At 30.8% G+C, this 140,720-nt stretch overlaps 14 protein-coding genes, 1 non-coding gene and 1 pseudogene across 35 annotated transcripts; 10 read left to right on the top strand and 6 right to left on the bottom strand.

The window, feature by feature from the left end:
• Positions 1–4,277: 4,277 nt before the first annotated feature.
• LOC111300575 (putative L-type lectin-domain containing receptor kinase S.5 pseudogene) lies at positions 4,278–5,546 on the top strand (annotated as a pseudogene).
• Positions 5,547–16,370: 10,824 nt separating this feature from the next.
• Positions 16,371–21,269, top strand: LOC111300574 (alpha/beta hydrolase domain-containing protein VTE7-like). Its single transcript, XM_022896208.2, has 10 exons — positions 16,371–16,827; positions 17,643–17,737; positions 17,973–18,070; positions 18,200–18,249; positions 18,523–18,618; positions 18,927–19,016; positions 19,121–19,213; positions 19,363–19,458; positions 20,169–20,234; positions 20,793–21,269. The coding sequence occupies exons 1-10, from the start codon at positions 16,609–16,611 to the stop codon at positions 20,913–20,915; spliced, it is 1,026 nt and encodes a 341-aa protein (XP_022751943.1). The 5' UTR covers positions 16,371–16,608; the 3' UTR covers positions 20,916–21,269.
• Positions 21,270–22,329: 1,060 nt separating this feature from the next.
• LOC111299660 (Transducin/WD40 repeat-like superfamily protein) lies at positions 22,330–27,250 on the top strand. 2 transcript variants are annotated; one of them, XM_022894993.2, is made up of 14 exons: positions 22,339–22,610; positions 23,117–23,217; positions 23,505–23,611; positions 23,785–23,820; positions 23,977–24,062; positions 24,349–24,407; positions 24,485–24,595; positions 24,688–24,813; positions 25,271–25,414; positions 25,963–26,071; positions 26,182–26,318; positions 26,429–26,464; positions 26,562–26,655; positions 26,923–27,250. In XM_022894993.2, the coding sequence occupies exons 1-13, from the start codon at positions 22,445–22,447 to the stop codon at positions 26,652–26,654; spliced, it is 1,311 nt and encodes a 436-aa protein (XP_022750728.2). In that variant the 5' UTR covers positions 22,339–22,444; the 3' UTR covers position 26,655; positions 26,923–27,250. The 2 variants fall into 2 exon arrangements, with proteins under 2 accessions (XP_022750729.2, XP_022750728.2); XM_022894994.2 differs by lacking the exons at positions 25,963–26,071; positions 26,182–26,318 and having other exon boundaries at positions 22,330–22,610.
• A 2,281-nt stretch (positions 27,251–29,531) lies between these two features.
• TRNAA-UGC (transfer RNA alanine (anticodon UGC)) lies at positions 29,532–29,604 on the bottom strand. The gene has a single exon. It is a non-coding gene; the product is annotated as a tRNA-Ala (tRNA).
• Positions 29,605–31,000: 1,396 nt separating this feature from the next.
• Positions 31,001–39,156, top strand: LOC111299659 (uncharacterized). Of its 2 annotated transcripts, none has more exons than XM_089747632.1 (10): positions 31,001–31,078; positions 31,983–32,323; positions 32,539–34,371; positions 34,451–34,869; positions 34,949–35,034; positions 35,268–37,049; positions 37,250–37,298; positions 37,394–37,641; positions 37,816–37,923; positions 38,417–39,156. In XM_089747632.1, exons 2-10 carry the CDS (start codon positions 32,131–32,133, stop codon positions 38,637–38,639), a joined length of 4,941 nt encoding a protein of 1,646 aa, XP_089603758.1. In that variant the 5' UTR covers positions 31,001–31,078; positions 31,983–32,130; the 3' UTR covers positions 38,640–39,156. The 2 variants fall into 2 exon arrangements, with proteins under 2 accessions (XP_089603758.1, XP_022750727.2); XM_022894992.2 differs by having other exon boundaries at positions 31,001–31,318.
• A 12,207-nt stretch (positions 39,157–51,363) lies between these two features.
• LOC149513745 (uncharacterized) lies at positions 51,364–51,870 on the bottom strand. The gene has a single exon (XM_089746837.1). It carries the CDS (start codon positions 51,804–51,806, stop codon positions 51,447–51,449), a length of 360 nt encoding a protein of 119 aa, XP_089602963.1. The 5' UTR covers positions 51,807–51,870; the 3' UTR covers positions 51,364–51,446.
• A 16,342-nt stretch (positions 51,871–68,212) lies between these two features.
• Positions 68,213–81,094, top strand: LOC111299657 (sister chromatid cohesion protein SCC2-like). 11 transcript variants are annotated; one of them, XM_089747629.1, is made up of 28 exons: positions 68,213–68,288; positions 68,596–68,859; positions 69,589–69,710; positions 70,672–70,807; positions 70,884–70,980; positions 71,063–71,319; positions 71,851–71,958; positions 72,390–72,501; positions 72,747–72,843; positions 72,948–73,134; positions 73,237–73,668; positions 73,754–74,283; positions 74,396–74,606; positions 74,683–74,733; positions 74,843–75,001; positions 75,125–75,292; positions 75,691–76,143; positions 76,648–76,817; positions 77,049–77,157; positions 77,605–77,766; positions 77,877–77,981; positions 78,064–78,285; positions 78,703–78,836; positions 78,915–79,208; positions 79,287–79,713; positions 79,928–80,020; positions 80,126–80,251; positions 80,367–81,094. In XM_089747629.1, the coding sequence occupies exons 6-28, from the start codon at positions 71,089–71,091 to the stop codon at positions 80,589–80,591; spliced, it is 4,806 nt and encodes a 1,601-aa protein (XP_089603755.1). In that variant the 5' UTR covers positions 68,213–68,288; positions 68,596–68,859; positions 69,589–69,710; positions 70,672–70,807; positions 70,884–70,980; positions 71,063–71,088; the 3' UTR covers positions 80,592–81,094. The 11 variants fall into 11 exon arrangements, with proteins under 11 accessions (XP_089603755.1, XP_089603756.1, XP_089603751.1 ...); XM_089747630.1 differs by having other exon boundaries at positions 68,593–68,859; XM_089747625.1 differs by having other exon boundaries at positions 68,219–68,288; positions 70,680–70,807.
• Positions 81,095–82,384: 1,290 nt separating this feature from the next.
• Positions 82,385–84,841, bottom strand: LOC111300572 (biotin carboxyl carrier protein of acetyl-CoA carboxylase, chloroplastic-like). The gene is made up of 7 exons (XM_022896207.2): positions 84,475–84,841; positions 83,934–83,987; positions 83,701–83,852; positions 83,273–83,594; positions 83,046–83,117; positions 82,749–82,814; positions 82,385–82,651 (listed from the first exon to the last, which is right to left on the bottom strand). The coding sequence occupies exons 1-7, from the start codon at positions 84,646–84,648 to the stop codon at positions 82,628–82,630; spliced, it is 864 nt and encodes a 287-aa protein (XP_022751942.2). The 5' UTR covers positions 84,649–84,841; the 3' UTR covers positions 82,385–82,627.
• A 536-nt stretch (positions 84,842–85,377) lies between these two features.
• On the bottom strand, positions 85,378–90,098 carry LOC111299655 (putative mitochondrial-processing peptidase subunit beta, mitochondrial). Of its 3 annotated transcripts, none has more exons than XM_022894979.2 (9): positions 89,340–90,098; positions 88,043–88,207; positions 87,723–87,860; positions 87,462–87,613; positions 87,244–87,352; positions 86,828–86,926; positions 86,201–86,266; positions 85,858–85,965; positions 85,378–85,721 (listed from the first exon to the last, which is right to left on the bottom strand). In XM_022894979.2, the coding sequence occupies exons 1-9, from the start codon at positions 90,009–90,011 to the stop codon at positions 85,635–85,637; spliced, it is 1,596 nt and encodes a 531-aa protein (XP_022750714.2). In that variant the 5' UTR covers positions 90,012–90,098; the 3' UTR covers positions 85,378–85,634. The 3 variants fall into 3 exon arrangements, 2 of the variants coding, with proteins under 2 accessions (XP_022750714.2, XP_022750715.2); XR_016329899.1 differs by having other exon boundaries at positions 85,608–85,721; positions 86,074–86,266; XM_022894980.2 differs by lacking the exon at positions 86,828–86,926.
• A 643-nt stretch (positions 90,099–90,741) lies between these two features.
• LOC111299656 (microtubule-destabilizing protein 60-like) lies at positions 90,742–93,885 on the bottom strand. Of its 2 annotated transcripts, XM_022894981.2 has the most exons (8): positions 92,853–93,885; positions 92,703–92,748; positions 92,152–92,241; positions 91,943–92,062; positions 91,741–91,839; positions 91,320–91,379; positions 91,146–91,240; positions 90,742–91,035 (listed from the first exon to the last, which is right to left on the bottom strand). In XM_022894981.2, exons 1-8 carry the CDS (start codon positions 93,725–93,727, stop codon positions 90,879–90,881), a joined length of 1,542 nt encoding a protein of 513 aa, XP_022750716.2. In that variant the 5' UTR covers positions 93,728–93,885; the 3' UTR covers positions 90,742–90,878. The 2 variants fall into 2 exon arrangements, with proteins under 2 accessions (XP_022750716.2, XP_089603750.1); XM_089747624.1 differs by lacking the exon at positions 90,742–91,035 and having other exon boundaries at positions 91,142–91,240; positions 92,853–93,853.
• Positions 93,886–95,404: 1,519 nt separating this feature from the next.
• UGD2 (UDP-glucose 6-dehydrogenase family protein) lies at positions 95,405–98,183 on the top strand. Its single transcript, XM_022894978.2, has 2 exons — positions 95,405–95,480; positions 96,461–98,183. The coding sequence occupies exon 2, from the start codon at positions 96,476–96,478 to the stop codon at positions 97,916–97,918; it is 1,443 nt and encodes a 480-aa protein (XP_022750713.2). The 5' UTR covers positions 95,405–95,480; positions 96,461–96,475; the 3' UTR covers positions 97,919–98,183.
• A 7,094-nt stretch (positions 98,184–105,277) lies between these two features.
• On the top strand, positions 105,278–109,424 carry LOC111299653 (uncharacterized). 2 transcript variants are annotated; one of them, XM_022894977.2, is made up of 3 exons: positions 105,278–105,801; positions 106,685–106,832; positions 107,423–109,424. In XM_022894977.2, exons 2-3 carry the CDS (start codon positions 106,691–106,693, stop codon positions 108,712–108,714), a joined length of 1,434 nt encoding a protein of 477 aa, XP_022750712.2. In that variant the 5' UTR covers positions 105,278–105,801; positions 106,685–106,690; the 3' UTR covers positions 108,715–109,424. The 2 variants fall into 2 exon arrangements, with proteins under 2 accessions (XP_022750712.2, XP_022750711.2); XM_022894976.2 differs by having other exon boundaries at positions 107,420–109,424.
• Positions 109,425–112,627: 3,203 nt separating this feature from the next.
• LOC111300962 (uncharacterized) lies at positions 112,628–115,470 on the top strand. Its single transcript, XM_022896510.2, has one exon. The coding sequence runs from the start codon at positions 113,151–113,153 to the stop codon at positions 114,765–114,767; it is 1,617 nt and encodes a 538-aa protein (XP_022752245.2). The 5' UTR covers positions 112,628–113,150; the 3' UTR covers positions 114,768–115,470.
• Positions 115,471–116,197: 727 nt separating this feature from the next.
• On the bottom strand, positions 116,198–118,031 carry LOC111300571 (BAG family molecular chaperone regulator 8, chloroplastic). Its single transcript, XM_022896206.2, has 2 exons — positions 117,271–118,031; positions 116,198–117,185 (listed from the first exon to the last, which is right to left on the bottom strand). Exons 1-2 carry the CDS (start codon positions 117,850–117,852, stop codon positions 116,436–116,438), a joined length of 1,332 nt encoding a protein of 443 aa, XP_022751941.2. The 5' UTR covers positions 117,853–118,031; the 3' UTR covers positions 116,198–116,435.
• A 5,383-nt stretch (positions 118,032–123,414) lies between these two features.
• LOC111299652 (putative galacturonosyltransferase 13) lies at positions 123,415–128,542 on the top strand. 5 transcript variants are annotated; one of them, XM_022894975.2, is made up of 6 exons: positions 123,415–124,124; positions 125,616–125,671; positions 125,789–125,944; positions 126,268–126,858; positions 126,964–127,266; positions 127,765–128,542. In XM_022894975.2, exons 1-6 carry the CDS (start codon positions 123,914–123,916, stop codon positions 128,047–128,049), a joined length of 1,602 nt encoding a protein of 533 aa, XP_022750710.1. In that variant the 5' UTR covers positions 123,415–123,913; the 3' UTR covers positions 128,050–128,542. The 5 variants fall into 5 exon arrangements, with proteins under 5 accessions (XP_022750710.1, XP_089603749.1, XP_089603748.1 ...); XM_089747623.1 differs by having other exon boundaries at positions 123,425–124,100; positions 127,765–128,189; XM_089747622.1 differs by having other exon boundaries at positions 123,765–124,100; positions 125,786–125,944; positions 127,765–128,189.
• Positions 128,543–132,546: 4,004 nt separating this feature from the next.
• LOC111299651 (membrane-anchored ubiquitin-fold protein 1-like) lies at positions 132,547–135,775 on the top strand. Its single transcript, XM_022894973.2, has 5 exons — positions 132,547–132,848; positions 133,292–133,615; positions 134,740–134,904; positions 135,334–135,424; positions 135,510–135,775. Exons 2-4 carry the CDS (start codon positions 133,483–133,485, stop codon positions 135,387–135,389), a joined length of 354 nt encoding a protein of 117 aa, XP_022750708.1. The 5' UTR covers positions 132,547–132,848; positions 133,292–133,482; the 3' UTR covers positions 135,390–135,424; positions 135,510–135,775.
• The last annotated feature ends 4,945 nt before the right edge of the window (positions 135,776–140,720 follow it).

Raw genomic sequence — 140,720 nt, 5'->3', positions numbered from 1 at the left:
TTTTCTTTTTTTGGATTTTTATAAAAATTTCCATATTTTTTTATTTCTATGTTTTTTTAGAAAAATTTTATAATATTTTATGTTTTAAAAAAGAGTTTATAAATTTTAAAAAAATTTTATACATTTTTTATCTTGCTCAATTGAAAAATAAATCAAAATAAAAAATCTTTGCATTTCACTATTTCTTTATTTTACCCAGATTTTTATCCTTTTCCATCTCAAATATACCAAATAAAACAAATTCTAAAGACCTAGGTTTTCTTTATAGTTTATTTATTTATTTTCATTTGAATATTAAAAATTATAAAAAATTATAAAAAAATACAAAATTAAAAAATATAGAAGATTTTATAAAAATTCTAAAAAGTTAAAAACAAAAAAAATTGAATACTCTAATTAATAAAATATTAAAATTTGAAAGCATAAAAATTCAAAAAAAAAATATTTAAAAATTAAAATATTCAAAAAAGGAGAAAATTTAATATTTTTTAAAAACTAGAAATTTTTTTAAAAAGTTCAAAATATTGAAAATTTCAAGAAAATTCTAAAATTCTAAATATTAAAAAAATTAAAAAATACAAAACTTTCAAAAATGAAATTAAAGAATATTTCAAAAGTAAATTTAATATTTTTAAAATACTAAAAAATGTCTAAAAAATTCAAAAGATTTTTTATATCAAAGAGACTAAATTTCAAATTTTGTGCCATATAATTACTAAATTTTAAATTTCGTATGAGTATAAGAACTATTTATATAATTTAACAACTGATTTTATCTATCCAAGTTGCCATTAACAAGTCAATATTACAACAGCAAAATCAACTCTCACATTATCAAGTCAACGTCAGGTCAATATTTTTAATAAAAAAATGATGAAATTAGTGATTAGATTATGATTATTAAATTAAATAGTACGAGAACTAAATTTATATAAATTATAATATATTTATTAAATTTTAAATTTTTGCAAAGTCTAGGAATCTCTGGCATAATTTGACCTTATACTTATATATAAATGAAAGCCAATCTTTTGTAATAATCTTTTATTATAGTAAAAATTTTGCATCAGCTACAAATGCACTTTGCTTTTTATGTTGAGAGAATCATTATAAATCTCCTTTGTTTTTTGTGTTGCATTTTTTTGGAGTAAATTACATATAAATAACATGTGGTTTGAGGTGGATTGAAAATGACTTTTGAGATTTAAAATATAATATCATATGATTTTTTTATTATTTTTTACCTAAAACCATCATTTTTTCTATTTCTTTTTATTTTCTTTATTTTTTCCTTTTTTTTCATCATCAATTAATTCTCTTTCTAAAACTAGATAAATTCTCTCTCTAAAACCAAATAAATGAAGTTCTCAATCTTTTTTTTTTTCATCTTTTCCTTTATTGTTTCCAATTTTCATAAATGTTTTTTACTCCTTTCTACCTCTAAACATTTGTAACTTGTTTTTCTTTTAAATTGTGGTGAATCCCAAATCATACCATATGGATTTGTCATGAAATTCTAAATTCTAACCTATTTCTTTATTTTTGTCTTTTTTAATCTTTTCACTTTATAACAACAAAATGCATCTATTGTCTCAAAATAAAAAAACTCACATTTCACAAATTTTAGAACACAACAACCCATTGAAAAACAAAGAAAAAAATTTTTAAAACTCACATATTAGAAATTTCAAGACCTAATTTAATGATCCATAAAAAAAAATCAAAGTAATTAAGTTTGGTGTAAATAGAAATAGCAACACAATTAAACTAACCATTGTTGCTTTTTGATTTCGTAGTGACAATAATAGAATCGAACCCATCTCTATTAATTTTGCTTTGTTTTTTAATTAAAAATTTATCAATGCATTGGGTTCGATTAAAAAAAGAATTTTAAGTTTTTAGGTTTGAAGAAAGAGAGAGCTAAGATAATTAGAAAAATAAATTATGAAAAATGAGATTCAATGGATGATTTCTAGTTGGTCATTATCAAATTTGCAAAATGAAAAAGAAGGGAAATGAAAAAAGGGAAAAAAGATTTTATTCAATTTACTTAGTATGATGGCATTTTTTTCTCATATATTTGTAAATAAATTCATGAGCATGGAGGAGATGTAAAAGAATGGTAACTTGGTAAGTAAAATTTGAAAATGGAAGGAGAGAAAGCTTGAGAGGATGGTGATGAATGATGGGTTGGTGGCATGATGGATAAAGTTAGGAGAAGAAGGGAAAGAAATTCTAATGGTGTTAAGGATAATGTTAACAGAATAAAACACGAGATGATTAAGTGTCACTTTTTAAATATCAAAGGGTAAATTTATTTTGACCTTAACTGCAAGGTATTTATATGTAATTTACTTTTTTTGTATGTTTTATGAAAAATTATCAAATATACTAACAGTGAAGTTTTTTTAACTTCACAAGCAAGATTAAGATAATCACATAGATCCCTTGTATATTTAAAAAAAAATTAATTTAAAAAAAAAGTAGTATATATGTTATCATCTTAACCTTATTTGTAAAGTTAAAAAACTTCACTGTCGTATCAATAATTTCTTTTGTTTTATTATTTTTTTAAGAGTAATGTTGATCTTAAATTAATTATTATTTTGAAATTATAAAAATTTTAAGTGTATTTTTCAAAGTAAATTTGCTTAGGATATTAATGTATTTCTTAAATAAAAAGTTTTTTATAAAAATTATTTATTTAAATTTAAATGAAAGTCCAATTAATTTTTCAAAAAAAAAATTGGACTTACTAGAATTGGTTTTTAGAAAGAAAGTTTCGTATGGGTTTTAGTTGATTAGAGTTTTTGTTCTTGCAAATAAAAATGTATATAGTTTGATTAATTATTTTGACAAATACACAAGCTTTTCAAGTTAAATAATTTTTGTTATTAAATAAAAATCTTTTTTGGCAAAAAAAAAAAAGAAGATCTTTTGAAAGGATTTTAAATTATATCGAAGTCCAACATTTTCATTATAAATATTTATTTTTGGACTTGAAAACTACATTCAAAATTCCCAATATTTGTTTCAATATTTTGGACTAAATTCCACTTTTATTCCCAACAAAATTAATCTTCAATTTATTCTAAAACTGAGAAGGTTTTTTTTTTTTTTTTTCCAAATTGTAATAGCTGCAATCATTTTCAAAACTTTTAATTTGTCAAATTGGCATATCATCAAGAGGGATTGTAATCAGAGAATTCAAATTTCTAACTTTGGGTCAAATAATGTCACAAATTCCGGGTCAACTGTTGAATAAGCAATAAATTCGCCTGTGGAGTTGCTGTTCCACTGCATCCTTTTTGAATAAAAACTGGGAATAAAATATGAAGAAAAATGGGAGGTTTTGACTAGTATGTGTCAGACTAATTGTATCTTTTGACTAGAATGTGAATTGTGAAGTAGAGTTTCTTTCAGCCACAGAAAAGGCAGAATCTAGCAGTTCCACTGGTCTCCAAATTGTTCCATCCATTTTGAGGCAGAAAAGTTTTGTTCTTCCAATTGTATTAGCTACTGCAATAATAATTTTTAAACCCAACTCTGTGAAATAGTATGCCCTGTCTGTGCCTACAGCTTCATATCCTCTCAAGTTGTCGGGCTTCTGGTTTTGCTCACTCTCACTGGATTCAGCATCTCTCTTCAAGAGATGTGACTAGTGCAAGCATGAGCATCTCAAATATGTCTGGAAGGGTCCTATATAATCAACCATTTAGACTATGTATGGGACAATGGAAGAGACGTGAAGGGCAATGGCTTGGGATCATAAATGGCATCACCACTGGGTTAAGCAATATAGTTGCTATTGAATTCGACACAAGGAAGCGCAATACGGAAGATGTTGATGATAATCACGTTGGAATCGCTGTCTCCATGAATTCAGAATCATTACGTGGTCAAGGCCTCAATCTTTCAAGTGTATTGATATCATGGCAAATGTACAATATGATGCTTAATCAACTATTATGAGTATTTTTGTTTCCTCAGTTGATTCTGGAGAATAGAGCATGGAGAAACCTATACTTTCGCTGCACCTTGACCTCTCTGATTTATCTTTCTCAAGATATTTATGTGGGGGTTTTCAGCTTCTACTGGGGTGAATGCTTCTCAACTTAATTCAGTAAGGTCCCGGAATTTTACTAGTTTTGAGTCTTGATAAAAAATCAGTCAACCATCTATGGATTCGGATTACAGTTTCAGGGATTTTGTTCTCTCTATTGATTATTGATCTTCTACTGGTTATATTGGAAAAGAAAACTAGTGGAAGATGATGAGTCAGAGAGAGCTAAAAATTTTTAGTTCATCAACAGCTGCACAGAAATTCCATTTGAAGGAGCTTAAATTTGCAACAGAGAACTAAAGTTTGATGAACAAACATGGGAAGGGGGGATTTAGCACAGTCTACAAGGGAACCTTGGGCAACAAGGCAGTAGCTGTGAAAAGAATTTCAAAGAATTCACTCCATGGAAAGCAAGATTATAGCAGAAGTCAATTCTATTGGCAATATCCGTCAAAAGAACCTAGTAAAATTGATTGGATGGTGCTATGAAAGCAATGAGCGTCTTCTGGTGTATGAGTTCATGCCAAACAGAAGCCTTGACAAGCTCGTATTTTGGAATGAAACGACAGCTGTTAACGGTAGGACTTTGACTTGGGAAAGAAGGCCTAATATCATTTCCGGAGTGGCACAAGCACTGGACTATCTCCACAATGGAAGTGAAAAAGGATACTTCATCGAGAGACATAAATGCCAGCAATATAATGCTAGAAGTAGATTTTAATGCTCCACTTGGAGATTTTGGTTTAGCCTGAGTAATTCAACTAAACCAAAACACTCACCACGCAACAAAAGAGATTGCAGGAACCCCCAGATAAATGGCTCCACAAAGTTTCCATACAAGGAGGGCAAAAGTTGAAGCCGATGTTTATGCATTTGGTGTTCTGATACTTGAAATTGTGTATGGAAGAAGACCTGGACATCTATGTGAAGTAAATAACTACAGCAACAGCATAGTGTATTGGGGTTTGGGCGAATTACCGGATGAATAGGCTCACTTTTGTTGTAGATTCCCGAATAAATGAAGATGCTAATGAGGAGCAGAAAGAATGTCTCGATGCTAGCCCTCACCTATTGCCATCCAAATCCATTTTAAAGGCCCTCTATCAAAACTGCATTGCAGTTTCTTATAGGGGAAGCTGAGCCTCCAGAAGTTGCAGTTGAGAAACCGGCTTTCATGTGGCCAGTCTTAGGGATGCTTTCTAAGTGGAGATCAATTTACTGCCACAACAGAACTTAGTGGTAGATGACATTCATACCTTCTGAAACCGGCTAATGCTATGCATAATAATTGGCCAGTCTTGTATGTTTCAATATGTGACAGTTATGAAAGCAAGAAGGCTTTCTTTTATCCCTTTTTTTTTTTTTTTTACAATTGAAGAGCACCAGCTTAAAAAGACGAGATCTGAGTAAACTTTCATCCAACTCAAATTTTTTCCTCATAAATATTTATCTGGTATACTAGCATTCTTCTTCAATCAGAGAATGCATGACCAAATCCCTCTTGCATTCAAACAGAACTCCTTGTTTAAAATAAATTCTTGAAAATAGAAAATGTATTTTCCAAAGACAGCCAGATGGAAATTTGAGATACTTTGCTGCTATACTTTACTGACAATGAATTTTATTATAAGAATCTCTGATATAGATTTGAATAAAAATGGATGTTTTGACAATAGTGACTTTCTGTTTTGTATTGTGACTTTCTGTTGTGTATTATCATAAGCAATTCTACTTTAGACCTAAGGGAAAAAAAAGGAGGTTTTGAAGAGGCATGAGGAAGTTCAATTTCTTTCACTCCAAGAAAAGATAGAATCTATCAGTTCCATTGATGCAAATTTGTTCATTCTAATACTCTCATCCTTCGTAAGACAGAAAGTTTTTGTTCTTCAAATTTCAATGACTTTCAAAACTCTAGCTAATGATATGGCTTGTGCCCATAACACCGTGTCCTCTCTAGTTTTAAGGCTTCTGGTTTTGCTCACTATCAAAGGCTGCATCATCCAGGTGAACTGCCTGAATTTTTGTTATCCATTGTTCAACAAGGTAAACGAACACGATTTCATTTTCTCTGAGAATTTAAAAATTTTTCTAGAGGCCCTTCAAGTAACTCCAGATACTATTAATGGTATAATCTCAAATATGTCTGGAAGGATCCTATAAAGTCAACCATTTAAAAAATGGGAGAATAGAAGAGGCACGAAGTCATCATTCAAGTCATCCTTTGTGTTTAATATCGAGCCTCTGACATCTCAACTGGTGATGGTATAGCCTTTATTTTAACCGAGCAGATATCTATCCAAGAGAACAGTGGAGGGAAACGGCTTGGGATCGTAAATAGCGGGACCACTGGATTAAGTAATATAGTTGGTGTAGAATCCGACACAAGGAAGAGTTATATGGGAGATACAGATGATAATCGCATTGGAATAGAAGTGAGAAGTGCTGTATCCATGAATTCACAATCATTAAGTGGTCATTGCCTCAATCTTTCCAGTGGTATTGATATCATGGCAACTGTATAATATGATGCCTAGTCAACTACTATGAGTGTATTTGTTTCATCAGTTAATGCTGGAGGAGTGATGATCAAGAAACATATAATTTCACAGCATCTTGATCTCTCTTATTGTTTTCCTGAAGATATTTTTGTGGGGTTTTCAGCATCTAAAGGTCTGGATGCTTGCCAACTTAATACGGTTAAGTCCTGGAATTTTACTAGTTTTGAAACTTCAGAGAAAGAATCAGTTAACCGTCTACGGATTAGGATCGATGGATTGTGGTCTCACCATTGATCAAAGTGATCTTTTGCAAATTGTATAATTGGAAATGGCTCCAGAAAGTTTCCACACAGGCAGGGCAATTGAAACTGATATTTATGCATTTGCTTAAAAGTGTCCGCGGATGGAAACCTGAACATCAATTTGAAGTAAACAACTACAACACCAGCATTCTGGATTGGATTTAGGAGAATTACAGGATGGATAGGCTCACTTTTGTTGTCAATTCCCAAATAAATGAAGATGTTGACATGGATCCGATGAAGAATGTACTGATGCTAGGCCTGGCCTGTTGCAGGAGAAGCTGAACCTCCAGAACTCCCCGTTGAGAAACCGGCTTAGCTCCTCCAAGGGAGTTAGATTGCATGTGGCCTGTCTTAGCTCCTCCAACGGAGTTAGGTTGCTTGTTAAGTGGAGATCAACCTACTCCGACAACAGAATTTAATGGTGGATGACATTCATGTCAGATGAAAGAGTAAATGCTGATATGCTATGCACACTCTTAATTGTGAATGTAGGGTAGTTTAGAATACGATACTATCCACATTAGATAGAAATATTTAATTATTGATAAATAAAATTAATTTTTATATTAATTTTATTTATATTTTAAATAATTATATTTGAACAAAAATAATTATCATATGACAAATTGTCGTAACTATTTGAATATAAATTTATTATTATTAATAAAAGTCATGATAATACAAATGGTCATAATCATTTGGATAGAAGTTTATGTCGTTCATTTGTTATAAATAGATCTTTCAGTTTAACTATTTTTATTACTTCTGATTAGAGAGTTTGAGGCTTTATTGTATCCTAGAAGCATAATTGTCTTTAAGAAAATGTTCTTAATGCCTTAAAGCTATTTTTTTATTATTATTTCTCTTTTCTTATTTATTTTTTCTAAAAATTTAAAGGCAACTATAAGAAATTTTTATTTCGCATGAAAAAGATGCAAGGAAAAGAAATTAGCATGATTTAGATATCAATATTAGAAGAGGCTCAAGATATCAAAGGATTAATGTTTTCATGGACCAAAATATTAATTTTCATAAAGATCTAGAGATATGCATTTATTTTTTTTGCATAATTATTGGTAACAAAATTGACTAAATAAGATAAACATGTTAACATTTAATTTCATTAGTGTGTAAAGTCAAAGCACAATATGCAAAATATTGATTACATTGCATAAGTTTATGCATATACTAAAATTGACTCCATAATTGAGTCTAATGAATTGTATTATATCTATTTGAAAAATCGATACTTATAAAGACTAGAATGAAAAATAACCTAAAAACATAAAAGAGAAAGACATGAATTGATTATGACAAAAAAAAATCATCACTTACCATCAAGTATCAGATTAAATTGGCTTTTAATGGAATGATCGATTATTTAATTATCATATCTTGGTTATATATAGAACATATAAATTGTCTCATAATTTCTATGAAAACAATCAGAATGGGTAAATGAATTTACCATAAAAAATTAGATATAAATGAAGAATCTATGCTGAAAATAAGATTTAGTTGTAAGATTAGTTTTATTTTTAAATCATAGCACCAAAATTAAAATAGTAAGTTAAGTCAAGCTATTTATATGGTTTTATTTTTGTTGGTCATTTCTAAATCAAATGTTGATTTTTTTTAAGTTATTATTGGTTCAAATTTTGACTAGTATTTAATTTTCATGAAAATCAATTAAAATTAAATTGACATATGTGAATAATTATTATTAAAATATGATATTTCATGGATTAATTGGTGGATAATAAACCAAATAATTGTTATTATTAGAAATATGGCTAATGTGACATGTATTTTGCCTATTTGGTGTATTACACTAAAAGTGATTTTACAAAATAAAGTTTTATTGTGAACAATCACAAAGTAAAAATTATAAATAGTTGTCAAAGAGTTAATCAATGGTTACATAAAAACATTGTTGCTTTTCCTATATGGGATATTGATTAAAAAAAAAGGCATGTTATTAAAACTATTGAAACATTTGTCGTTTACTAGCATTTTGAATGATACTCATCAATGTCTAATTAGCTATGTTTATAAATAAGAAAAGAACGTGCAAATTCAATGTTCTAAAGGCACCAAGACATGTATGTGTTTAATTCTATTTTATGATGGCATAAAAAATATTGGTACAGTTTACCATATATTATGAAAATGAAAAGTGCACAAGTTTCTAAGATTTTCAATAGTTTCATGATAATGTCAGGAATGTAGTTGGTTATACACCATATTAACATATGAGTTTAGATAATAATATTGACTTGTGAAAGCTATAAGCATTGGAGTTAGCCAATCAATGATTTAACGAATGTAAATTGCATGAAATATGAGTAGAACTCGTATTGTAATTATTATTTATGTTATTTTATGAAAATGATTATTTGGATTCATGTTTCATGACTTGCGTTGATAGGGTGATTTAGATATAAACATATTAATCACAAAATAATTGTGAAAGTATTTGAAATTGAAGTTAAATATACTATGAACTCTTATTGTAAATAGGCATATTGGTCCTACAAGTAAAGTTTGAATTTATTATACATCCAAAAATGTTATAATTAATTAAAAGTGGTAAATAATAGAGATATATATACTTAGGTTGCATAATGGTGGAGAAATAAAGTTCTCATAAAATTTTGAAATTAAGTTTAGAGGTTTCAATGGTCATGAACTTAGAATTGGCTATTGGGCAAATTAATATATGCATTGGAAACTCATGATAACATTTGAGATAGTTAGTTTTTACTAAAAGCCATAACTATAAATGAGATAACTTCAATAGCCAAATCTATATGATTTATATATATGATGTAGATTATTATGATTGGCTTATAATAGCCATAAGCCAAAATTGATGCCACAATCTTGATCACGTTGTGATAATTTTTTGTTATGTATATATGGTCTAATTCATAAATTGTACAAATGATTTATCATTTATGGCTTTATTCAAAGTTTTGAAATATAGTAAAAATTTTAAAGTATATTTACTTTGGAAGCCATGAATGATTTAAAGATCTTGTGAATATGAAAACTTTTATAATAGCAAAATGAATGCTATCTAATCCATTTGGGTGATGAAAATGATTTTGTTCATGGTAATAAAAACTATTAATAGTGTCCATGATAAAATAGATTTATATAAGTATTTATGAATTGATATAAAAAGTCTTAAAATGAGACTATAAAAGCATGATTATATTTGAAATCTGTTTATTGATGTAAGCTGTTATATTGAGTTAAAATATAAAAGTTTTGAAACTTTTATAAAAAAAAATATTAAGATATAGAATATTTACTAGTTATATTTCACTGAAAGTGGATTTAGAGGCATTCGTGATATCTTAGCAAATAAAATAAATGAAATGGTAACTTAATTAAATATATATGATATCTTTATAATTAAATGAGGCATTCTTTAATAAAAGAACACATACTTGCACATGGTAGGGGTGATGAGAATTAAAAGATATAAAAATTATCACGATAATGTTGTAAGATTTTAGTTTAATTTTACGAGTAAATTATACAAGCTAATAACTTTAGCACACTTATTCAAATAAAATCATAAAAAGGTCCTTAAAAATATTAAAAAAACTAAAATGATTTGATTTATTCATTCAGTTTATCCAATTGTATTAGAAGTATAACTGTATTAAAGATATATAAAAGTATAGAAATAGAATTGTTGAAATTTATAAGGATAGAGTTGTGGCCACAACCAATACCAACTTTTCTTAAAATGATAAAAATGAGGCAATAATTTCTAGAGCATATAAATGATATGCAAAATAAAATGTTTGGATATATTAACCTGAAGTGATTACATTAAAGATTCAATCTCAAGTTGAAGTAATTACCATAAAGAAAAATTGAATTTCAAGATATTTGGTTAGTAGTACTTGAAGTATAATAGATTTAAACCCTTACTATTAGATACCAATAATAGGAACCCAACTTAGAATTAGTAACCTCTAATTACAACATTTAATGCATAAAAACATGTTATTGCTATGTGTCTATTAAGTACTAGTAAAATCCATTTAAATTTTAGAAATTAGTGTAGTTCATTGCACAGAGAGAATGAGTTTTTATACTCTTAATAGAGTTTTAAATATCTAAAATAATGAAAATATAATGAAAACTTTATCTTTATAAATATAAAAGTGGAGTTGTTTCAATAAGAAGAATTGTGGTTTCTCTTGTAAATATTTATAAATAAGATAAACACATGGCCATAATAGTACTAAAATGGTTATAAACATATGACAAAAGAATAAATAAGTATTATATGTGTTTTATCTTCAATTCTAACACTAGGAGTTGAGATTTAATCTGTGGATACCATTAACTTTGTTAGAATTCTAAAATATATATGCTAATTGAATGTTTAAATGAAGAGATACTTTTTTATATTCATAATATTTATTTGTATAAAAAGTTAAAGATTAAGCACCAATATTCCAAATTAATGAGAGATTGTTGGTAGTTTAAAATGTAGTGTATCCTACATTAGATAGAAAGATTTAATTATTGATGAATAAAATTAATTTTTGTATTAATTTTATACATATTTTAAATAATTATATTTGGACATATGATAAATGATCATAATTATTTGAATATAAATAAATTATTATTTATAAATGTCATGATTATATAAAATATTATAGTCATTTGGATAGAAGTTTATTATTCACTACTTCTTATTAGAGAGCTTAAGATTTTATTATATCCTAAAGATATAATTACTTTTAAAAAAATATTTTCACGTCTCAAAGTTAAAATTTTTTTATTATTTCTTTTCTTTTATTTATTTTTTTAACAAAAAGTACTATAACAAAGTTCAATGTGTTACAAATATGTATATCCAAAGAAACATACATTTTTTAAGATTTTTTTCTGTGCAATGAAGAACAAACCTTTAAAGAAGAGATGAGTAAACTTTCAGCCAAAATATGCAATCAGGCGTTCACTCCAATAATATTGTTTATAAGTAATACCTTGATTCCTTGTGTTGTTCAAGTACCTATGAAGGCTGCAACCCCAGATCCAAATGCTCAAAGCATGTGGACAATATGAATATACTTAATAAACCAATTAATGCCAGTGGTCCAATGCATGGATGTCATAGACTTGCATCAGAGCTATTACATTAATGAATTTGGTTGAAAAGTAGCTAGTGCATCTTAATTACCCTAGGAACCTGAGATTTAGAGTTCAGCCTGAACGAGAAGCGTACCGCTAGTCCAAATGCCCACTTTGTGATCCAGTGAGTTTGGTAAACTTTGATATCCAAAAGTTGCAGAAAATGACAATTTTTACACACATTATATTAATGATCAATCGATCATTTAAATCTTGCAAGTACATTTCGAGAAAATTCATCAAATACAATTGCATCCTCCGTATAACAATTTCGAGAAAGTTGGTTTCACAGGCCCCAACCAATTCGTTTGTTTGTTTTTTTTTCTTTCTTTGACCTTTTGATATTGTGTATAAAAAAAGGTTTGTACAATATTGCTTCACCATTCTCTTTTAACTACTTTAAATAACTTTTAGAATAAGATAAAAATAATTAATTTTGTGACCTATTTCCTCAATTAGTTCCTTTCCATCATCCCATATCGAATGTCACTATATATATGTTCTCTACTTTGTTGCTCTCCATTCATTTTTAGTTTTCACTAAGATTTATTGCACTTGAAATATTATAAGTGATTTAAGTTTAATTTTACGGTTAAAAAGGTAACGGGACCTAGTTTAGGTAGAAATTCTAGGTTAAGTTTTATTAGTGTGCCTTTCATTAACAACATCTTATTAATTATCCATCAATTATGGATGGTTGATTCAGTAAGAATTGAATATCTTGTTTATAAAATTTAAGTTTGATTTTCATTGTCAATAATTTTTTTTTTTTATATAAACGAAATGTAATGTTAATATAAATAAAACTTACGGCATATTCTAATCTTGAAATAAGGTAATTTTTCTTCACTTAAATTTTTTTATAAAAAATACAATCGAACAAAAGCTAAAACTTAGTTTAAAATTGTTACTCTTTGTAAGAGAGATCAAGAAAAAATCATCGAAATTGAAAAGTTATTCACCCTGTAAACTTTCTTAGATAACTTAGTTATCGAGTTTTGATCCGAATCAACGTTAAAGAGATCTTCTTTGATCTTAAAACTTCCTCATATGTTCCAAAAGAATATGGTACCATCCACTCTATCTATTTTGGGTTATGGCTGCGCATGCTTTGTTTGTTTTTGCCACACTCTATCTATTTTGGGATATGGCTACGCATGCTTTGTTTGTTTGTTTTTGCCCACACTTAACACCAAATGCTAGGAATTTAGACAACCCCTCTATGGAATAGTTGTACATATTAGGCTTAAGGAAAACATGCAATAATAAAACAAATTAAGGAAAAAAAAAACTCATAATACATGCAATAGCTGTAACAAGTTAAAATATAGAATTTTGGTTTTTGATTTTGTTACTTTTGTTCTCTTTTAGAAGAATAGAAAAGTAGTTTTGTCCTATTCATACATCATGTCCGATCATTTTTATTTTTTGTTCTCTTCTAAAAATTTTCAAAATCTACAATTGATTTTGAACTATACTGGACTTAACTAAGAACAAAAATAAGAATTACGTAAAGGGAATATCGAATAATAATTTCAAGGAGGAAAGGGAGTTAAAATAATATTTTGGTAAGTCTAAGTACTGTTGCGTAAAAGAGATGAAAATTTTTGGGAGGGCCGTGGTCCATGCCTGCCCCATAGACTTAACTCATATAATGGACATTTCCTCAAAAGTCGTAACGCCCTCCCCTAATGTCCAATTAATGGGGTAGGCAAAGTTGAAACTTTTGTTAACAATCATGGTTTTTTTGTAGGGTTTTTTTTTTTTTTTTTTGAGGATTGGTGTGGTGGAGGGGAGCCAAGCACTTGCATGAGCTGCAAAACCCTATACTAAATTAAGTACTTCAAAAAGTAATATTAATAGAAATCTAAAGTTTTGTTTAATTTGTTTATATAATTATTTTTTAAGTTAAAATAATAAAAAAGTCTTTGAATTTTAAAACTTTTTTTTTATATAAATTTTTATAGTTTTATTGCATTTAAAATAAATTTTTAATTTTTAATTTACATCAAATTAAACCCTTAATATATTAATTTGTATTTAAATAAAATTTTAACATAAATCATTATTTCATTTGAAATAAAAATTTATTTGAATATAAAACAAAATATAAGAATATATTTAAACACAATAAAAATATAAAAATTTATTTTAAAAAATAAAATAATTTAAAAACTTTTTTAATATTTTAATTTTATTTCAATAAATTTAAAATTTTATCCCCAATACTTTCTTTATTTCTGTTGCCAATGTATCGACAAGAAGTAATAATAATTCCAATAACTCTAGGACGAAACACCATATGCCCACTTACGAGCAAAGTTATCGAGCAATGGCACACCGTGTGGGTTCGCTCATGTCATTCTCCTTTTTTGAACCTTTTTGTAAATTTAGATTTTCATTTAAATTTTTCCATTTGATATTTATAATATATGGGACAGTTGTATATAATTGTTTAATCATTGTCTTTATTTTTTTATAAAGTAACTTAAATAGAAAAAAAATAACGTTAAAATTTGAATATTTATTTGCTAATTATTAAATTATTAATTTTTAAAAATAATTATATAGATCAATTTAATTAAATTTTGAATTCGTTATTGTATTTATTTTCATTGTTTTGGTAAATAAAATCACAAAATTTATGGCATAATAAAATCTCATTTAAAATTAACACTAAAATAGTATTTGGTATAGGGTGATTATTCAAAAAATTATAATGATCTAAATATAGTGATTAAATCACCATGTTTAGTAACCATTGAGTGATTTTACGCGAAAGTAATCTTGTATCAACGATAGCGATTAGATCATTATTTTGAGAGATGATATAATTTTTAACTAAAGGTGTAAAAAAATTTTATCATTGGAATAAAATAATATGTAAAATTAATAATAGTTAACATTATCTATTTAATATATGAATTAAAAATATGCTTCTTCTTAAAATTAATTGTAATTATTTTATATTATAATTGTTATATTTTCAATCTAATATTCATAGTAACAAATTCAAAAATATTTTGCGTAATTTTTTAAATTTATATATAATATAAATTTTTTATTTTAATATATTAATTTTATTTTTTAATTCAAATAGTTTTTTACATAACTTATATCATAAAAATTAGTTTATTATCAATAAATATATTTTTAATTTAATAATTTATTATATTTGTTATGAAGTATATAAAATATTACTAATATGTTATACATAAATTATTATCTTTAAATAACATTAAAATTATTAATTTGTGTAGCTATTATAATATGTACGTGATGATGACGAGTGATATGATCACTTTAATAATAAAATAATTTTAATAATTAAATTACTATGATAATTTTAAAAATGATAACAAACGCTTCCTAATAAATTAAGGGTAATTTTCAAATTTAAAATAACATGTTAAGGTAGACAACTGGATGAATTGAACCAATTTTTATTGCCAATTTGAGTCAATTCCTACTTAAATTTATATATTATCTTTTGGAAATGAGTACTAAAAAGTTAATATTTATATATTTTTATTTACGGAAAGAGAGATATCTGCTGAATGGTTAAAACTTATAATTTCATCTTGAAGATATTTGATTGAAATTTTAAAATGAACAAAAACGATTTATGGAAATTAAACCTTCCATCTAATCATCACAAATGCAAAATTATTGACTATCACACGTTGGATTGCTGATTAATGATGCATTGTTATATTAAAAGCATTCAAAGCTAAATTTAGACCATTTTTGCGACAACAAATTAATGAAATTTATAGATGGTTGGTAGTCCGTGAGAGTGGACCTTAATTCTATTTTTGCATGGTGCCCACACAGGGTGTAACGAGAAGAATTATAAATCTCGTATCAGTAATGTATCAGAATTTATTATAAGATATAAAAATTCATATTATCTTTAATTTGTGAGATATTTTTTTTAATTAAAATTGTAAAAGTTAATGAAGATTTAAGTAGATAATATCTTATAAATTAATATGAATCATGATAATTAAGTTGATATAAGACATCAAATAAATTTATATTCAAATCTTAAAATCACACGAATTTAAAACTTAAGTATTAATAAACGATAAATATATCAAATTAATTTTAGAGATATTAATAATATGTCATCAAGTACAATGAACTTACATTACGATTTAAAAAAAAAATCATAAATCTTATATAGAGTATATATTAAAATTAATCATAAAATATAAAATTTCACACTATTTTTAATCTGTAAAGTTATTCTTATGAAGCAAAATCATCACGAAACCAAAAAAATTGAAACGGATAATATCTCCTACTTTAATGAGAACCGTGACGGTCTCGGCCCCTGATTTGTTGTACAATGTGTTAAAATTCAAGTAAGAAGCAAGTTATCAAAACAAATTACATAAAAGAAAAAAGATCCCATTTTGCTTCAACAATAGTACGTTAAAGTACTTGTCTGATTTTTTTGTTTTATGTTCTGTTTTTTTATTTGGTTTTGTTATTAAGCTTTGGAGTTTGGACTATCATTTTTGTTTAAAGTTGCATCAAGGGTGGGTTCTGGTTTTGGGAAAAGAAAAAAAGTATGATGATGGCTGGTCTTAAATTGGGTTCACTTCCACCAGCAGTGTTAGGAGGAGTCACAGTAACAAAGAAATGTGAAAGATTTAGTGGTGGAGTTAGGGTGGTTGGTGATGGTGGTGGTGTAAATGGGTTCCCTTCTTTTCTTCCTAAAGAGGTTGAGAAAATCAAAGACTCTTTTGCAAGAAATTTGGCTAGGAGAATAAAGAGGCTCCCAGTTCAGGTTAATTCTTCTCCCCTTTTCTTCCTTCATTTTACTCTTTATAGTGTTGTCTCTCTATTTTTTACCTCACTTTTTGTTGTTTTAGTGTCTTGGGCTGACAAAAACAGGTTTTTGGTTACCAAGAGCCTTCTTTGTTTTGCCTTTTTTGGAAAATAGTAGCTGTTGGTGGAGTTTTCTATGTGATGGGAAATTTTAGATTTATTTGTGATTAATGTGTGCTTTTGGCCAAATTCTAGGTATAGAAAATCAAGGTTATTTGGCTACAGGTTTTTTTTTTTTTTGGTGTCCACTTATAATATGTACATATATATATTTATATAAAACTGTTAATAGATTTACTAATTTTGTTGATGGAAAGGATGTTTGTGAAAAACTTTTTGAGGTGTGAGGGAAAATTTTTCCATCAAATTTTCTTATTTTTCAAATTTTGGAGTGTCCATGGACACCCTACTTCATGCTTTAGGTCCGCCTCAGTTCTTTTATTGATTGAGTAGTGGGATAAAAGAAGAGGCTTTCATTAGGCAAGTCTAAAGATTCAATCTTTTTCCTTCAAATTGTAATCTGTATCAATTCTGTTTGCTGTATACTCAACATAGGATAGGAGGTTTTTTTTTTTTTTTTTTTTCCTAAAATTTTGTAGCTGTACTTATCAATCAAGCAGAAAAAGCTATACCAGATAATTACGAGGGATACGGATGTATCTGTTTGTTTTCCAGAGAGCTATGTTGTAGAATTTACCTATTTATTATTTAGCCCGTCCATTAAATTATCCTTTGGCTTTCCCAAATTGGAACTAATATTTGTCACAATTGCAGATTGATGGTTCTGAAAGTTTTATAATGAGTAGTTGTGTTCAACCACTAGTACAAAGTGATGCCAATCCAGTTGTTCTTCTCCATTGCTTTGACAGGTTAGTAGCATATTTATAGATTTAAAGTAATTATATGTTACAACCCGGAGTTTAGCTCAGTGAATTCATGCTGCTACCCTTAAAAGGTGGCATCCAATTGGTCTGGAGTTTAAATTCCATCACCTGTAACCCCTTCTCCTAATCTCAGGCTGTGGCCTCCTTTGTACCAAAAGTAAAGTAATTATATGCTTCCTGTTTTGTGCTGAACCTGTTTCAATATGTTGTCCCCCCTTAGTTCTTGTTTGGAATGGAGGCGTGCTTATCCCTTGCTTGAAGAGTCTGGCTTGGAGGCATGGGCTCTTGACGTTCTTGGGTGGGGCTTCTCTGATTTAGGTTCATCCTCCCATCTTAACTACATTTCCACTGGATTTTGTCTTTATGTCTATTTCCTGCAGCATGCTTTGATAATGACTGGTCTTTATATTTTTTCCTCTTGGTTCTGTTTTTGCAAACCTTTATTAGGAAGGCTTCCACCATGTAATGTAGCATCTAAGCGATACCACCTCTATCAGGTATATTCATCAAATTCTTTTATTCTCAAGGTTTTTAACTGCTTCTTCGGTCGCTCAGTTGTCTCATGCCGTGATCTAGAATGCTTTTAATTTGCATTCAAGTGTTTCTGTGACCATGTATTCTTAAACATTGCACACAAATTTGTTTTCTGGTTGGCATTCTGGCTTGAGATGTGTGGATGATCTGGGTACATATGCATTTGGCATCGGTAAGTGGAGATTTAGATCAGTCCTTGAGTTTAGATCTGTAATCTGTTTTTTTGTTTATTCTAGTTTTGGAAGTCGTACATCAAAAGGCCGGTAGTATTAGTCGGACCAAGTCTTGGTGCTTCTGTTGCAATTGACTTTGCAGTAAATTGTCCTGATGCTGTAAGTCTCTCCTCTATGATTTAGCTTATTCTCATGGCTGCACGTTATAAATGCTTTGTCTGAAAATCTACTAACTGCTTTTCCAAGTGCCTGTCCATGCTTCACTATTATATACATCTATCTTGCTGCTGGAAAAAGACAAAGGAAATTGAGCTAGATAAGCAGAGGCATTCTGTCCTCTGTATTTGCTTCAGTATATGCTTCAGTATCTCTTACTCTTGTCTTGTCTCTTAACCTCACTCACTTGGAGTTTGGTAACTCATGCTTGGTGTTTGTGTGCTGGTAACAGCTTTTTCTCCATTTCTCAGGTTGAAAAGTTGGTTTTGATCAATCCAAGTGTATATGCAGAAGGCACAGGAAACCTTGCAAAGTTACCGAAAGTAGTAGCCTATGCTGGGGTAAGTTTCCATCTCCATTAATTAACATGACTTTCCTGTTTTACTCATTTATTTATTCCATCAATGAACTTAATGCTAACATTCTAGTAATGCTTATGGATCAGGTTTCGTTACTAAAATCATTCCCTTTACGCCTTTATGCAAATTTATTAGCTTTTGATGGCATACCACTATCCAAGAACTTAGACTGGACTAATGTAAGTTTTAAGCTCTGACATTATTTGTTCCTTTTATTTCCGGAGTACTATCTGAACAATGAGATTTAATGTACTGCTGAGTTTTCTCTTGCTACAAGTTGCTATGTATAAAAGCTAATCTCCAATTTTGTTTTCATATGACAAAGTAGGTTGGCCGCCTACATTGCCACATGCCTTGGTGGAAAGATGCAACTATCAATTTTATGGTTAGTGGAGGCTACAACGTAGTGTCCCAAATAAAGCAGGTACAGTGATGAAAATTTTGAGGTTCACATGTGTGGTTAAAGAGTAAACATCAGTCCTTTAGCCCTTACATGTAGTTTGTAACATATTGTTCTCATAATACACGAGACCCATAAAATTTAAATAAATCCAAAGACATTGGTGTTTTTATGAGAACATGTGCTCCTCTTGCAGCTAGTTAGTGTTGATCTGATATTATCAGATTCTGTAACACTTGCATCCTTTAAAATTCATCTCAAGAAGCAAGGGAAAGTTTATGTCTAATTTCTTTGCAGTGAAGAGCAGATTTTACAAAATTTAATAAAGTTAATGGGGAATGCTTGTCATGCATGATTGAAGTTATAGCTTGTAATGCACAATTTTCTCCATTTATCTTTCTTTCTGTGCTCACCAGAATGAGGTTATAGCTTGACTTGATCTCATGAAACTGATCCACATTTGTGGCAATAACAGGGGACTGTGTCCTACCTTGTAATGCACGAATTGCTGAAGATTGAATTAAGTTGGATTCTGTATGCATTATGTTAATGGAATGCAAAAAAGGAACTGATAAAGAATGCTTCTTTTGAAAGTATTTATTTTCTCATATTTGTTGCATATGAGGCAAAATGGAAGGTTAATTTCCTCCAGTGCTCTCACGATTACAGCTTAGACATAATATTAGTTGTCAGATATATTGTTCTAACATTCTGTCTGAATTTTGTTTCTGCAGGTGAAGCAGAAAGCACTAATCATCTGTGGCGAGAATGATAAGATAGTAAGCAACCAACTCGCAATGGTGAGTTTTCAGCATTTCAGGCTATTATTTACCAAGTCCTATTTCAAGTTTTGAGGTTATTACTTATGAGGTCTTGCGTCAAATATAAATAATTCCACACAAATGCAATTTCCATGTATAGCAGTGCAGGTGCTAGGATATTTTCTTCAATTTTCAAAAAAAGAGGCCATACTTTTAATTCATAACTTGAATCCCAAACAAATTTATGGACTAAAATTTAAAATATGAACAGCATCTTCTTCTGTTACAAACAAGCAGCCTGGTTTGCTTTTGCACATTTTAGGTATGAAATCATACTTGATGATCACATGGAATAGTCAGGACAATTACGATGAGAGCTACTTTCTGAAACACAGATTCTCTCATTCGCTGTTCTTAATGCTCGTAATACTGTCCATTTGCTTATCATTATTAATACTAATAAAAGGCGATATGAACCTGCTAGACAAGTTGCAAAAATGACCCATTTTGCCTGGCCTTATCAAGAAATAAACGGTACAATATATGGTTTGGCTACAACTTCTGATTACTTTGTGTTTTTTTTTTTACATGTTCAAGAGACTGCTTTGTGAACTTCCAGTGGCAAGAATGCAACAAATACCAGATAGTGGTCACCTTCCTCATGTTGAGAAGCCTCGCCGTGTTGTGAAGTTGATTGCAGATTTTGCTCGAAGTCGATAACTGATGAATGTGAGGACAATTGCTCAGATTTGCAGAAGGAGATGCTTTCCAATCTCCATTAGTTTGCTGCTGGTTTTCAGTTCATCAAGTAGTAACACAATTGTGGATTTCTATCACTTCTTTTAATTAGCTTCTTGGGTACATGTCATGTAGGACATTTATATTTCAACTTACTAGTATATTAAAACAAGGGTAAGAAAAAAATAGCATTAGACAAGATTTTTTTTTTTTTTTTTATTGTCTTTTGAGTTACAGTTAAGGTTCAAACTCAAGATTCTCAACTCTCGAATTGATTCCTGTATCACTAAACTTACTATTCATTAATGATATGATTCTACGAAGATTTTAGAGCGATAAATGAGAAATATTCATAGGCAATGATTGGAGTGTATGAAGGTTAATCCTAAACTTCAGCAATAATCTCCTGTTTATCATGTATGGAAATCTTTGAAAATTTTCCTGTTGGGGTTTCAATAATTGAGTTGAAGCCATTGAAATTCACTTGAACCCACAAAATGACATTGAGAACTAATAATCACAGGGTGTTTATTGAGAAAATAAAATTTGCATGATGCTTTGTGGAAAAAGGTTAACATCTCGGCGGAAGCAAGTGGAGTTTGCCTTACAATTTATATTTGTAATACAATGTCTTTGTTATTATTATTATTTTTTTTTATGTTTTTATGGTAAATTACAAAAGAAAAAAAAAACAAGTGGTTAGAGATTTTATTTTATTTTTTGGTTTAAAACTTAATAATTTATCATTGTGATTTTTTCCTTAATTTTTTTTAATAAAAACAAGATCACAATCTGATAATAAAAAAAATAATGCGAGTGTAAATTTGAATTTTTATTTTATTAAATATCATCTTCTAAGGGTGATTATATGAATCAAATAAATTAAGTTTTGAATTCAAATTTTAAATCATAATTATTATTAAAAAAAAGGCATATATGACATTGTTAAATAAAATAATAATTAAAAAAATCGATTTTAATTTTAAAATTAACTTTAAAATATAAAAAAATAAATGTCACTTTTTAAATCATATAAAATGTAGTTATTCTGCCTTTTAATCACAAGTGAATTTTTGTAATTTATTTTTTTAATAACATTATAGCATATTATTATTATTATTCTCATACATGATATATCTTAGGTAAATTTAAATTAGCATATGAATTTAAAATTAATAAAACATAAAATACAAATAACAAAAGAAACTAAACCCTCGATAAAAAACTTGCTACCTCTAATTATATCTTTACTTTGCTACCTCTAATAATATCTTTACTAAGGAAAAAACACTAAAAAAAACAGAAAAGGGGAGAATGAAAAGAAATAGAAACATTGGGGACCTTTTAAAAATAAATTAAAATAACGAGGCCGATTTGAAGTTTTACCATAAACTAAAACCCTAGCTCTCACTTCTCTGCCTTTTCCTTCTTCCAAAGCCCCTACCTTGTTTCCGCTTCTTTTTTTTCTCTAACATTGACAACCCAAAGGAAAGAAAAAGCTCTGAAGAAAAATGGAAATTGACAGAGAAACCAATGAAGACAACTCAAGGAGGATTCAAGTCAGATTTTTAACGAAGCTAAAAGCTCCATATAAAGTTCCCACAACAGCCATTGCCATCCCTTCTGACCTCTCTCGTTTTGGCCTTTCCTCCATTGTTAACAAGCTTCTGCAGGCTGGTAAAAGTTATATATATATATATATATATCTATAGAAATCACAACTGTGTTTTTGTTTTCTTTTCATTTGGAATGTTCGTTTTGGGATTCAAGTTAATAGTTTCTTGTTATAATTTGATTTGGGTTTTTTCTCGGTTCTTGTAATTTGTTGCCGATGGCCTCATCCAAGCAAATGAAAGCATGTAGATATTTCTGGGTGGTTAACTGTTTTCATGTTTCCTTTTAAGGAATTTGGGTTTTTTTTTTGGTTAATTTGTTGCTAATAATCTCCACCCAAGCTGGTAAATGTATATAGATGCTTAAATATGAAAATTTGATCGGTTTTCTATTGTGTTGGAGGTTGTTTAGTTTTGTGTTTGATTGTTTTCTGGTTCCTTTGAGACTTGTGGCTATTTCTAAGGTCAAGTCAATGACTTTAGAACTGTTGGTATACTTCAGTTAAGGGTTTTCTGGGTAATTTTTATCTCTTGGTTTTGTTAAGTTGGACATTTTGTGGCTATGAGCAGTGGATTCTGAGTGGAAAACTGAGCCCTTTGATTTTCTGATCAATGGAGAGCTGGTTAGGATGTCGCTTGAGCAGTTTCTTCTTGCCAAGGGCATTTCTGCGGTACTTTATTTATCTTTAATTTTTTATAATGTTTGAATTTGCTTTACTGAGTTTTAGGTAGGTAGAAAAGATTGTGAAAAATACCTAATGAGAAAGATGCAATCCATATGTTGTTAGTCCTTATCAAACATGTCTAGTTATCTCCTTCCATTGCCATCTTTCTTATTATAAAGTCCTCCTCAGGATGGCATTCATGCTAAAGATTTGCAGATATATGAAACTTTGAGAAGAGTTAGGATAACTTGGTCAATCCTTAATTCCTAGCCATATTGTGTGAACAATTGCAGGAGAAAATTTTGGAAATTGAGTACATAGTAGCTGTTGCCCCTCGAAAAGAGGAAGAGCCTTCTCTGCATGATGATTGGGTCAGTGCAGTTGACGGTTCTAGTCCTTGGTAAGGATTCCAATATGTAACCATGCAATGTGTACTTCACTTTAAGGTTTTTACTTTTTACTTTAGTGTTATTGTGCTGGTATTTTCTTATTTATTAAGCAAGATTAGATGACTTTTAGTTGGTTGGCATTACATTTATTTCATAGCACTGCTAAGTTCACATTGTTTTGCAGGTTCATTTTGACTGGTTGCTATGATGGGTTAGGACGGTAAATTTTACTTTGTCTTCTCTGATTCTTTCTATCTTTTAAATTTTTTTGTTCTATTCATTTTGTTGCGTTATTGGACTTTTCATTCTGAGGAAGTTGGTTTGGAGGAATCTTCCTTTTCTCTGAACTTTTTCTTTTCTATATAATTTCTTTTAGGGTATGGAAAGGAGCTGGATGGTGTACACATATACTAGAAGGACACAGTGGTCCAATTTCTTCTGTTAGTATCATCAACTCTGAAGGTTTGGGCTAGTAATGGTCAACTTAACATTTTAGTTCTTGATATTAATGAATCATTTTAATGTATGACTATGTCATATGAATTTTTACTTCAATAAAATCTATTTCTTCTGATTTTATTTTCTGATTTTATTGGACGACTGCAAGCCTGCGTTATGTATCATCCTTTCTGTTTTGGTAAAATGAAGCACAGTTTCCAGTGGTGTCTCTAAACCTATCTCTGGGCTTGCTTGTATTCATCTTCATGATTATTTTTCTATTGATGAGTATGGTATGTTGCACATGCAGGGGCAGGAAGTGCTACAGTTGCCACTGCTTCAAAAGATCAAACTCTGAGGCTGTGGAAGGTAATTGAGAAAATGAATTCATTTCAAAACGGAAAATTAATTGCTTTACAATTTGATACATCTTTTTCCTATAAAAGTTTGATGCAGAGGACTCCAGTGATCACCCTGCGAGGATAAGGGCGTTCAAGATCTTGCGTGGTCATAATGCATCTATACACAGTGTTGCAGCAAAGACTTCCGGAGACCTGGTCTCAGCTATTCTTCAAACCCTGTTATTGTACTGTGATAATGATGATTTTTAACATCAAGGTCACTGCCTCTTTCTCTTTACTTGATATAGGTTTGCTCAGGTTCTTGGGATTGTACAATCAACTTATGGCGGACAAATGACTCTGATACAGATGGAGATGTGGTGACAATCAAGAAAAGAAAGGTGAAAAATAAAGCTGAGGAATCTCAATCAGAGGTATGGCATTCTTGTCCTCTGCTCCGTTGCTCTGCAGTTCAATTTTCAAGAAGCTGAAATTGTTTATCATCATGCATAAAAGAATATCCTTGCTTTGTCAAGCCTCTTTAAAAGTAAAACAAGAAGAATATGGACTTCTTCTGAAAGAAGCAATGTTAAGTATAACACCTTATCATTTATTGAATCTCCAGTCTTGTCCTTGCTTAATCTCAAAATATTAGGTAGCAGTTGTGGCTAACCATTATCATTAATTTGTTATTTCTCTCCAAACAGTTATAAAACAACAATGTCATTGTAAAGAATGTTGCGTACTTACTCATGCATGTTGCTCTTTCTGATATAAATTTCAAAATTCTCCCTTTTTTTTCTACATCCTTTTCTTATTGCTTAGTTTTTTTTTTTTTTTTTTTCTGCAGCAAGTTATTTTTATAATTTATAACAACATCATTTTCTGCAGGGAGAGGCTGTGTCTACACTCGTGGGTCATACACAGTGTGTTTCATGTGTGGTTTGGCCTCAACATGAGACAATTTATTCTGCATCATGGGATCATTCTGTCAGACAATGGGATGTTGAGACAGGCAAAGATTTGTCAGATATAGTATGCCTCTCACTTCATTTGTCTTTGTGATTGCATGCACTTGCATTCTAGTTAAAGATGGGAAGTACAATTTATGCTTCTTGAATCATGTCTTTGCTCTTTTTCATATGTTTGAACGTCCAATTTTTGTTCATCCGAAAAAGGGAAATATACTTCTTGGGTTGTTTTTCATTTTCCATTTTCCTCACTTACTCAACCTGTTCCTCATTTGCTTTCCATTTTCTGTGGTTCTATTGCATTTTTATGTCCTTCCTCCCATCCTGCACACCCCTCCCTAGAGGGTGGCTTCATCATACTTGACTACACCTGTTAGTCAAATTTTTTTCTTGAAAATTTGCAAACTGTAACTTTTGTTTAACGAATGGTTGGAATTTGAGCAGTTGTTGCTTTTAGTTTTGGGGTTGACTTCAAATCCTGCATTAGATACATGCTAGGTGCAATTATGTTGATTCATTTGTTTTCCTGATTTTGTCTTCTGTTGGAAAGATTAAGGTAGAAAACTTTTTTTTTTCCAAAGTTTGAATGATACCATCCTCCATCACGTGCAGTTCTGTGGCAAAGTCCTTAACTGCATTGATATAGGAGGTGAAGGATCGGCTCTCATTGCTGCCGGTGGTTCTGACCCAATTCTTAGAATATGGGATCCTCGTAAGCCAGGTCTGTTGTTCATAATGTTTTTCTTCACTCTTTCTTACCCACTTGGTGCATGTGTGGACACATGAAACCACTGAAATTTCCATCTCACATGAGACTTTTCACTTTTCAAGGAACATCGGCACCTGTGTTTCAATTCTCTTCACATAGTTCTTGGATTTCGGCTTGCAAGTGGCTCAATAGGTCTTCTTTTCATTTACTTTCTTCATCCTATGATGGGAAAGTAATGTTGTGGGATCTAAGAACAGCGGTATCGTATTCTCTGTATTTTCACTATTTAGCCATGTAGTACATGCCAAACCAGAAGAAGTCTTTTTTTTTTCTCTGGATACTGTTTTAACAAATGCTTTTGTATGGCAGTGGCCTCTTGCTATCATAGATACGCACAAGGACAAGGTATTCTACTATTCTTTGTTGTCTATATTCTTTTGATGTAGTTTTCAAGCAAACATATTGAAATCCACATATATGTTGTGGCCTGGCTGCATTTTAGGTATTATGTGCTGACTGGTGGAAGGGTGACAGTGTGGTCAGTGGTGGGGTGGATGCGCAGCTTCAAATTTCTTCAGACATCTGTATCCAGTGAGGTAAAATTTAGCTATATTTCTTTAAATATTCATCACCCATTCAGCTTTATCTGCTCCAATTTAAGTGAATACTTGGGTGATAATTCATCTGTTCAGGATCCAAAATTTCTATTGATATGCAAATCCCAATTTTTAGTCATTGGTTGTAGCTGAAAAAGAGTATACATAAGGCCTTTGCCTTTGTTCAATCGATGAATTTTTAGTTATCTCTACTTTTTGTTTCATTCACCATGATATGGTGATGTTAACTTACCTTTCTTGCTACAGAACACAAACAGCATCTCAAACTTGAGACCAGATGATGAGCGTGCTTCCTTTTTCTTTTGTTTTTCCTTCCAAAAGGGATGGATGATAGACACTGCATGTTTATGTCAGCTGTGTTATTCTTTGACATGATGCTGAAAATGGAGCCGGACGATTTCATGGCAAGTGAGAGGTTATAACTTATAGCATTTTAGTGTCATCTTTCAACCAATTTTGTTCAGGGACCTTTAACTTGTGTAAAAAAGCACATAGGGCTTAACATTTCCTTCAAATGTTGACTTAAAAGATTGTGTTCTATTTGTTCAATTATCATTACATTGTTTATGTTTTACTTGATGCATTAAAGTTGATAGGATTAGGTAAGTGAACTGTTCTTTGAGTTCAATATTAATGGTTTTAAAACTCGTACATCCATGCTGCAGGACACTTTTATTTGAATTGGGATCTCTCCTATCACGTGAGAGAATTATCCTCCATAATTGTCTCATGCTACTAAAGTGTTGGATGTGATATTTTCTTATAAAAAACATTTTTCCATTTTCTTATAAAAAACATTTTTCCATCATGTTCCCTACCTTTTTGAACACGATGATGGTTTGCTTTAGTCTTTTTATGGGGGCTTTTGGGCTTGTCTTCATTTGTTTATTGTCATTTAGCAGATCTTGGAAAGCACATTTATTTGAGCTGGTAGGCCAATGTGACAAACCCGTTGATGTGATCTAAGCTCTTAACACTTTGACCTAAGATTGCATATATATATATTTGAAACTGTGGATTTTAATCATTAAAATTAAAAAGATCAGTATTTTATTAACATGCCGAAGCTGTTGGCAAGACTGCATAGCTTTCATGCGTCAGTTTGAGGGTTAAAGTAGCTATCTTTGCTCCTTGTGGTCTACTTAAACAGAGAATTGCCACCATTTTTAAAGAACAGCTCAAGGAGTGAAAAGGAATGCAGAGCTTTATGATCATGATGAAGCTTATGATGCTACTATATATCTGAACTTCTCATTGAAATCTTAAGTGTGACTTTCTAAATAGAATATTTGAGCAATTTTCAATCTACTTCAAGCTGAGCCAACTATTGGCCTAACAATCATTTCAGTTCTAACCCAACTACATGGATACGGCGATATTGTAAATTCGTTCTACTGGCTTAGATCAGATAATCACTTCTATTCCTGACCTTTTTTTTTTTTTTTTAAATTTTTGTTTCGGGTGAAAGATTCCTAAACTTTGATCAGTATATTCTTTTTTCAAATTGATTCAAACAAATTTATTTATATTGCATTTAATGAATTCAAAATAAATTATTTTTTTATAAATTTTCAGCAAATTCGAACTTAAAACAATTATAAAGAGAGGAATCCACTCTCTTTGCTTATTTACTAGTTATAATATCGATCAATAATGTTCACATCAATCCACTTGGTCATGTTTAATTTTTCACTTTTTTTTTTTTAGGGATGGTAAGGCATGAAATGAATTAAATTTTTAACTTTAATTTTTTTAAAAAAATTTATAAAATTAAATCGGATCAAAATCCGACGATTTCGAGTAAATATATCATTTTTATTTCTCCTCGATAAGCTTACACAAGGATAGACACACATCCTGACGCATTCCAAAACAGTTGATTTTTTGTCACTGAAATTGCTTATCATTCTACACCGTACACAACTAGAATTCCTGAAAAATGTTTCTTGGAACCCCTACTCTCTGGGTTTTACAATATGTTTTATTCCCTATCTAGATTCTTCAAATGTCTATTAATAGAGCATCAAAGGATGGCCATGGCTGAATTATAAATTTCATTCTTATGTCATGCACTCGTGTCAAATTTCGTTTCTATTAATAGTGCAGCCTGTAACATTTTATGAGCACTTCTTATGTCTTAATGGAATTAATAGAAGCTTGAAGACGGGTCGGGACCCATTGCCGAAAGTTCTGTCAAGATGTACCATGCCAACAACGAAGGTTATGTTGTAAAGGTAGGTTGGTGATACGCTAGTGATGAAACTAGGTCTTTTTTATTGGAATCCTTCAAAGGAAAATCAATTTGATGGGATTTGTCAAAAAGTTTATCATGCCAACTCAATGATCTTAGTTATATTGATAGAAGAATATCAATTATCAGTGCCATATTCAAATTTTTTTTTTTAAAGATATTTCCTTATAATAAATTAAAAATAGCTGATAAATTTATCGATTTTATGAATAAAAAAAATATTTAAAGAAATATGTTATGGATGTCCAGTGAATTTTTTTTTAATTTTTTAATTTTTGAGATGTTCATGAACACCTAATTATGCCATTTGGATACATCCCTATAGTTGCACACATATGAAAAACTAGTCCCCACCTGCTTCACACACAATATTGGGGTCAGCTATGCCAGCATATAGCCTTGAACATGGAATGCATGCCGTTGCTGCAGCTCTGTCAAGAAGCAAAAGAATGAACATCATGTTGCACAGACAGGTGCACAAACCCTAAACATAAAAAAAACAAAGCAGGTGGGAAGTTTCCAATGATCACAACATTGCCTGTGACATCATATCTGCAGTTGGTGTTTTGCAAGTCTGCTTGAGCCAAGTAAAAAGGTTTGCCAGTGGAGATGCAGGGGATCGAACCCTGTACCTCTCGCATGCAAAGCGAGCGCTCTACCATTTGAGCTACATCCCCTTAGTTTTATTTTCCTTTTTCAAAGTATTCTACTATTGTAAAGTCTTTACAACATCTAAGATTTTTTGTGATTTTCTCAGAAAAATTTTTTTAAAAAATATTTGCAAATGTAAAACATTGTCTTAAGGCATTCTTTAAGAAATAATAAAACTTTGGATGGAAGTATTAATTTAACAATTATAGCTTAAATATTCTCCTCCCATATTATCTACATAAGAGGACTTCCTTTAAAACACAAGCATTATATATGTGATTATATGTGCATGAATGAGTATATATTTAACAACTTAATCATCCCTTTATTAAAATGTCAAATTAACAACTTAGATTTCACGTCTAGTACTAACTTTCTTTCAATGATTACAATCCTAAACTCAAATCTATCATTATTTATTTTTATACTTACATTTTTTTTTTTTTGAGAATACACATGTATATATTTATAAATAAAAATATTATATATATTTTTATAAAAAAAATTGTAATATAAAATAAGTGTTAAGATTTAAATATTAAATTTATTAAATGCTCTTGTTTCAAAGTAACTTTATGAATCAATTAAACTAAATCATCGATGCATAATGCATATAAATATATATGTATATATGTTAGGAAATGTTACCGTCGTCTTTAGTCAATAATATTTTTTAAAAAATTATAATTAATTTAATGAGAATAATATTTTAAATAAAAATTATCTTTTAAAATAGTAATTTAACTAATTCTAAAGGCACCCATTATCCAAACCCATTTATAGATGACGAAATTAATTTAATGTAAAATCATTTTCTTATATTCTCTACATTAATTTGTCAAACACATTTATATTTTTTAAATCTCAATATATACGTTGATACCAATGTCGAATAGACGACATGATTTTTCAAATTGGGCTTAAAGCAAAACCTTGGCCCAAACTTGTAAAAAACCAAAGAATGATAATCCCCATTTATTCCCTGTGATATGCCATTAAGATGAGAAAATAACTGTTGGCGGGAAAATAAATAAAACCCAAAACATACAAAAGATAATATATATTTAAAAATACAAAAATCTAAAATTTTTCTTAAAAAATCAAAACCCAAACCTCCAAAAATAACTCAAAAAAAGAAAAAGACGACCAACCCCCTCGCATGATCAAAAGCGCGTGAAATCCGCTCATCACAACCACTTTTTCTCCGTTTGATAAACGCAACGTCCTCTAATCTACGTCCAATATGCATCACGCACTGTAAAACAACTAGAAGCCTCCAACCGCGAAACACTTCAACACTTCCTAACTTCCGAACCTAACTCCGAATCTTTCCTTTGGTACGAACCTATTTTTTCCTTTCTTTAAAAAAAAAAAACAATTTATTTTTTTATATATATTTTTAATTTTGACACTGATTCGATCGCTTTATCTTCGCTTCCCGGTCTGAAAAATCCAATTCTAGAGGGAGAAACAAAAAAGAAAGAAAAGATTTTAGAGAGAGTGAGTGAAAATTCACACCGTCGTTTTAAGTTAAACTTTCCCGTCGTTTTGAAACTTTCTCCTTCTCTGTCTAATTAAGCTTAGCTTCGTTAATTACAGTTAATTTGTTTTATTTAAAAGAAAAGAGGAATTGCCGTTTCTTAGCTTCTGTTGAAGAACCCTAAAGAAATGATCTTGTGGCTCAGATCAAAAGCTTAAGTTCCTCTTGCACTCTTTGTTGTCTGAAGCTTTTTTTTTTTGGTAATTTTTTTTTTAATTTTCAGCTTATTTTCTTTTTGCTGCTGTTGTTGTTAATTTAGCTTAAGGTTCACTAATTTAAGTGATTAACTTTTTTCCTTCTTAATTATGTTTATATTTTTGTGTGTGTTTTTTTTTTTTAAAAATTTTTAGGGTTTCTTGTGTGTGGAAAATTTGGGGTTTAGTTCACAATGGAAAATTTAGGGTGTGTACTAAATTTCATTATTTTCTCTATGCATTTAGTTTATTTGCGTTAATATTATTTTAAATTTAGTTGAGTTTAAGTTTTTCATTTTTCATTTTTGTGGGTTTTGTTTCTTAAAGGTGTTGAATTTGTCCAGAATTCACACAAATTGTTACAAATTTATGGGTTTTTTTTATTGCTTTTTTTTGTTGCTAAGAAAATCGATGTAAACTGAAGGCTTTCAACTTTGTTATTGTAGTTGGTATTTGATTTATTCAGTGTATGTATGTGTGTGTGTTTTGCATGATTTTTTGCACGATTCTTTACATTACATGCTTTATTTACTTTTCAAAATCAAAATGTCTATCATAGACGAAAAAAAAGGTGGTAAAGCAGCTGAAAATGAACTAAATTGATGCCTTTATTTCGCCATTATCTGGGATTATTCGTTGTTCTTATCTGCCTAATAATGTCATGGTGTAGGATGATATCTTGCAGAGTGGAGTAGTGGCAATTTGGGGAGATTTTCCGGTAGAATAAAGTGGCTTTGAGCTGTGATGATCTTATAATATGGATACACTTATATTGTGCAAAACCATATAGCTATAAAACCGTGGTTTGTGGATTTTTAATGCCTGGTAACGAGGTTGAAGACGGGATCCACAGTCTATTGGAGCTAGACAACTCTCTCCAGGGCCAGTATCTGCCGCAAGCTGTGGATGGAAATTGGCCAGTGCTTAACTATAATCCGTGGATTGGAAAGCTGAGGCAGATTGGCGCACCCCAGAATTTCAATTTGAAAAGCTACAATTTGCAACAATTAGGTATCAATCTGTCACGCTTAATTCTATATTTTTCTGCTGCTTTTTTGTTTTTTTTTTTTTTTTTTTGGTAGGATGAAAATTTGTTCTGCTTAATGCAGAATAGTCTCTAACCTGAAATGAGAATATATATTGAAAAAACAATGCTTAGTTGTAATTATTTGGACTACATATTTCATCAGATTAAACTACCTACAATATTTTCTTGTTATTCACAGATTCCGTGAGAGGATGTGGTGGTGAGGTGTTGAGTGTGCCACACAATCAAAACTATACACAATTGTCTCCTACACTTGACTATTCCCAAATTCTTTCCAGAAACCACCAACTAAATACAAATGACTTCTGGCTTGGTTGTCAGAGTTTTGGGATACAACAGAATCAACCAGGGTTTTTGTGTGAAAATACAGGTTATGATCAGTATAATTTGATTTCCAGAGGCTCTTCTATCTTTAAATCACATCAAGAAAATGAGTCTTGTGAGAGTCCCACCCTGACAACAAATTCGGAAAGATCAGAAATTACTGAAGCTTCTACTGATTTAAACATTCTTAAAGGGCAACAACAACTTTTGAACACGCCACAACTGAGTATTCAGCAGCCTCTCCCCATGCAGCAGTCTGGCTATAATGACATGCAGTTGTTGCAGCAGCACATAATGATCAAGCAGCTGCAAGATCTTCAGAGACAACAGAAACTTCAGCAGTTTGGTGATGGGAGGCAGCAGAATACTTTAAACCAACTTTCTGCTATCGCCAAACAGTCTGCTGCTGGTCAGTTCTCTCCTCTCATTAATGGAACACCTGTTCATGAATCATCACAAATGTTTATGAACATTGTCCAGCAAGGTACATCTCCCACTACTCCCGGAGTATCTAACAAAGTTGTATTCCCACAAGATCAAGGTCAGGCTTTCCATTTGATGGGCCTAAGTTCTCAGCAGCCTGATGCATCTTTATATGGTACTCCTGTTGCTAGTGCAAGAAGTAACATGAGTCAATATTCTCAGCAAGGAATCTCTAGTGACGCTGTTAATTTGTTAACCAAGGCTGGTGGTCAAGCACATAAGCTTACTATGCAGTCATCAGGTGCATTCTTAAGAGATCAGTTCACTGTTTCACCAGATCAGGTCTACATGTCACAAGGTGCCTTAATATCAAACCCAGGATTTCAGGGGAAAGATATTTTTGGACAAGCTTCTGTCCAGAGCATAAATAATGGGAATATGTCAGGAAGCTTCCCGGCTGGGAATGCTGCACATATCAATGCATCTGCCAAAGACTTAAATGAAAAGCAAGAGCGAGCTGGTTGGCCTGCAATGCAGCAGAAAACTAGTCAACTTGGCCCCTCTCAGGATTTGGTTCCTTTAGATCCAATGGAAGAGAAGTTATTATATAACATGGATGACAACTTCTGGGATGCCTCCTTAGGCAGGCGCACTGATTTAGGTGCTGGAAGTTTCAGCAATGCATTGGAGAACTCAGATTTTTCGAATGCATTTCCATCTATTCAAAGTGGGAGCTGGAGTGCTCTAGTGCAGTCTGCTGTGGCTGAGGCTTCTAGCAGTGATACTGGGTTACAGGAGGAGTGGAGTGGATCGACATTTCAGAATACTGAACAGTCAACTGATAATCAGCTTTCAAACTTTGTGGACAGTGATAAGCAACAGGCAGGTTGGATTGATGGCAACCTGGAAAATGCTTCCTGCTTTAGTTCAAAGCCCATGCCCATGTTCAATGATTCGGGTGTTAACTCTAGCTTCCCTGGTTTTCAGCAGCCTGCCACCCAATTTTCGACTGAACTTGGAGAGAATCTACCCCATGATGTATCACATGGGTCTTCTGAAAGGAAGTCCCCCAAAGTCCCTTCTGAGTGGGTAGATTGTGGCACTCAACAGAAGCAATCCTGTGAGGGAGATCTACAAGCTCAGTCATATATGCATTTAGATAATGCTTGGGTAGGTCAGATGTACAAGCACTCAGACTGTGGTGCTCATCAGCAGAGTGCTACCTCACTTGAGGATTTTGGCCAGCCGTATACTAAACATAAAGGTAGTATCCCCGTTCACCTCAAGGAAATCTTGCTGCATTTGATCTTATGTTAACAAGGGACTGTGGATATCGATTGCAGGTAGCGCTAATGATGGTTGTTTGTCGAAGACATCAACTGGAGGAATGGAGCAAGTACAATCTGGCACTGAAAATAATCTGTTCAGCAGAAAAGATTCACAGATAAATAATAACCATTCAACTGGTCAACAAGTCATAAATAATAATAGATCTAATTACATGAGACATGCTGATATCTCTGCCACCAAGGAAAGTGAGAGCAAAGGGCAAAAACAGTATCAGATAAGCAATAGGCCTCATGGTTTTGCTAACTCTTTTGGAGGAGAAGGTGAAATAGACGTAAATCGACGAAAAAGCTACCGAAGGCAGGCTTCCAATAACCACTATAATTCAAAAGGATTGAGTGATCATGACCAAGGACATTCTGGTCAGTTCAAGTTTCTTGCTGATGTTTCTAGTGGCAGTCCCAACTTCAATGAGGTAAATAATGGTGTTTTTTTTATTCAGATGGCATTTTTCATTAATGTTATTGATTATTCATATGATTTGTCCTTTGCAGGTGCGCTCACCTTTGGAAGAGGTAACTTCTGGGGATGATATCAAATTAGTTGGCCCTGATGGATCAAAAATTTCTGCTCAGACAAGGTGTTTACTTATATAAGCTCCTATTAACTGGCTTAGTTCATTCATTCTTTAAACATACAAATTGGTTGCTATTAAAATGTAGGGATATTTGTGTTTATTCTTATTGTGCTTTTGTTGGTCAGCAGAATCTATTACTGAATTTTTTCTTGTGTAAGGCAAAGGCTTGTTGTCTTTTTTTGTGCTTAAAGTTTCTACAACTTAATGTTGAAATGTGATTGACTGAACCTATGCAGTCAAAATATGCTTGAGCTACTTCACAAAGTTAACCTTCCAAGGGAATTTGGTGCCATTGCACATTCTGGCTTTATAGACTCTAATGCATTGTCCAAAGTTCCCGAGGCAGAAGCTCATATATCTGTTGCTCAACTATACAATTCATCTTCCGCTTCTCAAGGGTTTGGTTTAAGGTTGGCCCTCCCATCCCAACAGCTGCCAAATTCAAAGTTTTTCCTCAATTCTCAGGGTTCTCCACAGACTCTAAGTTATCTAAAATCAGGGCAGGCCAATCAAACTTGGACAGCTACCACATATTCCGTTCAATCTTTGTCTCCAGCACATGATTTGTCTCAAAAAGTACATTTGGATGGTAAATCCAGTATGTCCGGACAAACAGGTGTCTCGCCATACTCAAACATGCAGGGGGGTGCTGTTGCAGCCTTTGCTTTCAGTCTTCCAGATCTGAGAAATCAAACACAAATGCAAAACATGCCTAATTCACCTGTAGCATCTCAATCAATACAGTCGACACTTTCAAGTACTAATAGGAATCCCCCTTTTAACCTTGCTACCTCTCAAGATACTTCTCAGCAGATTTATGCCAATCATTTTGGTCAACAGTTTCTGGTTTTGGAGGCTTCACAGGTATCTCAGCCTTCTATCATGTCAGGCATGTCAAGGCAGGGTGAATTTTCTGCAATGCAAAATGCACAGTCAACTCTACCAACTCAGCAGAATCTTTCTTTTTTAGAGCCTCTCAAGGTTCCTGCCAGCTTGCCTCTGTCCATGGATCCCACAGATAGTAGTATAAACTCCCATAAAGGTGATTATGGGGAATTGCAGACAGGAAAAGAGAGGTATCTGCAGCAAATGTCTTCTGATATGACAGATTCTTCCCAGCCAGCTAGTTTCTATCAAGAAGAACCTTCACAAAAGCATTGCTTAAATGTAATTGCAATGCCTTCTTCCTCCTTGTCTCATTCTAATCAGGAGGACCAAGCCCCTATTACTTCTGAGAAAAACTTTGCACCTGGTGCCCATTCTTTGAAACCATTTAACAGTCTCCAGCAAAATTACTCCCTGTTGCACCAAATACAAGCAATAAAAACTGCTGGGACTGATCCAAGTAAGAGTACTGATGACACTCAGCAGGTTGCTTCGGTGGTAGGACGGCAGTTGCATGAACATAATTCAAGGTTGAGAAATTCAATGGATAGTGGACCAAGTTTAGCTGCAGAGGATAACAAAACACTAAGCTTCGTCACAGGTTCAAGAGAAGATCCAACTATAAAAGCTTTGTCACAGACTGCTCTCGGACATATGCCTTCCACTGAGATGGTCAGATTTGGTCAAAATAGTTCTCAGAGCCAACCTACTAGCAGTTCTTATGTAACTAATCATACAAATCATGGCCAGGGTAACCTGCATATGGCACCCTCTTGGTTTAAGCAGTCTGGGACCTTCAGAAATGGGCAGATGCTTTCAGTGTCTGATGCCAGGATTACAAAATCTGTCTCTGGACAGTTCTCTCTCTTGAAGCCTACTCAGAATCTGCATATTCATGCCTCTGTTGGACAAGTAGATGCTGTGGGGGCTGGTCAAGCTGCTATTTCCAGGCCAAGCTCAGCTACCACCTTGGTGGCAAATGAACACTCTTCAGCTCCCTATGTGTTGCCGTCAGGCATCAACAATCAAAATATTGTTATCACAAGACCAAAGAAGCGCAAAGCTATGACATCTGAGCTTCTCCCATGGTGCAAAGAAGTGTCACAAGGTTCCAGAAAACCTCAAAATATCAGGTTGTTACCATTATTGCCCCTTTCTTTTTAACAAAATTCTTGTAATCACCATTCATATTGACTGCAGAGATGGGAAAATTTTCAATTATATTCCTTTGTTCTTTGTGTTCCCTCCCTGTCTTTTTCTTGGTTACTTGTGTGGGTTATTGATTCCTTGTTTGTTCACTGAAGCTAATTTTAAGTTATATTTGTTTCCACAGTGTATCAGAACAAGAGTGGGCTGAGGCCACAAATCAGATATGTGGGAAGGTCTGTGTTTGATGATAATGGAATTTAGTCTCTCTCCAAATATTCTCCATGTGTTGAACCCAAAAATGATTCTAACTTTATATAACTACTAGCAGGTGGAAGATGACGTCGAAATACTTGAAGATGTGCATCCGATGCTTCGATCAAAGAGGAGGCTTGTCTTGACAACACAGCTTATGCAGCTATTGCTTCCTCCTGCACCGGCATCAATTCTCAGAGCAGATGCCACCTCAAACTATGATAGTGTGTCATACTTTGTTTCTAGAGTAGCCCTAGGTGATGCATGCAGCCTTTCCTGTGGTGTAAGAAATAATATGGAGCTCTCCTTTGAAAACAGTGACATGTGAGTATTGCTCTTAGAAGTTTTGAATTTATTAGGAGACTAAAATGCAAACTCTTTTTGCATGATAACATAATGCTAATTTTTAAGTAGACTTTAGCTGCACATTTATTTTACACGAGTTGTTATTTTAATTAAATTTCTGGCCTGGCCTTCTAAGAATTATATGTTTTTCAGGATCTCTGAGAAGATGAAAACTTTTGAGAAAAGTGATGACCAGAAAATTTTGGAAGTCATGGAAGATTTTACAGATAGAGCTAAGAAGCTAGAAAACAATTTCCAAAGGTATATATGCCATTAATTAATTTCTGCATATTTCGCGACAATTCTTGCTCTTCTGATGGAAAATGATCCTCTTGAGTTACACAGAGATAGAAATTATGGCTGCATTTATATCCATATGTTGAGCTATGAATTTTATCACACAATTATATACGCAATACACACTTGAATTGACCAAACCCTGACATTCCAACTCCAGAGGAGAACGCTCCTTATAGCTGATAAATCAAACTTGTGTCCTATTCTATGATTTCACTTGCTTGCTTACCATCATTTGCTGCATGGTAATGATCAAATTATGTGCGAAAATAAATGATAATGTGGCCTTCATAACCCCATCTGCTGAAATAAAAAGGAGTGCCCTTTTATTGGAACTACTGCTTTTATTTTCCAGATTTATGCCCTTCTGCGCAATGGGTGGTTCTTTTATTCATTTGATGACAAAATTGTATCTATGACTTCATGTTCTTTGCATGAATACTATTTGTTTTTGCAGATTGGACAAGAAAGTGTCAGTTCTAGACATCAGGCTGGAATGCCCGGAGCTGGAACGTTTTTCTGTCATCAACCGTTTTGCCAGATTTCATATCCGAGGACAAGGAGATACCTCTGGAGCTGCATCATCCTTTGCAAGCCACAAACGAGTTCCCCAGAGATATGTCACAGCACTTCCGATGCCTAGGAATCTTCCTGAGGGGGTACAATGTTTTTCACTGTGATCATTATTTAACTAATCCTCGCTCATATTGAATGTTGTTTTCACCTATTCTCTGCATGCCATACCAACGCATTTCTCCATGATATCTCTCTTCACCAACCTTAATGCTGGCAAGCAAGAAAGACGAGAACGCGTGATGGAATGCCGGAGAGGTCAACCTTGTAGGCCCTTAGTTATTTTTAGTTGAGGCCATCGCTGTCATTTTTGAGAAAGTAAATATTGTTTCTTGTATATTTTCATGAAAGTCCAAGGAGAATAGGAGTATTCTAAGTATCATTTGAAAAAGAGCAAGAGGATCATCAGTATGAATGTCTTTTAACTTGTTACATAAATAGTGGAATTTAGGTTGCCTAAAACGTGGATAATATTTGTATCTTTGCCTTTGTTGGGTCTCTGTCCCGGTCTTTTTCTTTTTCACTCTTTAAGGTTTATTCTGTTATCTGCTGGAAGTACAGCAGAACAGAATCTTGCAGACCAGCAATTATTCAGCCAATGAAAATATTTATTGGCCGGTACAAGTGGTTGGAATTTAATAATGATTTTATATCATGAATGATATTTAAATTATAATAAAATATTTAACATAATATTTAAATTTTTAATATAATATTTAAAATATAAATTTATTAATTAATATAATATTTAAAAAGTTATTTATATGTCATATATCATCATTTGAAGTTTATCAAGTTAAAAGTGTAAGTATTGTATTAGTTAATAATATATTTATAATTTAAGTATTATGTTAAAAAAATTTTAAATTTATATAATTTATATTAATTATTTTACTTTTAATTTAAAAACATTTTCGAGAGTAACTCTTTTACACTCTAGAATATGTGAACAGGGCTTGCATATAGGATTTCCACCACTTAAATGTCCTTTGGAACACAACAACTTGGTTTAATGCACATATGACTTTGAAACTTCATTAAAGATCACTTTCCTCAGTCACGTGTGTGTGTGATTACCCTGACTTGCATCTTATTGGGGGAAAACCAAAAAAGATATACCTGAAAAGGATTGCAGATCTTTCAATGATAACTTTACGAACTAAAGTATTTGTTTTCTTTGAAGAGTACAAGGCTACAGTTTAAGACAGTGATTCTTTCTGTGCCGCCCCTCAGTGTCCACACTATCGATTTAAGTAAAAGACAACAGAAGACTTTTTCAGCAATAGCATGTTTTCTTTTTTTTTTTTTTCTGTGGATTCGGAGGTGATTTCTCTCGCTTTTTAAAAAATTGACTGAAAGCAGTACTGACAGATCAGTTGTTGTGATACTCTTGTATAACCCACCATGTCAGTATCGGCATTTGATCCAATTCATGATTGGATAATGATTAAGAAAGATCATGGAAAAGCTGACAAATCCTGTGAGAACAAGCAGAACAGAAGTAAAGTACTAGAAACAAAAATCATTCAATAATATATTAATCAGTGCGTAATGACATCTGTTAAGATAATATTTTTAAAACACAATTACTATTATTATTTTTTCCCATAAATTTAATAAAAATCATTATTAAATACAAAATTTTTAATAATTTAATTATTTTTAGTGAGCATTTATAAGCACTAGTTAATTGAACCCTTCATAACAATAGCCGGCAGTAATAATTCTTTGGTGCGGTTTGGGACGAGCAAAACAATCTGCTGACAACGTCGGTGGGGATGTCTTCTGTTTTAAAGTTTAAACATCCAAAGTCCAAAAACTTGAACAATATAAACAAAAAGATTATTTTCCACCATCAACTCCACGTAAGTTTGCACCTTTTGTCCCGTATCAAATGGGCCCTAAAAAATACCCTGGTCAGTCCAATCGTGTGGCAGCCTTGGACCTTGTTGGATTTTGATTGATTATTCTCTTTTCCTTTTTTTTTTAGGATTTGGTATATATTTATGACAATTCTATTGGCTCGTACTTTGTTGTTGTGGTCCTATAAATAGCCTGGATTTTGTTCCAGGACTTTTTCTTCCTAACGCGCGTGTTCACAAAAATCTTAATAGAGTATATTTTTTCAATGATCAAAATTTAAATCTTAATCTTCAAAGATGTCCTTGCTTGTTCTTTTACTTTATTTGAATGAATCAAACTAAGGCAGGACCCTGGTTAAAGGCTTCGGGGTGGTTGGCATTATGGCTGATAGGATAGGCCTTGATAGTTGTTACTTTTGTTTTGAATGTCTTAATCTATCCCCGACCCTACCCTTTTATATTTACGTGGATAAAGAGTATATTACGTGCATGAATTCGTTGGAATCTGCAACTTTCAAGCGTCAACAGAAACCTCATGTCCAGTGATCAAAACATCAGCACAATTACATGAGCTTGTTAGTTGTTACTTATTACAACTACCAAAGATAGGGCTTGTGATTTACACAAGAATGTGGAGGATAGTAGATCTTGTAAGGGGAAAAATCTGAATGCTGTATTAGCTGCAAGCCTGTTTATTGCTAGTGGAGAGATTAGATTGTCCAACAGAAACCAATAAAAACCTGAAAGGGATTTCTACAGTTGCTAATGGAGCTTCAAAGAAAGAAACCAATAGGGCAATTGAAATTATAAAGAAACAACAAGAGGCTGATATGGGGACTGTGCTGCCAGGGGAACTTGTCTGGCGCTTCTGTTCCAAACTTGGCATGAAAAATCAACCCATCGAGGCTATTCAAGAAGCAGATATGATAGTAGAAGATATACAGAGGAACCCGAAATCGGTTTTGGCAGCTATTTACACGATAAATCAGTTTTCAGGTTCTGAGATAGCTGTTGGAACTTGGAGGTATGAATTCCAAATTATTCCATAGAAAAAATTTTGTGGATTTGATTAAATCTTGTACTTTGCCTTTGGGACCAGAAATTGCTATTGCAGCGGAGGTTGCAGAGGGTACAATAAAAATGTCCTTCAAAGGTCTAGTTCCGTATGCTTCAAGGCTACTACCCCAATGGTATTCCCCGGAGGTCAAGAAAAATTAAGAAAATTTTCAACTCTTAAAGTTAAAGTTATGGGCAAGAAACAATTGCTGATTGAGGTTGCGTGTTTGTTTCATATTACAGCCGTGTAAAAAAGGAAACAGTATAGAAAAATTTATGTTGGAAATGACCCATAAAAGGGGCTTTATAGAAGTGTATAAAAAACTATTTTTTTTTAGATTAATATTTCATACACTGACAGTGTATTATTTCTATACACTATCAGTGAATAATATAATGACACGTCATTAATGAATAAATTTTAAAATTTCAAACCCTTAAAATTAAATATTAATAAATTTATTTATGGTTAATTAATTAAAATTAAAACTTTTCTCTTCTTTGTCACCTCCCTTTGCATTTATCGCCTCCTTCCAGCATTTCAAGACTTCTGCATATCTGTGAGTTTCTGGTTCTTCCAGCATCTCCGTCTAGGTAAGCTTTTGCATATCTGGGTAAGCTTTTCGTCTTAGTCAAATTTCGTGATTTCTTTACTAGGTAAGTTGAATTCCACTTCGAAATTTTCATTTTTGTTTGCAGTTTTGGAAACTAATTTTGGGTATTTGTGAGCTTTTGCTTCTTCCAGCATCTCTGTCTGGGTAAGCTTCTGCATATTTGAGTAAGATTTCCGTCTCAGTCAAATTTCATGATTTTTTTACTGGGTAAGTTGAATTCCACTTTGAAATTTTCATTTTTGTTTGTAGTTTTGGAAACTGATTTTGAGTATCTATGAGCTTTTGCTTCTTTCTCGACATAAACTTGTCTCTCATGAGATAAGATACTTTTATTACTATGTTTATTTTATGCTTAAATTTGAAGCCATCCATAGGATTCATGCTATTGCCCTGTTTTAACTTCTCGAAATTCGTTAATTAATTCAACTAACTGAACGGGAGAAGATGATCTTGGCTTCTTAGTGTAATCAATAGTTGATGGTGTTAAATCTTTGATTGTATAGTACTACTAGATCGACCGCGCCTGTTTCATTTCATTATAGACTCTTTTATCTATTTCACCCACTTTGTTTTGACCACCCATATTCCTTCTTGTTACTTGTATTATGCACGATACATAACATGTGCCGATAGGGTAATGACTTTTTTTCTTTTGAACAGTTCTCCTCTAATTAAAATGAGATGTACTAAGTAAGTTCTGACTTTAAATTACACAAGTGCGTTTGTTGAGGACAATGCTCTAGTGGGAAGTGTAACTACGCTTAGAATCAAGTTTTGGAAGACAAGATGGTGGTGCAAAATCTAGTATCAACCCTGATTCTATTGTCCTAGAAGAGGTTGTTACTATATGTTGGCCCCATTGTGACATAATGAGATTGAGAACTGGCAGCACTATTGCAGATACTGTAAGAAAAGCAAGACTTAATGGAAAGCTAGTTCTAGTTAATGGTCAATTGATACTGCCTAGCACAGAGCTCAAAAAGGGTGATGTCAAAAAATTAAGATTATAAATATAGAGAACATAATTGATTTGTATATATCACAAGGTAAAACAGAATCTATTACAAATTAATTTATCAAATCTAAAAGTTGTTGATAAGGGTAAGTAGGGTTGAAACATGCAGGGCATTATGGTGTGTGATTGGATTTCGTCAACATTCAATGTAAATACAGAAAATTGTAGAGCAGGAATGAATGAAAATTTTTTTATTTTTCTGTCCCTTCTATTATACAATTTGGTTACATGCATGACTGCCAATTCTTTCATTGTCTGCACCCTCTTTTGGAACTATGCCTAAACCTTTTTGGTTGTCCCAATAGGCACTTGTTGCACTGCAGTTATCAAATCCTATAAGAAAATTAAATAAAAGAAATAATCATGAATAATATTAAAGGAAATACATGAATAAGATATTTTTATAAAATTTTATCAATATTTAGGAGATAAATCATATAAAATGTAAATTATTTTATCGTAAAATTTATTGTGTGAGACTTTAAAGACATATTTGTTTGTCCTTGATACCAATTTTGAGTCGCACTTGGATCCTACATACACAAAGATATTTCAAGTGATTCATAGTTCTAATAAGATAAATTTACATATTAATAGATTTAATTTAAATAACATGTTTGAACAAAGTAAAAAAAGTAACTAAAAATATTAGAATATTGACATATTATTACTTCATTTGATTGAATGAAACAATAAGTTTTAGCAGTATTGAGATTTGACACTATCTCTTGGCTAGAATCACACCTTCAAAAAAATAAAATTAAAAAAAATTAAGAAATGCTAATATGGTAAACTATACCAAATTTAAAAGCATCAAACAATACCTTGATTGATTTTTTAGCATGCAAGTGCGCTTTGTATGACCTTTTTATTTATAGAATGAACATGTTTTTGAATTATTTTTTTGCTCCAAAACCCTTTTCATTCTTAGAGTTCGAGGATGCCCTTTAGTAGTCACATGAGGAGGATCACACAAAGTTATATTATAACTTAAAAAATGAGTCTCATGATTTTTTGAAACATCTTTAAAAATATTTTCATTTGTTAAAACACCAGTGCTACTACTTTTCTCCTCTTCAGATATTTTCAAAGCATCGAGCTCTTCAAATAATCATTGCAAACCTCCAATTGCCATATCATAATATTTTTGAGATCTTGAAGCTTTTTCTGAAAGCTCTAAAGAATGAATCATGACATTATTAAACAACATCATTGAAGACTTTGGAGTACTATCATGTTGTTCATCCAATATGCTTTTTACTTCTCCTTTTTTAGCATCTTATCCACCGTTTTAAAACATATCGATCAAGTAATGAATGCATTTTTTTAATCAAAACTGTCAATTGATGCCTACAAATTCAAACATGTGACATGAACAAATTGTAGTTGCTGACAAGGAAATAAATGTCACAATATATTAAGGCTTCTCTTTGTTAAATTCATGCACTATGTAACTGTACACTTACTCATTTACAACGATCTTTTTTGTAACATACTACTGAGAATGAACCAATTCATCTTGAAATTTTCTAAATATTTTTCTTGTGTAAACCTTCGAAGTTTCTTTTTCCATTGGATAAAATGTCTTTAAAATTTGCTTGGAATTCATTATTTTAAAAATTTTCTCCATCTCTTTGTTGTATCTTGCATCAATGGCTTTTTCATACTGAATGACGAGCTTACTCATCGAAGTGCTTGAGTTGGCATAATCTTTGAAATACTTATTCATACTCTCACTTCTTTGAGTAATAGATATTTTAGCATAAAAGTTGTTTCACACATAATCAGGGAGCCATTTTTCTAGAATGGAATACAACTTTTTCAGCCAACTATTTTCTTGCAAACCATACTTTTCAATTATTTTTGCCCATTCCGATTCAAACTCATCAGGAACTAATGTATAATAGATGCATTTAAAAAATTGATTCTTGAAATCATCAAATTGGTGGTAAACATGGCTAAGATTCTCAGAATTTTTTTTTTCAATATGCCACATGCAAAAATGATGTTTAGTATGTGGTAAAACCTTTGCAACTGCATTAGTTATAGTCGCATGTCGATCTGTAATGATTATTTTTGGATGATATCCAAACATTGCTTCCAACCAAGTGTTCAATAGCCAAACAAATGTTTTCTCTGTCTCATCCCATAACAAAGCACAACCAAATAAAATGGATTGGAAATGGTGATTAACTCTAGTGAAAGGAACAAAAGGCATTTTATACCTATTTGTTAGATAAGTTGGGTCAAAAACTACAACAACACCAAAATACTTATATGCCATTCTAGACCTAGAATCAGCCCAAAAGCAATTCGCTAGTTGACCTCTTGTATCCATTTGTATTACATAAAAGAATCCTGGATTCTTCGACTGACATTCTTGAAAATAAGTCAGCACTAACTGTGCATCTCTTTTCTCGAGCTGTTTATGCCTTTTATTACTCAAATAATTTTGAATATCATGCTCAGTTAAACTAACCATATCAACGCCACTTGATTCATTAGCTAAAATTGACATGATTTTACTAGAACGAATTCTTGAATCATCAAGTACATCAATTAAATTCCGTTGAACTCTTTTTTTTTTTTTGTGAACACATAAAAATTGAGCACTTTTTGGAGTAGCAAGCTCGTGAGTGTGATCTTTTATAAATCTAAAAATTAACCATTTGTCTTTATCTTTCTTAGATACATAAATCATGGCTTTGCATCCCACTTATGTCTCATCTATTGGTGCTTGAATTCTATCTTCTCTTTCTAGATACTTTTTGTTACGATAACCTTCCTTTGAACAAATAAATTCCTATCCAATAATCAATTGAGTTTTTTGAAATTTTGTACTATGGCTCTTATGAATTTCAAATCCTTCACATTTTGCATACTTAATATAGTACTCTAAAGCCTCTTCCAAAGATTAAAACTCCATTCTGATAAATGGTTTTAAAAACTCATGATTTTTATCAGCTAACTCTGTAATAATTTCAAAATTGTATTCTTGACTAATTTTATCAACATTTAATTCTTTATCAGAAGACATTGCCATCACTTGTAACAAGAAATGAAAACCTTATTAATCAATTCCCCTCCATTATATATATCATGATTAAGTGACATTTTCATATCATTTTATTATTGATATTCCAACACCTAAATCTCAAAAACACATACAAGGTAAAAGAACTTTATAATATGAAACACATCCAAACTAAAGGAAAATAGTGCATAAAGTAATTCCTTTACAATTCATTAAAACATAGCAAACAATAGTTAAAAGACCAATAAGGTTTACTTTATGAGGCATTGTTGATGAGCCAATCTCACCAGCCTTAGTTATCTGCTCCAAATTTTTTTCAACAAAAAGATATTATGTTGGCATAATAATGATACTTATAAAGTTAAGTCAACATCTTTCATCAAAACACTCAACTGCTTAAAGTATCCTAAAGATATGTAGCCCCATATATATCTGTTAAAGTTAATCAATATATTGTTAAAACGGATAATTGCTTAATAATGTTTTGCCATATAATCATGTGTCTTAATTTGCCAACAGCAAAGCCAGATATGTTCAATCAGAAGAATATTTCAACACTTTGATAAGATTACATAATTACCAGTTCTATCTATTCCAAGTGAAGCATATAAACTCATTAATAATCATATGCCATATGATGCTAACTAGAAGTGTCATTCATTTAGGCTTCAGCTAGTTGACATATATACTTATCCCATATCCCCAGAAGTAAAATCAATATATCCTTAACTAGTTAAAAATAGATAATAAATCAAATACTACTAAAATAAAAATACTTATAACTAGTCCATCAACATATTGCAGTAAGAAGCATGGAAATGACACTTAGTCCCATTGAAAAGATAAAAACTTGAGCATATTGATTATTTTAGCCTATAGCCAAAGCTTGCTTAATTAAATATAACAAGCATATCATAGCAACAACTAAGACCCAAAAATGATATAGTTTCACCTCTTACAATTGAAGTACAAGTAAACATATACTGCATGGCCAAATTTTCAGGAAGTCTTGGACTATGCATGATTATAATTTAATTGGCATTTGGATAAAGAACTATAGGGATAATCAAAGATTGATAATAAAAAAATGGGAATATGGGTGGTTAAAACAAAGTGGGTGAAATAGATAAAAGAGTCTATAATGAAATGAAACAGGTGCAGTCGATCTGGTAGTACTATACAATCAAAGATTTAACACCATCAACTATTGATTACACTAAGAAGCCAAGACCATGTTTTTCTGTTCACTTAGTTGAAATCAATTAACAAATTTTGAGAAGTTAAAACAGGGCAACAGCATGAATCCTATGGATGGCTTCAAATTTAAGCATAAAATGAACATAGTAATAAAAATATCTTATATCATAAAAGACAAGTTTATGTGGAGAAATAAGCAAAAGCTCATAGATACCCAAAATCATTTTCCAAAACTGCAAACAAAAATAAAAATTTCGAAGTGAAATTCAACTTACCCAGTAAAGAAATCACAAAATTTGACTAAGACGGAAAGCTTACCCAAATATGCAGAAGCTTACCCAGACGTAGATGCTGGAAGAAGCAAAAGCTCACAAATATGCAAAAATCTTGAAATGCTGGAAGGAGGCGGTAAATGCAAAAGGAGGTGACAAAAAAGAGAAAAGTTTTAATTTTAATTAATTAACCCTAAATAAATTTATTAATATTTATTTTTAAGGGCTTGAAATTTTAAATTTTATTAATTAATAAGGTGTCTTTGTATTATTCACTGACAGTGTATAGAAATGATTCACTGTCAGTGTATGAAATATTAATCTTTTTTTTTTTACCATACCATATCTAATAACCATTTCTTTCCAAGAACATGTTATTATATGTAAATTAACCTTTTAATTTTATTTTTCTCTATGTTTTTTCTTTTCTTTTAGGTTATGTTCAAACTCAATACCTTCAGCTCTCAAACAAACTCCAATACCACTAATCTAATAGTTCACTAGATTCTCCATGTGGTATTTAATTGCATTGCATCATGCACCTCAAATATAAGCTTTTTTTTTTTTTTTTTTGCTGCTAATCAGAGAGAGATTAAAGTGATAATAAATTTAGAAATTTGCAACAATCTTAGTTAAAAAAAAAAATCAAAGCCAATATGTCTTGGAATTATATATATTTATGTTAATGGAGTAGAGAGAAGGATATTTGGCTTTATCAACTTTTGGGTGCAAGATGCAGCTATATATATACTTGGCAATTTACTTATAATCAAGTTATTATATTGTCATAAATTGAGAGATAGTGTTGGAAAATTTCTTGGCCTTGAGATTGTAAAATTTTGGGCTTCAAATAGTCAATGGATTGGCTTAACAGTTGTTGCTCCAGAATTAGAAATGAATTGGGCTTAGTCCACTTCATGCATTGGATTAATCTTGGGCTCGCAATTTGCGTTTCCAGATTGACCCCAAATCTCTGAAAAGGTAGTTGCTACCTAACTGATTTTTCTGACATTAAGTGTCAGACCAGCTATGCTGGTCGCCATGTTAGCGTCAACGACCGTTGACTTCACTGACTTGACGATTAAAGCATTGACTTGACGATCAGGGTGCAACATGGTTAAACACGTATTCTTTACTAAGCAAGATATCCGTGTTCTTGTATGGCCTATGTGTTTCATTTTTACTAATTTTGAGATTGTGAACTTCCTATTAACCATAGTGAAATACTATGAGATGATTTATTTAAAAATTATATTGCTCTCTGAAATTGTTGAACCAATAGTTACCACAATCGGTCCTCTATGTTGCATTTGGAAGCTTCACCCTTTTCGACACAACTCAATTTCAAGAGCTGGCATTGGGGCTTGAACTTTCAGGTGGACCATATCTTTGGGCCATGCGTTCTGATATAACATTTCCTTGTGCTGGCCCTACTTTGCTTACCAGTTCTTCAACCAGAGCTCCTGATGTTACAGGAGAAGAAATAAGGAGCAAATTAGAGCAACTTATAGGCAGTGAAAAGTATACAGCAAGAGCTATGGCTGTCCAGGAAACAGTCATGAGCAGCATCAAATAAAGAGGTAGCTCTAGCAAAAATTTCAAGGATTTGTTGAATGGATAATGGCATAGGTAAATTCTTCATGCCTTGACCAATCATAAATGTGTTTCCAGTTATAATCAATTAATCGTTGTGCTTTCTTTCTTTCTTTTTTTTTTTTTCATTTTCTCAACCTATCCTTCTATAGAAACGTAGGCTCCTGGTCCGCATGTTTCAGAATTGGAACCTTAAACTTTCAAGTTATAAGCTGACGTTTTAAGATTCTGAAACTTCAGAAAAAGAAAGATAATCATTAATCTTGGTAATATTTATAGAATCTCTTTCCTTGCAGCAATGGAAGAGAAAGAAAGAGAGGGAGAGAAATTCAAACCTGTTTATAAATTGTTCGATGAACGTTTTATTTGTTTATATTCGATTGTAAATAAAAAGAATATAAACAATTTTGTTATATTTATGATTTATTTATTTAATTAATAAACCTTAAAATATTATTTGTAAACAATGTAAAATATAATAAATAAATATAAATTAATAAAAACAGAACTTATTTATGAATTATTCGTGGAATATTGTTTTAGTTATATCCCTGATCTATAAATAAGAAGTGAGAAGCTAGGGCAACCTCGTTGGTAAGGGGAGGTTCTGATTTTACTTGAAGCTTTTAGAATCTTCTGCCATGTTACCATTTTGAGAACTAGAAGAACATCAATTTGCAAGTCTACTGATCGGATGGTTTAGCTTAGTCTTCACTCCGAAAAATCCAAACCTCATAAAGTCCAGTGACTTTTACAGCTAGTGATTGGACAGATAAAAATGAGTATTGATGATTAATTAAATTTTATTAAATAATAATTTAATTGAATAAAAATAAATTACTTGTCATTTTAATCTTGCAAGATTAATGGACGACAGATCATCCGACCATAAAAGCCAACATTATATATTCCACAAAGGATAATTGGTTCAATGATTAAGACTTGGATAATAAATGGGCTAGAATTCGAACTATTTAAGCTCCTCCTTACGTTAATGTATGATATTTATAACAAACAATGCTATTGGCCTACTTTAAAAGATTAAGGTTTTAATTTCATAGATATATTTTATGATTGAATTATTAAATAATTTATACTCACTCAAAATTTTACGTGTTAATAAGAAAATTAAAGTCAAAAGTATGATAAACATGATGAGGGATTGGTTGAGGACTAAATTAAGAGTTAGAAGGTCATGTAGATTGGTAATGTCTCAACTCCATCTGCCACATAGAATTTATACACTTTGATAATCACATTAGGACATGTTTGGGAGAAAAAAAATAAAGAGGCAAAGCACTCACCATCCCATGTGAATGAAAGGAAAGGGAAAGAGCCAAACTGCAAGTTTTCTTCCCAAAAAATTTGGCTGCACGTGGATTTCTTTCACAGCTGGGTAACATGTCACTTTCATCACAGTTCATAACCCCAGAGAGAGAGAGACAGAAAGCAAGCCAGCCTTGGCCCATATGACAAGGGCCACTTCTTAATTTCCATTTCTCACTTCAGATTTTATTACGTCCAATTCCCATTCCTCTTGCACTCAATTAAATTCAACACATCCGATTCAAAATTCAAAAAATAAAATAAAATAAAATAGAGCAATGAATTTATCATATTAACAGGAATTTGACATTTTCCTTATTAATGGTCAGCGCAAAATAAACCATATCTATAATTAAAAAATAAATTTATATATTTATTTATATTTAATATATATAATATAAAAATTATCGTATCATATTACATATTAAATATTAAATATATTTTTATTTTTATCAAACAATTATATAATTTTTATTAAAATTTTAATCATATTTCTTTCTAATATACTGTTTTTTTTTCTTAAAATCGTATGTTAAAAAATAATAAATTACTACTACTAGCGAGTGTCTTCAAATAAATGATCACATTTCAATTATTAAATACTCATAAAGAAAAGAAAATTTGTACCACTAGGAGAATTGAAAAAAATTCCAAATCCCAATGCAAACTAGGTATTTGGATTTTTTTTTTTTCTAGCCTCATCTAAGCATGCCAAGAATAAGGAGAAAAGAAAGAGAAAATTTTTTTCTTTTCTAACATGGACAAGCCTCCAAGTCCAACAATTTGCATATATGTAAGATATTTCCAAAAAACCTTTCCTTTTCCTTTTCCTTTTCATTTTCCTTCATTTTCTCCTCCATCAAACACGTACCAAAAGATCTTCCCTTCTTCTTTTTTTGCATGAAAATTAAAACTTAAGAAAAAACTTAAATAATTAATTAATGACTATGATTGGTCTTCTTGAACATTTTGCTTCACATTTCTAGACCCATCATCATCATAAAACTCAATAAGCTTTTGCAAAACAAAAACTTGGGTCTTCAAAACAACGATGTAATCTGCAGTTTCTTGGAGCAGCTGTTCTGCTTTAACTGTCTCATTACTTCCATCTTGGACATGAGGAATCAAACTCTTGAGAGCTTTAAGCTTGTATGAAACTTGCTTGGAACACTTGAAAATCCTTCTTCTCTTGCAGTCACGTGCATGAACAACTCGTTTTCTTGCCATGTTTTTGGCTCTTCTTGATGTTGATGATTTTCTTTGAGCTTTTTTCAATGAGTTTTTGAAGGTTTTTTGGATTCTCATTTTTTTTTCTTTTTTGGTGTTTGTTTGATCAAAGAGAAAGGATCTTTCTTTGAGAGAGTATAGAGAGGTGAAGGAAAACGGGGTTTTGTAAGGGCAAGTTAAACATTTGCCACCTGTTTTATCATTTTTTACAGAAATACCATTATTGGCCTTTTTAAAATAAAAAAAGTTTTGTTTGTTTTAACATTTTTTATTTTGGATTTTTTAATTTAAATAGGGGTAAACTTTTGCTTATGAAATAAAAAGTGGTTTAATTAACCATATGTTTTAATCCAAAGAAAAAGATTTTGACGAGAGGAAGAAAATATATTATTGAAGAAGTGATAATATGGACATATTGGCTAGCCTTTCTCTTCCATAGTTGGACAGAAGAATTCAAGGTTGAAACCTTTCTATTAGTTTGAGTGTTAGCAAGAAACTGAATATTAGACAATTTTATTTGTGATTCTAAAAATAGAATTTAAGAATTCATTATTTTACTATATTTATAAATAATAAAATCTCTTTTGATTAAGTAAGACATGAATTATTTAAATTTACATGGTGTTCGTAATGTTATAAATATATATTTATGTATACATTTATAAACACACACGTAAAATATAAATTTAACGATCAAATACCCTAAAAATGTTTTTGAAACAATTTTATTAAAAAAGCTAGAAGGAACCCCCCCACCCCAAGCATGTGAGCAATTTGGCTAGTTGGATTTGCAAAGAAAAAAAAAGGGTAGTGGAAGAAAAAAGAAGTCAACAAATTTGCAAAAAAAAAAAAATGATCTCATGAAGGAATGGCCATATATCGTTATGTTTATATTGGCTGTTAAATGACCATGGATATGGCTCCAAATTTAGCAGGATATGAGCAATTAAGAAGGCCCTACTTCATACAGACATTTAGCTTTTTCTTGTTATTACTTATTGGGTTTTTTTTTTATTAATTATTACTATGATTTTGGTGAGAAAAGGACACCAATTTCATATCTCACTTGAAAAGTTAAAGCGGGAGGCAAGAGCAGAGGCACAACTTGCAAGCCCCATCAAGGCAGGGACGGAGGCCAGGAGGGCTTGGCAGTTGGCGCCAACAAAAAAGCCTGCCCTATCTGTAACTCCACATGCAAAGTTGGAGAACGTTCAAATTTTTTCTTTCCCCAAATACCCTTTCCTCAAAAAGTTTTGGTCCAATGAAAATTGCTTTTTGATTGTTATATCGTGATAGTCTGGTCAATATCTTAATTGTTAATTCATTATCTATTGATTATATATGAATAATCACTTCAATTAGTTTAACACTTAATCAATATCAAATAAATTAATTGAATATGTCAGGATCGACTCTTTATAAAATATAATATCGGATCATAGATAACCATTCATTTTATGTATTAACTTTTGTATACTTTCATACCTTTTTTTTGTTTTTTTCTGTCTTTAACTTTTCTTACTTTTTACATTTTACTGATTTAAACATCAAAACACACCTTGAAATCCTACATCCAATGCTCCCTTGCTGGCTCTTTCTATTACATATCACTAAAGCTTCCAAATCAACCATACTATCAACTTACCAACTAAATATCCAAACATCAAATCCAAAAAACCATCGAAATTGATAAATTAAAAATATTAAAAAATATCATCTAGCCATTGGTATCTCTCCTCATCTAGGTTATTATTATATTTACATACAGATGATGATAAAGTCTAATCAGCATCAAACTAAGCCGACAAGATTAGTAATATACTTGACAATTTAAACCCATATAAATTTTATAAAAGGTTAACAATATAAAGAATGATAAGAGAACATATGATCCTAAGGTAAAACAAGACAAAGCATTTTTTTTTATACTATAAGACAATAGGAGCTCATATAAAGTAGAGGGCAAAAGAGTCAATGAATGGGTTTGGATTTAGGGTTTTATGCGATTGGTGGCTTCCCTGGAGGGTGCATGTGAAGGTGATATGGTCCAGCAAAGCCCCATAGGGAGAAAGAGGAGCACATGGGAGTAGGGAGGGGCACATGGCAGAAAAGAGAATTTGGAGTGTAGCTTTGAAAGAGGTGATGGCATGTGACAATGGTGAGACAGTGAAACAGCATGAAATATACAGCATGTTCAGCACATTCCCTGCATGGACCTGATCAAGTTAGCAGCACCCACTTTTTCTTTTCTTTCTTCAGCCTCCACCTTTCCCAAACTTTCCCATATATAATTAATATTTATTTTGTCTTTGTTTAGATCATTCAATCCATGGTTTATTTATTGATAGAATTGGATTTAAGTCACATGTTTGCACTTGGGTTTCAGGTTTATTCGGGATTCTGCATGTGTGACATGTGAAAACAATATCAAGATATCATTCTTTTAATTAATTATTTCTTTCAATAACAAGACAATTAAAATATTTTCAAATTTTATCCAAACTTAATCCTTTCTTCAAGTGATTTTAAAGATACATTTTTCATATTGATTTCTTAAGTATTTTTCACAAAAATCTAATCTTGATTAACAAAGATGAAGCTTTTGTTTTTCCTAGTATAGATTAATTCTGATTATATATTATATTAAATCGACTCTTTTCCCTCAAAATTATCAATATGTTTGAGTTATGAAAGAAAGTTGTCTTTCCAACAATCTTCATTCCTTAAAGTTAACTCAATTTGCCTCAAATTATATATTTCTTTGTGGATGATCTGTTGATCCCTGAGTGAGGAACTCTAAAAGGAAAAAAAATGATGAAAATAATAAAGAAGAAAGTGAGATAAGTCTATGCTTGTTGGTGAACTTTGGTTGAGCTACAGAAAAAATATTTATAGTTTTTTTATAGAAGGGTTCCAATAAATTCTATTCCTATTACTATTACTCAAAAGAATCATTAAATTATCATGCAAAAGATAACAAACATGCAAGAGAATGAAGCAACATCAATAAAATGTGATAGTTTCAATAAATTATACACATATATAATCACCAAGACAAAACGGCCAACACAACTCATCAGCATTGGAAGTGTTTCACCTCAATAAATGTAATGTACAGCACAAAATTTTGTAGTTACAAAGCCCAAAAAAGATACGATTTGGGTAACACTTTAATTATTTTAAGATACAAAAGAGGTTATAATTTGAAGATATACAAATAAATTACAAGTATTATGATTTGAATTTTATATTTATTGGATATCATCTTTTAAAAGTAATTGTATAAATCAATTAATTGAATTAAATCTTGGATAACATTTTAATTTGTATTTGAATTATTTTTCAATTGGCTTAAATATAAAATAATCATTAAACAAAAATTAAACAATTATTAATTTTTTATTGTTTTATTATAATCAAGTGAGCCTTCAAATATTTATTTTCATCCAATGGAATCTTTAAATATTTATTTTTATTCAATTGAATCCATAAACATCAATTCCACCTAATTAAGTCATCGATCGAACAAAAATGAGTGTTGATAGTTAACTACTTTTTATCTAATAAAATTCAATTGATAAAAATAAACGTTTAAAAACTTAATTGATTGTAATAAAATAATAAAACTTTGAATTATTATTTAATTTTAGTTGAAAATTTTTTTCTACTTATGCCTTTCAATTGTATAAATTTCTCATTTATGCTCGTAAATAAAAACCTGTTAAAATTAAAATGACCCTTCATTTTTGGTAAATGTTTTATCAATAAATTTCAATACAGTTGTAATTTATCTCTCGACAACAGCATCTATGATACACGAAACTCCTAATTTAGTAAAATTACATATGAACAATTTTAATAAATAATATGCACCTAATCTTAACTCAATTATAGAGGTGTTTATGGGTCGGGTCAAATCTACTCGGTTTGGATCGGGTTAGGTTGATTCAAGTCGAGCTCATGCATGGTATTAATGGTTTATATGTTTGTTTAGACTTAGTTTGGCTTGAAATTTTAGGCTTCAAAATTTTTTTAAATCTAACCCAAATTAAAAAATAAAATTTTCAAACTCACCCATTAAATTTAATTTATATAATAAAAAATTAAAAAATGTGATTAAATTAAGATTAATGAGATTATATTTAATTCACATATATATAAATAAATATTATATAAAATAAAAATTAAGTTTTATAAAATATATATAATTTTTATTTTTAATTTTTATATTTATGTGAATTAATTTATATATAATTCACACATATATATAAATAAAAATTCTATATATTTGTAAATTTAAGTTGGGTTGGGTTCGAATTTTAAATATTTTGTCTAAGACTTAGCCTAAAATTTAAACGGATCTAAAAATTGTATCCAAACTCGTTTAACGAATTGTAATTTTTGTCCAAATCCTCTCAAAATTTAGATAGTTCTTTGAGTTTGGACAAATAGCTCGACCCTTTAATATATCTACTCAATTAATTCATACAACCAATTTATAAGATAATATCTAATAAGTTTAAGGATCAATCTCAACACCAATAATCATTTTTCTTATTCTTACACTGCTCCCTCCTTTATACAAATATGTATGTGTAACAATTTCTTTCCTTCTTTATTTATTGATTTGATTTATTTTGTTTCAAAATTTGTGGATTCATTGAAAAAAAAATTTTGCTAGAGAATACAGCTGTTTAAGTCATGTGCTGGTTTATGCATGCTTTATTCCCTTTGTTTTTTGGTCGGCAAATTAGACATGGATGCTTCACCCTTTTTGGTTGGGAAACCCATGACCCACTTGTCTTGTCTAGCATGCTACAATTGTTGGTTGATACGTTTGTAGTTTTCTTCTTCCTGTTCCATGAATTTTCTTTTTGGTGTCCAAAGCTAAAAACAAGAGTGGGGTTTAGTGTTGGAGGGTTAAGATTATGAATGGATCTTAAATTATAGTAAAATATTTAATATGATATTTAAATTTTAAAAATTTTTAATGTGATAAATATATTATAAATAAAATATGAACTAAGGTTCAAAGGTGCAAATTTTTTTAGTTAGAAATCAAATTAATGTAATCAATTAAATGCTCTTTAGGTTGATTGAGTAATGTTTAGAGGATCATTGTATAAATTAAGAAGAAAATAAATCCAAAGTTCGTATTTGAGTCCAAGATTTTTTTTTGTACGTACATATCACCAAAGTCTGAGTGAGTGAAAAAAGTTCGAACTTCAAATCTAATTTTTGCTAAGCAAGGGTAACAGTCATTAGGCCAGGTATCAAGTTCATTAAATCCAAAATTTGGTAACTTAAAGAATGATAAAATACAATGTGTCTAGAAAGATGGCAATTTGAAATAGAAAAAAATATAGCCATACTACTTACAATTGAGATAAAAGCACATGAGAAGGACAATTCTTTAGTACAAAGGAGAAATGAGAAAAGCAATAAACAATTTTTAGCCAAATTGGAAAGTCATGCTAAGCAAATTATAAAGGAGAAGCTTCACTTTGATCAATTTAAAGGGGGTTTTTTTTAATACATAAATTAATCTCCATTAAGCTTGAATTACAAGAGTTATAATGGGATCCAATAAGAATGTGGCAAGTGGCAATTAGACTTAACAATTTAAAATAAAATATGATGATACGATACAAATAAGATATAAAAAAAATGAAAGTGACAGTTTAAAATCTTAGTAATAATTATATATAGGTTTAATAAAAAAAAAAATTTCATGTTTTTATATTGACATGAATTAAAACATATAATTTTCATATAAAATATGACACAAATACATGAATTTTAATATTTTATATGATATAAATAGTCAAGTCCAGTGGCACACCTTCAAGGGCTCGTTTGGCTCAATGAGATAGCCTCCCCCCATATTGAACTCCTAGTTGCTAGGGTTTAATGTGACAAAAGAGGTCTTCACACATCACCTCATCCAATCGAACATACTATAAATCATCCCATCCAATCCAACGTACTATAAATCCATTTATGGAGAGTTTAAAATTTTCATTATCATTGTATTATAAAATTTTTCATATTTATTATATTATCTTGTTTGATATTGAACCATCGAGTAAATATATTCACTCTAGGGTTTTGATAGGAACTTTTTTTTATCATAAAAGTAAAAATATATATAAAAAATATGCAAATAACTTTCAAAAAATCTAAAATTTAAATTTTAACATTTATAATATCTTCTCATGTATTCAGGTGCGACCTCTTTTGCAGAAAAACCACATATTCTAGTGCTAGGCTTAGGGTTTAACCTACCTAGCCCATGGTCCCAAAATCTTCGGCTTCTGTTGGAAATGTCTAGCCAGCATTAGGTTGGGCAGGCAAGAGAATGAAATGCCAAAATGCATTGCGATGGTCCAAAGTTAGACCATGTGATTGGGCCCTACGGTAAAAGAATGACAATTTTGCTATAATTAAAGCCCAAACCAACAATCATAAGAGTTTCTTTCTACTTATTTTTAATTTTGATTTTTAATCCACAAACATTAACAAAGTTCCTAAAAAGTAAAGGAAAAATACAATTTCTGCAAGATTGAATTCATGTAAAAACTTTACAAATGGATAATATTTTTATTATATTTCTATTTAAACAAATTCAAAACGTTTTCAAAATTTATTATTATAGTTTCTTATATTCGATTAAAATTTTATTTTATATATTGCATTTATTTATAATAAATAAATTTTAAGTCTGAGATCATTAATCATTACGTTTTCTATAACATAAAAAAAATTAAACAATAGTTTTTGAAAAGAGTTAATTATATATTTTATTTGAACTTTAAAAAAATATATAAATTGATATTTTAAAAAATAAAATATACAATTTACACTCTGAATTTTTAAATAATATATAATTTTAATTCAAATTCTAATATTGTTAATTTAACTCATCTATATGATATTTAACCAATATAATTTTGTTATATGATGTTATTTATTAAATGAAAGTGTTAAATATTTTATAAAAATAAAATTCATATGGATGTCACGTGACATAAAAATGATTGCTCGATTTTTTTTATGGTGCTCAAGTTTAAAGGGTTTAGAGTGTTGTTACAAGTTGCATGAATACACGTGCTCAATTTTTTTTTTTAATAATTTTAACAATTAAAATTATGTTTGGTGTATAAGATTATGATAGGATAAGATAATATAAGATTATAGATAATATTATATTAAATTATATCATTCTATGTTATGTTTGGTGTGTACAAATATTAAAAACAAAATAGAATATTATTTTATCATTTATCATATTTTTTATGTGAAAGATTAAAATTAGGATAGGATAATATTTTTTATTAATCAAAATTACCCTTTATATACTAATTTTATTTTTATATAGTCACAAGTGATATAATTTCTCAATTATTTTTTTTAAAGATCATCTATCAATTAATTAAAAGTTGCCTAAATATCTTTTTAATTGATAAATTTCTTCAATAATTTTGACTTTAAAAAATACTCATAATAAACAAATAGATACATCAAATAAATAATAAATAAATATAAATTCAAATAAAATAATATATTATTTTATATTAAAAAATTATTTAAAAACTTATAGCTTATAGTTTAAAAAATATCAAAATTTGAATTACAAATTACTTGCTTGGCTGATTGTTGGCAACAATAATAAAATTCTTTCTAACAAATAATATATAAAAAATTAGAAATAATAAATTTCTTAATAGAATCTAAATCAATTTCCTAAAACAAGTGCCATATTAATAGTAACAACTCCAAAAAAATAAGTTTTATAGTAAAATCCCGGTCAATTTTCCAAAACAAATGTAACATCAATAGTGACAATCCTAGAAATAATAAGTTTGTCAATATATTCACAGATGAAAATAATACCAACATAACTCATATTTATAACATATACCACTATAAATCTTCACTTTACAAGTAGACATTGAATAAATGCTACTCTAGCATCTCCTTTAAAACCCAAAATATATGAACATTTAGGGGCTTTTCCATTATTGGCATACCGACTTCAATCATATCCTTAGTACTTAAACCCATTTTCTTAAGCTCTTTAGGATTATTTTTTTTATCATCATAGATTTGTTTTTCATGTCAAATTCTCTTAGCAATACGATTAAAACTCCCACTAGACTTAATAAAGTAGGAGCCAAAAATGTGAACCGCCTCTACCAAGCCATCAACTAATGTTTCACCACTTTTAGAATGCTTGTTGTGAGAGTTTTCAACATTATTTTCAGCATAAGCATTTTGATTCACATAATTTGTTATTTGGTCTCCCGCATTACTTTCACCATTTCCTTTATGATCAAGCTCTTTTACAGTGTCTGCTGGTGCTTCTGTTCTTTTTCCAATAGCACAATCATTTTCAAATAAAAAACCTAACCTTTCAAAGTAGGTGAACTCTTTATTCACCCATTTACGTACTTTTTTATGACTCTACAATAGATAGAGACAATCAAAATCAAAAGCTAATGAAACAGAACATGAAACTAAACCATCAACACAACAAAAACCAATCAAGTACATCTTTGAGATGCCATCATTATAAAAAAAAATCGTAATATGGCAAGTAATGCTATCAAAGTATGACATAGTGTATGTGAACCAAAATAAGATAAAAAGAAATGCCATCGTCGAATTTCTCGTGGACTGGGCCACTGAAAATTATGAACCCATGAAACTTGACTTTTTGGATGAAGACTTAATGGTTATCTCAAGACTAGAAAACGAGGGTGATGATGAAAAGTCATGGAGAATGTATTTCGATAGGGCTGCTAATGCCTTGAGGTATGGGATTGGAGCAATTTTAATATATTCAAAAAAACACTATTACCCCTTATAGCAAGATTAAACTTTAATTGCATTAATGATGTGGCTGAGTATGAGGCCTATGTTATAGGATTACCCGCTGCTTTGGACAAAAAAATTGAAGTATTAAAGGTGGTGGGGATTTAGCCTTGGTTATCTATTAATTGAAAGGAGAATGGGAAACAAAGGACTCAAAACTCATCATTTACCATAAATTCATCTTAAAGTTGTGCAAGCAATTCTTGATCATCCAGTTTGAACATTTACCTCATGAAAAAAAATAAGATCATAAATGCCTTAGCTACTTTGGCTGCAATGATGCAAATTGATAATATTACATCAAGTTAGATGTTAGAGATATACCGGTGCATTGTGCCAACCTAAAGGAGGAAGGGGATGGAAATCTATGGTATTATGATATTTTGCAATATCTAAAAGATCAATAGTACCAGAAGCAAACAACAAAGAATGATAAGAGAGTCATGAGGAGATTGGCTATGAGATTTTTCCTAAATGGAGAGATTTTGTACAAGAGAAGTAGTGATTAAGTGTTATTGCACTGTGTAGGTGCCTCTAAAGCATTTATTGATAGAATCAAATAGAAATATTCTTACAAAATGAGCATATACATTGTTGATTCATGCTTATTGTCATTAATTTCAAAAATTGTTTCAAAGCTAGATCAAACACCAATCCTCGGCAAGATCCTTCAATATCATAAAAGTTTAAAACCCCTCAGAAAGAAAAGACCACAAAATAAGAAAAGAAAAACAATGAACTTGCAAAAAAGTCAAATATCGCATATAATTCATGAATTTCGATAGAGAATTTCAAACATCTGTGATAACTTTATCCAGTGCTGAGTTTAACACTTTTCTAAGCATTATCAAGATTTTTACACACATTTTTACAATCAAGAGCTCGAAAACTTGTTAAATGTGTCCTTAACTGATTTATTAAATCGTAAATTTTTGTTAATCATTCTTATCTTTAAATTTATAAAGTATCAAGGAGCCCAACAGATGAAAAAAGGTTATCATAATAAAACCAAACAACAATTTTTAACTTTTACCAATAAATAAAAAGAAAAACAATCAATATGGATTTCAATGCCTTTGCTTTTGGTAAGTTGTTATAATTATTAACCACACCACAAAATAGTTGTTTGAAACCTTATTGAAATACCAACAAATTTCTAGAAAACCAATTTTTAGTACTTGAAAATTTGATGAAAACCAAACGAGCATTTACAACTACTAACTTAAAACATTTATGGAAGCAAAATTTTGAGCACAAATTGGACAAACATTGAGAAATATCAATTACTTCCAAAAAATCAAAATTGAATCAAAATATGAGAAATTGTAAAAAACCTATCCAAAAATCGATTTTGCTTCAAAATCTACAAAAGAAATAATTTAGACATTAACATGTGGTTATAGCTCGAAGATCCAAAACACAAACTAAGAATTTTGAAAATCAGTTAGATAATCGGCATGTTTAAACAATAATAAAATGAAAACAAATGAATCAAGAAATAAAGTTTTCTTGATTGCCGAGAAATCTGAAAGAAAATTAAAAAAACTCCACTTTATAATGAGAAATCTAAAAGAAAAATAGATGGAGAGAGATGAAAAGAATCACTCAAGGGTTGGAAAGTTTGAGAAACAAACAGTATTTTTCATGGAGAACAAATGGTTTTCTCTATCAATGGAGAGCAAAGAAAATTTGGAGAATGGAGAATATTTTCAAATATTTAAAAATTTAAAAATTAGGTTTTTAAATTTAAGGATAAAATAAAAAAATTTATTATTTAAAAATTTTGATAAATCATCTAATCTTATGGATTGAAAACATTCCCCTACTTTTTCAAATGATAGAGTTATCTTATTGGTATAGGATATCTAATCCCTTCAATAATCCAATTCTTTTATTTAAGTGCATAATAAACATGTGATAAGATAATTAGTTTCCTATCCTTCAACTAATCATATGTGCCATACATAGTCTAAGAATCTTATATATTCACAATGTAACAATTAATGACTTTGATGGATGGATGAAATCTAACAAATGTGTTACACGTGTTGTTAATTTTACTAGATGGTTATTATTATTGCCAAATAAAAGTTCATGTAGGATGCTTACACGAAAAAAATTAAGGAAAATTATAAAAAAAAAAAAATTAAGTATAAAAATCCTCTTCAAACAAAGGAACCTTGAAAAAAAATGTGAACAATTTAAAGTCAACATTATATTAATCAATAAAATTCAAAGCAATTCAACTTATATATTCTAAAAGAAAAAAGTTTAAAAAAAAAGAGCTAAAAATACTTAACATTAAAAATTTCAAGTTCTTAAAATATTTTCTTACCAACCAAATAGAAAAAAAAAAAAGGTTTCTTCTAAGAAAAAAGAAAAACTAAATAACAATTTATCTCGTATATGTTTCCACCCCAAACAATTATTTACCCATAAAAGCTCATGTATGAACCCGTAGCTTCTTTCTCAAATATGACGAGTTAAAGAATTTGAATGAGGGATGAAAAGGCATCAAGTTCATATCATGACATTTATGGGATTATCTAACTTTTTTTTAATGATGTTATTATGTGACATGATATAAATTAAATAAACATATACTGATATGACGTAATTGTTTCACATAATCTTTTTTATACTTTTCATTATCATAAAATGAAATGATAAATTTAAATTTTTTCCTCACACTAAAATGATGATTGTATGTAATAAATTACATTATTAAATACTAAAAATGCACAGAAAGGAACATTTAAGGAAAATGGAATGATGCCCCTTGCAAATTGCAATTTATCAAGCTTAATTGATACTAAATAATTTGGCATGAGTAATTATTTTGTGGCACATAAGATTATTGAAGGTGATATTCTTTGTCTTAAAGTGAGTCCTTCTACAAATTTTTTTACCTAAATAAAACTTCTCCCACACATAACTAGTTTTTGTTTTTTAAAGAAATTCAAAAACTAATTTTAAACTCGTTTTACATATGATAAACAAATCAATTATAAAAGTCAAATATAATTTTTTTTATTTATAATATTATTTAAAAATTAAATGTATTTTATTTTAAGGGATAAAATGCAAATTTATCATTATATATATGTAAGTGGTTCACATTTAACATCAATCTTTCAAATCATACAATTTTACCATTATATTTCTAATTTCGGAGAAAATTCACATTCATACTTAAAATTTTGAAGTAATTAAAAAATATTTAGTAAAACATTCAGCTAGAAACTGTTTTACAGTTCAAAAAATAGGGAAAAACAATAATGAAACTAACATTCGATTTTTTTTTTCATTTATTTATTTTCTTCTTTTATCTTGGTATTTGCTATTAAATATAATGCCACATAATCTATTTTTTTATTTTTTATTTTATCATGACATTTTTTATTTCATATAATATCATACCATATGTTTTCAATAATTCGTCTTTATCTTTTTTCCTGTCCCTTTTTCAGATTTTTTTAATTATAAAACAGTTCCTAATATAATTTTATATTGAATATTCATTAATTATTCCAAAATTTGAAGTATAATGATAAATTTGTTTTAAAAATAAAAGTATAGTAGTAAAATTACACCAATTGAAAGATTAATGTTAAATTTAGATCACTGACATAAATAGAATTGTAAATTTGTACCTTATCCCTTATTTCAAAAGAAAACAATATGTTTATAATTTAGGTAAAATCAAAATTATTCATGGCAATACTGTTAGAATCTATTTAATATAAAATATTGTGTGTGTTCATCAAAATTTATTTATAAAGTTTATATTTATAAGTGATGGTTTTTTTATATAATTATATATATATTTATTTTGTAATTGAACAATTGTAGGATTGCAGTTTTAAAAAAAATGAAATGCACTCCTTATCTCACCACTTTTATCGAGAGAATTTTGTCTATGTAGCAATAAACTATTGGTTTAACTATAATTTTTGAATTTACGAATCAACTGATTTACCTATGAATAAATAAATCTCATTTTTTAATTTATCCAATAGTTATATACCATGTCAAAAATATATGTAATTGTGTTAATTTCAAAAGAAATGAAACATATTGATATTTGTAACGTAATAATTGACTAGATGTATCAAATGGATTTGGTGGTCCATGACATAATATAATTTGACATACTTCGAATCATACTTGTTATGCCCCATAGTTAAGTAATTGGATTAGGCCAAACGACACACACACACATATATATACACATATATGTATATATATGTGTTTGTATATCATGTTGAGTTAAAATATTTTAAATTCATGGATCGATACAATATAATCTGTTAAAAGCCAATATTAGCATGTGACACATGAGTTAATATAGTATGTCACATAGGTCTGGCCTTGCTATGTTAACTCAAAATTGTTATAAGTGAGCTCTTAGCCTTTAAATATATTTATATTATTTTTTATATTGCAATGAAATAATACTTATTTTTTATATTTTGTTAGTAATTTATTAAATAAAATTATATTTAAATTAATTATTAAATATTTAAATTATTGATAAATAAATTATATTTAACTAGTGATTAGAAAAAATAAAATGACAAAAATAAATTAAGATTTCAAATTAAGTACAAATTCAATTAATAAAATAAATTACTGTAGAATAAAAGATATAAAATAAATGTACATGACAATATATTATATAAGTGAATTATCAGATGATGAGAATGAAAAATAGAATAATAATCTTATATTTTATGATACTTTTATATGTATGTGTATCTATTTTTTTTAAATATTACGATTACAATTTTAATATCTAATTAACAGATTATAATTACTTGTTATTAATAAAAGCAAAAAAAAAAAAATTTCATCCATCTTTTTCTCTAACTCTGCTCTTTCTTTCCACTTTATTGCTATTTTATTCACACAAATGGTGAGGATGACAGATGCTAAGTTTGTTGGTCATACAATTTGTATGCAATGTGCTCCATGTTGTGCCTGTTTTTATTTCTTCGTAGTTCTAAAATTCAAAATCCTTTTTTAATGAGAACGAATAAGGTTTAGAGGGTAAAGAAAAGTACAAGAAGGAAAATCATGTCTATATCAATAAGACAAGCTTATTAAACTTTATGCCATTGACTTCATTAAACGACAATTTTGAATATTAGCTTTGAAAATGTCCTATAAAGAAAAGCAAGTTTTTTTTTTTTTTTAAGAAATTCGAAAATAAATAGATTATTTAGTTTTTCAGATTATGATAATATGTGTCATATTTAATAATCTAAGACAAATAGTTGCAGGTTATATATTCAATATGAGTCCAATAAGTAATAATCGGTAAAACTTAAACTCAAGACCTTTTCGTCAATAAAATTAAATCTTAATCAATTGAACCAACAACTTATTAATAAAAAAAAGTAAGTTTATACATTACAATGTAAGTTGTTGAACTATAATTGGAAAAAAAAATCAAGTTTTTAGTTTTTATTATAATCAATAAATTTCTTTAATATTTATTTACATTTAATTAAATTTTTATTTTAATAAAAAACTTAACATTGTTTTTTTATCAATTAAGAAGGAAAATCATGTCTATATCAATAAGACAAGCTTATTAAACTTTATGCCATTGACTTCATTAAACGACAATTTTGAATATTAGCTTTGAAAGTGTCCTACAAAGAAAAGCAGTTTTTTATTTTAAGAAATTCAAAAATAAATAGATTGTTCAATCTTTCAAGTTATGATAATATGTGTCATACTTGATAATCTAAGATAGATTGCTGTAGGTCATGTATTTAAGATAACTCTGATAAGTGATCATCGATAAGACTCAAACTCAAGACCTTTTCGTCGATAAAGACGAATCTTAATCAATTGAACCAACAACTTGTTGATAAAAAAAAGTAAGTTTATACATTACAATTTAAGTTGTTGAACTATAATTGAAAAAAAAAATCAAGTTTTTATTTTTTTATTATAATCAATCAATTCCTTTAATATTTATTTGCATTTAATTAATTTTTTATTTGAATAAAAAAATTAACATTGTTTTTTTTATCAATTAAGAAGGAAAATCATGTCTATATCAATAAGACAAGCTTATTAAACTTTATGCCATTGACTTCATTAAACGAAAATTTTTAATATTAGCTTTGAAAGTGTCCTATAAAGAAAAGCAAGTTTTTTTTTTTTTTTTTAAGAAATTTGAAAATAAATAGATTGTTCAATCTCTCAAGTTATGATAATATGTGTCATACTTGATAATCTAAGATAGATAGTTACAGGTCGTGTATTCAAGATAACTCCAATAAGTGATCATCGGTAAGACTCAAACTCAAGATTTTTTCGTCGATAAAGACAAATCTTAATCAATTGAATCAACAACTTGTTGATAAAAAAAAGCAAATTTATACATTACAATGTAAGTTGTTGAACTATAATTGGAAAAAAAAAATCAAGTTTTTATTTTTTTATTATAATCAATCAATTCCTTTAATATTTATTTGCATTTAATAAAATTTTTATTTGAATAAAAAACTTAACATTGTTTTTTTATCAATTAAGATAAAATTTTATATGATATCAATAAAATAAATAAAAATTTATCATATAACATAATTAATATATATGAAACTTAAATAAAATAAAACTTTTATTATCTATTTATTTATTTTCTCTTCCTTGCTCTTTTTAAAATCTTCTAAGAATTCAATGATTATAATTTAGAGATTGATTGATTTAATTTTGTCATGTAATTAGATTTTATCCAAATAAAAATTTAATTTAGTCAAAATTGGAAATTAAAAGCTTGATTAATCATAATAAAATATGAAAATTTTAAATAATTATTGAAATTTTATTCAAAAACTTTTTTGATGCTTTTATCATGATTCAATTGGTTAAATAATTTGTTTTAGTGTAATTTAGTTTTGAATTCAAAATTTATCCATTGGTTATATGAATGTTATGCATAGAAGAAGTTAATTCCTAATATTTATGCTTCAATCTTAAGATTAAAATAACATATTTGCCTTGAATTTTAACAAAAAACTAAATAACAACTTTTATACTATTACTATTATTCTCATAGTTTTATTTATTAAAAATATCATTTAGGTCCAATTTCAAAAATATATCCATTTAATTTCTATTTATTAATATTATTAATATTCAATTTTATCACAATATTTTAATAACATTTAATAAAAAGACCTATAAGATAAAAACAATTAAAATGTGTTGAAATTAGTATTTTAATACACACTTCCATGCTCGAGTAATTTTTAGTCGATAAATAAAAAGATAAAATAGATGCATGTAAAGAAAATAAAAAAAAAAGAATATTCTTATTTTTATATACAAGACATATAAGGTGGTAGAATTATTATACTTTGAAATTTCTTCTTTAATTTTTTGGTTAATACTATTTTATTATTTTTCAAAAATAAAAATTCCTTACTTCGTTACAAAATAAAAATGATTTTGAAAATGAAGATAAACTGAGCAGCTGAAGTTGACACTTGCCGTTGACGGTGAGGGTATTTTTGTAAATTATTTTACACAAAATTTTAAATAAATATTAAATCACCCTATAAATTTCCTTCATAAGATAAGAAAAACTTTTTGGCTGATGACGATTTTAAAAATCGAAAATAAAGCTTCTCTGACAAGCTGGAAAGCAGTAAAATGGAGTCAACCAAGGTATTTTAGTAATTTGATTAGTTTCATCGATTCCGTTTTAATCTTCGTATAAATAAAATTCATCGAAAAAAAATCCCCCCAAAATTTCACACATTTTGCCCGCCATTTGCTTCTTTCTTTATTCCAAATCTTTTTTTTGGGCTCAAACCCTCTTTCAAGTTCTCCAAAGAAACCCTAATTCCTTTACAATTACCCTCTGATTTTTACTTTATTTCGAAAATACCACTGCTTTCTAATCTCTTCATGCTCTCTCTCTGCTGCAAATCCCTCACTCGCCGATTAACCAATCGATGAGCAATCTAAGCAGCATGTCCGGGGCTTCGGAACTACAGGGCCCAGGAATGATAGGCATGGCCCACCTTGGCATCGGCCTATTCAACACCGTTCACTCCGAGGTCGCTCAGTGCTTGCCCCTTCCTTCGTTACCTGTTTTCTGTGGCGCTTCGGATTCGGAGCTCCGACTGTTTGACGACCTGGCTGGTGGAACTTTGAGGTCTATGAATCGACCGGAAATTATTGCACAGTCTAGTCGAATTGCTGATCTGCTTTGCGAAACCGACATTTCGTATCTGTAAGCGTTTAAAATTCCATTAAATTTGAAATTTTAGTTCAAATTTCAGCTGTTTTCTGAAGGTAGTGAAATTTGAATGAAAAGAGTTAGAGTTTTAAGTGTTCCTTATATCATTCACATATATAAGCTTTAACTTTACTCTTTTTTTTTTTTTTTGAATTATTTGAGTTTATTAGTCAAAGCTCCATTTAGTCGCTACTTTTAGTACTTGCCGTTTCGGTATTTTCTGTCGCTCTTTAGAAAGTTGTTATAAAGTAAAATTATAATTGATTGAAAATGAACGTGTGAAATCGAATGCAAATATAATTCTATGCATTTTGATCTTAAATAAATGTATTTTTGATTTTTCAAAAATGTTGCTTCCTTTTTTTAGAAGCACAATATATATAAGTAACAAATAATGGAATATTTAAGTGATTAATTAGGGATTTGAGTAGCCAGTCTTAGATATAAGTAATTTGAATTAGATTATATTTATGGTTAAGCATAATTTAGGTGTTACTTTCTAAATAAGAATATGGAAAGATTCTTACTTTCCAAATTTCTGTGTATGTTTATAAGCGTTAATGCATTGAGTTAAAATGTGCTGACTGACAAATGAAAAAAGGTTCTTGTCTGCTCCTTTCTTAGTTTTGGCACTTTCTTCGAGATTGTATTTTAAAAGCCTGGTTTAGTTTCATTATGGTGTAGTTGATTATAGTTCTTGTTTATATCTGGTTTTGTTTGCAGGGATCTTAGAGATGAGGCTAGTTCAGTTGCTAGTTCAATTACATATGACCATGTGGAGCCCTTGGAACTTCATGCACATGTTCTCCAATACAACCCTGCGGCATTTGAGTATGTCACCCCTGGTAAACAAAATACTCTTGGTGCTCTTTTTCCTCTTTATCTTTTTTTTTTCTCTGATGCCCCTGAGAAGTGAAATTGTACTATAAAATTGAACCAAGGTGTAATATTTCTTTCTGGTGTATGTAGATGAGGAAAATTTTGACAAAATTGGAATGTGTAGAGATGACTGAATTATTGTCATTAGCCGATTGAAGTCTTTGTAAAATTTAGCTTCATTATCTACACGGGAATTGTTGTAATGAATTCCATTTACCTTTATTGTATGAGGAATCACTGATTTGTGATACTTTAGAATTCAATATTGTTCAATTCTGCGCCCGAACATGAATAACTCAACTGCAATTACATAGTCCTCTAGCCTTGATGGTCTGCATTGTGGATGAATTAGTTGGCATAGATATCAAAAGTGGTATTGATTCTTTTGGTTATAGGGTTTTGTTCCATACAAGAGAAGAAATAGTGCCTATTACCTATGATTTTGTCACATGAAAATTTACTACAAAGGAGAGATTGAGGAGGAAGTTAACAAAGAGAAATTATGGATGGAATGCGTAGGTGGGGAGAGTTTATTGTGCATGTATATGTCTGTAGTTTGTACATGCATGAATGCACTTAAGCTTACACCTCCTGTATTAATGCTGATTTGCCACTGTAACAAAGTCTTGGATCAGCAAAAGTGTATACTTGTCTAAGTTCGAAGTCCATTCCTTTTCCTATGTTCTTTCTCTTGGTTAATTTTATCACTGTGTTCTTCATTCTGCTGCCGTGGTTTTAACAGATTGTTTTAAAGAATGTTTAGGGGTGCTTGATATAATTAAAGTCCTTCCTGTTTTCTCACCCTCTGTTTATATTTGTTTGAATTCAATCTTGTGTATTGTATTCTCGCCCTCTTTCTTGACTGCTGTGATATCATTTACATAAATTGAATATGTCTGCGCTTATTGTTCATTGCATTTCTTCAAGTCTCTCAGGTCTTGTCAAGGAGCAAATCTCTGGTGGTGCAGTGTTTGAAAGGAAGCCATCTGAGTTGAGCTTTCCTCTTATTAGTCAACTCCAGAGAGAAATTAGCAGCACTCAAAATCATCAGACTCATGCTAATGTATGCATGGATTTCAATTTAGTTATTAATGATTGGGCTGTTTAAACATACTTAATTTTTATAAATGTAATTGCAGGATGCACCTAGATCGTCTTCTAGGAAGCCAAAAGTCAAGAAAAAGGCTGCTGAGGACATTGGGTCATCAGTTCGACCAGACCCTACAGAACTTCAAGGTTGTCTTGGTTTTTTCAACCCATCATCTCCCTCCTCTCATTCATATTAACACATGTTTAGCTGCTAATTTTTTTCCTTTAGATGCCATCATTGGGAACTTTCGTGAGATGCTAGAGGACTTTTGCAGCAGAGCTCAAATCCCTAGTGATGATCGGGATGAGATGGAGTGGTTGTCATTGCCAGTTAATGATGTTAGAGTGCTTGTAAATGAAATTATGTCTATACATGCAAAGAAACTTCTACATTTAGTTCCCGTAGATATTCTTGTGAAATTGTTACGAGTTCTAGATCATCAGATACATCGAGCAGAAGGTTTGTCGGTTGATGAATGGGAGCATGTGAGTTATTATTATTTGGTTTTAATTATGCCTTATTTTGCAACTATCATTTTGTTGTCCTCCTGTTCCCACCATGTTTGGAAACAGCTAGGAAAGGTTGGGATAGATCTTAGGTTCAAACCTAATCAATAATATTTTGCCTTCTGATATAGATGGGTTAGCATCATCTTATTTCAGGTTTTGCGTTGGCACTTGATGCTTGTTGACCAATCAAAATTGATATAATGTGTTCATTTCCCCTTTCTTTTGTTATTGATTAGTTTTCATGTTTGTCTTCTTTTTGAAGGATTCCTTCTTTCTACTTTGCTGTAGGATTCTTATTGATTTAAGTGTAATGCAAAGGAAATGAACTTTTGAAAGAATAAAAAATTAAAATATGTTTACTGTTACTATATAATAGATATGCATTCCTATTGAGTCTATTAATTTTTAAATATCTGATGTTTTTCGTTTTTTCCCTGATTTTATGGATTTATGTCAGGAGCTTATTGTGTTTCATCAGCCTTATTTATTTTTGTTCAAATGTTTCAGCAAGATTCAGATGTATTCTCGGTAGTATTTTGTTCCCTGGAGTCCATTCATGCTTCTTTGGCAGTAATGGCACATAATGACATGCCAAAGCAATTATATGATGAAGAGGTATGTGCCTCATTTTAGTAAAATACACTTAACGCAACCTTTTAGTGAAGTTTCATTTCATCCTGCTAAGTTGTTCCATTCAAAATCCAAAACTCTTTAAATTGTTCCAATAATGTGTTAAATAAATCTGTTAAAATGAATGGAAATGTCAAGTGTCAAAAAGGTGGTTGTCATCTAAGCACGTTCAGTCTATTTTGATCGAATTATTTATGTGTTTGGGATTTAAATAAAACAATTGAGAGGTTAGAGATCAAAATTAAACTTTTTAAAGGTTGTGGACCACTGTTGCATTTTGCTTGCCTCATCTTCTCTTGTTAAATTTAGTGGTTCTATTATCTGTGCTGGTGTGCATTTCATTTAGTTCTTATGTTGTTTATCTTTTATTTTTGGTCATTGTAACATGGATTATGGATTCTCTGTGTTCCCAACAGATCATTGAAAGGATTTTAGAGTTCTCTCGGCATCAGATAATGGACGTTATGTCAACTTATGATCCATCATATCGTGTCTTGCATAAACCAGGTGAAAATGGAGCAGTTGAAGGTTAGCCATCTGCTTTATGCCAAAAAAGCTGGACCTTTTTTTTTTTGGTACTTCTTTCCAATGACAAAATTGTATTCATTGGTGTCTATAAATGTGTCAGCATGTTAAAAGTTCATATTGTCTTCATTTTCTTTGAACTTAGTCTAATCCATGCCCTAGGTTTATCACTTTCAATCAAATGGTTGCACAAATATTATGTTAGTTTTATGATACTGAACTGCTTAATTTTTATGTCATTTTTCTAGATGATGAAGATGAAGAGCCTGAAGCTGGACCAGGTTCTGCTAGCAAGAAACGACGTAGTACCAAGAGTGTTAAAATGAAGAAATCAGCATTGAACAAGTGTGCTTATCCATATGCAGTTTCCTTACATTGAATATTATGGCAAACTATTTAGCATAGCAGAAATTAGCTGTGTTCCTATTGTTTAACTTTTTCTTTGATAGGGTCTCTGGTGCTGTGAATGCTGTACTACAAAAACTCTGCACTATTCTTGCTTTACTCAAGGACTTGTTGTTGATTGAGAAGTTATCTGATAGTTGTGTTCTACAACTGCTGAAGACAAGCTTTGCTACTTTTTTGGTTGATAACATACAGCTCTTGCAACTCAAAGCAATTGGTTTGATAACTGGGGTATGGATCCATATGTTTAATTTGCTGTAGAATGGATATACATGATTAAATGCATAATAAGATATTGTACTTTAATCTGAATCTTTGATATTGCTGATACAGATATTCTACTCATACACCCAACATAGAACATATGTAATAGATGAAATGGTTCAACTGCTATGGAAGTTGCCGTTTTCAAAGCGAGCAGTAAGAGCATATCACCTACCTGACGAAGAACAGAGGCAGATCCAGATGGTTACAGCTTTGCTGATTCAATTGGTTCATAGCAGTGCTAACCTTCCTGAAGCTTTAAAGCCAACATCCTGGGGGAGTCCAAGCTTGGAAGTCTCAGTTGATGCTGGTTATTTAACCAAATGCCATGAATCTGTCCAGGATACATGTTGTCATTTCTGGACCCGTCTCCTTCAACGCCTTGCTTCTGTCAAGACTCATGATGCCTCTGAGTTGAAAGTGATGATTGAGAATCTAGTCACTGATTTACTAACAACATTGAATCTACCAGAATATCCTGCTGCAGCTCCTGCTTTGGAGGTGACAAGACTGACTATTTATTTCATCATTATTATTTTTGGATAAAGCTTATAGTGTTTCAAAACTAATGAACTATCATTTGCAGGTTCTTTGTGTGTTGCTGCTCCAAAATGCCGGTCTGAAATCTAAGGACATCTCTGCACGTGCAATGGCCATTGATCTTCTTGGCACAATAGCAGCCAGGTTGAAGCATGACGCTCTTGTCCATAGGAAGGACAAGTTCTGGATATCAGAAGAATTGCTTAGTGGGGATAATGTTGATCAAAGTTACCCAAAGGGTGCATGTTCAATTTGTTTGGATGGAAAGGTAGAGAAAGTGCTCTATAGGTGTCAAGGTTGTCAAAGATTTGTCCATGCTGATTGTATGGGGGTAAGAGAACAAGAAATTCCTAATCATAGTTGGTACTGCCAGTTTTGCATCTGTAAGAAGCAACTTCTTGTGTTGCAATCATACTGTCAATCACAGTACAAGGATGACAAGAACAAGAAACATGGTAGCTCAGAAAGTTCCAAATCTTCTGATCCAATTATGAAAGTTGAAATTGTTCAGCAGATGCTTTTGAATTATCTTCAAGATGCCTCTTCTTCTGATGATATCCATCTCTTTGTTCGATGGTGTGTACTTCAAAAAGCTCTTTCCTAATTGTTATGCACGTGAAAATAAAAACTCAAATTAGCTCTTCCTAATTGTTTTTCTTTTTGTTTAAATTTATGTTTTTGCGTGCAGGTGCTATCTTTGCTTGTGGTATAAGGATGGCCCCAAACCTCAACAAAATTTCAGGTACTACCTTGCTAGACTGAGATCAAAGGCAATAGTGCGTGACTCAGGGACTGTTTCTTCACTGTTGATAAGGGATTCAGTCAAGAAGATTGCTTTAGTGCTGGGACAGAATAATTCTTTCTCTAGAGGATTTGACAAGATTCTTTGCTTGCTTCTGGTTGGTAAAACATTTTGCAAGTCCTTGATTTAATAGGTAAGACAGGCTTTGTTCTTATTGCATGTTTTCTTTCCAGGTTAGCTTAAGAGAGAACTCTCCTGTAATTAGGGCTAAGGCTTTAAAAGCTGTAAGTGAAAAAATTCTTGCAACTTGCCACTACTCTTATTTGGAACGAGGATATTCATTTCTCATTTATGTTTATAAAACAAGTTTTCCCATGTGTATGATGATGGCAGGTTAGTATTATCGTCGAAGCTGATCCAGAGGTATTAGGTGACAAACGTGTTCAAGTGGCTGTTGAGGGAAGGTTTTGTGACTCTGCAATATCTGTCAGAGAAGCCGCATTGGAACTAGTTGGCAGACATATTGCTTCACATCCAGATGTTGGTTTAAAGGTACTTGTACTTAAACTTCACTTGTCCATCTTATGAAAGCAGGTCATGCTTTGTTGACAACACCTATTTTTTTCATTTTTCTTTGCCCCCTTTCTCTTCTCCAAAAAACATGGTGGTGATTAGTACTTTGAGAAGGTGGCAGAGAGGATTAAAGATACTGGAGTCAGTGTTCGGAAACGAGCAATCAAAATTATTCGAGATATGTGCAATATGAATCCTAACTTCTCAGGGTTTACAAGTGCTTGCTTTGAGATAATTTCTCGTGTTAGTGATGATGAATCAAGCATTCAGGTAATTTGGAATCAATGAAACATGCATTTAATGTTGAAACTGAGGCACTGATGCCAATGTCTTTGTGGTGTAACTTGGCCCTTGATTTTTTCCCTCAATGAATTTAGAGTTTTTATTTTTTTCTTCTTTCTGAATATTAGACTGAGGCATCTGGAATGATGTTGCCCAAGAGTTTTTTTCCTTAGTACTGTATATTAAAAAAAACTTTTTCTTGGGTGTTTAAAGTTTACTGTGGATACCTAAAACCTAGGTGATGCAAACTATTAGTCTTATGTTTGTTTTTTGTTCTAACTTCATGAAGTAGCATTGACTTTTTTGTGTAATATATGTATTTTCATATAGAAACTGTTGCTCTGCTGGTATTCTTTCTTAATATTTTATTTTTCTCTTGTCATCAGGATCTTGTTTGTAAGACATTTTATGAGTTCTGGTTTGAAGAACCTTCTGGAGTGCAGACACGGTATCCTGGAGATGGTAGCTACGTTCCATTGGAGGTGGCTAAGAAGACCGAGCAGATTGTTGAAATGCTAAGACAGTTGCCTAATAATCAGTTTTTTGTAACTGTCATTAAGCGTAACTTGGCCCTTGATTTTTTCCCTCAATCAGCAAAAGCTGCTGGAATCAACCCTGTCTCACTTGCTGCAGTACGTAGGCGATGTGAAGTGATGTGCAAGTGCTTACTGGAAAGAATATTGCAAACGGAGGAAATGAGTAATGTGGAAGCAGAAGTTCCTACACTTCCCTATGTGTTGGCCTTGCATGCATTTTGTATTGTGGACCCATCACTCTGCATGCCAGCTTCTGATCCTTCACAATTTGTGATCACACTACAGCCTTATCTTAAGAATCAGGTTATTTACAGTTCATTTTATAATTTTTTTTTTTTGTATGATATTGAAATAATCAGATATCTTTTGGCTCTATTACCTTTCTGGGTATTCGTACATTGAAGTGATTATAATCTGTGGGTTTGTAGTCTGGCTCTGTTCATTTGAACAGCCAACATTTCCGATACCTGCTTTAGATAGATCTAATTGTCCCGGGCAGCCAAAATTAATTTTGAAAAAATAGACTATTCTATGCTATTTAATTGCATTGAGTTTAAAATTCTTTTGTCTCTGGACTGCACCAATGCATTGCTCTTTCTACTAATACTCTTGGGATTTGTCTATCTAATGGTTTTATTATTGGCCCAACTTCTTGTTGTGAGAGGTTGGACAAGCTAGTTTCTTCAATTTCCTCTATATTCATTGATTACTTTCAAAAGTTTGTTTTTGAACATTTTCTTCACTACTATAATCCAATTGTTTTTAGGTTGTGGATGCTATGCCTGATTTGCTTTTACTTGTGTTCAGCTTGATAACAGAGTTGTTGCACAGTTACTGGAGAGTATAATCTTTATAATTGATGCTGTTATGCCTTTGATGCGAAAGTTGCCTCCTAATGTTATCGAAGAACTAAAACAAGACTTGAAGCACATGATCGTCCGGCATTCTTTTTTATCCGTTGTCCATGCTTGCATCAAGTATCTTCAGTTTCTCTCTCCCACTGTCTTTAGTTTTGCTGTAATTCCAGTTATTTGTTGAGGTTTAAGTTCCTACTTCTGCCAAAAGCCTGATTTATTTTTTGTTTGAGTTTTTGTCCGCCTGTAATGTGATTCTAAGCTACACTATGAGTAAAAAGGCAGGTGTTACTGCTTAGAAAGTCTTCTAATTCTTCTTTCATTTGCCTCATTTTTGTTTATTTCTTGTTGCAGGTGTCTTTGTTCTGTGAGTCAAAAGGCTGGGAATGGTGGTACTGTTGTTGAGTATCTTATTCAGTTATTCTTCAAATTTTTGGATTCCCAAGTGACTGATAAAAAGCAGGTTCATTGCTAGAAATCTGTACTTAATATTGTTATTTCCACCTGCAATCTTTTGGCTAGTCTGATGCATATATTTGGTTTGTGTTAGGTGCAACACAAGCAATAAAAATGATAATTCCTGATTTCAAATTCCGGATGATGTATCAGAAAATTAATTTATATTCTTAGCATGATTAAATTTAGAGGCCAGCTTCCAGAGTACAGAAATGAAAAATAAAACCAAGGGGGAGATGTTGAAAATTCGAAACTTCTTGCTCTTTCCCTTTCTTTCATTAATCCGCCATCTGCAATCCTATTGATAAAAAATTGTGTTGGCAAGATATCCGTATTTATAGGACTAAGAAACTAAACACCTGGTATCATTGTTATTTATATGAGAAAACTTTATATGTGAATCATAAAGTTTAAGTCAACTCCTTTATTTATTATTGTTGTCTTTTTTTTGCAGCATGTGGGGCGTTCTCTGTTTTGTCTTGGATTGCTTATCCGCCATGGAAACTCTTTGTTTAATGGTTCCAGTAACAAAAATATTGATATTGCTAGCAGTTTTAGTTTGTTTAAAAAATATCTTCTAATGGATGATTTTAGCATAAAGGTTAGATCTTTGCAGGTAAGTTTCATTCTTCTCTATTAAGCTATCCTGGAGTTCGCTTCTGTTTCCCAATTAGCATATTTTAATATTATAACATATTCTTTTTTTTCCATGGATTCTCCTTTTAGGCATTAGGCTATGCACTAATTGCTAGGCCTGAATATATGTTGGAGAAAGACATTGGAAAGATAATTGAGGCAGCATTAGCACCGAGTTCTAATGTTCGCCTTAAGGTGAAATTGCCCCTTGTCACTTAATATCTCTATTTACAATTATCATTCTACTTGATGAATACTAACCAATTCTGTCCACCAGATGCAAGCGTTACAAAATTTGTTGGAATATCTTCTTGATGCGGAAAGTCAAATGGGAACCAATAAAGCAGTTCATTATTCAGTAGAAGGTGGCCATAGCGTCCCCGTAGCTGCGGGTGCTGGTGATACTAACATTTGTGGGGGTATTGTCCAACTGTACTGGGATAATATTCTGGGGAGATGCTTGGACTTTGATGAAGAAGTTCGCCAATCTGCCCTAAAGGTGAGAATTATTTACCTTTGCTGTATTCTGTTGGAGGAAGCAATTTTGTTACTCTGGGCTGAATCGGACCATAATATCAGGGGAGGGAATAATGTAAAAGTTAAAGTCAATTATGGTGGGCATTTTGTTCTAAGCTAGAAATTTTTAAAAATATTTGTGATCATTATTTTATAGCGCAGAGTCTTAAATCTACAATTTGGATAGAAAGTTGACTTTGGAAAGGAAATGAAAAATTGGTGCCTTGAGAACTTTACGATTCCAATTCTATTATCAGACTATTGTTGTAATCTGCACATATGATTCTCTATCTATCTATCAGATGGTTGAATTTTTTGTGTTTGACTTTACATGCTACTGTTTTCATTGTTATTATCGTCCGCTTGAACTAATCATTTTCTTGATATGTTATTTATGCAGATAGTGGAAGTAGTGCTTCGTCAAGGTCTTGTTCATCCTATAACTTGTGTCCCATACCTTATAGCACTTGAAACGGATCCTCTGGAGGTCAACCAAAAGTTGGCTCATCATTTGCTAATGAATATGAATGAGAAGTAATTCCCTTGTGCTATTAAAGTTTTCTATGTTCTTTCCTTTTGTTTAGCACAACTAATAAAAGCTTCATTTTTCAGATATCCTGCTTTTTTTGAAAGCCGTCTAGGTGATGGGCTTCAGATGTCATTTATCTTCATGCGTTCCATTAGCAGCAATGCACGGGAAAATCTAAATGAAAAATCCCAATCCAAGTTTCCTGGAACTGTGAAAGGGAAACCTGATCCTATGTCTTTAACGCAAGCAAGGCTGGGAGTTTCCAGAATTTACAAGCTCATCCGTGGAAATCGGGTTGCTAGGAACAAATTTATGTCCTCAATTGTGCGTAAATTTGATAATCCTAGCTGGAATGATTCAGTTATACCTTTCTTGATGTGAGTTTCTCGATGCCAATTCTAACATTTTCTACCTCACTTGAGTAATTATACTGAGAAGTTGGTTTCTTTTTACAGGTATTGTACCGAAACTCTTGCTTTGTTACCATTTTCATCTCCTGATGAACCACTTTATTTGATCTATGCTATAAATAGAGTGCTACAAGTCAGGGCGGGGTCACTTGAGGCAAATATGAAGGCCTTGAGTTCAAATTTGCTGCAAACAGATACTCAGAAGACAACTCATGGTAATGGGATAGTTCAGCTGGATCCCAATCAAGCTGTTTTTAATTATATGGCTACGGTAGATTTGAATGGAGCAAATCAGGAGCCTGTGTTTCAGCCTGCTTTCCATCACATGACATCCGTTGATTTGAATGGTACAATCCAACAAAAACTCACTCATCAGTCTATTTCGCATTATCCTCCTGCAATGGAGACAATGCATAAGATGAGCCCTTCTGAAACTCATGCTGTCTCTGAAGAGGAAATGCAAAAAATCCAGGTACTTTAGAACCCTGTAAACCCCACTCTTCTATTCCTTGGATTGATTGCTTTTGATTTTTTGGATAAACACATTTTGTATGGACGTTTATATGCATTGCTTGAGGGAAAAAATGGCATTTTCTTTAACTGCTTCAAGCATTTGTTTTAATCTATTGGATGTTTACTGGTTAGCTGTAATACTTTTGACATCTTCCTCTTTGGTGCGATTCCAGGCTGACTGTCTTGCTGCTACTGCACTACAGCTTCTTATGAAGCTTAAAAGACACCTAAAAATTGTTTATAGCCTGAATGATCAAAGATGCCAGGTTAAAATTATGCTTTTGCCATCATTTTTTGCATTATGAGGCATTTTCCCTCTAAATGCAAATATGAAACACACTTTAATTGAGAACCATATTTTGTATAACTAGGCATTTTCTCCAAATGAACCTATAAAATCTGGGGATGTTCTCTCGAGGCAGAATCTTCCCTTTGACGTCAGTGAAACACACAGGACCTTGCCTTCCACAAATCGAGATATGGTGCAGAGATATCAGGTAATTCGAACATTTTAGGAGTCTCCCTTAAAGGAAGATGAGAATATTGAAGTTCAATTTCATTTACTACAGAATCCTATCTTGGACATTAATTCTTTGCTCTTATGTTGTAAAGGAATACAAAAATGCTTTGAGGGAAGATACTATCGATTACTCAACTTTCACAGCAAATATAAAAAAGAAACGCCCAAATCCCAGAAGAGGAGGGAAAGCCGGTCGCATGACTGGTGGGGATGAGGATGATGATTATGATGATGAAGACTGGACAGGCAGTGCTCGGAGGGTGAGTAATAGTGGAAGGAAAAGTTACAGTGGCAGGGGCGGTCGGCAACGATGGTAGATGTAAATATAATGACAGGTAGGCTAACATGTATATTTACATTGAAGGACAAGAATAGAAATAGGATAGGTTAATAGCAAAAATGGATTGGGAGATTTGGAAAGCAGCAAGGGTATAGTAAATTGCTTGCCCTGATAGGGAGGATTGGTTTCTTTTGTTTTTGTTTTTTTTTTTTTAGCTGTTTCCTTTTGTAGTTTTTGATTGGGCTCTCTACGGTAAATTCTTTCTTTTATTGAGAGTCAACCACTTGCTATTTTTAGATCTGATTTTTGCTGGCATGGCAACAAGATTTGTAATGAAATAGGCTTTTTTTTTTTTCCCTGCGGTGTCTAAAATCATTTTGTTGGATCTTGTAAAATCAGCAAAATTGTGTTATATTCTTCTCTGGTAGGGTGTTATATTTGATTTTTTTTTTGGTTATTATGTAAAATGTCTAATGTATTATATATATTTTTTATTAGTTTGATATATATAAAAATAAAATTATTATTTTGATATTTTAATTTTAATTTTATGAAATACTTTGATATTTCACATTATTATTGTAATTGAAGTAATATGAATATTTAATAAAATTATATCATGTGTCATAAATGTCTAATCACGTTAAATATTATCATGTCAGAAAAAATATTTTTTATATCTGATTCTTTTGCTTTCGTTTTTTATTATTATCTTTTAAAATTTTGAATTGATAAACATTTTTTATAAATTTTGAAATTTTTATTTAAATGTTAATGTGAAAAATAGATAATAAATTGATACTCGGATATTTATGTTACATATCATGATTTTATTAAATATTAATGATACGTAAATAAGATGATTAATGGTTTTTTTTTTTTAGTGACCATTTTGTATTAAAATTTTTTTTTTAAACCTAGGAGAATGCTGACTTTTATTTGGTTCGGATTAACGGTTAGATCTGACACATGCAAAAAGAGTTTTCGAAAGCTATTAAATAAAGGAATGGACGTATGATTGGATCTTACACACGTGCAAATGATGTTCTAAAAAGTTTTCAAAAGTCCAAAAAAGGTAATTATGATTGATTTTTACAGGTTTAATTAAAAAAAATTAAAAATCACAATAATTAAAAGTAAAAGAGATATTCACTTGTACTAGTGTAATTTTAAAATTTTGAATCAAAATTATTAAATTTTAAAATATTATTTTAATTTAAATGAGTTATAAATTTAATTTTTAACTTAAAAATTACAAAAAAAATAATAAAAATTACAGTTGTATAAACGGAATCTTATTCTTAAAAGTAAGTAAAAAAATTTCAATTTTGATTTAATAATTCATATATTTTATCAAAAGATGAAAATAATACGAAAATTATTTAAAAGTAATTATCATAATTTAAGTTGACATGTTAAATACAAAATATATTTTTTTATCAAATTTATTGTTAAAATTTTAAATAATATCTTTTTTTGCATTATATTATTATATTATGTTTAAAAATTTCATCTTGGATGCAATTAGCATCAAATGAAAATGAGAAAAATCCTTCTTTTATCCTTCTTTTATCTCAACATCTGTACCATGTTTCATATATATATATATATATATATATATATATATATATATATATTTACCCCAAAAGAAGACACTTTTGAACTTGGTACTTTACTATGTTAGTTCATGTAGCATCCAATAAGTCTTAAGTTGGAATCTAAATACATAACCATTTCCTCTATCTCCAGGGCATGTCTCCTTTGAAAAAAAAAAAAATCTCTACTTAATTGGGAAGCAATGAATGAGTGGAATAAAAGAAACAGAATAAGTTGAGAAAGACAAAAAGAAAATGAATTTATATTAGCTAAACTTTCAAAACTAAACACAGACAAACTGTCGAATCCCCTACAAAAGTCTTTCTGCCTTGTACTGAGTATATCAAACATTGTTATATAAATTCCCAACAGCAGAAAGGGAACCATTATTAGTTTAAAAATTACAGAGTAAACCAAAAATTAAGCCAAACCATTGTCTATTCCAAAGCTTGAAACAGTTCCATTGCCAAGTTATATTCAAGGCACAATCACAAATAGAGGCTGCAGAGTCACAAATACGGGGGATTCAGACAAACAGTGAAGCAAATATTATTGAATATGATACAGAGAGAGAGATAGAGAAAGATAAAGAGATTACCATGTCTACACTAACTGGTTTTCCATCCTCTACCAATATCTCGGTTATGGTTCCAGATTGGTCGGCCTGAGAGACCAATAATTCGAATGAAAAAACATAAGAAATTAGAGAAGTTAAGAACACTAACAAGAAAACTTATTGGCAATATTTAACTTAAAAAAATTGGTAAGCAATTATGTATTAAAATATAGGAATCATCTGCATGATTATTTTATAATTCTCAAAATAATCTCCGAGTAAAATGTCAGAATTCAAGGGGAATACTGAATTAAGTAAGAAATAAGAGTATGAACATACTTCAATTTCATTCATCAGTTTCATAGCTTCAATGATGCAGACTACTTGACCTTTCTGTACTTTATCTCCCACCTAAAAGACCATCGAAAGAATTGTTTAGAATCTTTGTTCAAATGAATATTTTCATTGAATAAAACATTCAGACTAATTATGATTAACTTTTCCTGCTCTGTTGGAAAAGAAGCTCTTAACCGGTAGGCAATTAACAGAAAGCCACAGGTACTTGCCTTGACAAAAGGTAGTTCACCTGGTGCAGGACTCCTATAGAAGGTTCCAGCCATGGGGCATTTGAAGGAAGGATGAGATGATTTGCCTGTTTTAGCAGGGGGAGATGAGGGTGCTGGTGCTGAAGGGGCTGGGCTTGCAGGAGCAGGGGCTGCTACTGGAGCTGCTGGATATGGAGTTTGAAACATTGCATGAGGCATGTGTTGTGGCATGACAATGGAAGGTGCTTGTTCTGGCGGCTGCAAAGCTTCCTTCTTTCTTATTACAAGCTCAAAATCTGACTGCTTCAGTTGCAGCTCAGTAATATCTTTTGTATCAACAAGTCTGCTCATCAAAGATAACATCAACATTGATTATGAAACTGATGCTTCTTGTAATGCACAAATCTATCATGCAAGTGTACTCACAAATAAGAAGATGCTCAACTTACTTAACAAGGTCTGATACTTGTGCCATGAATGCTGAGATTGCTGCAACATCTGGAATAGTGTTCTCCATGGATTTATCATCTTCCTTGGGCAATTCAACTTTAGGTTCTGTGTCAACTACTGGCACAGAATTTGAGGATTTCTCTATAGCAATCTGAATTTTCCAAAGTTGTTTTAGTAGACATCGATAAGAGCTCTTTCTAAAGATGAATCAATTGCACAGTTAAAAACGCACCTCATTAAGCTGCACATGGCTCTTGAAGATAGTAGTTTGCCTCCCATTAGGCCACTGCAAATGACAACCAGATAAGGATGCAAACAGCAAATTAAACATTTTACCAAACAAACAGTTGTCGCTACATATTGCATAGAAGAAACCCATGTATGATATGTCACGATTTTAGTCAAAACACATGTTGGATACAAGCCTTCAAACTGGTCACTATAAGGAGAAAAAAATCAGAATATGAATTGCCATTCTCATATGAGCAATACTTCAAACATATTATTTATCAATACTGAACAAATAATTAAAAAAAAAAAACTAATGTCAATCTTAAAACACTCGACATATTGATAAGTTGAAATTTTGGGGGCACTTTCCATGCATCGTTCCAACTAAATCCCAAGAAACAAAAACAGATCTCTAACTACAATCATTAACCATATATTCAAAAGCCCATCAACCCAAATGCCACTTTGTTTCAAAAAAAACATAAAGATTCAGACTTTAAAGGATTAAAGAACAGAAAAGAAAGAAAAAGCTTGAAACTAACCTGACGTCCTGAAAATGCAGGTACCCGGACAGAAGATCCAAATGACAAGCAAGATTTGGGGCTGGACTTTGAACTTTGAGCAAGAGCCAAAGAGATGTTTTGAGTTTGGCTTTGCTGCTTTGTTTTTAAAAAAGAAGAGACCTTGGGGCATGGAACAGAGATGGAAGAAGCCATTTTGATTGTGATTTAAAGCTAAAACCAGTTAGCAAACCCAGAACTGGTTTTAGCTTTATATATATATATATATCTATAAAGAAGAAGAAGAAGAAGAAGAAGAAGAAGAAGAAGAAGAAGAAAGAAAATGTGGGCGATGAGAATCAAGAAATGGGGAGAGAAATCTGAGGCAATTCAAAAGAAGAAACAACCTAAAAAAGACAAGGAAGAAAAAAAAGTGGGTTTATAATGAAGAAATAAGAGCTATAATAAGAGTATTTATTTTTATTTTTGGGGGTTCGATAGTTACGAAGAAGAGAAGAGAGAAAGGAAACGGGAAAGGGATGAATGACGTGGTTTTAACTAATCTCAACTACATTCAGGTCCCCCACACAACTCAACACGCCGCCTGTCTTCTTTTTTTCATTTTTTTAAAGAGAGAAACAGGGGGATTTCCCTCCAAAATTTTTTTACTATTTTCCATAATTTCTTAAATTTTGATAAAAGAAAGTTTGAATTTTCAATTTTCGGTAGAAAATAAGTTAATTTGAAAATAAAAATTTAGTTTGTAAGTATTGAAATTTGTTAAATGTCAAATTTTTTAACTATAATCATATTAACCATTTGATTTTAGTAATGAGAGGACACGATGGAAATTTTAACTATAGAAATAATGATTATAATTTTGTTAAGTGACACCCGGTGTTTTCAGCTCAAACATAAATACCATTTAGAGCTAAGATCCAAAGATACAAATGCAACTCAACATTATCAACATTATGGGCATCATTTAACAAAATAATTTCTGGTGATTATCAGCAGAGACACTGCAGACAGCCTGCTTATTACAGAATAACAATAAAGATACAGAACCAAGAACCCTACAAAATGAATAGAAATGAAAACCTTGGGTGTTTCCAGAAACTTTGGTTGTGTAAAAGTGCCAAAAAGTTTTTGTGATTGCCCAAGCAAGGTGATGATCCATTGACAAAGTAGAGTAAAATAACCTAATAACGGTTCCAGTAGGCCTTGCGTCTGAACCAGTTGTAGTCGGGCAAACCCTGGATGGGGCCCATGGCGGCAATTGCGATATCCTGCAAAACAGCAATAAAAAGTTATATCCACCAATTTCAATGTCTCATCCCACCAAATTTCATTAGCCTGAACCCATTTAGCTGAAGCAGCAAGAAGGAGAGAGTTGAAAGTGCTAGGTTCAATTGCAGTTCCTACCTTGTCATAAATAAATCGGTTTGCTACTCGTTTAATGGTGCTTGGGTCAACAGCATCAATCCTAGCAAATAATTCAGCAAATGGGATTCTCCTACCGTATGTAAGTAGCTGCAAGGAGATCAATACCAACAAGTAATTGAACTGAGTAATAAAAGATGGTACATGTATATGTTGCGCAGCAGGAAGCATGACAAAAGTCCAATCTTAAGATCATACAATTCTGGATGACCAAAACAATCTTTGTTTGTTTGCTTATAAACGGCTTATGTGCTGATTCAAAAGATATGATTGCTCCCATGCACCACTGGACTTAAAAACCCTTCTAATGTGGAAACACTTGTACCTGGCGCCCAATATCTTCAGCAACCGGACTAGTTCCATCGATGTGAAGCATCAAGGATGACTTTAACTGCAACAAGAAAGTGCAATAGTAATTAAGCCCATGGCAAGATAGATTGACAAGTCACTTACAGGAGAAACAAGACATTCACTATTTCGAGGGCACAGGCCTTGATTTCCATCTCTGTGAGTGTTAACATGCAAGAGTGTGTTACAGAGTGAGAGAGGATGAAAAGAAACATGAAAGTATAAAAAGATATCAGCTAGGACAGGCATCATAGTGATATTTTAACTAAGAACAAGAAAAACTTTGTTGCATTGATTTCCATTGAAAGGGTAGAGTTTCACTAGAATTGCACCATTAAATGAATGATAAAGTCAAGAAACAAAAAATAATGAACTATTTCAAAATTCTAACAAATCTATATAACAAATAATGAGCGCTTTAAACAACATCAGCATTCCCTGGTGCATTAGATTCAGCTCAAATTATTAAGAGTAGAATGCCAAAATCACCTATTGGCAACTGGTTTTGTACCATTGGCACACTGCTAGAAGTTCTTAAAACAATACAAATGTCAAACTTAGTATCTATCAAACATGAAGAAAAGATAGCAGCATTTTTAGCTACCTGATTACAAGCACGAATCACATCAGCTTCTGAAACACGATAAGCTAGCTTGGTTGTCTCATACATAATAGCATATGCCAAGTCATCCAAACAATCAGGCTGAAAACAGTACATAAAACTTAATATTCCATCATAAAATAAAAGGTAGAATAAAATGAAAAGAAAAAAATACACAAATAGAAAAGCATATAGGCAAACACTGTTGGATCACAATGCATAACAATTTAGTTAAACCATCATATGCGGGTGGAGGGGGAGGCAACAACCAGACAAAGAATTAAAAATATGTATGATGATATCAAAGAATATGACAAATTTATAGCCAAAAAATTGTCAATCATAACTAGTAGGAATCGATTTTTTTTTCATCAGCTTTCAGATCATAAAAAAACTTACAGAACAGGCAGCAACCTCACCTTGGCAACAGCATAGACACCGAAAAGACCAGTATCTTTATAGTTGGTGTTGAAAGCCATCATGCTTTCTGCAATTTCATTGATGCCAACTCTTTGTGCCAGCTCAGAGCTGTTTGAAGGATTTTCAAAATTAATCAAGACATAGAAGAGTTTCCTTCTGAGACTGCCAAAGCAGAGTTCAGTATAAGATGTGATTTCAACATGAGGAAAAAGCTCACCCCATGTGTTTTCCACCCCCAATATTTTTGCTCCATGAACCCAACATCGCCTGCATAACCATTAGTGCAATGGAATCTGGATCTGTCCAAGATGCTCCCTCAAAAGCAACCGCAAATTGAGCTAGAGGAGCATCATCATTGATCATTCTAACCTGATTTTTTCAAAATTAAAAAATAAAAACCTTGGAAGGCATAAGACATTGAAAGTGAATATTACCGAATAAAAAATTTTAAAATTTATTAAAGTAATGGCACCCACACCTCAGAACCAGTAAAAGTGGCTGGTTCTTTTGCAACTAACTGAGTAGCAGTGATTGGATCAGCTGACAACTTGGTAAACAACTTCTTTGCTTGCTCAACAATTTCCTCATGCTTAACAGCTCCAGATGCAGCAATCACCTGTAAAAGTTGCCAAATAACTCACATTTATAAGAACCTATATACAAGAAGTTTTGCACAAAGCACCTTACATTATATGCTAGGATATCAACGGAAAAACAAAATATTCACCAGTTTTAAGGACTTGGTCATATCAAATTAAATGAAGATACACAAGAAAAGCTAAGTAGTGTTTTGCATACCATTCTAGGAGCAGTATAATGTGTCTGAATATAGTTCTGAAGATGCTCTTTGGTGATTGTCTTAATATTATCAGCAGGTCCCAGAATAGTTCTACCAAGAGGAGTGTATTGGAAAGCAGTTGAATGCAAATGGTCGAAAATAACTTCCTCTGTTTGACCCTCAACCTACAAAATTCCCCAAGATAATAACTTTTTTTATGAATAAAATCAACTGAGAACAAAGATGAAGAGCATTTGGCAAAACCAAAACAACAATATCTATATAGAAAATAATGATAACAAACATCCTTATGAGGCTTGACAATAGGTCATTTAACAGCCCACTGAGCCTACCCACCAAAATAGAAGCCAACCAGGAGAAATATACTAAACATATCATTGCTCTGCATAAAAAACACAGCAATTTTGATTACAACCAAATAGTTGATGCAAACCTGTTTCTAACCCCACAACTTCCTACACAGCACATGTAGACAATAATACCCCAGTTATTGCCAAATGCATCAAACAAAGGAAACAACTCTTCCTCAGAAGCTAAGTACCTTCACCTGTTAGTAAAACAGAAGTAAATTATTTTAAACAAATAAATTAACATTTTTACTATCACTTTTACTATCACAATTCTCAAGCCGTTCATAAAAGGCATCAATCTAAACTTTTTACCTACACCATTTCCCTTAAGATCACATTCCTTTCCATACCAATCCTATACACCAAGCAAACACTCAAACAACCCGATTATCCCCTCTCTTCCCAATAACAGATAGTTACCATTCTAAATCAATCAAGAAAACACATATTATCATCCAAAGCCAGTTAACAACATATTAATACGCACATCAAAATCCAGAAAAAAAAATATCTCCTCCATATAACCCAATTCATATTACCTCCTATATTCCCTAAAAGGCTAAAACAGATAGAATACGTTATAAATGAATCAATCACAAGTCAGCCTGAACCCATACTAAAAAAATAAAAAAAAAATTCAAAAGAATCTAAACATTTAATTATATCCTCCATTTCCAATAAAATCATACTAATCCTATTTTCGTCAAACTTTACATTTCCTAAAGATCATATATATTCCACAAAGCTGACATTTTTAAATCCAACCCCATTAATTTAACTACTCCACTTATTTACCTCCAACATGCCAAGCACAAACACAAATAACCCAATTCCAATTCCCTCTAAAATGACCTTAAACAGAGACAGTAAATTCAAAATCAATAAAAAGAAACATAAATAATCCAAACCCATTTAAAATCTCAAAAGGTCTAAACTTTTTAATTACCTCCTCCATTTCCCTTAGAATCACATCCCTTTCCCTACTAATTCTATGTTCCTCAAACTTCGAATTCTGCAAAATATCAGCCAATATATCCAACGCTTTAAAGACATCCTTATCCATAACTTTCGCGTAATAAGTTGTCTGTTCTCTCGAAGTATAAGCATTCAAATGCCCTCCCATATTCTCAATCTCTTCTTCCAATTCCCTCGCAGACCTCTTCTCCGTCCCTTTAAATATCATATGCTCCAAGAAATGCGCCGTCCCATTCGTCTCCTCGGTCTCAAATCTCGACCCTGCATCGATCCAGACCCCAACCGTGGCCGTGTGGGAAGATAGAGTAGATTCAGTGGCGACACGAAGGCCGTTGGCCAAAGTTGTGATTTTGGTTTCGGGGGAAGATAGAATGTGGGTGTGGGAAGTTACGGTTGGGTGAGGGGAACCGTATTTGACGAAACGTGGATCTGTATTTTCGAGTGTTTGGAGCTTTGATTTAACGGAAAGGGCTAAGCGGTCGTAGATCATGGCGGTTGGTAGAGGAGGGGAGAGCTCTTTAGATTCGGCAGTGGCGGTGGCGGCGAGTGGAGAGGCGGCGGAAGAAGACGATCGAGCGATGGTGAAAGAAGAAGAAGGCTTGTGGGAACGGCGAGCTAGAGAGAGAAGCTGCTTGATCGCCATTTTTGATGATTTTGTCTCTCACTCAGATTCTTTTTCTTTGACAGCGGATTTTTTAAGCGTTTGTAGGAAATTGGGAACTCGGGGAGTAAAGAGCGGAAAGCGATTGCTGTGGTTGTTTATTAGGGTAAGTGAGCGCTTAGGCTCAGTGTTGTAAAACGGTACCGTGTTAAGGGGGAAAAGAGAAGATTAATTCTTGCTACTGCTAATACTACATCGTTTTAGAAGATTAATCTCTCTCACCTATTCAAATATGCCGTAGAATACTCGGAGGCTTTTTGGACTGTTCACTTAACCTGGCACTTGGATCCTAACATTCTTTTTTTATGGCTTACCATTATTAACATAATTTTATTACAAAGGAGATGGAAGTTAGAAGAAAGGATTAAAAGCAAATTTAAATCTTAAATTCTTTAGATGTTTTCTGGTGAGCATGAACCAAATGAGCATTTCACTTTATAACATGAACCCCAAGATCCTAACATTTTCACTTTATAATTACATTGATTAGGGCAAGCAGTGGAATGGAACCCAAACTTGTACAAGTTTGACTGGTGTCAGTGCGTGCCTGTGTATCTGCATGGATACACAAACACCTCATGAAGGGTGGTGGATAAAATGGGGTTGGTAGGACATTTAAATGACTGCTGCCTCCATGGGGACATAGAGATCTAGTTGAAGGGGAAGCCTTGGTCTAGGGCTAGGGCTAGGTGCTTTCCAGAGGACCTATGGTGGAGGCAAAAGAAAGTTGAAATATAGATTGAATAATGAAATATCAGGTATTGAAGTAAACAGAACGAGACCCATTGTTCTTCCACTAATGAAAAAGCAAAATTGCAACTAAATTGGTTGCTCATGTACAACAAATCTTCACAGGAACTGCATAACTTTTATTTCTTCTCTTGCTTCATTGCCTTGCAAAGTGTATGTACTCATGTCATTCCATGATATGCTGCAGCACTTTGTCTTCTTATGTTGTGAAATGTGGAACTTTGGCTCTCTTGGTATTGTTGGATTCTTTGAGGACCTTAAAGATATGCACCACAACACAGCAAGCAAATAAATACACAGCAAAAATGAACTTATCATGCCATTGGCTGAGAACTTTGACGATAAAACAAGGTAAAAAATCTTTACCTTCCAGGAATAAAAGGCCTGTCAAAGTAGGGCATAGGCTGTGCTTTTGGAATTAGCTCTTTTCTCAGCCTCTTAATCTCTTCATCTTCTGCCATCTACAAGTGCAAGAGACCAATTTTTTAGATCATTTGCTTAAAAAATTGCTGTAAATCATGAATTTTTCAGATCATTTACCTTTTGTTGTCTCTCCCTTTCCATTTTATATTGCTCTATTAGACTCATCTTCTCAGCTACCTGGACACTCAAATTAAAGCATGATAAAAATGTCTCGTTCAAAATCTTGTTAGGAACTAGTATAACAACATAGACTTAGCATTTTTAAATATGAAATGGTGATATCATATGAAAACAATGAAAAAAAAGGATACACTTTAAAATTTTAACAAAAATCATATGAGTTTGACAAAAGCAAAAAAATAAACATAAATTATGATATAACAATTTTTATGTTATACATGTATTTGACAAAAAATAAATAAACTCAAATATATTGTCAAATCTATCTATATTTTACTTACACATATTACAACACTTCAAAATACCAATAACCACCAAAACATATACTACCAATTAAGCAATACTATATAAAAAGAACCTGATGATCAAACTCCGCGCGCTCCTCTGCTCGCACATCACTGTGGAGTCGCAGGTCTATTGGTCTTGTGTACTCTTTAACATGAGGTTTGATCAAGACCTGCATGAACAAAAACAGAAGAAGACAGAGTTGAATTGATGAGAAAGAACCGTGCAACAATTAATTTTTGCAATTCATTTATTCTTTATAAAAGTGGTCTTACCTCCGGTTCATCTGTTGTCCATGGGAGGCCTTGAGCAATTGGGATCCGTTGCTTCTCTTCCTCCACCATCATTTCCTGGATCTTCTTCATGAATTCTTCTTCCTTCACCTTACCTCTTTGCTGTAATAGTAACAATTAATTGAAAATTAACTGCAAATAAGATACATGGTCCGTTAATAGAAGAAACTCTAGGCAAATGATATACGTACCTCGGTTCTTAGCTTGAATGGTTTTTGGGAAGTGGGTTTGAGCTGCTTTTTCTTTCTCCTCCAACCAATTGTCCCAAGAGAGTCAGAACTCTAAAATGCAAGCATAAATACAAAGTCATGAGCCAGAAAGCAGAAAATAAACACATTTATGACCTGTGAATCTCTATATTATAGCCATGTTGTAAGTATAAATATATCTATATTATGGCCACTTGAAAAGGCTTATTGCCATATAAAAGAGGCCTAAGAAGTTATTTTTTCTCTTTGACCTTTGATCCTTGAGTCCTACTGCAAACATAAACATAACATCCACAGGTGACAAGTTAAAAATGGCTTTGCAGATTAGAGGCCTAAAAAAATCGAGGCGCGGCTTGAAAATGTCTTGTTGCCATAGAAAAGACAAGTAACTGAAGATGATGTCAACTACTTACAACAGCAAAGATTATTTCCCAACGGATGAGAGATTAGACTCAATAATGGAAAGACCTCATTTAACATTCGATATGACAATAACGGTGAAAATAAATTAGCTTAAATGCATGGTTACTTACATTTCTTCGGCTTCTTCTACCTCCATTAGATATCCTGCTTGGAATACTGCAAATAAAGGACAAAAAAAAAAAAAAAACCAAATTGGAGAACATAAAGATGTGCAACTATATTTTCGGGTAGTCAACTAATGAATCAGTTGCTTCACTGACCTTCCTTGACTGCTATCCCACGAAGAAGAAACTGAGAAACGGGGATCCAAACCAAGATTCTCAGGAGTCAAAACAAAATCTGATGGACAGAATGAAGGAGAAGAAGAATCCTTAGTCTCATCCTCATTCTCAGAGTCAGCCTCAGTCACCTTTGGCGGTTGCAATCCAGGTAATGCCCATTTCTTTGGCTTCTTCTTGTTATTATCATTCTTCTCCTCTTTTGGTTCCTTTTCACCATCTCCCTCCTTCTCTGAGTCCTTTGAATTCGGTATTGAAAGAAGCTTCTCAAAGGCCATAACCAAATGCAAAACTTTCCCAGATTTAGGCACATTGTTCCTTGCTTCTTCCATCAACTTATCCCTCATTCTCTTAACAGTAAAATTACCCGTTTGACTCGAGTTTTCAATCTGATCAATCTCTTGATTATCTGATCCATACCCTTCCCGGAGATTCTCGATCAAAACACCTTTCTCTTCAACCTCCTCTTCAGCTTCGTTGTTCTTAAAAAATTCTTCTTGAGATGCTCTCAAATTCTCATAAGCAACACACAGACACTTCTTCAAATTCCCACCAAACTTCTCTTTGCATATGCAATCAATCCCAACCGATGGGTTCGAATCAGACCTTCCTTTCTTCAAGTTCTTCTTAGCCACCACAAACTTTCTTTCCCTAAGCTTGTTTCGTGGTGAATAAACAACTGGGTTCTTGGAAGAACACTTCTGGGATTTTGAAGATTTTGTTAATGGAGAAGTTGAATGAGAGATATTTGGATTTGAATTCTCAGAAAGTTTTGAAACCTTTTGGGTTTTTGATTGAGAATTCCCATCTGGGTCTTTCAGAGGAGTCCCAAGTTTTGAATTCTTAGCAACCTCCATTGGGGAAAATAAAAAGGAAGAAATCTTTCCAGAAATAGACTAAAAATGGAAAATAAAAAATGGGTTTTGCTTTTTGATTGATGAGAATTGAGAATTGGAGGATTCCAAGAAAGTGAGAGAAAGTTTGGAGTGATGAAAGAATTGAATGAGAAGAAAACGAAGAAATCAAAGAAGAAGAAGAAGAAAAAAAGAACGTTTCAGGTTTGGGACGCCCTGCGTAACGGCTAGTTTTTGGGTTATTTGTGGGTCGCAGATTAATTATTGACAAATTTGGGTTTTATTCATCGACCGTTGGATTAAGAGATAAAGAGAAATAGAAGGGGATTTGCTTTGATTAATAACCGTTGTGGGTGGGAATGCCCAAATCATAGTTATGGAAATACCCTTGAAGTTTTAAAATTACAATGGAGTCCTTTTGGGTTGGATTTGTATTTTGGGCAGCAATGGGTTGATTTGGGCCAGTTTGGGTTAATAGGTAATTTAGGTCTTTTTTATTTAATAAAAAAAGCATTTATCTTTTTTTATTCATTTTCATTTAGTTTTATTTCTTATAGTATTACTTATTATTGTTTTTTATGACCCTTTTGTCCATATTATGAGCCATCATCATCACCATGACCTTTCTCTTTCTGATTCCTTGGTTTCCAGTCTAATGGCTTCAATTGCACTCAAAACACTTTTGCCCGAGTCCTCAAGCAAGTCCATTCTTGGTTTTGAAGATTTCCCTTTCATACTCTCTCCCACCAGAAAATTGTGCAATAATAACAATGCTTAGTCATTGATCCATCACCTAAATGCACATGGAAATCATTGTTCATAAAACAATTTCTATAACATTACTTCAACCAGAATAGTTTCCAACAAATTTTCTAGAACCCTAACCTAAGCTAACCTCAACTAACATGATAATAAGACTCCATCCCTTTTTCCCTAGTGAGTGAGAGGGTATCTCAGACTTGGGGTAAAGTTTGTCAAAATATGCAAAATATTGAAGAACTCATAAGTTTAGAAGTATAGAACACTTGAATGATAAATTAACAAAACCACTAACCAAGTCCAATGTTTGAGACTAACTTGTCAAAAACCATTTGAAAAAGTAGTCTCCAAATAAAACATGTTAATGATTAGAACTTAATCTTGGCTTTAAGAATTTAATGAATATTCTTAATAATCATTTTTTTCATTATAATTTATCTTATCATCATCATTATTTTTTATTTAAATATTATTCTACCATAAATTTTAATATCATCATTTCATTAAATAATTTTTTTATTATTATTATTTTTAATTTTATTGAAATCAATCTTGCTTCGTTGACATGACTCTGAAAAACTAAGAGATCATAGCACCATGGAATCTAAACTAGCCGTAAGTGGAGCTTAAGTGAAAAAAATTAAAAAGCCTAAAATGGGTTGGCTACACCGTCATGGAAGGTGTCCATGGTATTGCAGTCCACATCATATTCTGCCTCGCCGTTAAAAAGAACGCGTAGAGAATAAAAGTCCAGTCCATTTCTGTAATTTCATTTAAGTTGACATGGATTTCGGTCGGAAATCACATTACATATTTACCCTCCTCTTGTTACGCCACTGAATGAGGAGTTTTGGGAAAATGAAAAGGGTAAAAATGGAATAACGTTGAGTATAAAACAACCACGCCTGCTCTTCTGATTTCATATCGTTAAAAGCGAAGATCGTCTCTACCTCTTTTGTCTGAATTCTTTGACTCTATTTGAGGAGCAATTTTTTAGGTAAATTAATGCAAATTATTCCATTTTCTATCCATATGCTTCTTTACATTTCTTCTTTATTGATTTGGGTTTCCTTCATTTTTTGGGTAGTGTTTTTCTTGCTTCTTTTTCTGCTTAAAAAATGAGTGCTTTTGAGTTGCATGTTCTTGATCTGAGTCTTCATTTGACAAGATTCAAAATTTCTTTCTTTTTTCACATTGGTTTTTCATGAATTAAACGGGTGGTTTTTTCTTTGAAATTTGAGGTTGTTTTGATGGTTAACTGGCCACTTATAAATTTGAATCTTTTTGAGTGGGAGTTCTTGATCTGAGTCTGTATTTGTCAAGATTCAAAATCTCTTGCTTTTTCACATTGGTTTTTCATGAATTAAAGAGATTATTTTCCATTCTTTAAATGAGCTCGTTTTGATTGGTTTAGCTAAACAGATTGTTTGCCAAGTTGTCTCATTTGGTTGATCTGTAAGTTGTGTTAATGTTTTAGTTATGAAACTTGAATTGGAACTTTGAATCAAGCTAATTGTCTAAGGATCTAAACTGAATTGTATTGATTTTCATTTGCTTCTCGTTGGATCTACCATTTTATTGATCGAAATGTAAATAGAGATAGTTGTTGTTGGTCAGATCTGTAGTATATTTTTCTCTACTTATTGTTTTCTGTGCTATGCTTCAGTAGTAGTTCATTTTCAATATTATAGTTGTTGTTGGTCAGATCTGTAGTATATTTTTCTCTACTTATTGTTTTCTGTGCTTCAGTAGTAGTTCATTTGAGCTTTTCTATTGTCTAGGAGAATCACGTTTAAGAGTTATTTGAGCTTAGCTACATACAAATTAACAGATTGGTCTTGTTGTTTTCAAAATGACATTATTGTTAAGTTTCTTCTAGATTTACAATTTGATTTGTGTTTTTTTGGGAAGATTGAGGAATGGTTTTCACTATTTTGTTTTCATCTGATATTTGAGTACTTACTTCTCTTTGTTTAGGTTGTAGTAAAAAAAATGGTGAAGATCTGTTGCATTGGAGCTGGTTATGTTGGTGGGCCTACAATGGCCGTGATTGCACTTAAGTGCCCATCTATTGAAGTGGCTGTTGTTGATATCTCTGTATCTCGGATTAATGGCTGGAACAGCGACCAGCTCCCTATCTATGAGCCTGGTCTTGATGGTGTTGTGAAGCAGTGTCGGGGCAAGAACCTTTTCTTCAGCACTGATGTAGAGAAACACGTGCGCGAGGCTGATATAGTCTTTGTTTCTGTCAACACTCCCACCAAGACTCGGGGACTTGGAGCTGGCAAAGCTGCAGATCTTACATATTGGGAAAGTGCTGCCCGCATGATTGCTGATGTATCAAAATCTGACAAGATTGTCGTTGAGAAATCAACAGTTCCTGTCAAAACTGCTGAGGCAATTGAAAAGATTCTCACCCATAACAGCAAGGGAATTAAATTCCAAATTCTTTCAAACCCAGAGTTCCTTGCAGAGGGAACTGCTATTCAAGATCTTTTTAACCCTGATCGAGTTCTCATTGGAGGCCGGGAGACCCCGGAAGGTAATAAGGCTGTTCTAGCATTGAAGGATGTTTATGCTCATTGGGTCCCTGAAGAACGAATTCTGACCACCAATCTTTGGTCTGCAGAGCTTTCAAAGCTTGCTGCCAATGCTTTCTTGGCTCAGAGGATCTCATCTGTAAATGCCATGTCTGCACTTTGTGAGGCAACTGGGGCTGATGTTACACAGGTGTCATATGCTGTTGGTAAGGACACGAGGATTGGACCCAAATTTTTGAATGCTAGTGTTGGTTTTGGGGGGTCCTGCTTCCAGAAGGACATTCTAAATCTTGTTTACATCTGTGAGTGCAATGGCCTTCCCGAGGTGGCCGAGTATTGGAAGCAAGTCATTAAAATCAACGACTACCAGAAAAACCGTTTCGTTAACCGTGTTGTTTCCTCAATGTTTAACACAGTTTCAAACAAGAAGATTGCTATTTTAGGATTTGCCTTTAAGAAGGATACTGGTGATACAAGGGAGACCCCAGCCATTGATGTATGCAAGGGGCTTTTGGGAGACAAAGCTCGACTGAGCATATATGATCCACAGGTCACTGAGGACCAGATCCAGAGGGATCTTACCATGAACAAGTTTGACTGGGACCATCCCCTTCACCTCCAGCCCATGAGTCCTACAACTGTTAAGCAAGTCAGTTGTGTCTGGGATGCTTATGAGGCAACAAAGGATGCTCATGGAATTTGCATTCTGACTGAGTGGGATGAATTTAAGAATCTTGATTTCCAGAGGATATATGACAATATGCAAAAGCCGGCTTTTGTTTTTGATGGCAGGAACATCATGAATGTGGACCAGCTGAGGGAGATTGGTTTCATAGTATACTCCATTGGTAAACCACTGGATCCATGGCTCAAGGACCTGCCTGCAGTGGCATAAATGTGATACACAGGTTTGATGCTTGTGTTGAGGGTCAACAGAATTACAGTTTGAGACCGTCAGTTTGATTCCTTACTATTCATTTGTTTGACGAATTTTATTGTTCCTTGCTTTCCCATAGTAGCCATTGCAGTGAAGGTAAAAAGGCTCTGTTTTGTGCCTTACATTGTATTGGACGATATTACCATCTCTGTTGTTTGTTAGAGAACTGTATTCTTGTTCAATTTAATCTTCTTTCATCTGTCTAATGGTGGAACTTCATAAACCTTTCGTCCCTTTATTGAAATAATTTTACTCTCAGAAGGCCATGCATGAGAAAAAAGACAAACTCTAGTTGGATTTTGCTTTGACACAAATGAGTTGCCAATGTATGGACAACAGGTTCAAAGGCTCCGGTCTCCCTTTGCATATTTCTCATCCTGCAAATGAGCAGATATTATTCTTCATTGAGATTCTTTATGTTTCAAGGTGGAGAAGTGTATTGCAGTTGAAATTTCCCAAAGTTAACTAGCATAATCTGAACCATGCAAGTTTAGAAGTAACACATGGACAAAGTCATTAGTTTAACCGAAAGATCTAAGAACCTGTTTAAAAGTTAAGTAATTGTTTTCAGTTTACCACCACGTTCCCAAATGGACGCCAAAACACTTAGAGGTTAGAGTTTCGAACTCAAATTTTAGGATGAAAGATGGTTATTTTTCAATTTTTTATATAAAGGAAACAGACAGGTGAAAGATTATAAGTGTTGAAATTTGAATATCAAATCTATCGATTATCATTTTTTTAAGGTTAGTTATATGAATCAACTGAATTATGTTTTAAATTCAAGGTTATTTCTCATTGTGTAATCTAATATAACATTTAAATGAAAAAAAAAAAAACAATTTAGCCAAACACCATCCCTCCAATATAAAAACTAGAAGATACGAAGGTACCAAATTTAGCCATTTACATGCCTTTAGGATGCAATCGAAGCTGACAACTAAGCTTCATATGGCATACTACAGAACGTGAGAAAAAGCGATTAACGAAAAAAAAAAAAGTCTAGGCTCTTTTTAGAAAATATTCCTATTAACATGGATATTTATCATTATTTGATTCGATTATGTTTGATTTAGATAATTGCAAATAAAAAATTTATTATTTGTGACGAATTTCGAGCGAATACAAATAATATTTTTTAAATATCTAATATTTAAATTTATTTAAATTTTAATGAATAATAATAAATATCCGAATTTATATACGAGTCCATTACATATTTACATATAAAATATATAAAATTTTATACTTATAAAAAATTTGAAATTTTAAAAAATAATAAAACTTATTGAAAATTTTAATTTATCCTTACTTCTTTCATACCCTGCTACTTAATTAATTAGAAAGTATATTACGAGCATAAAATCTCTTGAACTAATTTGAACCGGTAACTTTTAAGTACCAACTACAATAACATATCAATTGATTTAAAGAATAATTGACAACTTTTATTTATTATTAATTAAGAATAAATTTAAATTTAAATTAATTTTTTATTTATTTTATATTTTAACAAAAGATTTAAATAAATAAATATTATTTATTTAAATATATTTGAATTTGGATAATAATATTAAATTTAAATAAATATTTAAATAAATTTAAATATTATAAATATTAAATAAATTCAGATACAGATATTTCATAAATAACAAATTTTTCATCTATTAACATTTGTAGAAGGGAACTAGGAAACTTTCATGGCCTTAATCTTTTCTTGTCGTAGTCTCTTTAATTTTCATGAAATGATAAATTTTGAACCTTTTAAATAAAATTCATGAAGTTTTCAAGGAAAAATGATAAAACGAAAAATATAGCTTAAAATTTATTTTTATAAATAAAAAACTTGGCTAATTTTTATTTAAAGAACTCTACATAAGTTTTTTTTTTTTTTTTTTTCAAAGTTTAAAATCTCACTACACCTATTGAATTAATGAGGTATTATCCAAGTACTCAAAAAGAAATTGAGAAATTTTCCAATTATTTGATCCTGCCTTCTCTATTCATACGTCTTTATTGTTTATAATTTTATTTTTTTTACAAGGTGACTGCTGTTTAAAGATAAGAGAAATGGTTAAAAATATTTGAATTTAAGTTTCAAATATGATGGATATCATCTTTAAAAAAGATAATTACATATTATTAAGCTACAATTCATACAAAATTCATATTTAAAAACTCATATATTATTATTGATTGATCTTTGGATTGGTTATCATATTATTGGTGTTGGCAGTTGAAAGTTATGAGTTTAAAAAAATTTATGCCTGTAATTCCTTTTTAAGCCACATAAATTAATATAGTGATATCTTCTCACTTTTTTTTAACTTAATTTTTGTTATTTTTTAAATATACATTAAATTATGTCTTACCCTATTAATTGTACTTATAAAATAAAAAAACTCTACTATAAGGATGTAAATGATACACTTATATTTTCGGGTTCGGTTAAAAAAAGATTCAAATTTATTTCGATTATTATCGAGTCGAGTTTGAACATTTTAATACTTGACTCAAATGCTTACAAATTTATTCGAATTTTTTTATTTTAATATATATTTTATTAATTTAATGACATTTTTACCTTTAACAGACAAGAAACTTAAAACTAAGGCCTAAAATCTATTCTTTTCCTTTTTCACTCTCAGCCGCTTTCCTCCCCTGAACGACGCTGCCTCTTAACTCATTCTCCATTCTCAAATAATGCTTCCTCTTACACTTTCTCCCCCGCCCTTCATTTGTTTTTTCTAAATCTTCCTTGTCATGTTTCTACTCAAACTATTGCAAGAAAGATCCTTCATACTACAAACTATGTTCGGAGATTTAGTGATAACTTATAAAAAGCAAAGACACAAATCAATCGCATCTGCTAAGTTAAATTCTTAATAAGAATAATCATCATTTCCAGCATCTTTAATATTTGTTTTTTCTCCCTATATTTTTTATTTGTTTTTTGGATATTTGTGGTATTTCTAGTTTTTTTTTCTTTGGGTATTTATATTATTGGAATCTAAATTGTTAAATTGTTGATATTATCTTGTGATTTGATGGTTATGTAAAAAGATGGCACGTGATTTAATTTTTTTTCTTTTAATATGTTTTTTTCTTTAAATTATTTTTATTGTTTTGAATTTTTATGCTTTTTTTTTCATATATTTGAAATGATTCACAAAAAATTTTGTGAAATTTATTTTGTTATTCTAATTTTTGTTATGTAAAGAATGAATAAATAATAAATTTTTTAATATGATTCGAGCTAAGCCGAGCGAGCTCGAGCTTGACTCAAATTTTTTCTTGAGTCGAGTTCGAGCTTGAAAAATAAAATTCGAGTGAGTTCGAGTCGAGTTTTTATTTTTGAATCAAGCTAAAGCTTGAGCATTGCAATGTAGCAATTCGACTCGACTCGATTACACTTTTATTGTACTGTCATGGTATTTGATAATTTTAAATATGAGTAATAATTCTATTAAATTATTTATTTAAACACCAAATGTATTGAAAAATAAAATTCGAGTGAGTTCGAGTCGGGCTTCGAGCTTTTATTTTTGAATCAAGCTAAAGCTCGAGCATTGCAATGTAACAATTTGACTCGACTCGATTACACCTTTATTGTACTGTCATGGTATTTGATAATTTTAAATATGAGTAATAATTCTATTAAATTATTTATCTAAACACCAAATGTGAAATAAAAGATACTATAGTATATAATTTTATTTATTATTCCAAAATAAATTTAATACAATATTATAGATATAATAATTTTTTAGAGTATTTAAAAATAAAATTATTTTTAAGTATATACTAATTTTGAATTATATAATGAGAGATAATTTTTTATTTTCATTAAATTTATTTTATATATTTATTCATAATTCGGATTTGAAATTTCCAATTTTCAAGATGAAATTTTAAAATTTTTTTATCAAAATTAAGAAATTTGAATCAATAAAAAATTATATATCAATCACTAAAGTAAATAATTAAATATTATAATGTAAAATTTTAAACTTTAATTAATAAACATAATTCAAAATATTTTTATTTTATTCTTTCTAAACCATATTAACACATAAAACCTTCAGTTTTTAACCAAAAAAACAAGTTTTGCACAAGTAAAAAAAAAAAGCTAAAACATCCAACTGCATTCCTCCGCGTGGCAGGCCTCTGTACAATCAACCCAAATTAATTAAATACTCAATTTAATTTCGAAATTGCCCAAATCAAGGTCTGATTTTTCAATTATAACAAATAAAAATTTTAATTATTTAAGATGTAACAAATAAAATTTTTATAGATGGACTGTGTGAATTGTACTACACTCAAATGGTGCCAATTGCCAAGTAGGATTTTTAGCGGGGATTTGGATTTCATCTAACTTTTATGTGATGTAATATGATTTATCATATAATTAATTAAATTTAAATATCAATTTTAATAAAATTTATTGGATATAAAATTTTTTAATGGATTTTTTAATTATAAATATAATAATTTTATTATTAATTTTAATTTTAATTTTATCACTCATTCAAATAGACTTATAATTTCTTACATATAAAACTTTAACTAAAAATATTATTATCTTTGCACATAGTTTTGAAATCAAAACCGGTGAATGTTGAAACTGTGGATGCGCGAGTCAAATGTGCTTCGCATCTCATTTTCTTTCAATTTTTTTTTTCCTTTATGGTCAATTCATGGAGTGAGTTATCAGCTGGTTTAAAGCAAATTTTCTAACAATAAAACATCAGAGGCGAGGCCATGCTTGATAGCCTCTGAATTTGAGTCCCTGCTCTTTTCCGATCTACGTTGCTTTGCTCTTTAACTATTTATTATTATTAATTTTTTCTTTTATTAAGATTTGGCATTTAATTATTTTCAATAATAATAATAATGTTAAAAATTAGGAAAAAAATAAATTTTAATGTTTTATAATTACAAAGCAAAATTCTATTTTTTTAAATATTTCAAAAAAATAAAAAAAAATCAACTCAGAAGAAATAGTAAAGAATACCGTTAATAACACTAAACAAATCAAACACTGCTTGCTTCAGCCTCTCTCTTCATTTTCTTCTTCATACTGGCTTCTTTTCTCTTGGAGGAAGAGCATTTGCGCCTATGAGTATAGTACATAGCAGAACACTGAAAACCCCCACCGCGCAGCCCTATATGATAATATTTCATGATTGAATTCGGTTTGATTTTTTAATAATATATAATATTATAATATTTTAAATTTTGCTATAAATTTTAATTTTTTAAATTAATTTGATTTAAATTAAATTATTTTAATTTAGTTTATTGACTTCTAAAATTTTTTTTTTATAATTTTAATATAATTTTTAATATTTTTAAATAAATTTAAATATAGAATAATTATTTTTATTTTATAAAAATTTTAAAAATGTATAAAAATTAATAAAAATATATAATTAATTTCAATTTTTTTTTTCAACTTTTTACTTTTTTATCTAAATCTAATATATACATTTAATATTTAAATTTAATTCAAATTGAATAAAAAATTGATCTAAACTAAATCGAATATTATGATTTCAAATTAATTTTTTAAAATTTTTATCAAAATTTTTTTAATATTGATGCAATCCAAATTAAATTATATGATTTGGTTCAATTCATTAATTTTTTAATTTTTTATATATTATTTTAATATGATTTTTAATATATTTAAATAAATTTAAATATAAAATAATTATTTTATTTTACAAAAATTTAAAAATATAAAAAATTAATAAAAATATATAATTTAATTTGATTAGATTTTTTTTAAAATTTTTTATCAGAATTTAATATATATTTAATATTTAAACTTAATTTAAACAGAATACAAAAAACCGATTCAACAACACTACATTTCAAATCAATTTTCTATATTTTTTTTCTCGCCCCTAAGCAGCACTATCAATTCAGGGTTGAACACTTTGGCTTCAATTTCATAAATAACTTTTTTCCTCTCTAGCAAACACGGACTCGTCTAACATGACGGTCAACTAGAGGAGGAGCTCTACATCAACTCGAATTTGAGCCAAATAAAGTTTCAAAAATTAGAGAAGATTAAAAAATCTCCGAAACTTAGATCTAAACACAACAACCTTTTATTATGTGAGTGGATTTAAAGCATTATCATCAGAACAGCAAAACAACCTTATATTTTTATATGTAATTTTGGAAGGAAAGCACAAAGAGGAAAAAGAAGAAAACATGAGTGATTTAGATCAATGAATTTTTAAATATTTTTAGTGAAAGACTGATAGATGTGATGGGTTTGAGAGGAAAAAATGGTTAAATTTTGAGTGAAAAGAATGTCAACGAGCGGTGGCTGAAAGTTATAGACGGGGATTGATGGTTGTACGTAGCAATTCATCGCCAAAACCTGAGCTTCGAGGATGGAGGGCTGAGAAGGAATTTTAAGAGAAAGAGAAAGAACTGATAAAGAATGGAGATGAAAGAAAAATAAGTAAAAAAAAAAATTCATTTCCCAGCTCAGAAAGACATGTATGCTAAATAGTGTCTCACGCTATTTTAACATAACGTGTATTACATTTATTGGATTTTATTTAGAGGTGTCAAAATAATTTATATTTTATTAATTTTAATTTATTTGATTTCATAAAATTGATTTTTTTTTAAATGTGGGGTTTGGGTGGGAATTGAATTTTTAGGTGGCACCACCAATTTGGATAGATAAAAGTATTTTTAATTAATTAATTAATTATACATAACAATTATATTAATTAAATTATTATTTAATATTTTAATTTAATAAAAATATTATATTTATGTATAATTAAAATGTAATTTATATTAAAAATATTTTATTTAATTAGAATTATTAAATTATTTTAAATTAAATTAAATCAATTATGATTTATAAAAATACAAATTGGATAAAAATAATATTTTAATATTATAAATATAGATATTAAAATATTAAAATCAGATTGAGGAAAGCTCTTGTCATCTATAATTTAATTCAAAGAAAATTTTTATTTGTTACATTTTTAATAATTTAGGTTTTCAATTGTTACAATTAAAAAATTTATCTTGATTTAAGCAATCACGTAAACTTTAGGTCATTTATAAAGCATTTGCCCACGTAAATATCTTACATCGAATTCGTCAGACGAATCCACTTCCTTATCTGTCTTCGTAGATCCCCGAATCCCAAAGTGGCATTGCCCGTAATTTTCCGTCAGATTCTTAGCTGTTTTAGTAATTATACGTTTTACCCCAGCCGTCGCATTTCACCATTTCGATTCTATAAATAAACCTTGCCCTAACTTTTACCGAATCAGCGATCGAAAATCAAATCCGTCTCAAATTTTCGATCCGGAATTCGTTCAAATCTTTCCCCCTTTTATTTTTTGTTCAGTTCGATTCTTTTCCTTTTGCATTCGTTTTCTCTCTTTCTTTTGATCCTAATTTTACCCATTCCTGTGTCTCGAATTGGATTTTAGGGTTAGGGTTTTCGAATTCGATGAATTTCAAAAAGGGGTTCTTTGATCTATAAACATTGACCTAGGATTTTTCTTTTTCTTTATTCAATTTCTTCTGGGTCGGTCGAATTTGTCCGGGTTTTTCTTAAATATTGAAACTTTATAGGGATTCTTTTATTCAAAAATTTCCCTTTGTTTCATTTAATTTTTTCCGTGTAAAATATTTAAAATAGTAAAATTTCTAATTCTATACCTTTCATTTGTTGTTAATCAGTTCTTAATTTTTTTAAAAAGTATAATTTTCATTTATCTAAAATTTTAAATTATTTCCTATTCCTGGTTCTTTTCAATTTCTCAGTTGATTGGTCAACAAATTCTCAGGTAAGAACAAAGCTCATTTAGCTGAATTATTCAGAATATAGACTTGCATTTTTGTTTTCCCTGCTTTAATTTTGAGTAATAATTAATTTTTTTATTTTTAATTAATTATTTAAATGCGATTGTTTTCATCCTTACTTAGAGGTTGGTTGCTTTGATAGTTAAAAAATATAATGATAAACAATTTTAATTAGTTGAACTTAGATTTTAGCTCAGAGTCAGATAGTTCAGTTACTTAAGGTATAAGGTGGCATCGAATGAGTTCAAATCTCAATATCTGCAACCCTTTTCCTATCCCTAGGTTACTAGGTTATGGCATCCTTTGTAGAAAAAAAACTGGTAATTAGTTATTAGCTAGTTTTTGAATGTTTGTTGTTTTTTGTAAAGTACAATATGGTTTTTGAAATGGGTTACCAAGAAAAAAAAGAAAGGAAAATGGTATATACTAATCTTGAAATCTAGGAAAAATAAAGGTTTGAAATCAGTGGAAAGTTTAAAATCAAAATTCTCTGAGGTGTTAATTTGGCTTTTCTTTGTGTTTTTTTCCCACTTTTGGCTTCATTAATTGCTACTAAGTATGATGATTGATGACTTGCATGATGCAAGCGAGCTGCTTATATTTTGATTCTGTGTTTTTTCGACTTTTGGCTCCATTAAGTGCTGGATATGTTTTCCTAACTACTTGTTAAGTTTGGACATCTACATCTTTGATGCGTACAACTCATGTCTACTTAGTTGGCTCTTAGCAATTATGTGAATCCTTTTCCTTCATTGTGTTCAATGTAGGCTACATTCCTTGAAATATATAGAAATGCTACATCCTTTCATACTAATCCTTTGGTGCATAAACTTTATTCTCTAAAATGTGACTACTTTTTACTTGCAGGCTAAAATGATTCATAAGCGTCCTTTCACTGATGACTCTCAAGAGGTTGCTTGTAAGCATCTAAGGCAATGGGAAGATACCAGCTGCTTTGCTTCAGTTATCAACAGTGTTCATTCCCACAGTGCTCTCCAAAATCGTCAAATTCCTGGTAATACATTGTTGATAAATCTATAATCTTTTTGCATAAATTGATTAAGTGTTCTTGCTTAGACCTTTATGCTAGAAATTGCATGTATTTCATCTTGTATGTGACATTTGATGCTTAACTTGATATTATCCGGTAAACTTATGTAAGGGTTCTTTTGACAACTCAACCTTTGCGTGGTGAACATACTGTTCAAGTAAACAAGCAAAGATACATGATACATGCATATGTGTTTTCCTAGTATCAAACAAAAGAAGGTGGATTCTCCTTTATTTCATTGATTACATACATGGAAGGTTCACTTGATGAGCTTGCTTGTGATTCTTCTTTAAAACATGGTTGGATAGCTCTATGTTATGTGCATTAAACTTGTTAACAATAAGCTGTTTATAATTTTGTGGATATGTGAATTTATAGAAGCATTTTGGTACCTATGTCTTTCAATTACATATATCTTGTAATGTGGCAAACTAATTGCTTGCATATGTTTCCTTTATGACATCTAAATATGTGCATCAGCCTTATGACCATACTTAGCCAGTCAAATTAAAATTCTCCGTAAGTTAAACTAATAGAGTTCCAATTTGAAGAAGGTAAATGGGAGGACATTTACGGTAAGTGCCAAGATGAAGGTAGGTTCGATGAGGATCGATGCAACAATGTTCTAAGTGGAACAAATAAGGAATATGAAACTAGTGCTTCTGGCTGTGTTCCTCATTTTTGGTGGGTAAACGGAAATGGCATAGATGCAGATACTGAGTCAGAGGTGGCAGTTCATCTTCAACTGTTTCCTGAATATTTTGCATTTGAACACCAAATTAGGGCTTTTCTTCAATCTGATGAGATTTATTCATCTCTTCATTCTCCTCGAAAGCTAGTTTCTATTGGACTAGAGCATCAAGCTGATATTCCAGAATGGAGCCAACAGGATCCGAGGAACTCTTCAGATTGTCTAGATACATCAGATCCTCAAGCTGCCCTTAAATCATCATGTGAAGGCCTTATGTTTGATGATGATTGTGAGAAGAAGATAATGGGTACTTGTGTCATTCCAATGCCTGATTCTGAAGCAACTGCAAAATTTTGTGAAAATGTGAGACACAAGATTGATTGTGAATGCCTTGATCAGGGTTCTATCAGATGCGTTAGACAACATGTGACAGAAGCAAGAGAGAAACTAAGACAGAACCTTGGGCTGGAAATATTCAGAGAGTTGGGTTTCTGTGACATGGGGGAGGAAGTTGCAAAAAGATGGACTGACAAGGAAGAGCTGGCATTTCATAATGTGGTCCTCTCTAACCCTGTGTCGATCGGTAAGAACTTCTGGGATCATCTCCCGGCCGTTTTCCCTTCCCGTACAAAGAAGGACATTGTCAGTTATTATTTTAATGTATTTATGCTCAGAAAACGTGCTGAGCAGAACCGAGTTGACCCTGTACATATTGATAGTGATGATGATGAGTGGCAGACAGCTGAGTGTGAAATTCCAGCAGAGGATGATGACTCTGTTGTGGAATCTCCAACTGATCAAGGAACTTATACACATTATGAAGGCAACCATGAGGAAGATTGCTATGAGGATATTGAGAATGACTATGAGGATGGGTTTGATTCTTCCGAAAATATTATTGATGATATTTGTAGAGATGCAACTGATGAAGAAGAGGGAGATATAGATGAAATTTTAGAGCCACGTGTTGAAAGTTTCGTTGGTAATTATGATAGCAGTGACTTTCAGCTCTCGAGTGAGGTTCAAGGGAGTAACAAAGATGATTATGATATTCAAGATGACTCATGCACATCATATGAGTACCAGGGGGAGAAGGGTGATTGCTGTGATCCGCCTGAGACAGTGATGGATGCAAATCAACTCAGTCAAGAGTGATGTATTCACTGGTTGCACTTTATTAATGGGTTGACAAAAGGAACGATGGAGAAAATTTAGGAGCCTTCCAATCATAGCACTTGGATGTTAATATAACAGTTGAGGACTTGATTTCTTCTTTAGCCATGCAATGTCTGAACATATGTGCTTTCCTCCAAGAAAGTTTGAAGAATGCAAGGCCGGCATTGGTTTGTGATAATAACATGTCTTTCTGATTTCTCTTGAATCTTTCAAATTCAAGCTGGTTTGATAGAACCTTCCAGGGTTTGGTGGGATGGTAAGGATCCTCTGTTTTGATTGAAAATCAGCAGTTCAAAAATAAGGTTGATATAGTTTACAGTGAAAACTTCTGCATGTAGCAGACGAGAAGAAATGTGTTGCACAGTAGTTTCTTGGAAGGAGTTTGTCATCCATGGGTGCATCAAAGAACCGTCAGTTTTTTCCATCCAATTTGCAGTCCCTAATACCAGTAACCCCAAGACATGAATCCTGCTCTTTTCCTTCTTCAGGATCATCTCTTGGGAATAATATATAGTACGAGTGGGGACTCGAACATCAGAATGGATCCCAATAGAAAGGGATCTCAACTCTTGAATTTGCTTATATTTTTTAATTTTTTATTTCGTGGTGTATTTTTCAAGCAAAGAGGGCTTTGCTGCAAATGTAATCATTTACAAGCTGTGAGAATAAATTCCAGTTTTTCTCATTCATGCCTGATGAGTACTATGTACTTCTTCTGTCTTTTTCCTGAAATGAGGATTTTTCTTCGTGCAGTCCCCATGCTAGACCAGTGATCTTAGTGTGTGATTTCTTCATGTTGCTTGATGCTTGCGTCTTCTTCTCTAGCTGCAGTGCTGCACAAACCTTGGGCATACTCCTAATATTGCATAGGGTTTAGTTTGGAAATGGCTTTAACCCCCAAACTTGACAATGGATAGTTATGATCTCTGTTGGCTTAATCGATCACTTGGAACCAAATAAGAATAAAAACTGATATTACTAACATTTAATCAGTCATGCTGAGAATTTGGGAGCGAAAATTATGATAGAAAGCAATTGAATAAACTATGAGAATCATCTAACTGCTTATATGATGACTTTGCTCTTATTACAAAGACATGAAATTGTCAGCTTAGCTTAGCTTAAGCTTTTGCTGAAAGCTCATCATCAGAATCTTTAGTTTTTCTTCTCTCTTTTTTCTGTTAAGCAGTTGATTACAAGATTAATCATTGTGTGGTTGATGAGGTTGGAGAATGTAAAAGAAGAATATGAGTTTAGAATGAATCAATTATGATCTGATCTTATTTCTGTATTAAATTTGTACTGACGTGATCAATTGACTTATTTGATATTAATCAAGTGTTGAATCATTTTAAGTTGTCAATTTGATAATCAATAAGTGTCGATTTAACAATTAATATGTTGATTAGACGATCGAGATACAATAGTAATAAAAGAAAATATATATATATATATTTAAATCAATAAATCGTGTAAAAAAAGGTGAAGGATTACTTGACTAATTGACCAACCACACACATAAAGTTAGGGTTTTAATGATGTGAGATGGCACAAGACAATGGAGTGGTCAACATTTTTCATGCAAGTTATGGAGTTGTCCGATTTAAGCATCAATTTGGATGGTCGTAAGTGAAGATTGTAGGCGATGTGTAATGTCAACAAATAGTTAATGAAAACATGTGGGATTTCATACCCTATAATTAGTGATACCTGACTTCCTATTCACATTTTTCTTATTACATTACTATCACTCCATTGAAGAAACCAAATTATGCATAAACTCCACACCTTATAGTATATGCCTGATTTTTTTACACTCTAAACATAATTAAATTAAGATGTTATAAACACGTTTTGTGTTAAATAAATGTAAAATATAAAAATTTTCATATCATAATTTGTATTGATACAATTTAAACAAAACATATTTTTTAATTTTGTCAAATTTATATATAATTTTTATAAAATTTTAAATCATTTTATCCTATTTTTATCCTGGAATTGATAGAGAACAGTTCATGAACTATAGCCTAGGTTATCCTGATTCATGAATGTGGACAACAGGGCCTGTTTTTTCTGATCTGATCTATGTTTGGCCAGCCTGTTAATTATAGATATAGGGCAAGAGGGAGTAGCAGCAAAGACTCATCTAGATTAAAATAACATATGAAGAATCAAACAGATCTTTATGATTGAGAGTAAAATAATTAAGGTCCTAATCAAGGGTTGGTGATCCAACATCTCTAAAAAGAGATTATATAAACAAAACAAATAAAAACAACTAAGCCCTTATTCAATTTACAATATAGTAGATAGGATAATTTTAAATATGATACGATAAAAAAAATATAAAAGTGATAAAATTTAAAATTTTAATAAAAATTATATATAAATTCGACAATAACAAAAAAATATGTTTGAATTTAATTTGTTAATATAAATAATAATGCGATAATTTTCATATTTGATACAGTTGATAAATATGGATAAACTAATAGCGAAATACGAATGCAAGAGGAGAAAGATGGAGCAAAAACTAAAGAATTGGGTATAAAAAGAGTCATGTTCTTTATAAAATCCTTGTAATTAGGAAATACCCTAGTTGGTAAAATGATGAAGATATATGTAACCAAATTCCACCAAGTTGGATTAAAGATTGAGTTTGATTTAGTTGAACTAAGTAAAACTAATAGATGTTTTACCATTTAGGAAAAATTTTATTACTGTGATTGTGGCTGCTTGGGTAATGGCAACAAGTATTCCCACCATATATAAAAATTTTTTCTTCATGTTTTGCAATTAGTTAATTTTGTTACTAAAAGCTTATTTCAAGTTTCCTTAAAACTTAGTCTTTTAAATCAAACATCTAACTATTTTTTTAGATCACACAAGATAAATTGACCAAAATGAATTACTAAATCATTTAAATTATCATCAAATGGTTTCGTATGTTTAACATTTAAATTTGATTTTTCTTTTTTTTGTTTGGTTTCTAAGATGCCCAAACCTCAACAAATCAAGGCATCCTTAAGAGACAAGTTTGTTAAAGGTCTATCTCACATTGATTGATTAAACCTAATTTTCCGAATCAATCTTCATGATTTCCCTAAATTATCCAACCATCCATTTGTCTTTATTAAAAAAATGGTTTTCACATCACTTGATTGCTACTCATTTCCAAGTTGAGAAAGTCCTAAAACAGTAGCTGGACTTTGAGAATTGAGAGAGAGCCCATGGTAATGGTTGGAGACACCAGAGAGTTGGTTTCAGTGTATTTACTCACAACTTATCTGAAGTTCTGATGGAATAGTCGTAGCCGTTGATGATTTTTTAGAGCACGTGGTATTTTCAAGTGTAAAAGGAAGGTCAAGATTCTCATGCATTAAGCTAACAATTTTCTACTTATTGTCTTACCATTACTTTTTTTTTTTTTCCTAAAAGGAAAAGATAATGGAACAAAAAGAGATTTGATTTCTTAGTTAATCAGCAACTCATTTACATTCCAGCACTGGAGGTAGCCTTACATTCCCATCACTCAAAAATTTTTTTAAATCAAATGAGATAATTTCTAAATGTAAAAGTAGATTCAATAATTCAGATATGTTAAAAAATTATTATATTAAATTCAAAAATTAAAATTTTATTAAATTTATATAATTTTTATTAAAATTTTAAACTTATTTTTTATTTTCTTTTGTATTTGTCACTTTTATCATATTTAATAATATAAGATATTATAAACATTTTCATCTTTAATTTTACATACCCCAAATCAAACGCCCATTGAACTTTTTTTTTCTTTTCTTTTTTTTTTTTTTTCCAAATTTTCACGGTTAAAATAACCAAATTTTATCTTATTTTTCAATGTTAGACAGTCAAGTCCATTTTCTACTATAGAGAATAGGGCACTTCCCAACCCCCTGTTAGCTTTGCTGGTTTGCTTGACATGCAAGGATTTTAAGAAGCAAATCTCTCTCTCATTTCTCGCGTCTTTTTCTTGATTACTACTGCCAAAAGGCAACAGCTACTTAATCGAAACTCTCTTTTAGTTTGATCTTCCGCTTGCTTAGTTCAAACAATTCCAAGTGAAAAAAATAAAAGAGTCAAAACCCAATTTTTGTTGAGTGTTCTTTAGCCACCTAGATCTTGTTTAACACTTTAAACTCCATCAGGTTAACAAAACAGGACATGGATTCTTCTTTACATGCATTTAGTTTCAAGATTTTCCATCTCTTGTTACTAAAACAACCTTCGTTTTGATCTGGGTCTTAGCTTTTTTTCCTCTGTTTCTTGTGCTTCTTTGAAGATAGTTGTGGTTTTCGGTGGGTTTTTTTTTTTTTTTTAAATTTGGGTTTCTTTGTTTAGCTGCATTGAAGAGAAGCATTTCTGCAAGTTATGTAACGTGAGTTTTTTCAATGGAAAAGAATTCAGGTAAAAGAAAGGCAAAGGAGGACATGGATTTTCAAGGTTATTGCTTGAGGGGTAACCCTAAGAAATCTTGGAAATCTTTAGGCTTTGCTGATGATGGTACTACTAGTTCAATGGTGAAGTTTCAGTGCAAAGCATGTGGTAAAGAATTTGAGTCAATGAAAGCTTTGTTTGGTCATATGAGGCACCATTCTAGAAGAGAAAGGAAAGGTGTTAACTGTCAAGAATGTGGCAGAAAGTTTCAGTCTTTGAAGGCTTTTACTGGTCATGTGAAGTTACACCCTGTAAAGCTTAGGGTCTTAGGTGAATCGGGCTCTGGTAGTTTAAGGCAAGACCTGGCCTTGGAGAGCATAACAGTGAGGAGAAAGAGATCAAATAGAATGAGGTACAATAATGCTCCAAATTCTTCACTTTCTAGCTTGAATGAAACTTTTAGTGCAGTTGAAATTGATCAAGAACTGGAAGATGCTGCTTTATGTTTGGTAATGCTGTCTAGGGGTGTAAGGAATTGGAGTGAATTCAATTCTTTTTGGGAGTCTTGTGATAATAATTCTGATTATTCTGAGATTAAATCTTTGAACCAAAATAAAGAAATTATGCTGAATCCTTTTTGTGATGGCGATGAGTCTTTCCAGATGAAGAAACCAAGAGTGGATAATTCTGATTCTGATGTTCTTGCGTCCATGAATGTTTTCTGTGAGAAGAACATAAGTGAATGTAAAGAATTGGATTCAGGGATTATGAGTGCTGATAAGGAAAAAAAGGTTGGATCAGAAGCCCCCAGTGATATGCTTTGTAGTGGTGTTGAATCCAGGGTGTCTAAGGTGGATGATGAATCTGGATTTCAACTGTATGATACTGAAATTGAGGAAAGAATTTCTGGTGAAATGATGACCTTCAGGTCTATTGAAGTAGAACCTGGGCAGGATTTGATGGAAGGATGGGATTTAGCTGGTTTGGGATCCACAAAATCTAGTTCTTGCAAAGATGCAATGTTTGTTGCTTGTGATGCAGATCCAGGGGGAGATTCTTTGAACAAGTTTGTAAGTACTCCAATGAATTCGGAGATGTCTGATGATTCCCAGAAAAAGAACAAATACAAGTGCAGGATCTGCAGCAAGACTTTCAGATCTCATCAGGCCCTTGGAGGTCACCAAACAATCCACAGAAAGAGTAATAGCTGTACCGTAGAGGAGATTGAGAACTGTGAGAAAATTACTCAGAGTAGCCGTTCTCCTGAATTTGAGGCTAGTCTCAAGCTTGTGAAGATTGAGAATGTTGACAATTCAGTGGTGCAGGAAATGAATGGGGCGACAAGTTACGGAACAAGGGTGTATAAGGTGCACAAGTGCCGAATCTGCTTAAAGGTTTTTGGGTCAGGGCAAGCTTTGGGTGGTCACAAGAGGTCTCACAGCTTGAAAGACTCAGAAACTAGTGAAAAACAGCCTGCAAAGCAGCCACAAGATTCTGATATCTCTGATGTTATTGACCTTAATCTCCCAGTTATGCACAATGAAGAGGCTAAAGGAGACACTGGATTCAAGTCATGTGGTGTTGGAAATGACTGCAAGAGTGAGGCTCTATTGAGCCTAGTTGCTAACTGATGAAAGGTGATGCCAAATATTTCATTTTTCATTTCCCGAAGTGTACAGTACATCGGTGGCTTTTCTTCCAGTTTTCAATGGTAATTCATATTGGAGACAGGACCTTACTGCATATAGCTTAAAACTGACAATAACTCACTTCTGGCGTACTTCTTTCAATTGACACTTGGTATGGCAAAGTTCATTGGTGCTTTTCTTCGGAGTTCGATACTGTAATGTGATTTTTTTCCTCCCTTTTGACTCATAGTTTTCGTAGACATCGATCAGTAGGAGCTGGTTAGCAGAAAGTTTTCTCTTTATCTTGATTGAACATTCTCTTTTTTGGTCCTCCATTCTTTTGTTTCATACATTGAAGAATTGAAGAAAATTTAGATTTCTATGAGCTATATTCTTTTCCTTTTGTTGAATGTTTAAAGGGTAGTAAATCTCAGTAGCCTAATGACTTCAAAAAATATGAAATGAAAGTAATTTACTTGTCGTAACCTGAAGGCACCAAACCTTGAGTCAATTTGGACCTGCTGTAGCTTTCATCAACTGAAATTCACCAAAACAAAAGGCCGTGCTTACCATTCTGGTCCCTCAATCAGTCTCTTGGTTCCGAGTTCTGACTAGTGATAGGCACTTCTCTTACTTTTGAAAACAGAAGTTGGAATGGCTGATTGGAACAAATTCTTCTCCTAAACGTAAGTGACCACGATACAAAACTGATTAAGCCGTTTACAGAAGGCACGAGCTCTGATTGTATCTGAACCATAGGGGCTAGCTTTTTTCAATAGGTTCAATTCGCGGTAGCTTAAGTTCTTTGTTACTGCAATAATTGTTTGGTTCCCGGTGTTGTATCTGACATTGCAATATAGACAGAAAGAACGGAAGAAAAGGGCATCAAAGACCGGAGGGGGGGGGGGGTATCCATAGAATCTGTCACGTTATAAAATGGAGAATGTGGATCTCATGATTATTGATGCTACCACTCAATCACTTGGTTCAGGCCGCGTGCATACCCTGCAGATTTTTCAAGTTAAGAACAAAATATGGTGTTTTTTTTTTATAAAAATGATCGCAACATAGAAATAAGAAAAAAAATCTGGAGTGTCGGATAATTAAACCACTTTGAAACTGGCTTTTAGCATTACACTAGGATATAAAAAAATTGTAATTCGTTCAGCTGCTTCTGCATTATTAATTTATATTATAAAGATAAAATCTTGGGCTTTTTATTAACCAAATGAAGGGTAATTGACCCAAACGCCGAATGTAGGATCCATTTACAGATCTTGCTCGGTAAATATGGCATTTCAGTGGCAAAATTTTGGAATACAGTATTAGATATTGGAAAATTTTGACCACAATTTCCGCATTTTTATGAGCCAGTAAGCTCAAACATTAACTCTGTACCTTCTTAATGGAATAATGGTTGTGAAGACAAGATACAAGGAAAGAATGGCAATTCAATTCAGCTAACATTAAACACACACTTGGGGGCAAGTTACAGAAAATTAGTCAAATCCAGGCCCTGCCAATCGAAGAGAAAAATATTACAAACAACGAACAGGTAGCAGGGGCCATCAAGACACCTCCATGTTGCACTCTCTCATCAATCCGAACTCAAAATTAGAGTGACAATATGGAAGAGCCAATAAACATCTAATCCCCTCATAATGCAGCTGTCTATGAGACAATTTTGAGATCACTCTTTCTCTTCTTCATCAGGTCAGCTTTGGATTCCATCTTATTAGGCAATGGAGCAGAAAACACAAAATCTCCATCTTGAATCTGATAATCCCCATTAATCTCACTTCTAGCCTGTCTGCTCAAGTCCCTCCTGGTATTCTTCTCTCCATCGCTGCTCTGGAAGGATTCTTCATTATCGAAGTTCACTTCCTCCTCATTCTCAACTAATCCTCCACTTTCTTTAAGAAGATTCTCCATTATCTCTCCATGATCATCACTTGAAACACTCTCATCAGTTAAACTGCTATCTCCACTTGAACAAACCTCATTTCCACTACCAATAATCCTATACACATTCCCATTCTCAGTAAAGCTCACAGTTTTCTTCCCTCTAGGTTGACTCCCCTGCCTTTTCAACAAAACCCCACCATTTCCAGCAATAGAAATCCTAGGATTCTCTTCTTCACCAATAATTTGATGAAACCCTTCAAGCTCCACATCATCACCATCTTCATATCTAGAAAACCTCTCAAGTTTTTCAACTCTCTCTACCAATGTCTCCATTATATCTCCAGAATTAGACCTCAAAATCCTAGCTGTACTACCATTGCCAAAAACCGTCACATTTTTTGCATTTTTATACAAGTGCTTATGCCATTTTAAAGCCAACCCATCAATATATTCCAAAAACTGAACCAAATCTCTACTAACTGACCTTTTACCATCTCTAATCATTGGATCAGCACCCTACAAAAAAAAACATATTTTAAAATCTAAAAAAAAAAAGAAGGATAGCCAACCGAGATTTTAGAAGTACCTACTAAAGATATACCTGAAAAGAGTCAAGTTTGAGAAGCAAGTCCATGGCTTTTTGAGAAACAGCTTCACAAACAAAATAGGTTTTATTTGAAATTGAGAGTTTAAGAGAATTGAGTCTTGATTTGATGAGGGCAAGATCTTTGAGCTGTCTAAGTGTTCTTGATCTATGAACAAGGAAGGCTCTGAAATGGGTTTGGATGACACGAGCAGCTGCATCTTTAAGAGAACATGAAGGGTAAGAATAAAAATTTGAAGTTTCGGAAAAATGTTGGAGTGATGATTCGAGAGCATTGATGCGGCTGACAAGTGAAGAGAAGAGAAAGTTGGGTTCTTCTAGGTGGTGGTGTTTCTGATGAAAGTGATGTTTTCTACTGGCAGAGTTTTGACCTTGGAACGTTTTGAGAAGATGGGTTAGACTTAGATAATGATTTTGTTGTGATTGAGGAGGGGCTCGGGATTGGAGGAGGAGAGAGGCAAGGGCTTGTAAAAGAGGGTCAGAGGGTTGGGTCTGTGGCTGTAGTGGTGGTGGTTGGCAGCACTGGCTACAACAGCAGGAGGAGCAGCAGGTGGTGTTGTGGTGATGATGAGAGGCCATGACTTTTCGAGGGTTTACAGAGGGTTGTGGGGCTTATGTGGAGAGGCAGGACGCAGGAGGGCTTGGCGTTTTGGGCAAAAGTTATGAAAGTGGAGTAGCAATCAAATTCTTGGGATTGGATGATTGGAGTCGGAAATATTTGGGTTTCTTCTATGGGACGCTTTTTTTGTTGTTTACACAAAAAATCTGTCGTCTGTATGAAATTCTATTGAATATTGATAGTGTGCGAGCTTGAGAGTGACCTGCAATTTTATGGATAATCCGCTTGAGTCAGAAGTTTGATATAGGCTGGGCCAGTGCCACTGTGTCACTATTACCTGCTCCAATCTTGTTCAATGATCAAATCAGGAATGGATGCTTAAAAGGATGGTCATTCATAAATGAATCACCATGTTTCATTTGATAGCCTACTCCTTCACTCTAATTATGGATTATGGTCATCGATTTAGAACATTCACTCCCAGCAAACCATTTGCTAAGCATCACCTTCAGTCTCAGCCAATGTTTTTTTGTTTCTTAGCATTCGAGCAGATGGTTTACACCTTATACTACTCTAGGTTTGTCAAAGGATTGTAAAAGGGAAGATAAACGTCACCTCGAGTCTCAGCCAATGTTTTTTCATGTTTTCTGTGGTTGTTCAACTGAGAACTTGACTTTCCTTTTTTGCAATTAGCAAATCCATTTTCTAAATTGGAACATAGTCGCATAGCCTAAGTAGCCTTAAAAACAAGATTAAAACAGTGCCCTTGTTCTCTATGGGATTCATTTTGGAGTAAAGTCTTGGGACTCCATTCCTTCGCATATCACCTTTGAATGTGGTCTTTTTAAGGTATAAAGGAGGTCGTGATCTGAAGATAGATGAAGTGGTTGCCGGTGGAATTTGAATTACAAGCTTGTTGGATATCATCTCTTAAGGATAACTGTATGAACCAATGAAACTAATTGTAATCCTTCGTCTAGGATTTAGCATCAATATTTTGACAAATTGTTCGTAAGCAAGATGGTAATGTTGCAGTGGAATTGAGATGGAGCTACAAGAATTTGATCCTACTATGAACTTTAGTCGGGCTAAAGATAGAGATTGAATTAATAAAATAAAAGAGAATGGTTTCTTCTTTTTTATTAGTGTCATCTAGATATGGAGCTGATTGGATGGTAACCATGCAGTTGGTTTCTTTCTTTTTTTCCTCTGTTCTTACCTTTCTTTCAAGTCTGTACCAGTGTTCTGGATGATGTGATTATATTATGACATCAACTATGTTTGCTTTCAGCAACAAGTTCTGAAGTCTGTTTGCTATTAACCGAAATGAATGGAAACTTATTTGAGAATTGAAAACCCTTTCTTGCATAATTTGACCATCTGTGAGGCTATGTAACCCCAACAACCTCCTCCCTGATATAAAATGAAGATGCAGAAAATTTAGTTTTCAGTGATTTTATCTTTCTTTCTTCTTGCTCTTGCAGCAAATGCATATGCCTTTTTGTTTCCAGTCCAGCACTAGCTTGGCTTCTGCAACGCAAACCTCAATTAGTGCTATACCCCTTACAAGTGTTTAAGTACTCGTTGCCATTCATGCCTCTCTTTCTATGGCCATATTCCATGGATGGAATGGTACTCAACAGTAGGGATGTCACCATTAGTTTGTGTCGTATGACTTTTATCATCTGCAACACTGGCATTAAACAGTGCTACACCCCTGCAATTGTTGTGTATTCCTTCCCTGTTCATGTCTTTGGCCACAGAAGAGGGGTGAACTAGTGACTCTTTGTGGTCACAACACAAGCCATGGAGAGCGAGGTACTTAATAGTAGGGATGTACAACTGGTTAAAGCCAGTGTTGCAAAGGATCCTCTGCAATTTGTTGTTGCTGCAGGCTTTGCAGTTAACAGATTTGCTCCTCTTGAGCACCAAAGCCTATGGCGATAAGGCATATCTACATGCACAAGTTCTAGTTGAGCCTGTTTGCGCCTTCCTTTTTTCGTTTTCAGATTTGCAGTCACATAACATAGCCTCATGATTTCTTGACATTTCTTTATTTCTCTAAAAAACCTACAAAACTTACAATGGCGAAACGAAATAAGTTAGTCAGATGCTAATTTGAACATGTTGACCAATAATGATTAGTGAAAGCCTTGCTGTCAAAATGGATAATTTGATCATTTCTATGCCTCTAAACCTCTTCTGACATCGAACCAAGAGAAGCAAAAAACAAGCAAATGCATTTATGGCTATGCCTTCAACTACTGCTATACCCCTACAAGTGGTGTAAAGTACTAAATTTTGTGGCCAAACTCCATGAACAAAGGAATCTTCCACTGAGCTTATGGGAGTGAACCATATTGATTCTTTGAGTCAGTTGTCCGTGAATATCTCAACATGAACATGTCAAATGTACAGATTTAACCATTATTTTTCACAAACTATAACTCAAACTTATGACTTCTTGATATTTGTCGTGATTTTGTTTCTGTTTCTTCCATCTATAATAATGATGAAACCTCTTAACTCCTTTCTCTGTCTTTGCATCATTGTGTTTTTTTAGTCTGATGAGATTGGTGGATCCTTTTTATCATTTAAATGATGATGTTTGTGCCAAGCTGTCCCGATATTTGTGTTCCAATATTCAAATTAGAGTTTTATCTAAAAAAGAGAAGAATAAAAATTTAAAAGTAATGTGTCTCGATCAATTAAAAATACTTGAATAAGATTATTTGTACTTTATAACGAAGGATTTTAAGTCTATATAGCCCTATATCAGCACAGCCTTAGATTAACAAAAGAAATTAAGGTTAATCTCGTAAGCTCAATTAATTATTTATTCAAAACTTGATAAATTAATATTTTAAAATATTAATTAATAAGCTATTAAGATAATCAAGTTAACATAAATTTTAAAATTTTAAATCGATTTGATATATTAATTCGATCAAAATATTTTTATTTATCAACTTATTTATATTCTAAAAATATAAATATTTTATTCTTTCATACTAAAATACCCCTATCAGATGACACAATACAATTTATTTGAAGTTTTTGGACTACAAAGAGTAGGGCCTTTGTTGAAAAGGATCTGAGGTAGGCAAACCAGGGAATGTGAGCTTGAGACAAAAACAAATAGGTTAGGACAGTGAAACAGGCTTCGAATAGGTAGGGAATTAGGAGTTGGATGTGACTAAATATCTTTGTTTCCATTTATAGTTGATCCACTTTTAGGATTTCTTTCTATTTTTGATAAAAAAAATTTTTAAATAAATAAATTATTTAATTTTTCAAATTAAAATAAAATATATGTATTTAATAATCTAAGACGACAGATGTAAGTCGTTCTTTTGGGCTCTTTGACATCTTGGCTTTGGATTGATTCACCCATTAATCGTCTGAGCTTTCAAACCTACTGTTTCCAACTCACTGCTACATGTCATGTGCTCTTACTCTTTACAAATTAAGTGATTCTCCTTGGTAGGTACACTTCAAAAGAAGAAAATTTTTTTTTTAAGAATATATATATTTTTTAAAATAAAAAAAATTCTTTAATTTTATCATTTTATTTAAATAAATTTTATATTTTTATTATATCCAAATAAATATTTAGCTTTTACTTTACATTTAAACAAAATTTTAAATTTTAATTTGTATCTAAATAAATCGTTATTTTTTAATTTATATTTAAATAAACCCTTAATATAAATTAACATTTTGATTAAAATAAGAGCATACTTGAATGTAAATAAAAAAATAAAGATTTATTTTAAAAAATTATTATTAAATTTACAAATCATTCACTAAGAAAATTACTGTAAATGAAAATCAAACATAATTTTTATAAATGAAATATTCTATTCTTATTAACTTAACCAACCTTGGCTAAATAATATAATATCTGATGCAAATTAAATCATCCCTTATGGTCTTGTCCCAAATCCTGATATCAATCATTGAATCATGGGACAAAAGGCCAATCAAACCCGATGTAGAAGGTTTTTTTCCATATAAAATACTATGTTAATCACATGTTGAGTGCAAAAGTATATATTAAAAACACAATGATTTAGAGTTTGGTTATTCAATTGGCCTAAAGCCACCTAACTTTGGAAGGATGTTTAAAAATAGTTAAGTGAAATAATTAGTTTTAAACCCCATTTATATGACTTTTAGCTCATTGTCAAACTTAGTTTTGTTGTCAAAAGAAGTGTAAATTCAGCCTAAAACAATGTTGGGAAGTACTTTTCAACATTTGGAAAAAGTAATGTTGGTTTTTATTAATGTTAGCTGGCTTTGAACAAGATTAAGAGTTGATTTTGCATAAAATTACACCGGCTAATCTTTGTGATTGTGTAATAATTTTTTTAATAATTATTTTAAAATAAAAATAAAAAATTTTATTATTTTTTAACGTATAAAAATAAATAAATAAATGTTCACGTAAAATTTTATTTTAATTAAAAAAAAAGTTATATGTGATTATTAAAGTGCTATGTGAACATTAAGGTTTATTTAGACTTGTAGGATGGTAGCCCAAGAATTAAAGATCTAATGAGATTTATAAATACTAAGGGTAAGAAAAAAAAAGTACTAAGGTAGGCTCTTCTAATTGGAAATTTCTTTTTTATTTTTTTTCCTTTTTTTCTCTATTTTTTAATTTTAAATCTAGAAAAGTCTTTAAAGTGAAGGAAAATAAAAACATATGTTGACATTTTCTTCATAATTTAATTCATAATAAAAAATAAAGCAATTTGATCAAGAGTCATTATAATGTTTACACCTAAATTGATTTATGATTAAGACATAATTTCTACCTTAAGCAATGTCATATTATATATTCCCTCTATCACTAATTCATAAAATGCCAAATAGTAGTATTAAAACACTTTTGAATACATTTTAGCCAAAAAAAAAAATCCCTTTTCAATCCTCTAATTTGCACACACTTTACATTTTCTCTTTAAAAAATAAAAAAATTATATCAAAATTTAACTCAATTAATTTATGTAATTATTTTTAAGAGGTGATATCAAATATATTTTGATTCAAATTTCAATATTTAATTCATTATCTTATTTTTTAAAAAAATTCTCTTTTATATAAAAAATTATTTCAACAATACCCCTTTTTTATATATATAAAAGAAAAATTATGTCAATAATTATGTAATCTATAAAAAAATATTTAATATTTAATTTAAATGATTAAAGATTAAATTTTAATAATCTCAAATATCATTAAAATAAAAAAGTTACTATATTTTAATTTTAATGAGAAAAAAACTTAAAATTTGTGTTTTTAAAGTAAAATAAGAAAATAGGATCCACAGATAAAGCAAATGCTTGTGCATAAACATAGGAGAAGACATCTAAATTTAGCTATGATAGGATCATTGCTTTGTCACCCCCCTCAGAGGTCAAACTCCAACTCCACCTTTCTCTCTCTAAAACCAAATTTTGACTCATAAAAATCAAACTTATCATTTTTATTTATTTATTTATTTTGAAATTATTCTCTTTTTTAATTTATTTTTTTTTCTAAGAAAATAAATTAGATGAGTTGATCCACCAATGGGAGAGCTCCATTAGAACCCAAAAGGAAAGAGAAAAACAAAACATTTTTAACAAAAAAAAAAAAAACCTAGTTTCTCTTTCTTTTTCTTTTCAGAGCAAAAAATAACAAAGCTGAAGCTTCAATAATCAAAACCCAGATTTCAAAAACCCCCAAAGTTTGATTCTTTGATCCAAAAATTCAAAAAAAAAGGGGGAAGAAAAAAACCCATGTTTTTGGTTGGGGGTTAAAAATCCAATGCAGCAGAGGTCTTTGTTAGAAAGACCAATACAAAAGGGGAGAGTTTTGAAGGAAACCCAGTTAAAAAAATCAAAGTCTGAATCAGGAAACGAAGAGAAAAGGGTTGGATCTGATGGTGGTGGGGGTAGGATTGTGTGTGGAGAGGAGCAGAGAGAGATATTGGGGAGAAGCAACAGCTGGTTTTCATCACAATAAGAAAGGTGGTGTCTTTTTGGAGAGAGGGGAGAAGAATTGTTCAGGTGTGGTGGGGCTGCATAGAGAAGGATGCAGCTTCATTTCTCGCCTAGCATGAGAAGTATAACGATATCAAGCAACAATGGGTTTATTGACTTGATGAAGATCAAGGTGGCAGCTAGGCATATTTCATATAGGACCCTTTTCCATACCATTCTCATCCTCGCTTTCTTGTTGCCTTTTGTCTTCATTCTTACTGCTCTTGTTACCCTCGAAGGTGTCAACAAGTGCTCCTCATTTGGTATCCTTTTAATTTCTATTATTTTGTTTTCCTTTATTGTCTTCTAATAGATCTTCATTGGATTTGATTTGGGTTCCTTTTATTATGCATTTGATGGGGTGACAGCTGATTTGATGTGTTTTTTATTTTTTTTGCACTTTGGTGTTAGTTTTATTATCTGTTAGGCTTTTCATGGAATCTTAATTATCCTATGCTCACTTTGTTCATGTGTATTTTCTTTGTGCTGGTGATTTTGGTTGATATTATGATGCCCGCATTTTCTGGATTGATGTCAATGTGATTTGTTGTGTGGATGGAGCTAATTGGATAATCAGTTGGTTCTTTTTTTATCTTCATAGATAATGCTAGTATTGTCGATATGCTAGACTTTTTCTTTAGAATCTCAAATTATCCTGATTCTCATTTTGTTGATATGTATAGTTGGTCATGCACTTGATTAGGGGTAGCCGGGTGTGGTGGGGGGCTCTTGAGTTTATTTCATTTGTTTTATATGATGGAGCTCCAATTTTGGGAATTCATGTCCATCTGATTTGATTTTTGGATGGAGCTAATTGTTGAATATGTTCACTTAATTTGGATTACAGAATTAGGATATGTGGGTTGGCATGATTGCCTTGGTCCCTGATTCTTTATTTTGCAGTGAATGTTGATGGCAAATTTGTGTTTGGTGGTGCTGAAAGTTGAAAAAGTTATTTGCATTCTTATAAAATCCGAATATAATAAAAATGGATCCATCAATGGGTTTTCTTGGACCTAATTTTTCTGGTTGAATCTGAATCTTAAGTTGGTGCTGTTCATTTGTTAATCAATAAATGCTTTGGACATCAGATTAATTGAACTAGATATATTATACAGATAGTGCTGAAAGTTTGAAACCCATTTGGTTGCTCCACAGTGTCAACTCATACATGTTTTTTCATTTTCTGATGCCTATATTTCAATTGAAGTCGTCTTCCACGTTTATGGATTTAGTCTTGTTCTTTGTTGTATTCCTATTTGTTGTTCTTTTTGTTTATCAGCATATGAATTCTTTTCCAGTTTATTTACATAAATTAGGTTAGTGAAATTCTAGGTTTTAAAATAATTTATATTTCTTTAGAATCGTTCGACTTAGGACCAGATGTTTCTATTTTTCAAAATTTTATTTATGTACTTAATGGCTAAATTTCAGCGCTTACTTTCCTGATGGAAATACACGGGGATTGATTAGAACTGGTTAAGCAAAACTTATATAATGATGTCCTCATTGGTGCTTGAAATTGATTGCTTGTAACCCATATTTTAATCCTGCTCTTTAGTTCTTCTTGTAATTTAAGATCAATGTCTATATTGATAAAATTTGACTAGGATCATTTAAGAACTATCCGTTTTTCTTGTTGCATTCTGAGTTAACTTACTAGATTGGTACATTTCTTCCTTTCTGCCTTTTATCTTTTTATAATGTTGTCATTGGATCCGTGACTTTTCTTCTTGTTCTTCTGTTGTGCCCAGATTGTTTAGGTAGGCGGTTCGGACCCAGGTTTCTTGGGAGAGTTGATGATTCAGGAGTAAGTATCATGTTCTCTCCATACTGGATATGCATTTTAGATTTGTCTTGTGGTCAACAATTTATTTATGATTGTAATTTGATTTGGGCTTTTGTGGTGATGATGATGGTCCAGCAGAGACTAGTTAAGGATTTTTATAAGATCCTCAATCAAGTAAACACTGAGGAAATCCCTGATGGTCTAAAGCTTCCAGATTCATTTAGTCAACTTGTTTCTGAAATGAAGAACAACCAGTATGATGCAAAGACCTTTGCATTCATATTAAGAGCAATGGTATGGTCACGTTACATAAATTATTGCTATTTTTAATTTATTGCATTGTTATTTGCTATTTTGTTGCTAGAAGGGTATCTTGACCCTAAAGTGTTGTTATAATGTCCTTTACACACTAGCTTTGGCTTACATTTCCCTGTTTTTCTGTTGTAGCTCTGATCCCCCCCACCCTTTTTTTTGGGTTATATTTGCATCTTGAAAATTTTAAGAAAGTGTTGAGAAGTTCAAATTTGTTTGCATGCATTTAGATTCTAATTTTTCTCATATTATGTAAGTTTGGTGAACATCCTAATTCGTATTTGACTATTTGTCTTTTCTGCCAGATGGAGAAACTTGAAAAAGAAATTAGGGAGTCTAAATTTGCAGAGCTGATGAACAAACACTTTGCCGCAAGTTCCATTCCAAAAGGCATCCACTGTCTTTCTCTGCGTTTAACTGATGAATACTCTTCCAATGCTCATGCTCGCAGACAGCTGCCTTCTCCCGAGCTCCTCCCTGTGCTTTCTAACAACTCTTACTACCACTTTGTCCTGCCAACGGACAACATATTGGCTGCATCAGTAGTTGTTACCTCTACTGTCCAGTCATCACTAGAACCTGAAAAGATTGTCTTCCATATCATCACAGATAAGAAAACTTACGCGGGTATGCACTCCTGGTTTGCGCTAAACCCCGTTTCCCCTGCCATAGTTGAAGTGAAAGGTGTTCACCAGTTTGATTGGTTAACTAGAGAGAATGTTCCTGTGCTTGAAGCTGTGGAGAACCATAATGGCATCAGAAATTACTATCATGGCAATCATGTAGCAGGGGCAAATCTCTCTGATACTACTCCTAGAACATTTGCTTCAAAATTGCAGTCTAGAAGTCCAAAGTACATTTCCTTACTCAACCATCTTCGGATTTATTTACCAGAGGTAATTAGATGTTGTTATAACAATTTCTTCTCTTACATGGATGATTTCACTTATGTTACATTGCCTTTTCCCCCAAAGTGTGTTCTGATTGTGTGTTTTGAACAGCTCTTTCCAAACCTTGACAAAGTGGTCTTTTTAGACGACGATATTGTAATTCAGCGTGATTTATCTCCCCTTTGGGAGATTGATTTACGGGGAAAGGTTAATGGAGCTGTAGAAACTTGTAAAGGTGAAGATGAGTGGGTGATGTCCAAACATTTCAAAAACTACTTCAATTTTTCCCATCCCCTTATAGCTAAGCATTTGGATCCTGATGAATGTGCATGGGCTTATGGGATGAATATATTTGATCTCCGTGCATGGAGAAACACAAATATAAGAGAGACATATCATTCCTGGCTGAAAGAGGTAATTTATCAGCTACTAGTTTTCCTGACTGTTTCTGTAATTTAACATCCTTTACTCTTGGATTTTTCTCACAATGACTATCAAAGGTGATTATTTTGAATTTTGGAAATGAAGTATCATCTACTTAGCTTAAGGGTTCAGATCAATGATTTTGACCCTTTCCTTGTGTCTGAAATTGAATCTCATCACTGTCATCCTTCCTTTACATTTACTGACCTGTATGGGGATGGGCTGTGATCTTTTTATATTGTAGAAGGGCACTGTTTCTGTACAAGAAATTTCATTTTGTTTTACATTATTTTCAAGTCAGAATTTAAATACATTTTTCTGACCCATCTTTGGTTGGATTGAAAAAAGTGATGGAAACTAAAACTTCACTATGGATGTAAACTTAGATCATAACACATCAACTAGTATTTTTTATAGTGAATTGTTAGCAAGTAAAAGTTTTTTTTTTTTTTAACTCTTTTACTCTGATTGTTGGTTTCTTTGTGGCAGAACCTGAAGTCAAACCTGACAATGTGGAAGCTTGGAACTCTACCACCTGCTTTGATTGCATTTAAAGGCCATGTTCATCCAATTGACCCATCATGGCATATGCTTGGCTTGGGCTATCAGAGTAAGACCAACATTGAGAATGTGAAAAAAGCTGCAGTTATTCATTACAATGGCCAGTCAAAACCATGGCTGCAGATTGGCTTCGAGCATCTTCGGCCATTTTGGACCAAGTATGTAAACTACTCAAATGATTTTGTTAGGAACTGCCACATTTTGGAATCGTAGTTAAGCAGCTAGAGGAGTTAGAAAAAAAGATAGACTTGGAAGAGACACCAGCAAGTCGAGTGTCATGTTTTATTGCGACCTAAAAATTTTCTTGAATCTATTTGAGAAGGTGAGATGAAAGTTAGCCAAGAGAGCAACAATTTTGAGGACTGGATTTACTGTCATCTCTCAAAACATTTTGCACAAAGGACCTGCATGACTAGCACAGACATGAAATTCATTCTTTCAGTTTGTAACATAGCAATCAATGTTTATTTTTTCGGGTCGGAAAAGGATACTCGTATTGATCTTCCTGCAAGGGTTCTTGTCTTAAGTGCATAGGTTGGAATAAGGTGCAAAATACACAAAGAGTAGAAGTGCTCCCAATTGATGTCATTGGATTCATTGGTGTAGGAAGAGAATGGCTTGGGAAGGTCATTTGGTGAGGCTCCCACATCAGCCCAGAGTGTTTTTTTCTCTTATATTTAAAAAAAAAAAATTTTTATTGGTTTCATTTTTGTTAGTTCATTCCCCCATTTTTCGCCCCTTGATTTTAAATATCTTGTTGAATTTTAGGACTAGATCATGGAGATTGCTTTGTTACAGCTCCCATGAATTAGGGACCTGTTCTTAGGTTATATATTGGTATTTGTTATGTACACTTCACGAGAAGCATTTAAAAATATGCAGAAAAATTCTTTTCCAATTTTTCCATCACATTTTTTAGTTACTCTGTCTATCGAAGCATACATTCATCTTCTTTTCCTTTTTCCTAAACCCATGTCCCATCCCATCTAGAAACATAACCGAATCCAGTTGAGTCAATACAATAAGAAATTTGATCTTGAACTCAATTCAAAATTTGTTGTTTGAAACTTTATTCTAATTCAATTATTTTTTAATTTTTAATTTTGAACTCAACTCGAGATAAAATTCGAATTATTTGAACTCATTCGATTAAGTTTATTTAATAAAAATAAATTTGATTTTCATGCTTAATTTCAAGTTTGATTATATGTTTTAACTTGAGTTTAAACTCAAATTGATATATATATATATATATATATATATATAATATTTTTTATTAAAATAATAAAAATATATTAAAATTTAAAAATTTAATTAGGCTTGTGAATTACTTTAGATGAACATTAAGATGTTTGAACTCTATTTGATCGATAAATTAAATTGTTCGAATTTAACTCGATAATAATTGAATCGAATATAAATTTTATCCAAACTAAATCTAAATAACTTGTAAACATTAATATATTATTTCCATTACTAATTTCATATGAGCTACTCATTCTTCCTAAGCGCAAGGCTTTGTGCAGCCCATATTTTGCATGCAGGGCATCTCTTTATCAGTGCAGGAAAGCAAAGTTCTAATCAATATATAGTTTAAAATTTTTTTTATCAAAGTTTTGTTTGAGGATAATTCTCTTGGTATTAATTTTTTTTTGCATTAGTTTGATTTTTTTTATTTTTTAAATGAAGGTCTGTTGTTTTTTAAATTTTACTTCCCAAGTGCTTTGCCACATATATCGAATTGTGATTTATAGTGTGTGTTTAGTGATTTAATTTAGATTTAATAATTTATGTATCTATATTGTATTTATTATATAGAAATATAAAAATTATCACATTATAATTTTAATCAACACGTTAAACACGAAATATAATTTTTTATTTTTATCAAATTCATATATAATTTTTTATTAAAATTTTAAATTATATCATTTTTAATGTCTTCTTTATATCATTCTTTATATAAATTTTAAAATTTAATTTTAATTCATTTACCTCTCTTCAAACCCAACAAAAATAATACAATTCATTATTAGCTTAGCCCATAAATAAACCAACAAAAATAATACAACCAATTACTAATCTCACTCATAAAACAGGACAAATGTCAATCATTAATACTTAATATGATATTTTTCACATATAAATTATAATTGACTAAGATTTGAAATGATCTTTTTTAGATAATAAGAAGACAGGTGTTCATTGGGGAATCTTTAGAGATTTGTTTAATTGCATGTTATAGATGTGCAAACAGAATTGTTTTAATGTATATAATGATTGTAATAAGCGAGAAATTCTCATTTAACAAATATGCCCAATGAAAAATGAAAAGATTCTTTATTTGTGGAATTTGTTAAGTTGATGATTACAAAGAAAAACCAAGTTAGAATAAACAAATGGAATTTGGTAATTATGATAGTTGAAGGTGAAAGGTTCCTTTTGCTTAACACATTCCTAATCATCTTAATTTCCCCCCACTTTCCCTCCTACCAAACAGGATTCTCCTCTCCATTTTTTTCCTTTTTCTTGCTTTTATCTTTCCAATAATTTAACCAAATGAATAAGACTTTTTCAGCCTTGTTTGGAAGCATCTGAGAAGGTCTTGGACATGTCAACTGCCAAACTAAAGCATATATTATAATCATTTTAATAGATTTAAAATTATTTTTTATTTTTAAATTGTGTTCTCTTTGTATTAAAAAAATTTTTCCCTTTATTCACAAAGATAATTGGTTTTTGGTAAGAGAAAAAACATTTTTTTATCTGTCAAGATTTGATTTTGTTGAAATATTTTGAAAATAAAATCTTAAAAGTATTAAATCTATATAAGAGAATATATCATTAAAATTGATCAGAGAAGAATTTATCTAAATAAATCTGAGAAAACTTTTACCATATTTTCAAAAACAAAATTAAATTTTGCGAAAGAGTAATTTAATACTATTTATTATAAATAACAAAATTTTATTAAATTTTTGGGACACTTATTATAGAACATAAAGGAGATTTTGGATTTATTGTTGTTTAGTCTCAAGTTAATTAAAGAGATGAATGATTTTGATGTTTGGACTTTATTGGTTGGTAAATGAAAAAAAAAAAAAAAACCTTGGGTTTGACAAATTCCAAAATATACAGCGGATTGAACCATCATTTGTCATCATAGATTTGGTTTTTTTGGTGCCCGTGAATGATGACCATAAATGTCTAATTACATTCCTCCAACATTTTAGGTCACATGTTAAATCATTTTAGCAGTTTTAAAGAAAGTTTTTTTAATATTATGCGCCTCCTTAATTTATTTTCATCTGCTCATATATCTCACATGTAAGTAGAAAAGTCATCTAAATTACATTGGACCAAACAAACTCCTTCTACAACTCAAAATAATGTTTATATTTATCGGTTAAAATATTTAAAAAATTTTAAATTATTTTATTTTTTAAAATAAGTTATTATAATTTTATTGTATTTATTTTGATTTATATATAAATAAACTCTTATTTTAAATAAAAAATTTAAGTTAAGGATTTATTTAAGTATAAATTAAAATTTTAAAGATTTATTTGAATATAAATTAAAAATTAAGTATTTATTTATATGCAAATTAAACTAAAAATTTATATAAATACAATAATAATATAAGAACTTATCCAAATAAAATTATAAAGTTTAATAATTGTTTTATTATTTTAGCCATATTTATGCTATCATTTAATTCAATATTACTTATGGTTTTTAGATTTTACAAATAAAGTTAACGTGATAATACATATCTTTTAGAATATATTAAAAAATACAAAATTGTGCTTAAAGAAATTTAATTAAAAAAATTTTGTATCTATCGTTTGTAAAATTAAAAAGTTTTACTATTAATATATAAAAAACAAACTCTTAAAAATTAAAAAGTAATGTGGGTTTACAATCAGTTTTATTCATTTATTTTTTATTCATTTGACATTCGTTAAGTTTTGAACTATAACCACACAAAAATTTCTAAAAAAAAAACTTTAAAATTACTAATTTTTTAAAAATAAGTTCTTATGTGTTTATTATATTTAAATAAATTTTATTTTTTAATTTATATTTAAATAAATTCTTATTTTAGATAAAAATTCATTTATAACAAAAAATTTTTAGGAATAAATTAAACTTTTAGGGTTTCTTTTGATATAAATTTAATATTAATGACTTATTTAGATCTAAATTAAAGATTAAACGTTTTTTTTGTGTAATAAAAATATAGATATTTATCTAAGGATCTATTTTGATGAGTAATAAAATTAATTTTGATAAAATTAAAAATAATGACGAAAATGAAATTATTTATAATAATGATAAAATTAAAATCAATGATAAATATTTGTATTTAAATATAAACACAATAGTGAACTAAAATAAATTATAATGAAAGAGAAAATCACATCGAACATTAGATTAAATTGTAAGTAATTATAAAATTTTAAATTATTTAATATTTATAAAATTAATAAATAATAAAAAAATTATTTTTATATCAAATACTAATTTGTTAATAAATAATTTAAAAATTAATAAAAAAAGCCATGCATCAAATGATATATTTTATTATATTAAATTAACAAAAACATCTTACTATTTTAAATAAAAAATTAAAATGAAAAAATTATTATGTGAAGATATTTTTATAATCACACTATTATATAAAAGGAAAAAAAAAAGAAAAAAAGAGTCACTTTTTTATTTTATTTTTTTAATTTATAAAGGAGAGAGAAACACAGAAATCTGTCCATTTTCCATAGCCATAGGAGATTGGAAGGAGAAGGCAAGAATGGAAGCATTGACCACAGATTTAGAAGACTTTGAAAAATCCGAAACAGCCTCGTCTGTAGAGATTTCTTATTTGATATCTTCTTCTCTTGTTTGATATAAGCAGCCCCAACAGTTCCTCTTTTCTCTTATTGTACTTCTTTTTCTTCAAAGGTTGCATCTTTCGGCCACAAGAAACCAACCCAGATCAGTTTTAGACTCAAGTAAGATAACCCATCAAGCCTTTTCACTTCTTTTAATTGTTTGTTTGGTTTTGGAGTGACCAACAAACCTAGTTTTGGATTTTAGCTGATTTTGTGATCTTAAAGACTATAATTTGGAGATTTTCTCTTCCTTTTTGTTGGTGAACGTTTACATATTTGATGATTTTACTGTGTGCTTATGTCTTCATCTGTTTTCTTTTTTGTGTCTCACTGATTTTTGTTCTTGTTTTCCTTTTTAATTTTTAGGATTGGATTATATTCTGTTTTTGGATTTACCCAATATGGGTTACCGTGAAACAGTTATTCAAATCCGTACTCTTAAAGTTGTTATATTTACACACTTTGTTTCCTAATCTAGATTGTCTTCATATCTGTCTGACTTTCTCTAATATATCTATGAGTTCAGTAATTCAATTTTGCTTTTTTTTTTTTTTAAATTTCAGTTCTGTGGAATTTTGCGGTTGACAATCTCTTTGGAGTTTTGATTCATATAAATATAACAAACTACGTACTTGAGAGGAGTCTTGGTATCTTTACAGCAATCCAGATTGAGATTTTTGTATACAGTTAAGGAGAAGGCCCAAGAAAATATCTTGGGGGAGTTCAGGTTTTCAAGTTTTTAAGGCTTCTGGAGATGGCTGCTGTCCAAGATCAGTTGGAGATCAAGTTTCGATTGACTGACGGATCAGATATTGGTCCTAAAACCTTTCCTGCTGCTACTAGTGTTGCAACCTTGAAGGAAAGTGTTCTTGCTCAGTGGCCTCAAGGTTTGTGTAGGCAAACTTTCAGCCTTATTGTATTTATATATCTGCTCTTCATCTAATTGCTTTTTGGTTACTGTTCATTGTTCCATATGGTTTGAACTAGGATGTTATCATGATATTGTTTTTCAAAGTATATGCAATTTATTCATATTGCTGGTTGAATATTCAGATGAGTGAAACTATGCAAGAAACTAATATCATTATATTATGCTTATTACCTTAAGAATTAGGACGATAATTCATCCTTCAGAGCTGAGTAACTGGAATATATTCTTTGATCAAAAAATTGATTAGAAATAACATGCTGTGAAATATGAATAAAGAATGGTTTGGGTCTTTTCCCAGTGTAATATGAGCAGCTGTCAATTGGATTTTTATACAAATTTGTATCATTCAAAAGAGTGTCAAAGAATATTGCTCTTTCTTATTATTTAAACCTACATATTATAAAGGTTTTTGGTTTGTTTCATTGCATCATAGGCGTTGCTATTGGAAATGTGTGCCTGTGGTGGATGCCGGGCGTTCAAAATGTGTTTGAGGACATCTGAGGCATTTTTGACTAATGGTTTATGATTGAATTTTGAACTGAGATGGTCTAAACTGAAGTTTTAAAATTTATGGTGGCATATTGCTGTTGTCAGTTTGTTGATCCTGCTTTACTCTCCATCCCTTGGTCTCTCTCTCTCTCTCTCTTGATTACTAGCTCTTAGGTTCTTTGCATTTTTTTTATGTTTGTCAGCGTATGGGGAGTGTTTCAGTTAGTTTTAATTGTAAATTAAAGTTGCTCAGTTAAACTAAAAGCTTAATTTGAGCTATGTTCTGCCATCTACCTCTTCCTTTACCCTGCATTTCACATGAGGAAAACTGGCGATGCAGTGGACTGTTTTTTCATGAAAAAAAAAAGAGGCAAAGAAATGGTTGCATTACACATGTCATACATATAGGGAATGGATTGCTTGTTTTAGTTTTGACTACCATTGAAAGGTATTGGATTTCTCTTTATGTTCTTTTGTGGTTCCTGTATATGCAAGACCTCTTTGCTTTTTTTATTTTGTTTCAGTCGTATTAGAATTCTTCTGATTACAAATTGTTGCGAATGTGTAATTATACACTTTTAATTATGGCAGAGAAGGAGAATGGTCCAAGGACAGTGAAAGACGTCAAGTTAATTAGTGCAGGAAAAATTTTAGAGAACAACAAAACACTGGGAGAGTGTCAGAGCCCTCTTTGTGATATTCCTGGTGGAGTGACGACAATGCATGTTGTTGTTCAACCTCCTTCTTTGGAGAAAGGTACAATTATTACCTGTTGGATTCCAAAAATGATAATCTGAAAATTGTCATAAAGAGCAATAATAATCCTTTTGCCTGTTTGCTATAGCAATTTTGAATTTATCTTTTCTAACAAAAAAATAAAAGGAAAACCCTTCTAGTTGGAAAATTTTTGAACGTGCTGGTTGAGGTTCTGCTTGTTAGATCAATGGAAAACATTAGATGATATTTGCATTACTCTGTCTTTATAGAAGTTAAAATTGGTAATCATTAATTTTGATTGTTGGCTACTTCTTGTTAATAGTAAAGCATCAGATTGAAGCCAATTATACATTTCCAGCTACCAAGTTCTGTTGTCTCTTTCCCAACTTAAAAATGTTTATTTTTCGTGATGCTTTTATGTTTTTTTTTTTACTTAAAGTAACATTTGTATCTTTCATTAATGAGCAGAAAAGAAAGCAACAAGCCAACCAAAGCAGAACAAATGTGTTTGTGTGATATTATAATCCACAGCTTGAAGTTTGGATGACATCATTTTCAGGTGGTTTTAGTTAATGAATTGCTTCTTCACTACTAACATATACCTTGGCTTTAAACTAAGTTAGGCGTCTGCATTTTTTGTGCAGATGAAGAGTTCTGGAACTGGTATAGAAAATGAAGTCGGGGACTATCTGATCGATGAAGGCGGTTGGCATCATGCACATTTATTATATGGGTCATGTTTTTTTTTTTGCTGGTCTACACCTTATTTGTGTATTAGATGATTGTCCATCCATTTTGTTCACATTGTTCTTTTCACATTAATTAGACTTTGCTATCAAGCAATTAAATCTCTGATTTTATGTCCAAATATGTCTCATCCAATGAATTTTCCACATTTTTATGTTCTGAATTCGCCTTTGCATGTATAATATCATTTTTGTTGTCGTGTAATTTGACATGAGAGCTACAGATTAGAGTTTGGAACCTAATTTTCGTGTAAAACACTAAAATAACCATATCACAATTTGTGTCGGGAAACAAATTTTTTCAGGATTGCTGCTTTATGGCCTCATTTTCACTCTGGATATTCCCAGAATATGGAGTAGTTTAGTCCAGCGTGGCCTGTGCTTGAACCTTATGCCAGTAGATTTCAATATAGCTTACTTCAAAATTGTTTTCTCAATACATAAAAATTTTCTGAATAACAGGTCTGGTTTTACAGCATGATGTTGAACAATTCTCTTTGTCAAAACTGGATGAACAATTTTGATCACAGTATCTGTTCACATGAGTAGGAAAAACTTGGTAGTAAAAGATCATGAAAAATTATCTTATATATGGACGTTAGAGCAGAATTAGAAGATTGATACATATTTTATTAATGTATATTTAAAAAAATTAATAAATTAACATGATAAATAAAAAGACGAGTAATCATTGGAACAACGTAGAAGTTAGTGAAAAGGTGGAATAAAATTGGAAGAATTACTGGTTAAATCCGCTGGGAATTTTACAATGGATGGTAAAATTGAAGCTCAATTAGGGGCATAAAAGTGCAACAAAAAAAGTTTTAAAAAACTTTGAACATTTTGATTTAGATTAGTAATAATTTGACAAAATTAAGACTAATTATCAAGTGATTATTTTAAATACTACTTTGATCATTAGATTATTTTAAAACTCGTTTTAAGAATAAAAATTTAGATCTAACTTGTTGAGCTGACAATACATATTCTATATTTTTTGAATATTTTTTGAATTAGTACATCTATATTCTATAACAATGTACTAAGTTTTAGGGTTTTTTTTTTTTTTTTTCCTTAAAGACCTCAATTAAGGTCTCAAAATTTCTTATTTCAAAAAAATTTTAAAAAAAAGTCCCAATATTTCTAGTGAATATTCGTTCTATGTTTATTATTCAAGCCTCTTTTCTGAATTTATTAATGCTTTCTGGAGGGATGAGTTGGGCTGCACTCCATACATGGCATTTAGAAACTTTTTTAGTGATATTTAAATTTATTGGATCGTGAATCTGAAGATTAATTTAATTAATTTATATAAATATTTTTAAAAAGTAGTATATATAGATCGAATTTAAATAATAATATTTATCATTTTTTTATCATTAGACTATGATCTTTTTATAAAAAAATTCTAGCATCTAGAAAAAATAAAAAGATTAAAAAAAGAATAGGAGAAGACAAAAAGTATAAAACAAAGAAAGTGAATAATAATAATAATAATAATTAATTATTATTATTATTAAATTTAACAAAATCATTGATTAAGTTGTAGTGATAACTAAAACATAATAGTTAATATATTATTATTGAAATTTTTAAATTTCATTATTGAGATCGGAAGATTGTTACATATTATATAAAGATACTATATTGTTATTTAAAGATAATTAATGAATTTATTTTTTAATATTTTAAATGTAAAATTTTTTAAGTAGTGTTTATAAGTATAGTCAATCATCTTTATAAATTAGTATAACTAGTTTTAAACTCCTCTTATGTACAAAAATATATTCATATATCAATAAATCTTATATAAATATAAATTTTTTTAAATGATAATATAAGCTATGAAATTTATGAATAACTCATAACTTATTAATCATTTTATTAAAATTAATATATTTTAATATAATATAATAAAATTAATTAATTAATTATTGAATATATTTATACAATTATCATCGATTCTAAAAAAAACTCAAATTATAATTTATTGAAACCAAATAATCTCTAAACAAAAAACAATAATGTTTTCGATTTAAAGAGATTAAAAATTTTATTTTTAAAATCAATCTCGCATATAAACTTTTTTAGTGAGAAAGTTTTTCATAAATTATTATTAAAGCGAAAATGTAATAATTGATTCTTCAGTATTTCTTGTTATCTTCAAAGTAAGTGTCATTTTACTCGATGAGCCAATAAATTTCACAGATAAAAGTGAAAAGATAAATAAAATAATAATTTATAATTTAATAACAGTTCAATTATAATTTAGACTATATAATTTTATAGCAAACATAATTATTGTAATAAACTTATACATATCTCCTCCACTAATTTTTTACATTTAAGCTTATGATCAAAATCATATACTTTGTTTACTTTAAGTTTGATATTACTTGTTTTAAGATTATACTTGATTGCGCTTATCTCAAACACAGAAAATTTACTTTTAAGATCTTCAAATATCATTTAGAATTTATAATATCTGTTTTCCTAAATCATAAATATAAATATATCATTCAATTAATTTAAATATTAAATAATATTAAAATAGTTTTTAAATCAATATCTTAACATATATTTTATAAATATCGTCAATATCTCTATTAATTAAATTCTTAGCTTTTGTATTAAATAGTACAAATATCATTATTCAAAAGTTATCATATACCTCAATATTCAACTTGTGCTTATAAAAAATGTAAAACTCTACAATTATAAATATAATATAATAATTTAAAATACTTTTATTATTATCATAGAATAATAATTTTTTATGTATCAAATATAAAAATATATAAAATACTAATTATCTTGGTGTTGGATTAGGGACATTAACATTGCAAGAATAGCATTGAATTTTCCATCAATTTCAAATAATTTCTTGTTACACCTACATGACATATAGTGCTAACTAAAAGTGATATCAATTTTCATGATAATAACTCTACTGGTGAAAGATTTTTTTTGTATATAATAAATCATCTTTAAATCAATCATCAACAAAAAAAAGAAGCTAATATCATAGTTAAATAAATATAAAATATAAGTATAAAAAGAAAATAATCTTTGAGTAGCAAAGACCAATAAATGATGCAAAATGAAAATTAAAGAGAAATTTGAAATAGAGTTGAGTAGTGATCAAAAGGTATAAAATTAGTGAAAAATAGTTAAAAATGCATTATACTTAACCAAAAGTTATTTATATAAAAAATATAGTGTAGATTAATTAATAAGATAATTTTAAATTATAAAAGTTAATATTGAAATAATAAAATTTGTTAGTAAATAATGGTCTAACAATTATAAGTTGATTGATGTTGAAATATTTTTATTTTGCCATCCCTTGATTTAGAACAATAAAATAAAATAAATTTATTATATTTAATAATGATAATAAAACAAATTAAATTTTAATTAAATCAACGCACATTAATATATAGATTTTAAAATTATAAAATATTATAAATGAAATCAAATGAAATTCATGTGCATTAATATTTTATCAAATAAAATCAAATGTGCATTAATATTATACCAAATGAAATCATATTTAATTAAATATAAATCTATCAATCAAATATAAATTAATAAAATATTTTATTCCATTAATTTAATTATGAAGAACTAATTTGATATATTTGCTTTCTAAATTTACACATGAAATACATTAATTACTCAAATGGATATTTAATCAAATATAAATGTATCAAATAATTGATTTGAGAATCAATTATTTTATAATTATAATTGTAGTATGTATTAAATTATTAATTATATATTGATTGATTTAATTTGTCAAATTACAAAAAATTTAAAATTTTAATACTTATAATATGAATTGAATTAAAAGTGAACTAATGTTAATAGTAAAAACATAAATATAGTCAATTAATAAGATAATTTTAAATAATAAAAATTACTATTAAAACAATAAAAATTGTGAGTGAATAATATCTAATAATGACAAGTTGATTGATATTGAAATATTTTATTCTGTCATTAATATTTAGAGATCTATCTGTTTAGAATAATAAAATAAAATAAATTTATTGTATTTAATAATAGCAATAAAACAAATTAAATCAATGTGCATTAATATCAAATAATAAAATTATAAAACGTTACAATAAAAACAAATGAAATCAACATGTATTAATATTTTATCAAATAAAATTCATGAAATCATATTTAATGAAATATAAATGTATCAATCAAATATAAATTAATAAAATATTTTATTCTATTAATTTAATTATGAAGAATTAATTTGATATATTTGCTTTCTATATTTACACATGAAATAAATTATGAAATATATTAATTACTCAAATGGATACTATATTTAATCAAATATAAATGTATCAAATAATTAATTAGAAAATCAATATTTTATAATTATAATTGTAATATCTATTAATTTATTAATTATTGATTGATTGATTTAATTTGTCAAAATAAGAAAATTTTAAAACTTTAATAGTTTTAATATGAATTGAATTGAAAGTGATTTAAAATCAATAATAAAAAAATAAATACAATCAATTTAGTTTTGTGAATTATATTTGTTTTATATATTTACATATGTAATACATCAATTATTGAATACTATATTTAATCAAATATAAATGTATAAAATAATTGATTAGAGAATCAATTATTTTATAATTATAATTATAATATTAATTATAATATTTATTAATCTATTAATTATATATTGATTGATTTAATTTTTCAAATTAAGAAACTTTTAAAATTTTAATACTTTTAATATGAATTAAAATAATAGTAATTTAAGATTAATAATAAAAATATAAATATAATCAATTTTATTTTTTGAATTATTTTTAAATTAAAAGATATATTAAATAAAATAAAATACATTTATTAAATATCACGTGATGATTTTTAAAATCATCTACGTTAATATTTTAAACCGTCCATATAGAATTTTGCTTTATTTTTACCAAAATTTGTATAAATTAAAAACTTGTTTAAAATATCACATTTTATATTTATTACTCAATAATTACAAGTATAATAATTAAAATTAAAAAAGAAAAAAAACCTTAAAAAACTTCCAAAAAAGAAAAATGAAGGAAAATTTTT

This window comes from Durio zibethinus, chromosome 18 (genome assembly GCF_047325235.1).
Source record: "Durio zibethinus cultivar Kanyao isolate XHJ-2024 chromosome 18, ASM4732523v1, whole genome shotgun sequence".
In the NCBI taxonomy this organism is placed as follows: domain Eukaryota; kingdom Viridiplantae; phylum Streptophyta; class Magnoliopsida; order Malvales; family Malvaceae; genus Durio; species Durio zibethinus.
Note: the sequence above shows the minus strand (reverse complement) of the source record. Positions and strands in the feature narration are given on the sequence as shown.

What these genes read in the sequence shown, in the direction of transcription:
- LOC111300571 (XM_022896206.2), bottom strand. Translation starts at nt 117,852, where the DNA reads ATGGCCTCTCATCATCACCACAACACCACCTGCTGCTCCTCCTGCTGT. An exon ending in TCAAACTTGACTCTTTTCAG is followed by an intron (nt 117,186 to 117,270) that starts GTATATCTTTAG and finishes TTTTTTTTGTAG; the next exon opens with GGTGCTGATCCAATGATTAG.
- LOC111299651 (XM_022894973.2), top strand. Translation starts at nt 133,483, where the DNA reads ATGGCTGCTGTCCAAGATCAGTTGGAGATCAAGTTTCGATTGACTGAC. An exon ending in TCTTGCTCAGTGGCCTCAAG is followed by an intron (nt 133,616 to 134,739) that starts GTTTGTGTAGGC and finishes TAATTATGGCAG; the next exon opens with AGAAGGAGAATGGTCCAAGG. An exon ending in ACCTCCTTCTTTGGAGAAAG is followed by an intron (nt 134,905 to 135,333) that starts GTACAATTATTA and finishes ATTAATGAGCAG; the next exon opens with AAAAGAAAGCAACAAGCCAA.
- LOC111299659 (XM_089747632.1), top strand. Translation starts at nt 32,131, where the DNA reads ATGCCTGGTAACGAGGTTGAAGACGGGATCCACAGTCTATTGGAGCTA. An exon ending in GCCGTATACTAAACATAAAG is followed by an intron (nt 34,372 to 34,450) that starts GTAGTATCCCCG and finishes TATCGATTGCAG; the next exon opens with GTAGCGCTAATGATGGTTGT. An exon ending in TCCTTTGAAAACAGTGACAT is followed by an intron (nt 37,642 to 37,815) that starts GTGAGTATTGCT and finishes TATGTTTTTCAG; the next exon opens with GATCTCTGAGAAGATGAAAA.
- LOC111299657 (XM_022894982.2), top strand. Translation starts at nt 68,579, where the DNA reads ATGAGCAATCTAAGCAGCATGTCCGGGGCTTCGGAACTACAGGGCCCA. An exon ending in AGACCCTACAGAACTTCAAG is followed by an intron (nt 70,981 to 71,062) that starts GTTGTCTTGGTT and finishes TTTTTCCTTTAG; the next exon opens with ATGCCATCATTGGGAACTTT. An exon ending in AGATTCTTTGCTTGCTTCTG is followed by an intron (nt 74,607 to 74,682) that starts GTTGGTAAAACA and finishes TTTTCTTTCCAG; the next exon opens with GTTAGCTTAAGAGAGAACTC.
- LOC111299660 (XM_022894993.2), top strand. Translation starts at nt 22,445, where the DNA reads ATGGAAATTGACAGAGAAACCAATGAAGACAACTCAAGGAGGATTCAA. An exon ending in TAACAAGCTTCTGCAGGCTG is followed by an intron (nt 22,611 to 23,116) that starts GTAAAAGTTATA and finishes GGCTATGAGCAG; the next exon opens with TGGATTCTGAGTGGAAAACT. An exon ending in TGCTATGATGGGTTAGGACG is followed by an intron (nt 23,821 to 23,976) that starts GTAAATTTTACT and finishes AATTTCTTTTAG; the next exon opens with GGTATGGAAAGGAGCTGGAT.
- LOC111299653 (XM_022894976.2), top strand. Translation starts at nt 106,691, where the DNA reads ATGATTCATAAGCGTCCTTTCACTGATGACTCTCAAGAGGTTGCTTGT. An exon ending in CCAAAATCGTCAAATTCCTG is followed by an intron (nt 106,833 to 107,419) that starts GTAATACATTGT and finishes TCCAATTTGAAG; the next exon opens with AAGGTAAATGGGAGGACATT.
- UGD2 (XM_022894978.2), top strand. Translation starts at nt 96,476, where the DNA reads ATGGTGAAGATCTGTTGCATTGGAGCTGGTTATGTTGGTGGGCCTACA.
- LOC111300574 (XM_022896208.2), top strand. Translation starts at nt 16,609, where the DNA reads ATGATGATGGCTGGTCTTAAATTGGGTTCACTTCCACCAGCAGTGTTA. An exon ending in AGCGATACCACCTCTATCAG is followed by an intron (nt 18,250 to 18,522) that starts GTATATTCATCA and finishes TGTTTATTCTAG; the next exon opens with TTTTGGAAGTCGTACATCAA. An exon ending in CAGTAAATTGTCCTGATGCT is followed by an intron (nt 18,619 to 18,926) that starts GTAAGTCTCTCC and finishes TCCATTTCTCAG; the next exon opens with GTTGAAAAGTTGGTTTTGAT.
- LOC149513745 (XM_089746837.1), bottom strand. Translation starts at nt 51,806, where the DNA reads ATGAGAATCCAAAAAACCTTCAAAAACTCATTGAAAAAAGCTCAAAGA.
- LOC111299652 (XM_089747621.1), top strand. Translation starts at nt 123,914, where the DNA reads ATGCAGCTTCATTTCTCGCCTAGCATGAGAAGTATAACGATATCAAGC. An exon ending in CATTCATATTAAGAGCAATG is followed by an intron (nt 125,945 to 126,267) that starts GTATGGTCACGT and finishes CTTTTCTGCCAG; the next exon opens with ATGGAGAAACTTGAAAAAGA. An exon ending in TTCGGATTTATTTACCAGAG is followed by an intron (nt 126,859 to 126,963) that starts GTAATTAGATGT and finishes TGTTTTGAACAG; the next exon opens with CTCTTTCCAAACCTTGACAA.
- LOC111299656 (XM_022894981.2), bottom strand. Translation starts at nt 93,727, where the DNA reads ATGGAGGTTGCTAAGAATTCAAAACTTGGGACTCCTCTGAAAGACCCA. An exon ending in TGGGATAGCAGTCAAGGAAG is followed by an intron (nt 92,749 to 92,852) that starts GTCAGTGAAGCA and finishes CTTTATTTGCAG; the next exon opens with TATTCCAAGCAGGATATCTA. An exon ending in GCGCGGAGTTTGATCATCAG is followed by an intron (nt 91,380 to 91,740) that starts GTTCTTTTTATA and finishes TTGAGTGTCCAG; the next exon opens with GTAGCTGAGAAGATGAGTCT.
- LOC111300572 (XM_022896207.2), bottom strand. Translation starts at nt 84,648, where the DNA reads ATGGCTTCTTCCATCTCTGTTCCATGCCCCAAGGTCTCTTCTTTTTTA. An exon ending in CTGCATTTTCAGGACGTCAG is followed by an intron (nt 83,988 to 84,474) that starts GTTAGTTTCAAG and finishes TGTCATTTGCAG; the next exon opens with TGGCCTAATGGGAGGCAAAC. An exon ending in GTGAACTACCTTTTGTCAAG is followed by an intron (nt 83,118 to 83,272) that starts GCAAGTACCTGT and finishes ATGGTCTTTTAG; the next exon opens with GTGGGAGATAAAGTACAGAA.
- LOC111300962 (XM_022896510.2), top strand. Translation starts at nt 113,151, where the DNA reads ATGGAAAAGAATTCAGGTAAAAGAAAGGCAAAGGAGGACATGGATTTT.
- LOC111299655 (XM_022894979.2), bottom strand. Translation starts at nt 90,011, where the DNA reads ATGGCGATCAAGCAGCTTCTCTCTCTAGCTCGCCGTTCCCACAAGCCT. An exon ending in TTCTAAGGGAAATGGAGGAG is followed by an intron (nt 88,208 to 89,339) that starts GTAATTAAAAAG and finishes GGAATTTTGTAG; the next exon opens with GTTGAGGGTCAAACAGAGGA. An exon ending in GTGTCTATGCTGTTGCCAAG is followed by an intron (nt 86,927 to 87,243) that starts GTGAGGTTGCTG and finishes TACTGTTTTCAG; the next exon opens with CCTGATTGTTTGGATGACTT.